Source organism: Tympanuchus pallidicinctus, unplaced genomic scaffold, assembly GCF_026119805.1.
Source record: "Tympanuchus pallidicinctus isolate F22 unplaced genomic scaffold, pur_lepc_1.0 scaffold1, whole genome shotgun sequence".
NCBI lineage: Eukaryota > Metazoa > Chordata > Aves > Galliformes > Phasianidae > Tympanuchus > Tympanuchus pallidicinctus.
The window spans coordinates 18,437,833-18,582,011 of NW_026294618.1; the positions used below are offsets into that span (position 1 = coordinate 18,437,833).

A 144,179-nucleotide genomic window follows, 5' to 3' on the forward strand; every position below is an offset into this window, starting at 1 on the left:
TTCCAGCATCTGAGTTGTTCTTTGAACTGAATTAATTAGCATATAAAGGATAACTTTTTCATTCAAGGGAATTTTTAAAATTAGTGATGCTGGGCTCCCTGGAAACAAGCCTGCTTTTACAGCTTCTTTGCCTCAGAGCTCTTGCAGAATGCATATTGTTCTGCTGACGCTTCTGTATCAAGGTGAGCTGTTTGTTCTGCACCTTCTTGGACAAGTGTAATACCTCAAGTGCAAAGGATACTTCTTTTGTCCTATTAATTTTAATGAGCAGTTCATTAAAAACAAGAAATCAATCGTCTCTGCTAGGGCCACCTAATGTTTTATTGTAGTAGTATGTGATTTTCTTCTGCTGTCTGAAACAGTAGGCAACTGAGAAGCTGGAAATTAATTAAACCCAGTTTTTAGCTTTTTTCCCTACTTATTCTGGTTCCTGCTTTGGTTTTCTGAGTTTCATAATGTCTCAATTGGAAACATGGTAAATTATAGCTGTATTGACTGTATATATATCAGTATATACTGATTAAAAAATGTAGTCTACTTTAAAGTTTATTACTACTATTTCTTATTAATTATAATTATTAAATCTGGTATTAATATTACTAATAATTTGAAGCACAAAAAATAAATACAGTTCAAATTTCATTTGAAATGTAATTTTCAAACAGATTTAAACGTGTTTGACAAGTCTAGGTTTCTTTTTCATGTGAAGAGGGCAAATTTAATAAAGTGAGCTGCTAAGACAGAGGCAAAGGATGCATTACATATCTTTGCCTTGTCTATATCTCTGTAAGGATACCACACTTGTCAAGTCACAGACTAATGTTGTCACTTGTCCAGTTTTTGTTGTATTTTAACAAAACCTTTTTTATTGTTCCCCACAGAACTGACCACTTACTGGCACAAATTTTCTTCATGCAAAGGCGAGTATCATTATCATAGTTCACTCATATTGCCCAACCTTGCTTTCAGTGCCCATACACTTTCTTTTACCACCTAAACTCTAGAAGATTTCTGTTCTGCCTTGGACTGCCCTGCTTGCTGATCTTAATTAAATCATATCATTAAATTGAAAGTTATGAAGTAGAAAATAACAATTTTTAAATTCAAATCACAATTTAAAACAACAGGTGTTATAAGTTTCTAATTTGTGCATAAATTGGGCTTACTCTAGTGATGTACATACTAAAATTCATATTGATTATTACTAAATTCTTATTTTTTACCTCAAATTCTGTTAATCCTTACTAGCATAAAAAACACTGGCCTGGCTTTAAGTTCAAAAGTCTTGATTTAGCTTTACATTTATCCATTTTCTTTCATTTCTTATCCAAAATATGCCCCAATTTATCAGTCTTAGGTCTACAGAATGTGGTATTTCTTCATATTACTAAAATTAGATCTAAGCCTCAAGTAGTTCATGCCTTGCCTACTCTTGCTCTCCACTCTCAAACTGTTCTTGTGTGAATGTTACTTCCAGTATCATTATTTTTTTTCATATTTTGATTACTCATAATGTCTCTACATTGTTTAACTGTCCTCCCTACTACCTTAAACTTCCATTTCTTGTTCTTACTACATATTTTAGCTATGAGTAGTAATAATGGTAGTAGTCTGTCTATAATCCTTTGCTAAGTAAATGGGCTATTTTGAATAAAAACTTTCTAAGCATTGTTGCATAAGATTTTTGAGAATACTTGTTTGTATGCCTTATGTGGCAATAGCATACTTGAAATATCATATATAATATCTTTGCACAGATTCCTCCCATCTTATCTGTAAGATATTTGTGATCTTTAAAATAAAATATTGGAACAGCTCAATCTTTAAAATAGTTCCTTTAAGGGACTGATTTGTAAGCAATCTTGTCTGGACAGTTTACTTCTTATACTGTGGAATTATTCCACTCTGTTCAAACACTAAAGAGAGACTTTTTTTTTCTGATGTATTATGGAGTATATAATTATATTTTAGATCATGTAAATAGTAAAAGTGAGGTTACTGAACTTTATTGATTTTGTATATATTACATTTTTTGCAGGGGTAGATTCATTGCACTTATTGCAATGTTGTTAAAAAGCTATTGTAAATTGCAATTTTTTCTAGTTGACTGTTATGATTGTCTGTATCTGATAAGCTCCACACAATTATTTAAATAATAAATTCACTAATGTATTTCTACATTTCTGATAGATGTGGACAAAAAAGTTCTGGGCAGATCAACCTGATGATAAAGAACTTGTTAATGTGCAGTTCACAGTCAACTTCCTGTTTTGTGTTAAGAGCCCGTGGAAATTAGCAGTTGTGCTGATAATAAATTCTGTGTAAACTGAGAGCCTCTGCAAGGTCCCATGTACAAAATAATTTGTTTCCTGCTTTCTAGAATATTATTTTAATAATAGTCTCACCTGCAGCTCTATTTTTCTTTATTATGGATCTTTAAGATCATTTTGAAGGTCTTTTCATTCTATCTACACTGCAAGTATTGTAAGAGCTGAAGGAATTATTGCCTTTATTTTATCAAAAGTATCAGATATATTAAAACACTCAGATTAAAAAAAAAGAATTTTCAGCTTATAGTTTGAATTCTTCAATATGCTGAAGTGACAGAATTAGCATTCACTCTGCTTTGTGAAGAATGTCGTCCTTTTTGTTTTCATTTTTGAAACATGAAACCATCAAATAAAGTAGTTTTATTGAAAGTAAGCATATATCAGTGATGGTTTAAAGATACCATCTTGATTTTCTGAAAGTTTTGTTATTCTTTTATAAGCCCAGAGTGGCTCACCAAAAATGAATATCCTCATTTTGTGGAAAGAATAGAACTAAGTCCAAAAGAAACAAGTTATTTGGACAAGGACTTCACAGGGTTTGCATAAGAAGACATCACCACTGAAGTCTTCACTTCTTTCCTGCAAGTGAACCAAGGGGCTTACCAGAAAAGGCACCAAAACAAGCATTTTTTCCCATCCCCCAACTCTTCCCTGTGTTTGATTCTATTTTATTCCTGCTCTTCTGCCCAGAGATTTCTCTTGCTCCCTTCTCTACTCGCTCATCATGGCACTCCAGGGTAACAGTACACTCTAACCATATGCCCATAGACAGGTGCTTTGTGCATTCCAGGGATGCTAAACTTATTAATATTAAGGACAGTGGTGCTATGCATCTTTTTGTTGTTGTAAGTTTGGGCTTTTTTTCTGGAGAGATGTCAGATCTGTCTCAGTGATATAACTTTAAGTAGAGCAGCAAGTATAAAACTGTTATTCTGGGTGAAAATATGAAACATGCAGCATTGCCTGTGACAGCTATTAATGTTCTGTTTACTGGCTCCTGGGAGAAGCAGCATCTCCATTCTTTCTTAAGACAGCTGAATAGTGAACATCTGAAAAATTAACGAGGAAAGAACAGGAAAAACCTGCAGATGAACATAGAGTAAGAAATATAATACAGTGTTCAAAAATTAAATCAACTGGGAGAGAACAAACATAAAAGGAAAAATAAAGGGAACAAAGGAAGACACAATAAACATCAAGAAGTCAGATGTGTTATTACTCATAGATGTATGATATCCAGTTGAATAAGAGTAATACAGTATGGAATTACATCCATGCTTTCCATTCAAAGGTGTTCTCTGAATAATATGTACTTTCGACTGTACACTATGATTAAAATATTCAATGCTTTGTATCTTTTCTTAGCTTCGGCAGCTTCTTTTCCTATTTTTAGTATCTTGAGGGTAATAGCTATTGCTTCCCTTAGCTTCTCTTTTGCTGAGATACTTCACTGTGGGATAGACTTTCCATCAGAAAGAGTTACTAAGCTGCTGTTTTCAGTAGGAGGGACAACAGAACCACAGAACTGTACCTCTGGAGATCACCCAGCCTAACTCCCCTGCAAAAGAACAGGTTCCCTACAGTAGGATGCACTGGAATGTGTCCAGACAGGTCTTGCATATCTCCAGAGAACTCCCCTGGGAGGGGAGTTTTGTTCTACAAATCCCAAATGTCAGAAGATTACAAGTCTTTGTTTCAATACATTCCAGCTGTTGTATGCGACATATGTCATTTCAGTGATGACAGCATCAGGCTCCTTTGGTGTTGCTTGTTACTTTCTGACGTTTTAATTTGATTTTGTCATCTTTCGTCACCACGAGCTGATGATCTTATGTGTTAAAACTGTGGGTTTGAAAGAGCAATAATTTGTTTCAACAACTTGTGAAAAATTAGTATTTTGTATCTGTGGTTTTTGTTCACAGGGCAGCTAGTGAAGTAAACATCTACTCCATTCCACCAGAGAATAATGTGGAGGAACATTTTTCCTGGAATATTGTCAGGATCAATCTGATAAATTGCCATAATCAATAATGTGTTAATTAATACATAGCGACTACACTGAGATTCTTTGGTTTATATCTCCACAGACAAGAATATCTTACTCAGCTTCTATCTGTATATGCAATATCACTTTGAATATCCACACCTGCACCACACAAATATACATAGGTAGTTCCAAAAGTTATGCTTCCTATTTCCGGGGAAACTACAACAGATATAAGAAGGACAACAACGCTGTTTGGTAGAGTAAATTCTTAGCTACAAAACACTATTTTGCCGCATGGTCATCACCTTTAACTCTGAATTTTTGCCAGCAATGAACAAGAACTTACATGCTGTGCTCATAAAAATCTGCACTAGCAGAGGTGACCCGCTGTTTTACAGCTGCTATGCCAGCATCATTGCTAGGAAAATGTTGCCCATGCAGTCCATCTTACATCAGCCTAAACAAATGGAAGGTCAGAACATATGTAGTCTGGACAATGCTGGGGGAACAGTAGGACAGGACAGTCCAGAAATGCTCTCTGTTTTCGAACCATTACAGGGCCTTGTGTTTATCGTGCTGCAAGAGGAAGGTTGTACTGTCCTTTCATATGTGAGCATTTGTGGGACTCATATGGCACAAACTTTGTGACATCCCAGTGTTGCTGCTATCGTTTCCAGTGCACTGATGTTAATATTCAGCTGTGTACACAGTTCCATGGTCACAGACTGTGGATTAGTGCAGATGTGCTGATCAGGACACTCTTCATTTCATGGTGTGGCAGCTGTGAATGCCTGTCTGGAACATGGCTGGTCTTTCATGTTGCTGTCATCACTGCTGAAACACTTTCATCACCTGTGTTTTCACATCCACTGTCTGAGTTCCATAAATGTCCAACAAGCATTAATGAATGCCACTGGGTGCAATTGTTTCTGCATGGAGGAATTCACACACTCTTCCATGTCAGATATCATTGTGCCAGACTGCCCCTCTGCTGTAACCTGTCACAAAGCAACAAAATGTAATGAAATATTGGTGGGAAGGGTCAGACATACCACCAACATCCATCTCTGAGGTTGTGGGCTAACATCATGAAATAGAAAGTACTACTTTTGGAGCAGCCTTTGTATGTGGTTACTGTGTGTAACACGACACATATATTCAGCACAATGTGTATTCCAGAGTCTGTACATCTCTGTTTCTTTACACTTATGCTCACTCCAACAACAACTGAAATAAGCTATTTCTTTTTCTATGGCTAACAGTTCAGCTGAAGCAGAAAATATCCAGAAAATCTAAATAAAATTTGGGTGCACTAATTTGGTAGTAGAATGTAACTAGGTAGACAGAAATTAAATAGTATTAATTATAACCATGCATCTTTGTACTGAGTTGTCCTGAAAATGGTTAATGTAATAATACATGCTAATTTTCAATGTAACATAGGAAATAAATATTAAAATAAAAATGTGTATTAATAGATCTGTTCATTAAAATATATTATTTATTCATTTGGACTCACTGATACATAGCAATTATTTTACAGTAGCTATATGTATTCAGAAGATAGCAGTACAACATACTTAAATATTCATATTAATACAGTAATTAATCTATTAAGCATTTACATTTAAATTTATCTAGCCTGTCATCAAAATAATAACAACAAAAAACTCAAAAACTGAACAGAGCAGTAAGAAGCAAAAATAAAAGCAGATTAAAGACCAACTACATTAATAAAAAAGTGAGATAAAAATAATCTTGATTACAATGAATAGTGGAGCTGATTAATTGTTTAGACTATTTAAGGTACTTGGACTATGACAGTGATTAGTCAGGGAATTAGCTATATCTACTTATTCCTTTGATTTTATTTTACGACATCAATCAGGAGAAATACTTTCTGTATTTAAACAAAAGAGGTCTGTCAGCACTAGTTTTGGGTGACAATTGACCAAGTTAAGAATCCTTTGACTCATGACTCAATTGCCAGTATGCTTTGATTTTTAAAAGAGCTGAGTCTTCAGCAACACCTTTGAAGTATACAGCAGAAGCTATAAGAAAACCCAGTGGAAATTTGTCTTTGGATACTCAGAAGCGAAGCTAAAGCAGCTTTGTGAAAAAGTTTGTGCTTAAACTTAACACTTATTTCCTCTTCTCCTTTCTTTTTTCAAATGATATACAAAAACAATCACATTCTGCAGGAAAATAAAGGGTTATGAAATCATTAATTTTTATCATTCTAGCAGAAGATCATTGCCACCACAGTTGCTTTTCCAACAGAGAGGATTCTGTGGGTCTCACAGTGCATACTGACTTTCCATGAGAGCACAGCATTTCAGCAGCAGCAAAATCATCATCACTGCCTGCTTTTCTGTCATTGCTTTATTAGACTGAGGAATTACATGCTGCATTTTCATTTGTGTAGGCAGTGTATTCTATAAGCAGGCTTTGAAATAGCAGTTTCATTTTCAGCAGGGAAAGCAGTGACAAGTGATCTTTCTGTCATATATACTTCATAGCTGAAAATGAAAAGGAGGCTTTTAAAGAAATGTTAATCTAAGCAACAGAGAGTGGTGCCTAAAACTAAGATGCAATCAACATATGTGAAGGTAAACTAAAGCTCATGCTAACCTTATGCTTTGCCTGGGTTTCCTCTAGCTAACCAATTGCACAGCAGTACTCTAGCTGGAGTATTTGAGCAGAAGCAGACTCTGAAGAACTTTGAAAACATTTGTTGCAAATTGATACACTGAGAGATCTCAAGAATCTCTGAGATTAGAATATGCTAAAAGAAAGTCTTGAAGATCCATTTTTGAATTTGACCTGTTAGCTACATAAGCACCTAACTGCTGTTTGGTTCCCTACTGCAAATATACTTTCAAGAACAGTTCATTGTAAATTCCCTATATAATTTTATTGCAGTATTTTATGTAGCTGTAAAACTTAAGACTCTGAATAGTATTTATTCACATGATAAGGATTATTTCAATTCTTTCCCCCCAACCTATTAAAGTCTAATTCAGCATTATCTGATAAATTTTCATGACGCACAAAGCCTGTTGCAGAAAGGTTCAGTAAACATGATACTTTATTTCATGACACTGGTATCCAACAATCCGAGTGAGGAATTAAAAGCCAAAGTCTTTTAAAATGTCAATCTGATAAAAATGCCATACTAAATATAAACAAAAGACTTTTAATCAGAATACTTTGTATTCAAACATTTTAAACTCTTGTGTACCAGGATTCTGTTCCTAAGACACAGTAATGAGGTCTGACATAAGTAGACAGCTACACTGTAATGAGGAATAATTGGATGTAATACGCACTCATTGCGAACTGCATTTGCACAGAAGGAGATGTGTTTTGCATTCAACAGAGTACTAGGCAGCGAAAAGTTTGTAATCTGTGAAATGACATGCAGAGCCTGAAGATACCATAAACAACATCAAAAAACTTTGAAACACTCATTAGAAAGAAAGAACTTAAGTTGACAAGAATAAAAATAGTTACTATATTAAACCAGTATATAATACAACCTCTATATGATTTATGACTTCAGCTCTTTTGAGAATATGATCAAAGAAATAAAGGTGGATTATACTCTGCAATAAATTTCATATATATTTTTTAATCTGACAGAAAAAGTTTAAAATTTAGTCAATACTGCAAATATGTGAACGTCATTTTTTTTATACTGGAATAAAATAACAAGGGATCTCAAGGTCATTTATGGTTTACAGCTCTTTTACTGCCGGTTCTATGCTGTGTTCAGAGAAAGCTTTTCTGGCTCAAACCCTATTCAGTCATGCCACTGAGGGTGAGATTCATCTGGCCGCATCAAGACACCTCTTTGTATAGGTGACTAGTGATTTAAAACTTTATAATCAAAAGGGAGAGTGATGTGGCTAGGGTGCAATTCATCTCATTCTGGACAAGATGGTTAAAGTAGGTCGTTTGAATCATGTCCTACAGTATCTACGACTTTCTGCTAATAGTAAAATGATCATAGATACAGAAGGCCACAGGTACGTATCCCTGCAGTAGATTGCTAAATATAGATTAAGTGAAAGGCACCCAAATGTCCACCTATATGAAAAAGTGACTAAAGTAGATTGCTATTTATTACTATGTGCAGTGTGAGCATATTTTCAGTGAAGTTTGTCCAGTCTTGACAAATAGCCACTACAAGCCTTTTGCTATAAGAAAACCCCAACTCATTAGAGGCACATGATAGTGCTGTAAACATATGTAATTTGTTGACTAAATTACTGTAGGAACAAATAAAGTGACACTACATCTTTGGGTACGAATAACTAATAACTATAGCCTTGGCGCTGACTCATCAAAACAGGATGAGCCTTGCTGAGCAGGGCCTATGGCTCTGGAGAGCTGGGGACTCAACCTACTGTGGCCTACCTGGGGCAGGAACTGATGGCTCTGGTGCTGAACTGGGGGCCTGGACCATGGGGAATGACCCCATGGCCTGGACCATGGGGAATGGGTGCTGGGCAGGGACAGTCAGGACTGGGGGTTCTGTGAGGGCCAACATATCACAGTGATACTTCACATTCACTGCATTAATTTACTGCACTAACCTTTCGTCTAAATACAATTTTATACTTCTTGTGACTGATGAATCAGTTTTACAGCACACTAAAAGTTTTTGCCTATAATTATCCCAAACGAAGTTTAATTGACTTTAATAATCTTAATGGAAATAATTCATCTTCTTTCATACTTGTCCTGGTTTCACCTGGGACAGAGATGATTTTTTCTTTATAGTGTCTGGTATGATGCTCTGTTTTGGTTTTAGGGGAAAAACGATTGGTATTTTTTCTGTTGCTGAACAACACTGCACAGAGTCAAGAATGCTTCAGTTTTTCAGTTTCTTGTACTGTGCTGTCAGTGAAGGTGACTGAGGAGACAGAAACTCTTGGGAAGAAACAGAACCATAACAACTGACCTAACCTGGCCAAAGGGGTATTCCATACCATATAACATCATGCAAAAATAAATATTGAAAATGGCAGGGAATTGCCTAGAGGAACAGCTGCTGCTCAGGAACAAGCTTGGCTTCAGTTGTTGGCTGGCATGTAATTGCTTGTTCATCATTTGTTTTATAAATACACATATGCATGCATATGTATGTGTATCATAACTTCATAACTGTTATTCTTCTTTCCTCTTCCTTTTTCTGTCTTAGTTTACAGTTTTCATCTCAATCCATAAGTTCTATTTCTCCCCCCTCCCTCCATTTCTTTCCCCCATCCCACTGGGAAGGAAAGGAGTGAGCAAATGATTGTGTGGTGTTCAGCAACTTGTTGGGTTAAGCCATAACACCTGTTCATTTGTACTCTCTGGTGGCATTTGCATACGCATTCACGAGGGTAGATAAACCAAACTATCTGATAAAATGTTCACTGTTAATTGGTGATTTGTCTTGCTGAACATCCATAAATATCCATGTGGCCTTGCAATCTCTCTTCTTCCTCTCTAACAGCTTCCATGTACATGAAGCAGTCTCTTGTACTGTTAACATAATTCAATAAATTCACATCAAAGCATTGAATCTGAATTAGAAATGATGCAACAGAGGTATAGCAGTTCAGTTGCCAGTTGTCAACTATATTTAAAACATAACATTAACAAAGTATATTTACATTATTAGTATGTTTGTCTGTATTTCACAGATGAATAGATTTCAAAGGAGAGTCTGCTGTTAGAAAAACAGAAAAGTTGTAAGACTAAAAAGGTGTTCAGGAGGCTAAGGACAAAAACAGGATCAGAACATGGGAAACGTAGTCTACTGCTAACTGATCTAAAATTTCTGATGAGACTATACAAGTATTTTTCAGTCCTCTTAAAGAAAATGTGGCAGCAGTGAATCATGTATTAGCAATCTATTACAGGGCTCAAATATTGAAGAAAATCAGAGTAGAGCTGATGATACATTTACATTAATGACATTTAGTGAGTTTTGTGTATATTGATTCAAATGTCTCTTTTCATGATTTAGAAGATATAGGTAAAAAACTTACAAAATTATCTAATATATTTCCTATCAAAACCTAATGTGGCTCATTACTGTCAAATATCTTAAAAGCTTCTTCGATTATCTGCTTTTAGATTTTTGGGGAAAATACACAAGGGTTTTCTGCATTGCTTCTTTCTCATTATTACCTATCAGATCTGTTACTTAAACGTCCAAAGAGCTTTCTTTGCTCTCCAGAAAATTCCAGGAGAAACTAATTATTTTTTTAATATTCTCCGTTGCACTTAAATAAACAGTAAGAACATCCACTGTAAAGTAAGAATACAACAATCAGGAGTAAAAGTAAAAGTGAAAAGTAAAATTGACCACTAAAAAAACAGCTGGATAACATGTGTAATTAAATCAACCTCATTGACACTGCTAATTATTTTTATGCAATCTTTCCCATTGTTAAGAGGTCTTTTTTAGTATGAAAGTCAATTCTATTATAAACTAATCTGGAGGGAGAACATCTGATTCTTGGGGATTATCTTTCAGCACAGTGTGTTAGAATTTGATACACAGTCCTTTGTGAGAATGGCAGAAGCTGCTTGTCTAAATGCCCTTTTGCCATCCATTGTAGTAATCAATATCAATCACACAATGTATGTCTACTGCATAGGTATTTAGCTTGGAAACTACGTGTATTTAAGGATTTTACTTGTAAACATGTATTTAAACGCACATATCCCATTTTAAGCAGAATTCTCACAAAAAGACAATAAGAATTATTTTCAAAGGAATCAAACATTTTTGAAACTCTTGGCACAGGTCACCCTTGTCTTGATAATTTAAGGTGAAAAAAGAGCTGAGCTTATTTCGTCGGGAAAGTGGAAGTTCACTAAACATGCTGCAGCAGCTATGCCAGCAGAAAGACTCAGTTTGGCTAGAAGACAAGTGTAGCATTCCCAATTTAGTCTAGTCTAATCCTCTGTGAGTGTCAAGATAGTTACAATACTGCCTCCACCCCATGCTTTTCTCAGGTTTATCAGAAAACAGCAGCTTTCAGTTTTGAATTCTTACGTATTGTACTCTTGTAAAGTCCAGTACTCTTCAGAACTAACCATTTTACTTTTGAGTTTCTGTTCAAAATCATTTTGGTGGCATTTCCTGAGCTACTGTATGAACAACAAGGATCTAGTGTGATAGATTTATCTCATAGTCTGGATTCTATAAATTACTTTTGAGACACATCTATGTTATCTATCTGTTTCCAAAAAAGATATAGAACATAATGCTCCAAAGACAGACTTTAATAATCAGTGAAGTATCTTTCTAACCTAGTCATACTGAATCATACTTCCTAGGCTCACTTTAGAGATACTTTGCTTCAGTGCAAAGTGCAGAAGGTAAGAAAAAATTTAAACCTTCTTGAAAAGTCTTAGTAGAAATTCACAGACTCATATCCTCGGTAGTTTGGAAAAAAAAATTAATTCACCTTAAACAGAAACAAAAGGAAACAAAAATGTAAGGATTTGAGGAAAAAAAATGTGGCCATTGGCAAAATATCTCACTAGCAAATCGATTAATTATATGAGTGTTTAGGAATATTTCTATAATCACTTACTGCCTCTTGCCTAAACAATTAAAGAGAGTCATTTTCAAGAATATGGCAGTTTTAGTGTCCCCACTTCAATCGTGTCAGTAGTTAAAAAAAGAATAGTTTTTGCCCCATGTCCCTAAGAATGTCTCTAGAATCTTGTCATTTTAAATAGGCTAGCACATTTTCTTGGTACTCATGGAATTAATAAATGAGCTGGTAAGTATTCACAATATGTACCACTGTCAAGAGTGATTCTTTTGAAATTTCAGAATCTTTTGTACTTGAGAAAACAAGTACTGCTTTCACCTGAATATTCTTCTAATAACAATAAATAAAACTTCTTTTACTTCATAGATTAAATAATTTTTTTAAATAAATTAAGTCTGACCAAACCATTTATTTTCTTTTCAGTTGCATGTTTTAACTCTTGCTACTATTTTGTATTATCCCCCTATTGTGCTCTCTCTCTCAGACATTTGAAGGAGAGAAGGAGTGTAACATTCTGATGAGGAATTTGCCAACAGCCACATCGCATCCTAGCTGTGCTGGGACAGACTTCAGGCAGTGCTATATGAATTAGCATTAATAGGTTTATTTATTCATTCAGCTTTCTCCAAACCTGTAAGTAGTCTTTCTTCTTCTTTATCCCACTCACACATACTTTCCACATACTTTTATCCCACTTTTTTCTATTTTTTCAGTTTTTTTCAAATGTAAAACCTACATTCTTCAAGAAATGTTGTGACTCGAGTCTGCTTTGGCTTTTTGCACATTATAAAGAACTAGGAAAGACCTATTAACATGGCTAAAAATCTGTGGGGGGAAGGACAAAATGAGGTTGCTGACTCTGGAACTTTTTCAGCTGAATACTGTGCAGTAGTGGTCTGAATGATTAAGATGAACGCAGGGGAGCTGTACTGGGTGTTTCTTGCTTTGACAAGATCTGTGCTCTCTGGCAAGGCAAAGGGGAAGCTGCAAGATCTTCCCAAATCCAGTGTGACAGGATGGCTCCAGGAACATCTGTATGTAGCCACACACAGGAGGAGGATACATCTCTGGGATTCAGTTTCAGGCAGAAGACCTCTTAAGCTATCTCTAGAGAATAGGTGAAGGCTCGAGGGAGACCTTATAATTCTCTACAACTATCTGAAAGGAGTTTGTGTCAAGGTGGTTGTTGGCATCTTCTCACAGAGAACAGCAACAGGACAAGAAATAGCGGCCTCAAGTTTCACCAAGGGAGGTTCAGGTTGGATATTAGGAAAAATTCCTTCTCAGAATTGTGAGGTATTGGGATGGGCTGCCCAGATAGGCAGTGGAGTCACCGTCCCTGGAGGTTTTCAAAAAAGGTTAGATGTTACACTGAGTGCCATGTTCTAGAGTGATCACAGGCATAGGCTGACAGTTGGACTAGATGATCTTGGTGATCTTTCCAGCCTTAATTATTCTGTGATTCTGGACAGCCTTCTTGAGGAGCTCACTGCTCTCTAGCCACCATGGAAGGAGATTGGCTTTGACACAAAGGTTAGATTGCAAAAGACAAACAGTATAAACATTCTTTAAGATATAAACAGCAATCTACATGTCCTCCATGTGTTCTGTGCTACAGACAGTTAGTTATGGGTCTTATTAGTACCTACAGGTTCTATTAGGAATCTACAGCTGTGCTGGGAAGGAAAGAAAATGTGAACACATTTTCATCGAATATATTTTCTTACTTTCAAACTCTTGAAGTTACCTATGTGGCCTTGTTTAGGACAGTCAGATATGACAAGCTATATAAAGATTTCAAAAGCCAACTAGGATTGCTAAAACATTCAATTTTCATTAAAATTAACAGCAGTTTTGTCTCTACTACAATCATTTCTGAAAATCACAACATGTCCCTTTAAAGTCCATTGCCCAGAACTGATTTTAAGTTGAAGTCTGAGTAAGTATTTTTTCTCTTTCTGTCCTCAGTTACTACCATAAATATTATTTGTATACCAATCAGTAAAACAATCCATTGGTTCTCAGCTTTACAAACTGCTTTTACTTATCTTGAGACATCTTTCTTATTCATAACTTTTTCAGAAATATCAAGCATGTTTTTCTATTCACCAGAAGATCAGAGCATGCTAGAGAACTTATATAGTCTCTTAAATACCTACTGATCTCTTTTCATTTTACCTTAGCTAATAATAATAAAATAAATATAAAATTTAATTACCTTTGTTTTATTTTCTATAATTTCACTTTCTCATTTGCTTATGTCTTTTATTTTTGTTGATGGTGGGCTATGGGGTGTTTGTCATCCTCCACACTTTTTCCCTTTTTCATATCAATGTAGTGGTTGATTTACATTTTAAAAGCAAATTTTCTTTTGAAACTCTCCATGGAAACAGAAAAAATGTTTTTGTTTTTGTTTTTGTTTTTTTTTAGTTGCATTTGCTTTGCAGGCAGACAAGTGTCAAATATGGAGAAGCTGGTAAAAAAAGAAAAAGCAATGACTTTGATATGTTTTGCAGCTTCTTCATTCCCAAAAAGGGTTTTGATCTTTCTGTTCCAATAAAAGGGTTCAGTGCTTTTCAGTAAACACGTTGGTACCTTATGGGAAGGCATAACACAGCAAAACGTTCAGACTAGTTCTTTTCTGAGTGCTCCAGAGTGCTTCACGAAAATGCTGTAAGATTATCAACTACTACTATTTTTACTGTATTTACTCATGTTTACTTATGTTTTCTATCATTCGTTGCACAGGGACAAAACTTCGGAAGAGTATGCTAGCAAATATCAAACAATTAATGATTAAGCATGCTAGATACAATGTATTACAATCAGCATCATCCTTTCATACTCCTCCCCTCATTCCTCTTCCATCCATGTTCTTACATTGTCTCAAATTGTAAGCTCTTTGAAACAAAGACAGCCTTGTAAGTACAGTGGGGTCATGGTTTTTTGTTCTTGCTATTTCAGGCTTTAAAAATATTAAAGGCATTCCTGATGAAACTACAGGCCTTTAGATTTTTTGCTATTATCAGAGATAAAGCTGGCCATGTATTTTACTAGAGCTTTGGATGCATATCCTTCTTTACCTTTCCTGTCTAGTATTCTGGTTTAAGTTATTAGAAGTTGTTCACTAACATTTTTTAAAATGTGTCTAATGCAGATATATGTATATGAAGAAACTATTACATACTGAAATGCATATACCCAAACTTTTTTCCTCAATGTTACAATGGCTTGCTGAGATCTTGCAAACAGATTTGATGGAATTATAATTATTTTTTCTATTTCTACATTTAAGTGATTGCAGTGTATTTTTATTTAGATGGAAAACTCATACTATTTATAAACAATTTGAATTTTAGACAGTTTAATAACATGAGCTGTCTTATGTCATCTCCTATGCCTCTCCTTAGACGGGTAAAAATATTGGCATTCAATGTGTCCATGAAAATGAAATACTTCAGTTAACATCAACCATGAATATCAAAGGGTCCAATTAACACCAGTGACCTTTGAATCTGACTTGAAAATCTGCATGAATGGTCAAAGGCTTTCCTCACTGCAGTGTATTGGCCTGTAAAACTGGTGTACCTCTGGGTCCTGGATGAACTTCACACTCATTGTCAGATCCCTGTTTGTGAAGGGCCTCTGAGATGACAAGGATCAAAGAAAACAGCAGGTTTTTTATTTATTTAGAGTAAATACTGCAAACCCTGAAGCTCTAAACCACTGTATTTCTTTCATATTTTCTTCTCACATTCTGAAAACACTCTTCTGGTCTCCACAGTAATAAAATCTGAAGTATTTGAGTCTTTGAAGCTGTTTTGTTTTCATTATCTAATTCCACCTCTTGGCAAGCAAGATGTGGAAGGGGTAATAAAAGGGATCATAAGTACTGTATCCCTACTAAGCATTACTGAGAAGTCCTTCACAATTGTGAAGTAGACAGAGCTATACAAACAAAGCATTTTCAAAGAACCATAAAGTAATTCAGGATGGCCTGAGAAGGTTTCCAGCCCAACCTCCTGCTCAAACCTGTAAGATGCATACTATTTCTTTGAGAAAACTGCCCCACTTCTTGACAGTTCTCACAAGGAGTGAGTTTCACCTTACATTCGATCTTAACCACTTTTTTTCAACTTTTCCCCATGTCACTCATCCTTCCATAGCACACAATAGCTTCTGAGAAGAGTTTGGTTTTGTCTTTCTGAAGATCTACCTGGGTACTGTGAGGCTGCTACAAAGACCCTCTAAAGCCTTCTTTCCTCCAGACTAGGTTGTTTAAAGAATACTTCATCGACTCTTCCAGACATATCCAGGTGGCCCTTCTGACATCACTCCCACTGGCCTCTCTTCTGCTCTGATCTAGATGCTCTCATTCACCTCGTTCTGTACAAGAGGTCCATAAGAGGTCTCTGTCTTATCCTTTTCTTTCTGAAGAGTTTATATCCATCCGTAATAGCACTGCAGTCAAGAGAGATATCCCATCTTGTTCCAGCTACTGCTCTGTTCACTGCCTCTGCTGAACTAAGAGAGCAGTATCTCTGTATCGGGTGAATGCATACTTAGATTGTCTCATCAGCAGTCATTTGCAGAGAACAACAACTGGGACACCCGAATCAATACTGTCAACAGTATTAAAAGTGTTAGTGTTTTGTTAAACAGTCTCACAATGGTTTGCTTAAGTAGAAGTGCCAGAAAATGTATGGAACAAACCTATTTTTACCTGCGATGAGTATTCAGTTTTCCAGAAAACAGAGGCCACTGTGCTAATACCATGAAACAGATAATTCTTAATTCTAAAGTATCTCTTATTGTCTACATTGAATATACCATATTGATGTAATTAAAGTCCAGCCAGTATTTCCTTTAGTAGGCAGCAGAGTTTTATAATGTATATTCATCAATAAGGCTATTAGAGAATGTTCTACTGTTTCATGGTGCTGTGTATCACATGGTATGCTAGTAGATAGTTTCAGCTATCATAGAGTCTGCACTCCTTCCAGAAGGAATGAGAAAATATGCCAGCCAGTTTTATAATTTGTGTTATCTACCTCTTAGCTACAGGCAATGACAGTAATTATTTTTGCCAAGACATTAAAAATTTGTCCTTAACTATTGGTTTATCATATTTATTTAAAAAGTAGATCGAACCTTTGGATTTAAAATTAATTGCCTAAAATATAATGCTTTAACATTATAACATGTAAATTTTAATGGAAAGCCATCATCTCATATCAGCAAAGAACATTATACTGAAAAAATGATAATCAGCAATATACTCTCAGTAGTCTAAGTCTTTTAGCACAAGCCACATTCATTAACCAGAAATTGCATAGTACTTGATTGAACTGCAGAGATGAAGAGTGTAATATTAATTCCAGAAGTGAATAAAATGTATGCTTTTTATTTGCTTACTGTTTTCAAAACACAAAAAGATTTTAAAAATTAAGATCTACATCCTCTTCTCACCTACACTTCTGCATCAGTGAAATTAACTCTTATACACTCCCGTGTAACTGAGAAGAATGGGACCCTAAATGATCAATAAGCAGTTTTCCACTATCTGATTAAGACACAGCATTAATGCCTAGAAGGGCACAGCAAAAGTGATGCTAACCCTCAAATTTTCTAGGTACCAGATGTTTCAAATAGGCCACCATCTGGACTTTCAAACAGTTGAGAGAGAAAGATGTAGCTTAAGATAATTCCTTTGACAGGCTGTGTGCAGGTGGTGAGAAGAATAGAAAAGGTACCTGAATGGGGTCTGGTACATGGCGTGAAACAGCATTGGCCAGAATGCTTTTTAAGAACACCTGTGGTAAATGGATACCACATGAGATATCATCTTGGTTTTGTTTAGGATAATTTTCTATGGAGTTATATGGTACTGTACCATGATTTAGATTTAGGCTGAGAATAATGTTGATAACAAACCAATATTTTGAATTCCCAAGCAAACATTTAGTTCCCACAAACCAGCAAGATTGTGAATGCCCCCTCCCTGGAAGCACTGAAGGCCAGAATGCACGGGGCTGTGAACAACCTGGCCTAGAGGGAGGTGTCCCTGCCTATAGCTGGGGGATTGGAACTAGATGATCATAAAGGTGCCTTCCAACCCAAACCATTCTGTGATTCTAAGATACTAATCTATTAATTGGTAGTTCCATTTTGGGTAGGGGAGACAGAATAAAAGCTAACTTGAACGCTTCACTTCATACAGCTTTTAAATCCTAATGGAAATGAAATCAACCTGCATAGGGAGAACAGATAACAACAGATAAATGTCTCAGCATAGGTAAATCAGCTGAAGCCACACCTCTCCTTCATCTTCATGGTGACGGTATACAGTTTTTTTTAGCTTTCTTACTTCTCAAATTTCCCTGAAAAAAACTCTAAACCAAAGAAGAAATTAAATAAGTTCGGAAATATCTTCTCACTTTTGTTCTGGCAAATTATTTAGTTTGAGATTATTAATTTTATGATATTATGATATTATATTGATATTAGTTTGAATTATTAAGATATTTGTCTTCACAGCAATTATGTCCCAAGTGCAAGGGAAGCATCAGCACAATGCTTGTGGATATACTGCTTTCAAGTGTAGTAAACTGCTTATTGTTCACAGTAGGGTCTTAAACTTGTAGCACAGAGATATAAAAAAGATTCTCCAAAAGTAATACCTCCTGTTTTATCATGTTGGCTGTACAGAAAGAATAGAGGTATACAGTTGCCTCTGACCAGTTTTCAAGTGACTCAAGAAAAATATTATTCACAAGCTGATAATAAAAATAAAAAGCTTACCCTGTCAAGAAGATAAGGGCTTGCAGGAAAACTCCCAGACAGAAGTGATCTCCAAGTAAGGAAATTTTCCTTTTGGCTGCCAGCCCTAAAATGAAGTTAGGGAGCAGTTGCACAGATGTACAGCTTGCACCTGTGCTTTTAGCGCTAGCACCCTTTGTTCACTAGGTGCTCAACCACTGGTTCAGGCTGTAACCTAAGTTCTCATACTGTGATGTCAGAGGTGAGTATTGGTGGTATGGCAGTAGAGGTTGAACTTTCTCATCTACATTCTGTTACATTTTGTTGCTGTGTGACAGAAGGCAAAAAAGAGGTAGACTGACAAAATGGCGTCCAATATGAAAGTGTGTATGAAGAAAAGGTGTGTCACTGAATTCCTCCATGCAAAAAAAGTGCCCATTAATATTCATCAACACTTTCTGAATGTTTATGGAGACCAGAGAGTGAATGTGAGCACAGTGAAGCAGTAGGGACAGTGCATTTCAGTAGTGATTACATCAATGTGAAGGACAAACCACATTCCAGATGGCCATGCAGATATTTACAAGTGTGGCATACACAGGCTCTTGTTCATCTCTGTTGAAAAGGTGTAGCTGTTATGGGCACACTATTGAAAAATATTGTTCTGTAGCTGAGAATTTGCTCAAACGTGTTATTGTGCTCCTTGTATATGTTGTAGTTTGCATAAAAATATATAAAGGCATTACTTTCAGAGTGAGCCATGAAGCAGCAGGAAGTTTCAATTAACATTAAGGAAACAATTAAGACAGGACATAAACATTAATGTAAAGCTACATTTTAAAAATAAAGCTTCCTAGGTGATCATTTAAGGTATGAAGTTGGACATTAACCTACTATAGGAATGCAGCTTGAACAAAAATTTATCTTTCATTAAAATAGTATAAAATACTTCAGTATGAATACAATTGTTTCTGTACTATTTTTAAATACTTTATGATGCTGAAAATATTTTATTTGTATTCTCACTCTGAACTTTGATGTTTGGCATTTCATATTAAATAAACAAAAATGAGGTGAAATCAGCCGTTCTTATTTTCATTTTATTTGACATAAAAGTATTTAATCTAAGAAATATTTTAAATTAATTTTTGTTCTTACAATCATTTTAGTTCATCTTGTCTGATAATCATTTAATTTCTGGTTTGCATCATGGTTTGTGAAAATTTTCGCATACATGAAATGAAATTATGCCGAGTTATTTGTAGGATCAAGGCTATAGAACTGAGTTCTATAGATGCACAGGGATTTATCAAAATCTCTTTCACTTGAATTATGTGTTATTCTTTAGTGCATCAGTGAAAGGAGACTTTCTATCACAGAAGAATGACTGTTCTCTTTATTTTAGTATTTCATAACAAAAAGGAGCTCAAAGCAAAACAGTTGTCTTATTGCCAGCATGACTTGAATTTCCCAGAATCATTGTTAAACATTTTATGTTCAGAAAGAAAAACTTTGAGTAATATTAAGCCATTTTACAGTGAAATCAGCCCAGTATAGTGTTACTTTTCAGATTGTTATATTATGCATTCACTTTAGTTAAGATTTTGTGTAATAGTAATATCTTCCTTGATATTTACTGCAGTAGGCAAAGGCATCAACCAAAACAACCTTCTGTTCTTAAAAGGGGATTTTCTTACTGATATGATCTGGAAATTTTTTTAGATTTCTACTTAAAAGTTTTTCATGTCTCCATTGCTGACATAGTCTTGCAAGAAGATTAGCCCAATTTTCAACTTCCTAATGTAGAATTCGTTATGGACTGTATAATCCCTCTGAGCAATCCCTCTGTACATAGGTTGTGCACTGAAGCTGAAGAATTGGTATGAAAACAACTGCTGATCAGTAGAAGCAAAAATAAATAAATAAATAAAAGGTTTTCTACCTTGCAGGTGTTAGAAAATCAAAGCTTTTAGATATGATATGCTTCTACTGGTTGAATATAGAAAAGTAGATAAGCTCCTGGAAAATGGTAACAAAATATGCTTAGGAGGTTTTGAAAAGGTAGAAAAAAAAACCACAACAATCAGTTTTTAAAGTTCTCCCTGTGTAAAGTGTGGTTGTCTGTCCATATCTCATACATGCAGAAAATCTTTAGCACCACTGTTGTAAGTCTCATACAGGGGTTCTGACATACATCTTTCAGTATAAGAAGGTGCCTTAGATATGAGAACTAGTGAGCTAAAGGGCTCTCAGAAGTTCTGTCTGGAGCCTAATTCTGCTTTACTCGTCATAGTGTTAGCAAAACTTCCGGAGATCTTTAAGATCTAGGTAGACAATCATTTCCAGCGTTTCAACATAAGTCACCTATTGAAGTGGAATTCTAAAGAAATCTGAAAAAAATAAAATGGATCCGTGTAAAGAACTTGAAGCATATTCTGATCTTAAATGTATGGCATCAAATTCAATTATCAAACACTTGTCTTTATGCTAAATGGATTAGAGGGCATGATAGAATTTCAGCATAGATAAAACACGTGTCATGCCATCACACCATCTGGATTTGATTTACAAATCACACTTAGCATTTCAATGTATCTAATCTCTTTGAACAGTACACATGATACACTTTGGTGAAACTACTATTTACTGATTCTGTCAAATTGACATTAGCAGGAGATGGATTATTCATCTGAGTGAATTTGCCTATGAATTTCTGTGCAATTCATGAGAAGAGTAGGGAACTATTTCACCATTTTAGGGCAGCTCTGAGTCTTCTAGAGCATGAGATTCCATCTTCTCCCTCGTTTATTCAAAATGACATCAAAATTCATCCTCTTCCATTTCTTTTTGAGGCTAGATGCATTCTAAAAAATGTCCAGGAGCAACTTTTGCTCTGCGTCCACAATATTTCTCCCAACAGTCATAAAACAATTGTAAAATTAGTTTTGAAATTCTCTTCTATGAAATTTTCTCTTTTTCTTAAATTTATTTCCAGTTGAGATTTGAATATTGTATTAAATCCACTATGAAAACACGTAAACTTTTTCTTTCAGACCATGATTGGAAGGCATAAAGAATAAGATAAATTCTGCTGTAAATTGGATGAGAAATGCTCTTTAAGGATAATTGTTTGTTATTTTTTTAAATATTTTAAATACATTTCTCTTTTTTTTTTTAGTTTCAATGCAATTGTATAACAATTCACACTTTAGCATAAGTTCTCAGTATCACAGAAGTTCTGTCTCATGTACAGATGGAAATTCCTGTGATCAGATTTGTGCCCATTGCCTCTTGCCCTGTAGTTGAGCATCACAAAAAAAAAAAAAAGAGCCCAGCCCCATACTTTTGACAACCACTAAAGCCCATTTTATAAAGTAAGAAACCACCCCTTAAGTATTTGTAAGGTTTGATTAGAAGTTACTCTTCTTAAAGCTGCACGTTTTAGAAAAAAATATGATAAATGTAAGTATAAAGGTATTCAATATATTGCTATTCTTGTTCCCAAGTCTGTGTGGTGAAATCTACCCACAAAAAAAAATGTGCTGTGACTCAAGAGAAGTATTGAAATACCTTTGAGCCAAGCTTGAGGTAACACAGAACTGGGGTAAAGTCTTCCAGCTTAGCAGGAGATGGGCTTTCACAGCTCTCGGCAGGAGCTGGAAACCAGGAAAGGCTACATTTTGAAGAGTCTATTTGACACTGTATGAGTTAATGCATCTTGCTGAGTTTTGAACTGTCTTACTCTCTCTCTGAGCTCTTGCAGTTCCTGAGGAATTCAGAAAGAACTGGGAAATGCTGCTCTTTTGTGGAGAGGCTCTGCACAGTTTCCTCCCTTCCAAAACAGTCAAGAGATGAATGCCCATCTTTTAATAACATCAGGGGAAGGAAGTCAGACAGGAATAGTATTTCTTTTCAAATCTCTCAACTAGGAATGTTTTAGCTAGTGACATTTAAATCCTCATGAACTGAACTTTAGGACAGAACAATTAATGAGCAGACTGCAGAATAGCATGGGCTGCCTTCTTGTGTAACTCAGTTACCAGCAATGCTAAAAAAAAAAAAAAAAAAAAAAAAAAGGTAAATTCATCGTAACATACCCCACCCTAATGTTTCAGGCCCCAGTAAGTCTGTGTCTTGAACAAGTAGGCATTTTGGATTTATTTATTTATTTTTTTAATAAATGTCTTCTTCATTTTATCCTAGAATGTTTAAGAAAGGTTTTAAAGTGAATCAAAATGCATCACTCCTGATACAGAATGGAACCATCTAAAATGTGTTTTATATATGTTTATTCTAAAAGTGATTCAAAATCAAAGCACTTGAATCCACGTGAAGTCAGACGTGTTAAAAAGCTGGATTAGTCTATAGCTGTTCCTGCCAATTACCTAATTTGTCACAACTGCACGAGATAAGAGGATAGACAAATGTACCAGTGGTAAACCTCTGGCTGATGGCTCATGAATACATTTCTTAAATGAAAGTATAGCCACAACTCCTTTAACATAAAATAATATCTATCCTAGCAGTTGCTATTGTGATTGTCTCAGGTCAAATAACCGTTGCTCATAATTTGTTCTTGCTTTTGAGCATTCTACTTTTTGCTCATAATCTCCTCTTATTACTCTGATTACAGTGTGGTGTCATTTTACTTGGCAAAGGTCATTTTTAAAAAGAAATCTAAGCTTCTTAGGCGGAGCATGTTTCTGATGCAATATCATCATTTGGTCAGTAGAACCCAGTGTTCTTTAGACATAGAATGGTAAGACTTCCTGAAGAAGTCTTCCAAGAACACAGACTTATGCAATTTAGGTGAAAAGTACTAGCAGACCAGAGCAATAGGTTGGGTTTTTTTTGTTTGTTTGTTTAGTTTATTAGAAATAAAGTAAATATTTGCCACATACATTCTCACAAAATTCAAAATATGAAGATCCAGATCACACTCTAGTAAAGTCACTGTAAGAAAAAAACGAGCATGTGATGTCACTAAGAACATGGCTTTTAGAATCTGTGGAAGTTAGCGCGAGTTCTATTATGTATTTCAGAAGACTCAGATTAAGCATGGTGTGAACCCTGCAGAATTAGAGAACTAGTTTCAGGAGGGGATTCAGAAGAAACACACAACAGAAACTTATCTTTGACTATCGGTAGACTGCAAAACTGCACATATTTTCTTCTCAAGTAGAGAGAAAAACAGTTCCTTTTGGACAGATCTTATTACAATCCATCTATTTCTATTACCACCCTGGGTAGCATTTTCTCGTAAAAATATTATATGAAGAGTCCTACCTGTAGAATCCCAGAAACCTAGGCTGTAAACATGGAAGATTAGGATATACTTTTCTAGATATCTCTGGGATTTGATTCAAAGGCTGCTCTGAAAGTAATGCCTCCTATTTTATTATGTTGGCGCATAACATTAGAAGCAGATGTTGGTGGTATGGCAGTAGAGGTTGAACCTTTCTGACAATATTCCATCACATTTTTTTGCTGTGTGACAGATGGCAACAGAGGGGCAGCCTGACGAAATTGTGTCTGACATGAAAGTGAGTATGAAGCAAAGGTGTGCGATTGAATTTCTTCAAGCGGAAAAAAATGGCACCAGTTGAGATTCATTGACACTTGCTGAATGTTATAGAAACCAAACAGTAGATGTGAGTACAGCAAAGTGGTGGGTGGTGTGTTTCAGCAGTAGTAACAGCAATGAGATAGACAAGCCACATTTGAGATAGTCATGCAGATTTTTACAAGCATGGCTTGCAGACTTTTGTTCAATTGGTGAAAATGCATCATGACTAAGTTGAAAGTGTCTTGTAGCTGAGAATTTGCTTTATCAGTGTTTTTGTGTCCTCGTATTACTGTTGTTTCCATAGCAATAAATAGGAGCCATTACTTTTGGAGCAAGAACTCAGTAAAACTTATTTTAAAGCTCATATTTTAAAATTTATAAGAAAATACGGCTTATATGAACTGTGACTTTATTCAATTTCTGTAATTTTAACTAGAAACATACAGTCTCACCATTTTTGGAGAAACTCAAAACATTCAAATCTAATTTTGTTTTTTATTACTTCTTGTATTAGATGAACACTTGAACAGGGATCCTTCAAAATATGAACATTTATCCACCTCTTCATGATCACTAACCTTAAAAGTGTGTATTTATGGAAGTGTACAATGAAAGTGAAAAATGAATGCTATTATTTTGATGGTTTTCATTTTCTCAGCGTCATTGGAAAACTGAAGAGAGAATCTGAGGAAAGAAGATTTATAGATCATTCAGTCTTAGCGTAAAGCTCAAAAGCCCTTCCGGTTGAAGTACATTAACAGCTCTTTATATCATAATAGCATGATTTCTATACAGTTTGTGATGTTTATTCATTACTGACAGGCCAAGATAGTATAAATGTCATTTTCTATCAGTAACATTATGTGAAAGATCTTAATTCTCAGAAAAAATGATTCAATTTATAGATGAAAATTCTAATTTTTCTTAGCCAAACAGGTAAGCTTTTGAAATCAAATGTGTGGTCGGTTGTAATGAATTTGCTTCTCCAAATCACTTCTCTTGCTATTCTCTGCTGTGGACAGAAAACAGCTTTACCATACAGATCTATTTAATTCACACAAAACATTACACATTTTGGGGGGCTTTATTTTTTGCTTTTATCTTCTATTTTTTTTTTTAAGTTGAAAAATCAAATAGGAAATCCATTTACATACAGGCATTTTAAAATTTCTTCTTAATATTTCCTGAGAGAATTTTCATCATTCAATTTAGCCTCTAGCTGCATATCCACTTCATTTCCCATATCCAGATTTGTACTTTCATGTGTCTCTAAGGTTCAGTACTTCAAAAGTGATTTTCTTAATAGCTTTCAAAATTCTTATCCTTTTTTTTACCAGGAAATAGATACATATTATACTCCATGCAAAATTTTCTGCAATTAATTTATGAGAAAGTGATGAAAATGATGAAAACCAGTATGAAAATATAGAAATAAAAGGTTTTGCCATGTAAGTGCGTATTTATCTTGTTAAGAATGCATAATTTTTAACACATATTTTTTCAAATATCTAGTTTACATATGGATATTTTATAAAAAATAAGTAATGTTGCACATTGTTTTTGTTTTTTTTTTTGTTTTAGGGAGGAAAGAAAAAAAGTAATGTTTGTATTGCTTGAATAAATATACTATTAATTTTATATTTTTAAGCTCCCTCTGGCATTAACGATAACATTAACCAAAATTTCATCTTTAATTTTCTTTAGATGCTTTTACTTCCTGTTGATAGACAAAAGACCTAACTGTAACGCATACATTTATATATACACACATATAAACAAGATTTCACAGATAATGAAAATAAAATGAGCAGGATTAAGACTTCATACCTTGGAAAAAGCATACACATTAGTGCTATCAAGACATGAAGCAAGAATGAAAAAACAAACATGTTGATCTGTTCCCTATATGTACTATAGAATGCACCAGCAGCTACATTTTGCTATACCTTTCTTATGACTTTAAGACAAATGCCTTTGCAGTACAGGTAATTTTTTTCAGTCATTCTGTATAATCAATGGATGTTAAGATGCTACAATCACAAAATAAACAAGAGAATTAGTTGAAGTAGATTACGATAACAAAAGAGAACAAATGGAAGGGTTACCCTTAGTTGGGCTCACCACAAAACACCAGAAGGAGGGATATCCAGACAAGACCCTTCCCCTCTGGTAGCCAGCTCTTAAATAGATCTAGGAGGAGTGGAGCCTGGCTCCACCCCTTCTGGCAGCACAGGTGAATTGCCTTCACCTGTGCTCCTCTGGCTGACTCATGGTTCACCTCAGTTGATCAATCAAAGGTTCAGGCTGTGGCTCAGCAGTTCCCATACACATTCCCATGAAAGAGTGTTGTTTTTAAACAGTGACAAAATTGGATTGCCCCATACCTATGCAGAATAAAACCCATGACTGGCTGGTTGGCATGCGTTGGTAGAACACCAAACACCTACACCTTATTTTTCCTTGCCTTCATACCCAGCCCTTGATTTCTTCAGCTTGTAATTTGATGTAGTGACTGTGTGTTTAAATCTCAATCCCAGAAGGACTTTGCTTGTGTGGAGTTCTTCACAACATATATAGAGAATTTTCTTTAAAATTCTGTTAAAAAAATCAGTATTACCTAATGTAAGCTTACAAATCCCTGAGAAAATCCAGGGGGGAAAAAAAAAAAAATTATGCTCTTTCCAGCAATTCACATGTGGAATATGTAATTTCCAGATTTGTTTTACAAATCTTAGAGAAATATTTTTTTTCTTCAAAATTTTGTGAGTTAGATTAGCAGATATTTTTCATCTTTTTCCAAAAGTGAATCATATTTAATCTGGTATATGTTTTTGTAAGTATGATGGACTGTGGATTTAGCAAAATACAATTTATGTTTTTGTATTATAGGAATGCACGCTCAAAAGATTTTGTTTTTCTTTCTGTATGTATTAGGTAGATTATCTACCTACATATTAGGTGTAACTTCTGTTGTATTTTTTTTCTTACTTTTTTCTTTCCTTCCTTTCTTTTATTCTTTTCTTTCTTGCCTTCCTCTCTTTCCTTTTATTTCTTTCTCAGTGATAAAACTGCTAAGTCTTTATCAACCTATTGGAATTAGCAAAGTAAACAGTAGGATAAACAAGTTCCACTTAGCTTATTATTTCTTCTTTTAGAAACTCCAAGGCTGTTCATATCTGCTTCAACTATCAGGATTGGCATAACGAGGCTGAATGTTCTCTGGTTATGTGGGTGGTTTCTGAGCTACACTGAAGTCAATATTAGGATAAATGCAGAATTCAGCACCAGAAAACAGCTGGGGAATGTACAAGCACCAAGTAAGATATACATATTCTACTGAATTTAAATGCTAAACTGACCCCATTAAGGGTTTTAGGGTATTTTAAATATGGCCAGAAGTGATAATAGCCAATAATACTATCTGGGCAAGTAAAATACAAATCTTACAAGAGATGTATATGATTAACAAGGAATTGCACTTTGAGCATACCTGAGTCATTTTATTTGTTGCTTTTGGCAGTTTTAAGGGATTCTGTTTTATTAAAAAAGAAAATTTCTCAGAATCATAGGATAATTCAGGGCAAAAAGGATCTCAAGCAGTTCTTCTCAAAGCAGAGTTAGCTATGAGATCAGTCTGTCTTATTTTGAAAACTTTCAGAGATGGAAATTACACAATCTCTCTAAGCAATCTGTACCATTGCTGGACTGCCATTGTTGAGAAAATATTTCTCATTTCTTTCAGAAACTCTTCTATAAAAACTTATTTTCACTGGTAGTGCATTACTGTGAAGAGTCTGTCTTCCTGATGACCACCTTATAGGTCCCAGCCAGAGTTCTCTCTTCTCTAGACTGAACAAACCCAACTCCCTCGAATTCTTCTCACAAGGACACAAAAGCAAGTGCTCCAGGATCTGATTTTCCTTGTGATCATGTGCTGAACTTGCTTTAATTTATCAGCGTCTTTCTTCTTCTAGGAAGGCAAACTGGATTAATGACATGGTCTCAAACTATTATCAGGCCATGCATCTGCTAGTACAGCTCTACATACACTTGTCCATTATGGCTGCCAAGACTCTGCTGTCTCATGCTCAACCTGCTGCCCACCAAATTAAGTGTCTTCAGCAGAACTGCCAGACCCTAGGTTTTCCTTCCCATGTAAGTGACTTAGAATTTGTCCTTGTTGAATTTCATTCATTTCCTACTGCCCTATACCTCCAGTTTCTTTGTTTCTGTATGGGTGGCAGCCCTGTCCTTGAGCGTATCAGCTACATGCCACAAACTGATGTTAACTCCTAGCTTGATGAGAGTGTGCTGCAGAGACCATTGCCTAGTTCACTGAAAAGTTAACAAAAAATATATATATAAAAAAAATTCAAACAAATCTAAATATGGCTTTTAATTCAAATTAACTACTCCTGGTAGTACCTTAATTCTGATAAGAAAGGAGGCTGCAAGAACATATTAGTGTCATCAACTCTATTTGCAAGCAACTCAGATTTTGCACTGAATTGCAATTACATCTATCGGACAGAATAAGAGTGTGCACAAAGTTATTGACTCTTGGATGACTTCAGCGTCATTGTAACTCATTTAGCTTTCCGAGGCCCTGTAGCTCAATAATTTTTCTGCATTAATGTTTAAATAGAAATTTAACCATAGACAATTTGAATCTCAAAGTGCATTTAAAACAATTTCATATTCCATTAGAAAACCTGGGATCTTTTGTTGTTGGATTTTTTTTTGTTTGTTTTTGTCTACTTTTTTTGTTCTACTTTAAACAATAGTTTCTGAGAATTCAGTGAATGCAAATGGTTTAAAAACATAAAACAATATTCTATTTATGCCATTCCTTTTTAACGTGGAAAATTTATTATTAAAGAAATTTAACTCAGAACCTCAAGGAAAAAAAGAAACAAAACAACCAGATAACATCCATTTTTTTTATTTGTTTACATTCAATATGAAAGAATAACAATAAAAAAGAAAAATATTCAGAGATAAGGAATTGGGCATTAAAGTAATAGAGGTGAGGTAAAGCAAATAAAGCTGTTGATAAGGGAAAAGTATGTGAAATGTAATGTCAAAATAAAGGACTATTTTGTGTCCATAAAAAACCTTTGATAGAGAACATCTCACCTCTGTCAGTCTTCTCATGCTGAAGAAATAAAATGAAAGTGCAACACATGGTGTTTTTATAAAAGACAGCAGGCCAACAAATTACATTTGACTATGAAGGCAAGTATTTTAAAATGGTATTAAAAATACTAAAGAAAGGCAGTTTTGTGTTGAAGATGGAAACAATCCTGTGCACAACACAAGATTCAGGATCTAAGAGAGAGTGTATCTTAAGTAAACAGGTGAATTTCCAGATCTGCATTGAGGTACTTATTTGTCATATAAATGTCAGCTTCATGCATCCATTCAAGACAGTGGATAAAATATTTATTTGTTTGGTTTTACTTTTCAATATTGGTGAATCAAACACACAATCTCATGTGTGTTTGGAAGACTCTATTTCTTGATAGAAATCACTCTAATACCAATCTGTGACAACAGCCTTGAAAATCCAATGTATTTCAATTTTCCATTTGTTTTCCTGTTGCAAAAACCAGGCAATATGTACTGTTAGGACTGCAGGTAGGTGACTAAGACGTTGACTAATCACTGACTAATCTGAGGTTAAGCCAACTAAAAAGAATGTATGAGATGATGGGGAATGACATGAAAAATTGCCAGACATGACAGACAGCAACCAAAGAAGTCAACAGAAGTTACAGTTAATGTATTGAAAGGTAGGTAGATTTCAAAATTGGTTTTGGGGGAATTTCTGGAGAAACAGGTGTGTTTTGCATGCAGTTGTAAAAATTGGGGACGTAAAGGAAAGTTGAGGCTATTACTAATTAAATAAAAGAATAAAATTATATGCAATTGTAAATATTGGGTACCTAAATGAAAATTGAGGCTAGTACTAATTAAATGAATAAAACTATATGCATACAAAATGAAGGATATTTGTATGCTGATATAAAAAAAAAACTTTTGCAAATAGCAAATATAGCAATAAGGTAGCAAATATGACACCAAAAAGAAGTATTATTTAGGGGACAGATTCTTCATTTAGGAGGGGGCTGTTGTGGGAAAGAAAAAGTGGGATGAAGAAAAAGGAAATGCCACAATAATGTAATGAAGTGAGGTACTTACCTGTCTAAAGGGGAACTCCTGCATGGCCTGCATCCTAGTGCCACTGTAGCAGTGCCTGTTCCAGCCTTGGAATTGGCATCTATTGCAGTTTAAGAACGAGCTGACATCCTAGGGAGTAGAAGGGCTGAGGTACCAATACCCAGACCCTATTATGGGGCGATGCCCTCTGCAGGAAACAAGTCAGTGCAGTGGATCCTCACACAGCTTCCTTGCACCACGGCAGGTGGACAGGGCAGCTCAGAAGGGCACTAGTAGAGTCAACACTGTAGTCATGGCCCACAGGCAGGGCTGTAGCATCCTGGGCCTCTGCCATAAGCCCTGGAGCACTATAGCTACTTCCTGTGGGAGTTGGGTCAGATTCCCCCTGCAACCTCAACCTCATCACTGATGGGACTGGGCAGAGAAAGCCTGAAATTCCCTTGGTGCCTGGAAATTTACTGTTGCCATCAGGCATGCCCAGCTAGTTCTATAGCAACTCTGCTGCCACTAATGGTGTAGTTATTGTTGGCTGTTGAGGTGAAATTGTGTGCAACTCATCCCAGTCTTACGTTAAACAGCTATAATATCTCCCCAGGCACTTCTGAATCTATCCTGTCACTGTGTCTGACCTGCAGCCTTTTGTCATGTGTGTTTCCACATGAGGTCTTAAAATGGGGCACAACTGTTGAATTACAAGTGTTCCGTATTTCTTCCAAGGCTATTTGATTTACAAAGGAGTTTAGCTAATGGGACCTCTTACTTCTGCATTCATGTATAGTAAAATGATAAGTGCAATGCGTTCATTTCTCAAATGCATCTCAGAAGCTGGTAGCTCTGCGTTTGCAAATGGGTGTCTGTACAGCTCAGGGAGAGCGCTCTTTGTTCTCCTTCTGCACTTGCCACCCTCTGAAGGACACAGTTTCACTAAAGATTACTTACAGCCAGTCAGATAGTTATTTGAAAGATTTGTGAAATTTTCCAAGAAACCATGGCTGCTTGGGGAAAAAATAACCTCCTTTCTGCAGTGTGCATGCTGTTATACATTATATGGATTGTGGTGTAATGGTGGCAGTGAAGGGACAGATTCTGCTGCAGTGGCTTTGCCATGCTCTGATGTACAGCATGGCTCAACATAGTAACATTACCTCAGGAAGAGACACTACTGTTATCTGCTTCTTTCCAGAAGATGTGTCCCTGAGCACTTAATCCTCTCCAAGCAGGATTTTACATGATGGAGATGACGTTCCCATTTATCAGTAGCAATTTTATTTTGGGAAGCTTTTCCTTGACACTACCCACATAGCTTGAACTCTTCTCCTCTTTCTTCCAGTTAGAGAGCAGAAAGATTAATTCTCTTTTTAATTTCCTCAACTGGTTCTAATAATAATGAAAAGGGTGTCATTTTCTTCCCTATGCCTTTTTGTCTGTCTCTCTATTTTGATAAGGCTTCCATTTTATTTTCTTATAGAATTTGGAGTTTAATTTAAATCTCTCACTCCCGGAATCATATAATGATGGCATAATCTCAGCTCTAACTTAAAAATATTAAGATAAAGCAGATATCCTGTTCTGTTATGGCTGTGCTAAGAATCTTGAAGAGCTCAGACTACCTCAAGTGCCATATCACAAAAGAAGATGTTTGTTTTAAAATAAGCATAATATCTGTTATTTCCAGGATTTCCTGATTTTCAAATGCTCAGTGTTGCCAATACTGTAAATGCCTGATTATATAAGCTGAAAACATGGAGTATTTTTAGGACATTTTATGAGCTCTTAGTCCTAGGACTAATATTCTTTGATTGGTATTTCAGTTCAGACTATTAGCTGCAGAAGCAGACATAAGTCACCATGTAGCTCAGGTCATGCCTGTAGGGTAGTCTCACAGCTTCTTCTCTTTGTGTGTGTGCATGTGTTCAAAGCAGATACTGCAACAGCAACAATCAGTGAGTATTAATGTTTCCCAGCTGAAGTATATCTGATCTGTTCCTTTACAAGACATCTGAGTGCTCTAGAATTGGCAGAAAGAGCATCATTTTGACAAGAAGTAAGACATGCCTACTTCGATATCTGAGCTATAGATGAGTGCCTTATAAATAATGCGTGCTATAAACAACAAATAGCTTAAACTCTTATTACTAGTCAGAGCTAGCTCAACTCAGTCTGGCAAATTTTTCTAGCTCAGCTGAAAAAAAAAACTAACAAAATGAATTAGGTGAGACATTTTAGTTTTGATTTTGTTCTTCTCAGAAATTCTAGCAAGGACAGAAGAGATAAAAAGATATCCTTGAAGAATGAAAAAGGCTACTGATTAATCATTTTAAAAATTATGCAAATAGTATTAGTGATTTTTCATGGTTTTTTTGTTTTTTTGTTTTTTTTTTTTTGTAAATTTTATCTCATTTTCCATTCATAATGCTGAACTCGGTATTTAATTCTTCAGAGTACTTCCTTTGAAAACACCAATGTTAGCCAGTGCATGGGTTGCTGTGAGACAGAAATACTATGTAAGTTTTAATGAAATATTGACTTCTGCATCAGCTTGTCAAATTAAAACCCTTAAATAACTTTTCCAAAGTGAACTAAGATCTGCATTTTATTACAGCACTTAGGTAGTATAGCTAAATCATTACTACTTTTTCAAACATAGTAATATAGACCTACTAAGTTCCAGCTGCCATAATCCATATGAATGTAGGTATGTGAAAATGTACAATTTTGTAGTTTGTTTTTTTTCCCTAAGAATATTGATAAAGCAATGCACCACACTGCTGTTGCAGTCTGAAGTAAATAGACTTTTCCCTAATCTTACTAAATTTTATTTTACATTGTTTACTATTTTCATTCCAAATAAATGATAGATATGACAGATAGATAGCTTATTAAAATGGCTAGGAATACATGTGTATTATCACATATCCTCTTGACAGCTATTTACAAACAGAAATTGCTAAAAAATACTGCTGCTTTTCAGAAAGCCCATCTCTCCCTCCACAAATGTATAACCACATTTTTCAATTAAAACTTCTAATAAAAATCTGAATTTCTTCCATATCTTTAGCAGCCTCCAATTTTCTACTTTTGCTAATATACAGATGAGCATAATATTTTTACATTCTATGGCTTGAATAAACTCAGAATCTTACAGGTATCTGCAAAGATTGGAGCCACTGCTCTTCTACAGCAAGGGAAAGACCGGCTTCCATGCCATTTTTAAGCTAAATGGCTTTTTCATTGATGAAAAGATCAGCCATGCAGTATAGAATTCTTCAAATCAAAAAGGCAATTTTTATTATCACTCACCTCATTGAGTCGACACATAGACTAGATAGAAGAATCCTCATTTTTCAGCACTTTGACAAACTAAAAGAGGCCTTTCTCAGACCTCAGTTACACAGTTACCAACTGCTGGAATGTAAGTTAAAGAATATCATTTTAAGTGAACTAAAAGAATATTAAACAGAATGCAACAGTAAGATTAAAGAAAAAAATAAGAGCTAAAATGTGTATCTTTTATGGCTCTTTACTTTTCAACTCCTTATTTTTTTTCATACTATGACAGGAAGAAACCACATATAAATAAATAAAAGAGCTTCAAAAATTTTTAGCCTGATATATATATATATTTTCCTAATTCATATTTTGGTAAAATAGAAGTTCTTTTCTGGTCAGAAGTAATTCATAAAATGTGTTTCAGTACTGATGTGAAATTTGGTTGATTATACTTGAAGTGGTACCATAAGCATTTTGTTTGCAGACTGGGTGAAGAGAAAGCCAATCTTCAGTAACAATATTGTTCAGAATATAGTTCTGTTACAGTTGTTTCAACTTGGCCAGTTGCTGCTCTTGTAGTGACTTGATGCATAGATTTGCCTGTGGGGCTCAAGAGAAATAGAAGATTTTCATGAAATAAAATATTTGATCCAAGAGTATTTAGGATCAGTCATAGAATCATAGTTGGAAGGGAACCATAAGAATCATCAAATTTGAATACATAAACATCCCTGAACACCTGAAATACACCTTGAGTCCTGTAATTTATTTAAAGTTTTAGATATTACTCTTCAAAAACCTGCTCTAGAAACTTGCCAGTCAAGCTGGTAAAGTAATGAGGAATATTGAGGACCTTAATCCAGTTAAGATGCTAAGGGCAAGCTTAGCTGCATACAAACAATACCAATGAAAAATATTCAAGTATTCATTGTCAGTGTAGACTACGTAATAAATCACAGTACAGCGGTGAAATGCAACTTTACTAGCATCTGACAAAATTTTACATAATTTTAAAAAAAGTTTACATTTAACTAATTAAAGAAAAGGATCAGAGTCCTGGTTTCAGCAGGAACAGAGTTGATTTTCTTTAAAATGGCTGGAATTATGCTATTTTGGGGCTTTAGAAGGAAAACAACTTGCAGATTATAAAAAACAGATGAATACTCAATAAGTGGACATGTGAACGAGAAAATAACCATGTTACAGGATCAAAGCTTTAACTGTTGGAAAAATGAAATGCTTTTCCTCCTCAAAATGGAAGTGCCTAAAAAATTGTCAAACAAACGTCACTAAAGAACTTCATGTACTTGATAAAAAGAATGACATGAACTCATTTGATAATATAATAGCACACCTTCAAACTGTAAGATGAAATTCAAACTTTCATAGCAGTTTGTCTACCATACTGACATTTTCCATGTTTATGGGAATTTAATTGGTATAAAAATATTGGTATTATTTAATTATAATATATATATATGATACATATATATATAATATTATATAATGTAATTAAAATTGGTATAATTAAGAGAGTAAAAAATCTCTTTTTCTGGAAAATGTAGTTTTATTTTTTTTATATTAAGGTTTTGTTGGCTTGTTTAGTTTCACATAACTGTGAAAAAGCCCCCTGGGAAATTTGTGGTTTTTTTCATTTTCCATGGAAATTAGAACATGTGAAATAAATACTTCTATTGCTGATTATTTCTCTCTATTCATTCTTACTCGGGATGCATTTAAGCAGTAATTTTTTCTTTGCTACAGAAATGACATTTAACCTTGTTAATTACCAGGGTAAAGCGGCTTAAATATGTAGTTTGACTCTTTTGAAATGTTTTTTTTCTGTTAATGATTACATGGTCTGTGGACAGTGAATTGAACAGAACTACTTTTAATTGCAAGCTATTAAACCATTATCTGTTTTGAATTGGAGCTTTCCTTTCCTGGTATTTAATGCTCTTTATTACAGGTTCCTTTGTATAGAAAGGTTTGTGCTACATTACAGAAACACAGCAAGTAGTTTCAAATGTTATTCTATCAAATGTATTATTTATTTTTGCAAAACTAGTAATTTTCCTGGTGATATGCCCTATTATGACTTCTGCATATTCATTAGAAAAGAACTACCTATGCTCCTTTTCAGCTTTTAAGAAACTGACTTACAATCAATTATTTCTTGATATGAGATTTAATATCAAATTCAGTTCTAGAAAGAAACTGTGTGGAAGAAGTCATGTTATACACTTCTTTATAGACAGCTGATAATTGCAGTTGTGTAAGAATGTCTGGAACATAAAAATATCCACCTGGTGCTGTGCAAATTAATTTTCAAATAATTTGTTGTTACTTCAAGAATACATTTTTGTACGGGAGTGAATTTGCTTTAAAAATTTCAAACAGCATAAGAGAGCTTGTTGTATTTGATAAAAACTTCACACAGTAGAGGCAATGCTCTTCTATGCCATACAGTGACATCTTTTGAAGAATTTAGATGTTTTTGAGTCATCACACTGTTTGCTTTATTTGGTTCTCAGAACATCGAAATACTGAAAGCAACTATTTCATACAACCCCATGTGAAACTGTGACTGCCAGGGGCTAGTAATGCAATGCCATAGAGAAATGCAGGGGGGATTCTATGCATCTTATCCTCCATTAACACAGACTCAGAAGATAAAGCTTATGAGCTTCATTTATTAAAAATAAAATTCAGACACCAGGTTTTGTCCTCATTTTTCAGAAAGCCCAAGGAATAGTTGCACATTGGCAGTGCTTCTGTTTTGCTTGGTATATTACAGCTTTGTCCTCCCATGAAGTCAGTAGTGCTCTAGGCAGAAGTAGATTTTCACCCATGTGAAGTTTACAGAAATATCATTGTGAGTGCTGCAGTAATTCAGTATTACCTCCATTAATATATTGTCTCCTGGAGAGAAAAGTCTGATTGAGGAGGCTATGAGAAAAAGTAAAAGGAGAACAAGTATTTCAAGGAAGCTTTGGAAATGTCTATGGGAAAGAAAAAAAAAAAAAAAAAAAAAAAAAAGCAAAAAAAAAAAAAAAAGCCTATTTTTAGAAATAAAATTGATTTTACAGGTTTTAACTATTTTTAACAATCCTCATCTTCACCATTTTATTTTATTAACACGAATGTCACTTTTGTAGTCCGAATTGGATCACGCTACAGAAAGGAAGCCAAAACCTCAGAGGTTTGATTACCTGAAATAAACACTTAGGATCTCATTCACTTACAGTAAGACTAGTTTTGTAGGAAAATGCCAAAAACTGAAAACAAAACAGCAACAAAAATCTAGTCCTCACATTCCATCTAGAGAGAACTATTTCATCTAATTATCTGTTTGTCTGCTTATTTTAAATCTGCTTATCCTATTGAAGAACAGGAAATATTTACAAAGCAAGTGTATCTTTCTCATTGTGCATTTCACATGCCAAAGCTATTAAGAACTGCTCCAGGCATCTACAAATCCAAAGATGTCTGTGTGAAGCCGAACAGATGTTCTCCTTATCTGCACTGCTTTTGGTGCACAGTAGTCCAGCCGTGGTCCAAATCCATTGTTGTCCTCTTTTTAGTGGTGAATGCCTTAAGTGGTATTGCTGCCAAAGTTTGGAATATTATGAAAATGCTCCTTTTCCATGTCTAAACCCTCCTGACTGAAATATTGTGGAATATTTCTTAATAAAATGTTGCACTCTACAACTTTTATAAACATTCTTTATGAGGTAATGTAAAGGGTTTTTTGGGAATTAAGATAAAAGTCTATTAAACCAGTGGCTAATACTACTTACTTTCACTGAATACCCTTTAAGAACACCTTACTCTTCATTGGGTTAAAGATTGGCCCAGAGAGTAGTGGTGAATAGAGTTAAATCCAGCTGGTAACAGATCACAACTGGTGTTCGTCAGGATCAATACCTTGGCTGGCCCTATTTAGTATCTTTATTGATGATCTGGAATTAAATGCACTCAGTAAGTTTGCAACTGACACCAAGCAGCGAGGAATTTGCTTTTCTCCTATCAGCTTCTTTTTGGGCTACAGGCCTAGGAAAGCGACAGTCTCCTTCCAAGTTGAGGTTTGATAATATCTGCCCACCTGGCCAGGAATCACAAAGTGCAGTGCCTCATGCAGTTTACACCTCCAGCATGTATTTATTTTACACTAAAAGAGTAATAACACAGATTGTTAGCACCTGGATGTGCTCTTCTACACTGTTTGTGAATGGAAGACCAGTCTCTTCCCATTTCCCTGTTTGCCTTCGTTATGTTAAGTAATATTTTCTATTCATCCCTGGATGATTTCTATCCACCTACTCCTACAGTTTGGATTGAATGGACTGTGAAATATCAATTGAAAAGATACATTTTAAATGCTCCTTCTATATCTATTTTAAATTGTGAAATTATAAATATTCTTCACTCTCAATATGTCCATAGTGTATATATTCTTTTCTCATTAGACAGTTTGACACTTGCATGGATATGTTTATTTGAACTGTTTAATAGTTATCGGTTCCCCAAAAAGAAAATAAACAATTTATGGATAATAATTAATTACATCAATGATTACCGTCTTATTCACCTCATGTCCAGCATCAATGAAAACATAAAAACAGACATTAAATAGCCCTTCTTAGTAGTGTTGAACTTTGACAGTTCCTTGTTAAAGAGTGCGGATGAACCAAAAGATTGTTAGTGACAGGAAGAGAGGGGGATGCCATAGTTTCAAGGTACATCAACTTATGTAAAATTAAAGAATTTCAACAACTTTATAATTTAAAATAAATTGTAAGCTTTATAGTTTTTAATGAATTAGAATAATATAATGAACTTACATTTTGCAATGATAAATTTGGTAGTAGAGTCTCATGACCTGTAATAAAACATTCAGTATTCCCAAAATACTGCCGCCCTTGAAAAAACATCACTTGTCTTGTCTATCTCATTGTTGTGGTTCAACCTGACAAGCTGTTCAGCATCACACAGCTGTTTGCTCATTCCCCCCACACAGTGGGATGTGGAGTGAATCAGGAAAAAACAGCGTAGAAGTCATAGGCTGAGATTAAAACTGTTAAAACATAAAAGGAAAGGAAAAATAATGGTAATGATAATCCTACATAAATGTATTTTAAAAAGCATGTGATGCTCACCACCTGCTGACCAATGCTGGCAACAGCTGAAATATTGGTGTGTTATCAACTTTCATTTCATCAAAAATCCAAAACATGGCATTATACCTGACACTATGGAGAAAAATCAGCTCTCTCATCTGAACCAAGACCTTCAGAGAACTTTGCCTTTATTCTCTACTCCAGGGACTGGAAGGAAACTGTTTAGATGTAATATTAGTTAAGAACAGACAATTGCTCAATACTGCCAGAGAGACAAACTTGAAAATGGAACCTTCCAGTTTTTCCATTACTCAGAGGTAAATAAAGTAAATCCTAAATTCAGAACAAAGTTTGTGATTTTCAGACATTGTTTTTAAACTCTTCTGAATGCAGTTTTGAGATCTTAAATTTGACAACATCACGCAAAATATGTGAACCTCACAAAAACTAAAACAACAGAACCAACACAAAAACAGAAGTCAAAAATAAAAAGTTAATTTTTTATTCTTTTATGAAGTTTTTACTCTTCAGATGTAGCATGAAGCATTTGATTGTATAACGTGGAGATAAGCATTTTCCAGATCTTGAAGAGTTTGGAGTCTTATTCTTACACAGTAGGACTGAGATGAAATCAAAATTTAAACTTCCATGTTATCTTGTGAATGCTTTTAAGTACATTTATCCACCTCCACGGAGGACTGGAAAAAATTTCTATCAGCGTTATATTATATTATATTATATTGGTTTAATGTTAAATTATGAAACTTCAAATATTGTAGAATTGCACACCTTATTAGATTTAATCCTTATAAACCTTTCAGAATAACACAAAATGGCATGCTGATTATGCAATTATGCCATTTAAATATGAGGATTTCTTCCTCAGAAAATATTTATCTTTGGCAAGACCTGTAAGTTATTAAAATTTTATTCAAATGAAATCCCATATAAATGGGATTAGAAATAAATATGCTTACAGCCATTGTGTTACATACACTTATGGCCATTGCAAACTGTTTTTGTGTTTTAATATCCAATCTATATGTAAACCCCTATGCAAGTCAGGAATGTTTATAAGATATGAATGTCCACTATAACATTTCTGTAGCATCATATGGCAGTGCAGATTTTTGCAAATAGAGTTTGCATGTGTATACCTGTTGGTGAAACTTAATTACACTAGCTTCATAGATTTACAAAGAAGTACATTGTAAACAAGTGTTTTGACATCTGCGTGTTGACTTTATAAATGATATCCATTAATTTGCATTTTAAAAGATGTTGATTCCACTGAGTAGAATTACCCATAGATTCTATCAATTTTGGGCTGCTTTTATCTGCCTACACATTTCCAGGTTTACTAATTGTTGTATTTTTGAGATTGTTTGTTTTTCTGTAGTTAAAATTGGTTTATCTCAATGTTTATACTATACCAGTACAGCATGCAGAAATTTCAAGTATTCTGTTATTAAGGCCAAGTAGTTACAAAAATTTGCCTTAATTATTGCATCTGTGGAGATAGTAAAATGACCAATCAATAGAAGTTCATCATCATCGATGACGGATTATCTAGAAGACATACAGCTGTGTCTGCAGTATTTCTCATATCTATGACATTTTCTTCTTTAGATGTTTTTGTTATGAACTTGTTTCATAACCTATGAATACATGGCATAAGGCTAATCCCAGTTGTGATTTATATTAATAAATTAGAAATATATTATGTGTCAATTGCAGAAAATGTTTCCTATAAAACAATGACTTCAGTGTCAAAATCAGATAAATTAGAACCAGCAGTTCACATAGCAGAGCATTTCAGCTTTTTCTTTTGTCACTATCCTAGTTATACTAAACTTATACTAAAGTCTATCATTATTTGTCTGCCTGCTGTTGACAGATGACTTACCTATTTCATGCAGGTGACACGTTTTAAGCAGAAGGAATTCAGACTAACTACTGATTTAAAACTCTTAAAAGTCTGCTAAATACAGGAATGGATGTGTCATAGTGTCACTCACAAAGAAAAGGCTGTTTACAGACTTACATATTCTGTTCTGTAGATCTCCATCTGTGATGCATTCTGGTGATAATCTGAGGAAAGTCTGATTTATAAACATCAAAACATAACACTGATTCTTGGCACATTTTATAGCTAGTCACTGAGACAGAGCACAACCTGTTTTGATGCATAATTTTGAATGTCATTTTGCTGCAGAGGGCAGAGAATACTGAAAGCTGTAAGCCATGCTGGAAGATATCAGGATCAAATTGTCACAACTTGTTTAACAGATCAATATTATTGCCTTATCTGAATTTGCTATTTTTAAAAGGCAGATTGGGGATGTAATGGTATTTTATGATAAAAGAACTTGTATTCATCACTTTCATTCTGACAATCTGGAATAATCTCTGAAATCCAGATTTTTCAGAAAGAACTTTCACCTCTTCCAGGCTTAGTTCTTCCTGCTGCAGTGAGTCACGTCATTTTATATATAAATCTGACATCAGTTATTTACTCTAGCTGAAAGTCTTGGTCAAAAGATGTTCCCTAAAAGGTTTTCTAGGAAGGAAATTAAAAATATCTGCCAGGGTAACTTACCTGAAAGTTGTGCATCAGACCAGAAAAAGTAAGTAAACCAGTACAGACTATGCTTTCTGTCCATGTATTTTAAAGTCAGTATGATATTCTCAAACTGAAAACCAAATGACTTTAATAATCCAGGGAATGTAAAATAATTGAACAGAAATACACCGTCATGTCTGATTTCTTAATTAAGACAATTCCTTTTAAAAGGCCCTACTGTGTTTCTAATTATTTTTAACAAGAGACATTGTTTTATTCAGAATTATATCATTAGAAACGTTATGAATTACTGTAATAAAATTGAAATATTTTAAAAACTGTACGAAATATATCATAAAGTTAGTAATATAGATTTAGAAAACAGTTTTATAGAAAACTGAAAGTACATTATCAAGAGCTACAACAAATTAGCAAAGAGGAGAAATATAGCATTTTTATACAAGGAAGCATTAGTTCTGCAATCAATTAAACAAACCTTTGATTTTGAGCAGGTAAGTGATAAGTAATTCCACAAAGGAATGTAGACAATTCAAATGCTGAAAATGAAACACAAGTTTCATTTTGATTTCAAACCTGGTGCATTTGCTTTTTGCTTTTCAACTAAAGCCTGCTACTTAAGTGATGTTAAAAGAAATACTGTAACCATAAGATAATAACACATGCCATATTCAGATAAAGATTAAGAGCACTTAAGGATACACATCAGTAGCCAATGAACACAATTAAGAAGACAACACAGTATGAAGAGAAGAAAAGAAAGAAATTTTGGAGCAAAAGCCAAAGAAGGAATGTAATAATTTCCTATTAAGACAAAGTTGCATATTGAGCTTGAGGCCTTTAGGCAACAGTATTACAGTCCAGACAAAAGAGAAATCTTATTTTTCTATTCTCAGTTGCAGCAAGAACTGTGAATAACCCAGATAGGAAAGCAGCATTTGTATAAAATTCCCTGTTATTTCAATGAAAGTTTTCTAAAGAAAATAAAGGTAGGAAAATAGAAACAGGAAAAAAAAAAAAAAAAAAAAAGCCATATAATTTCTGTATACTTTAGAATCATGTCTCATGTCCAGTGGCAGAACTGGATGTTCCTGGGCATCCTTTGAGTTACCCTTTGAGCTGTTAGAGCTGGAAAAAATGCATAGGCAGAAAATAGTACAGTGAGATACACACTAACAAATAAAAGCTCTCATGAGAAGCAGCAGAAAGATGGTGAGGATAATATGGCCCCTGGAACTCTCTATTCCCTGATGAAACCTCCAAATGCTGACTGCTGTGGGACTACAGAGTGCAAGTTAAAGAAAATCCTCGTAGTCTTTTACTCTTTTACTTCATATCAGGGAGTCTGTCACTCTTCTCAGCCACATTTTTTTCTTCAATTTATGCAGTTCTTTTACTCCTCTACTGAGCCAAAAAAGGAGAGAGTACCAGTCACTATAGAACTCTTGGGAACTTTCTTGCTATCAGCACAGGATTTCAAAGCAACAGTAAGGTTTCAGTATAAAAAGGGAGTAAGGCAATACAGGTAGGCCTTTAGAGAACACAGGTACCTGGATGCTCTGGATGGTGATAGAGCTTCTCTATCCCTACTGAGAGTATTTTGGCTTTAACCTTTTTTAAATTTATCTCAGTCTTCTACACAATAGTTCAGTTTTGGTAACCTAGCAAATGCAAATGATGGAACCTATTTTAGACTCTTCTCTGAGTGTACAATAAGACCAGAAATTTTTCCTTTCTATTCCCAGCTCTCCCCTTCATACTGCTATTCCCTAGGCAAGGACAGTCATCAGTTCTGTGATATTATTTTGCTAACTATTTACACACTTTCAAAAGCCTGTACGGCACCTTTCCTGCTTTCCTGCTATTTGCATCATCATTCCCACCTATAAGATATACAGGCTCAATGCCTTTACCACGTTTAATAGACTACTTTGTACTATCTGCTCTGGTACAGATATAAAACCTCTAAACTTCCCCTGTTCCACAATTTCTAATTCATTCCACAGAAAAAATTACTGCTCCTTACTCTCTTGGATTTGCGCCTCCATTTATTTGTGGAAATAATGAAGTGAAGAATCTTTCAAGCTGTCAACTATAGTACCTGTCGTTGGCTTCCTACTCATCTCTTAATGGCTTCTTATATTTTATATAATTTCCTTGTTACACAATTTATTTTTTAAATTCCCAATTTCACCACTATTCATTCCTCTTCTGATTCTGGCCAGAAGATCACTGAAGAATCAGGAGCAGAATACCCAGAAATGCAATACTTTAAAATACTGAATAAAGAAGAAATGTAATGCAGTAAAGCATCAGACAGATCAGCACTCCTGTTTTTTATCTACATGCTTGGACATTCTCTGTTAACAATAATGAATGAATAACATGAATAAACAGTTCAGGTAAATTAAAGTCCTTTCAAACAATCATCAATCAGATGTATTTCAGATTAATTTACGAAGAAAATTGTATTGATTCCATAAAACCTTCAGGAATCCTTTCTGATTTTAATTCAAAAACTTTTAGTTGGTATATTTTTAGGTCAGGTCTATTTATAAATTTATTTACTTTCAGTTTGTTTGTTTGTAGCAGACTCTATTCAGCCCTTTTAGAAAAGTTTTTATTTTCCATAGTAAAGACCGATTTTTTTGTTCCCTGTCCTTCTGCAAAAGAAGCTGGAAGACTGTGTAGAGGAAACAGACCTAGGGGTACTGGTCGATGCTTGGTTGAACATGAGCCAGCAGTGTGCCCAGGTGGCCAAGAAAGCCAATGGCTTGTATCAAAAATAGTATTGCTGGCAGAAAGTAATTATACCTCTGTACTCAGCACTGGTGAGCTGCACCTCGAGTACTGAGTCCAATTTTGGGCCCCTCACTGCAGAAAAGACATTGAGGCCCTGGAGCATATCCAGAGAAGTGCACCTAAGCTGGTGAGGAGTCTGGAGCACTGGAGTAGTCTTATTAGAAACAGCTGAGGGAGCTGGGATTGTTCAGTCTGGAGAAAAGGATCCTCAAGGAAGACCTCATCACTCTCTATAATTACCTGAAGGGAGGTTGTAGTGAGCTGGGGGTCAGCCTCTTCTCTAATGTAACTGGTGATAGGACTAAAGGGAATGGCTTCAGGCTGCACCAGGGGAGATTTAGGCTGGACATTAGGAAATACTAATTCTCTGAAAGAGTGGTCAAGCATTGGAATGTGCTGCCCAGGGAGGCAGGCACCAACCAGAGACTTACCCTAGAGGTGTTCAAGAAATGTTTAGATTGTGTTGAGGGACATGGTATAGTGAGAACTGTTGTTGCTAGGTGAACATTTGGACTAGATGGTCTTGTAAATCGTTTCCAACTTTGGTGATTCTATGATTCTATTTCTCAGTCAGTCAAACAAGTTCCCTCAAAGGTGGTATCACATTGTAGCCCTCCAAAAAAAATTCCAACATTTAATCTCTCAGGGAACACTCAGTCTCTTTTTATGAATTCCACCTGCTCAGTGTATCTCTAAAAACACTTATCCCCCATATCCTCACAAAGTTATATCTCTTTGAAGAAAGTTAACATATTGCAATCTACAAAACAAAACAAAACAAAACAAAAACAAAAAAAACCACCAACAACAAAAAAAACCACATGTACATATGTATATTTAAGGCCCTTCTGATCCTTTCCCTCCCTGCAGCTAGTCTTATGACCAAAAGTAACTCATGGTACAGAGTAATATTCTTTAGTTTTTCATAAAGTTAAGTGTTCCTTGAAAGTTAAAACAAAACAAAACAAAACAAGGCCTTCTGTTATTTGTCATTTGTGACAAAAAAATTATGATTTCTTCTACTTGGATATATTTTCAGTGACTGGTATGATACGTTATTACTTTCCAAGAGCATTATTTCAATCATTGTATAGTTTTTATCAGAATATACTTGACTGTAATAGAGATCATAGAGGAACTGTAGAGTTAAGCACGAAGCACAATAGGGAAGAAAAAAGAATTTTTTGCAGTAACAGCTGAATCAAAAACATGTGATGAGACAGTGACATTTTTTCTATTGTGAACTCTGGATGTTATAATTGCACTACGAACTGTGCTTTTTATTCTGGTTTTTCATGGGAGTCTCCCATTATTGCACATAATATTTGCAGGATCAGTGTACGAGCTATTTCTTCCATTAAATTGTCAGTACAAGAACAGACACTTAGAATGTTCTATTTTAAAATTAGCAGTGGAAGCTAGTTGTAAGTCTTCAAAGCACTAAAATTACCTTTTCCTATTATTTAAAACTTGCATATCTGACAACGAGTAGTTAAAAGCACTCATCCTATCTGTCAGTCAGAACTTTTAACATGAAAAAGAAGGACTCCAGGCACTTGAAAGGTGTACTGCTTGGAAAGAAAAGTTCAAAAGAAGCAAACCGTTTTGTTATCAGTGCTGCATCGTTTCAAAATGCATACATTCAACTGCCTTACTATTCTTGGATTTCCTAGGCTTGGAATATGGCCAGTTCTACTTACGCTACCTCTGTTGCTTTGTAAGTAAGTGCAAAAAATAGTCAATTGTTAAAATTAGTTAATAAGTTGAAAGCAATCTATCTTGCAAAAGAAGCCGTAATTCACCTTGGCTTTGTCCTTAACAACAATACTGTGATCATCATAGAAATCTTATGTCTCACAGTCACTGCCTTATTCTTGTAGCTGGTTGCTTTTTACTCTTGGGAGGCCAAAAAACTGGAGGTTTTACACACTTAAATCTTTCTGGATAAAGGATCTGACTCACCAGCATGTTATACTTGCTTTTTTTTCCTCTGTTCTGAGAAAGGAAAACAGTCAAAATTAATCTATTTTGTTGGAGTTAGAAGTGCTAGTAAGTCTACTCCCTAAGAATGAATATATTTATTTGAAAAATTTAGGAGTATAAATCTAAATCCTATAAGAACATAAATTGGGTACAGTAAAAGAAAAGATATGCACTAGAGGATAGGTAGTGAAGTCTTTGATGTCATTTGCTTTCTCCTAAAAAAAACAAAGCAACAACAACAACAACAACAGAACGCAAAATGAAAAGCAACAAAAAATGCACAATCAAAAAAACAAAAAAAAAACCTTGAAAAATAACATAATACACTGTGGTGCCAGAGATAACATACAGCACATGCATATCATAGGTTATGGCGAGGTCTGATACTCACTAGAAACAACCTACATAGTCACAAATTAATGCAATGATGCTTTTTTTAAAGTATACATAGAAGATATTTGCTTGCAAGCCAAAAAAAAAGGTAATACAAATAATAATTTATTGAATTAAAAACTGTTTTGGGAGCTAGATAAGACTGAGGCAGTTGAAAAATCTGCATAATTTTAACACTGAATGCAATATGCATCTATCATGCTCTTTTACCATTTGCATTAGTTCCGTCAAAATCATCATGTGAGAAAAAATAAAAAAAACAGACAGGAAATTTCTTTGGTGATTTGTCAGGATGTAAATCATGTGCATTATCCAGCTCTTTTGGCCATTCAAATACAGGTGGAAACTCTCTGTTCGGTTGTGTCCAGAGTTAGACTAATTCTGTGATATCACTGCAGACAGAGAATAGAAATGGAAGGTAATTATGTCTGACAGGTTTTTTTAAAGGCATTGAGCATCTAAGTCAGGAGTTCAGTTACTTGCTACAGCTCTCCATGGTCCAAGGAAAAAGCAGAATTCCCCCAGGAGTCACGATAGAGGGTGCATAAGGCAATCAGGTTCCCAATTCAGACAGGATGAATTCCAATATCTAAATAGAAATGTGTCATTTTTGCAGATAGTCTCCTTTTGCAGTTTTCAATGCTTACTTTTAACATTCAGTCTACCTTGGCCAACTTAGGTTAGTCAGTGCATTATTAAGTATCTGGGAGATCAGATTAGAATTCGCTATGTCAGATTGATGATCTGCTTCTATTAGCACTGTAAATATGATGGTTTTTTTTCTTCAGCATAAGTATTTATTTGGGGAAAATACAGAAAACGGCAAAACAATGAGTAAGCATTTTTCATGTTACAGTGATTTTTATGAGGACAGAAATTCTTTGCTGTTATATGAAACAGACATTATTGAGTTCTGTAAAATACAAGCTGATGTAATTGCAATGCAAGCTTTTAGAGTAAGTGGAAGACAAAATTGTTTCTGCAGCCTCTTCAGTGAAAAAACTTAGTACCTCCCCTACTTAAAAAATAATAGGACTTCACATTTCATCCGGTGTTTGCCTAGAACAGGGATTTCTGCACTGGCATGAATGTAGTTAAAATGTACTCCATTTGTAAGTACATGATCAGTTTTATTTTACATAAGTATATTAGTTATTAGTTAAATGTAATCTGGAAGTCATACTGTCCAACTATAAAATACTGAGGCAAAGAAGGAGTATTTTGATATAAAAGAGGATGGTTAGCAGAGGAGAGAGAAAGGAGAACAAAATTAAAGGTTTGATGAAAATGCTGTGTACACAATCTCTGAATTGGCTGATGTGGCAAAAAAGAAGTATATTTTTTAATGTTTTAATAAGTATTAATCTGAAGCACTGGGGTCAGTTTAAGTCATACAGAAGTCAAAATGTGTCTGTATACCATTTATTCTTACAGAGCAGATAGACAAATTGCCTGTAGTTAATATAGAGAATGGTACTAGGTGTACGTACTGATTTCTGATACAAATTATATTTCAGTTTTCTAGCATTTTCAAATAGTTTCCTGTTGACAAGTATGATAGGATCCTACTTCATATTTTCAATCTATTTTGGGCATATTTTCAATCTAATTTGGGCATCTTGCTACAAATGGAGTAAAGTAAAGATGTAAGTTCTAATGTAAGAAAGTGTATTTAAAATTTACTAATATTAGAATATTTTATCTACTTTGAATAATAATTAGGTAACTTGGATTCAATTCCATGAGGGCAGTAAATCAAATATGTTTGCTACATATTCAATTAAGTAGAGAACACTTCTGGTGTAAATGAAAATAAAATACTGAAAGAAAAGATAAAAAGTAGGATAAATACATGAAAAGTACAGACTGTAGTATAATGCAGTTCCAGGGAGGACAGTTACAACTATCAGTGTGATGGATTTGAGATGAATCAAGTAATTAGTTAAAGTTAAAGGGAAAGGGAATATTAAAGAAAAAAATGAGATTTGCTTACAAGAGAAAAATCAACAAGAATGGATAGAATGCTAAGGGAGAGAGAAGACTTCAGATCTTATCTAAGTATAAAAAATAATATATTAATTAGGACTCCTGCTTAAATAATGGTGACATTGTCTTGCCCACAGTAAGAACAGTTTAAGTACCATCAAAGCAAGGAACAAAAAGAGATTATGTCTTCAATCAAGGGTTTACTCTGTTTTCTCAACCTTTTCCAAAGGCTGATTTCAGCACCCTCTCACTTTCAGACTACAGAGAACTGTTGGGATAAACTTCTGCAGATGATTTTCAGATTTACAGCTCACACGTTTGACAAGCTGTATCACTTATAGGCCTGATGTTGCAGACATGACCTATAACCTCTTTTCTTTCCATCCATCACTTTTGTAAAAATTCAAAATGACTGAGAGCGAAACCCAGGAATCATCAAATTAAACTCACTTTATTATTTTTTTATATTTAAACTTTTGCTATCATTGCAAAATACAATGAAACTCATTCAAAAATAGCCAGTAGTTAAATAAATTTTCATGAGTATCCTTGGCATCTCAAGACACTACAGAATTCCACCCTAACAAGGAAAATATGTGATTTGAGATTCATTCCAGTATTTGGTTGACTATACTAGAAAAATAGATTTTATGCTGGAACAAAATAAATAATTGTAATATTTCTTCTTTGTCTATTTATATAGATATCCAGAAACTTTCCATATGAGTATGAGCTTCTCAGGAATCCAAAAATGTTTTTATTTTTCTGTCTGTAGAGTTGCCTGTCTTTGGAGTGAGGACTATTATGTCAGTAGGTTATATAGAAAGATCAGCCCATCCAGAGGAGGTTAAAATTCTTATCAGAATGTCAGAAGGTGAAGCTTTCTGTTACATTTGAAGAATGAAAGCTTCTGAATTTGCATTTTTGATGCTATTATGTTATTAGCCAAATACTGTGAATTTTGAAGGGAACAGTGGATCTGACTGAAAAAAAGAAAAAAGAGGAGAGGAGGGGAGAGGAGGGGAGAGTATAGAGGTCATTTCCTTACACAATCAGGTCCATCATTCTCTTCTGCAGAATTCTCTGTTCTAGTGAACACTTTGTTCGTAGAAAGTTGATAGCCTCTTTAGAGTACATCAGTTGAAAAATCCAAACTATTGGTTTACATAAAGATGCTATATTTAATGCTATATTTAATATTTACAGGTCAAATTCTGCCTGGGTAATGCTGAGTGCTAATATTTGTGGTAGGTGCAAGTGAAAAATAATCCTTAAAAGATTTCAGAATAATAATCCTAACAGATTTCAGAAAGTGATGTCATAAAATTTTATGGAATTAAAAAAAAAAAAAAAAAAGTAACAACATATTGTCACCAGCTCATATTTTCTAGTAGCTGCTGTAAAAATAATGCTGTTTAATGCCTTTACTTCAATGTCTAAAATAAATTAAAAATTATTCTCTTTGGAATTCTCTTCCTTGACTGCAAATTTTTATTTCCTGCGTTTCACAACACTGAAGTTACCATTTTAATAGTTGCAAAATTACAGATTTTCTGTCTTGTGTTTTAATTTTCTCATTAGACATCCAGATGTCTCATAATTTACTTATAAACTAGTTGTGCTAGAAACTTTCCTTTGAGATTTTTCAACTGTATAGAAAAAAAAAATGATTTAGGAGGCTAGTCTGAGCTTATGAGACCTCACAGGCTGCTAGTAATTTTCTGAGACTGATTACAAGCTTTAGAGGCCTTCGTCAGTTTAACAAGTATTAAAAGGCCAGTGGAAGGAATTCCCTAAACCAGCAGTTTTGCTTCCTGATAATATTTGATTAGTTGACATAAAATAAAAAGTGACTTTTCTTATTAAATTTTCTTGTAAGAACACCACAGACACATATTAAAATGCCCTTTTCCTGAAATCCCCTGTCATTTCCTCAGCTTCTATTTAGCTGGTAGCAGTGGTTGTGAAGAACAAAACTGCTTTCAAATTCTCTTTTGCCTTAAAACAAAACCATGTGGTCTATAAATACAAGCATCTATCTGAACATTTATCTTTTCTTTCACCAAAATCATGTGGTGAAAATCAGACTCTAAAATTTGTTTTTAAATTGTCCAATGTTATAATGAAGCCAGTTTCCAAAAAAGGGAAAAATCTGGGTGAGTGACACATGTATTGAATAGCCTTAGGATTTAGTTTGTATTAATTTAGTTTTATCAAAGAATTTCTGAATTTTCATTAAAAAAGTGATGAAGTTTACTGTTAGAGCTGACAATTTCATTCAAAACAAACCATCTATTTAACACTGTAAAAATACGTAATTTTTAAAAAATCACTCATGAATAATCCAGATACCAGGAATTATTTAGTAAATTCATTCTGAAAAATAGTTTTACATAAATAAAACGTAGAGGAGGCTTCAATCTCTGGGCAGAGTAAAGTACAGCCAAAATGGGGAAGTTAATTGAATAAATTAGTATTTATGAATTTTTCACTTAGCCCTATAGACTATACAGTCTAATAAATGAAATCAAAATAAAAAATGTTGCAACTTCAGCTTCTGGGTTAATTCACATAAGTGAAGTATATTTTGATTTTACAAAAATTTATTGCAGGAAAATTGAACTTTTAACATCAAAAGAGTCAACCAGCGTGGAAAAGAGAGAACAGTCATGTTCTACTCTCATATTAGCGTCTGAGCTATTGTGTATTCTATGTACATGCACAACTTCTCAGCAGAGACAACATTTTCAGGTGGATTGTTCTCTAAAGGTGATGTAATCAGCCTGCCACGCCTTCTCATATTTATACTTCCCCCCAGAGAGGTTTCATCCTCTTGGCTTGTTTAATTGTGACACATGTTTCACAGTCATGAATAACCTGTGCAATAGCTTCCGTAGTTAAGTTCACCCCTTGGTCTTTAGCCCATTTGTATGTTGTATCTCTTCCTTGATGGCCCAATTCCTGATGGGCCCTTTGAGCCAGAAATAATTCATTCTTGTGTTGCCAATCCAATCTACTTGAGCCACCCCAGTTTTGGCACCTCAATCTACCTGATGGTTATTTTGTTGTTCTTCAATAGTTCAACTCTTGGGCACATGAGCATCTACATGGTGTACCTTTACAACCATATATAAGGCCAGTTGGACAGCCTTTACATCTGCGAATTCGCTTGATTCTCCTTTCCCTTCAGTGGCCTCTGCAACTTGTCATGTAGGGCTCCACACAGCTTTCCATGGGCAATGCTTCTCCACAATACAACATGGTCCACCTATAAACAGGGCAAATTTATTTTCATTTTCTGGTAGTTCATTGTATGGTGGCATCTCTTTAGCACACGACATTTCTTCTCCTTGAGATGTTCCAAACTTTTTTCCTTCAGGCAAGTCCATAATCACCTCTAGGATTCCTGGATGGCTGAGGTTCTCCATCCGCGCTCGTTGCATAATCAGTGCAATCCACTTACTCCAAGTGGCATCAGTAGCATGATGGGTGGAGGGAAACTTTCCTTTGAACATCCAGTCCAACACTGGCAGTCAAGGTGCCAGAACGAGCTGTGTTTCAGTACTGATCACTTTTGAAGGAGCCCAAACCCCCTCATACGCAGCTAGAATCTCCTTTTCAGTTGGAGTGTAGCACTCTTCCAACCTCCTCGAATCCAAAATCCCAAGGGTCAGACTCAGATCTCTCCTGAGGCTCTTTGCCACAAACTCCAAGTGGGACCGTTCTCTCCAGCAGCAGTGTAGAGGATGTTCTTTATACCCTGTCCTGTCCGTACTGGCCCCAGGGCCATGGCTAGGGCTATCTCCTATTTAATCTGCTCAAAACTCTGCTGCTGCTCAGGACCCCATGCAAAATTATATTTCTTCCACATCACCTAATAAAGGGGGCTTACAATGAGGCTGTAGTTTGGAACGTGCATTCTCCAAAAACCCACTACGCCCAGAAAAGGTTGTGTCTCTTTCTTATTAGTGGGGGGAGACATGGCAGTGATTTTGTTGGTTACATCTGTTGGGATGTGACAACGGCCATCTTGCCACTTTATACCTAGCAATTGAATTTCCTGGGCAGGTCCCTTCAGTTTGCTTCGCTTAATAGCAAAACCAGCACGCAGAAGGATCTGGATTATTTGCTCTCCTTTCTCAAAAACTTCCTTTGCTGTGTTGCTCCACACAGTAATGTCACCAATGTACTGTAAGTGCTCAGGAGCACTGCCCTGTTCCAGTGCAGCTTGGAATTTGGATCAAGCTATGGCAAATGGTTTGGCTATGTTTCCACCCCTGGGGCAAACGATTCCAGGTATACTGAATGCCTCTCCAGGTGAAAGAAAACTGTGGCCTGCATTCTGTGGCCAAAGGAGAAAAAGGCATTAGCAATGTCAATGGTGGCATACCATTTGGCTGCTTTTGACTCCAGTTCACACTGGAGTTCTAGCATGTCTGGCACAGCAGCACTTAGTGGGGGTGTGACTTCATTCAGGCCACAGTAGTCTACTGCCAGCCTCCATTCTCTACTGGCTTTATGCACTGGCCACATGGGGTGGTTGAAAGGTGAGTGAGTTTTGCTGATCACTCCCTGACCCTCTAGTTGACAAATCAACTTATGAATGGGGAGCAAGGAAACCCTGTTGGTGCGGTACTGCCGCCTGTGCACCGTTTTTGTAGCTATCGGTACCTATTGCTTTTTCACTCGTAGCAACCCCACAACAGATGAATCTTCTGATAGGCCAGGCAAAACAGACAACTGCTTAACACCTTCTGTGTCTACAGCAGCTATTCCAAAGGCCTATTGATACCCTTTGGGATCCTTAAAATAATCCCTTCTGAGATAATCAATACCAAATTTACATGGAGCCCCTGGACCAGTTGCAATAGGGTGCTTTTGCCAGTCTTTACCAATGAGGCTTATTTTGGCCTCCAACTTAGTCAGCTCTTGGGAACCCGCAGTCATCCCATGAATATAAATTGTTTCTGTCCCTTGGTGACTCGAGGGCATTAGAGTGCACTGTGCACCAGTGTCCACCAGGGCCTTTCTGTGGTTCTGATGTGCCAAGCCATCTAATCCATACAGTCCAATACACTCTGTTATCCCTTTCCTCCCCCGGGCTGGGGGCAGGGCCCCACTATTTTTTACCTCTGTTGTTCTTACGACTATTGCCATGTCCCGTAGCAATTGAAGCAATCACCTTTTTGGAGCAGTTCACCTTGGTTGTTGATCTGTCTTGTAATTCTTTTACCTGTGCTTGAACTGCAGGAGTGGGTTTATTATGCCTTTTCATATCTTCTCCATGGTCACATAGGTAATGTCAAGGCAAAATGTGACTTAGTCTTACTGTTGTCACTTGCTCGAGCAGAAGGACATCTTCTTTTGATAGCTGAGACATTGGATGATGCCAGCAGGGAGGAAAACAAGTTGATAACCCCTCAAGTAGAAATGGGTTGGTAATTATAAGAGATGCACATCTGGTAGGTATTTCATTATCACAGAACAAGTTCATCTGTAAATATTTGCATGTCCCTGTACAGAATGCCCTGTAGTGTTGTTATTCTGCGAATTTTCAAATTGAGCCATTCATTTAAATATAATGTACTACCCAACCTTCCCTCAGGGTGAAATTCACCCTCTGCAGAGGACTTACACAAGTCTATTCATCATTGAAGTCATGTTAATGATGACTTTCCTTAGTTGTGATCTAAATAGTGCAGAATTCTGTCTACTGTTCTTGTGTAAAAGGAGAATTACATTGCACATCCAAATGATCCTCTAAAAATGTTGGGCATTTTGGAAATATCTGCAGGATTCTTCACATTAAAAAACATCTATGAGATTTTATTTTAATTAAAATTTCTACAATATCTTTTTTTTTTTTTTTTTTTTTTTTTAAATCTCCTATCACGTCTCTGTTGGTTAAATGATGAAGGATCCCTGCACAATAATCCTTTACTTAAAAGGATGCCAGGAAAAAAAAAAGAACACTTTATATATTTTCTTTACTAAACATTTATCGGTTGGGTGAATTTACAAAGAGATTTAAACTTGAACCTGCTAGGTTTGACGTTTATAAGGAGATAGTATTAAGAGAATGGGGTAGAAATTTCTACTTAAATCTTCATTCCCTAAACTTCAGTTAATAAATTTTATAGATACTCCAATGGCTGCTCTGAAAATAATGCCTTCCATTTTATTAGTTTGGCACATTCCATCAGAGGCAAATGTTGGTGGTATGGCAATAGAGTCTGAACCTTTCCACTGATATTCCTTTACATCTTGTTACCATGTGACAGACAGCAGCAGAGGACCAGTCTGACACAATGGTGTCTGACATGGAAGTGCATATGAAGCAAAGGTGCCTCGCTGAGTTCCTCTGGGGGAAAAAAATTCTACTCACTGATATTCATTGATTGCGGAACATTTATGGAAACCAAACAATGGATGTAAGCACAGTGAAATCTGGACCGAATGGGCAATATATTGCCAGAAATGACACCATCATAGCAGCTGTGAAACAGTAGGTCACTTGTATTGCTGCACATTTTTATATGGCATGCAGTCTCTTACTCATTGTTGATGAAAATGCAAAGCTAATGTCGATGACTATGTTGAAAAATAGTATTTTCTATAGTATTCTCTATCAGATAGTGTTATTGTGCTCTTTGTTGTAGTTTCCATAGAAATAAATAGAAGGCATTACTTTCAGACTGACCTATATATGTTCTGTATTCAATTCCCTTATCACTTTTATCATTTTAATGTCAGTGTTGATTATTATTATTATTATTATTATTGTTATTACTACTACAACTATTACAATCATTTGCAATCATTATTTATTTATATTACAGTGGGACTTGTGGATTTCACATTTTTACACTCTATTGAATCAAATAATGCTTTTTAAAATTTTTCCCATATTTAAGTTATCTGGATTAAGCTGTGTGGTTTACTTGTGTCTAGATAAATACAATAAAGAATGCAAATTCTCATCTTTACAGACAGACATAACCAAGAAAGGAAATACTTGCAGGTGAACTTCAAGGATGTAATAAAAGCCATTCAGGATAATTTCTAAGTAATCATTTCTCAGTTCTCCCATTATTACATTTAAATTTAATTAAGCAAAATTTTCATTTACTCTTAATGGTTACAGAATCAGTCATTCACACAGCTCTGGAAAAGAAAACAAAATGTCAGAGAACCCATTTTTTCACCATTCACAACCTAAGGACTCAGATAAATGTCTTTGTGTTTTGCAGGGTTTCTACTGTTTGCCCAATGGTTTTTTTGCTTGTTTGTTTTCCCTTATTTATTTATTTATTTATTTTCCCCCTCTCGTTCTTTTCTTGATACTTTCCATTTTCTCTCAGGAGTGAGTGGTGGTGATACCATGAGGAATTACACTGTCATCCTCTTGTCTTGCATGTTGCTAACACTTCTTGAAAAGGCATTGGTGCTAACCCGTCCTGTTTGTGTATATATGAATCTCTACTTCATCTATTGTTTGCTGAGCAAATTTGTCCCAGAATAACTCTGCCCTAGGGCAGAGGCTCTGCTAACAGATCAGAATTCTTTATATGCAGCCAATAGATAGCAAATGGATGCTCAAGATTTGGCAAACAACCAAACTGGCTACATGTTTCTTAGGAAAATATGAAAACACTGTGATAGCTACACTAGTTTGCAACTCCCTGTGGTGAGTGAATGTTCTATATTGGCAACAGCACAATAAATCTAGGGAATTTATATAGTTGAAAGTAGCTAGGAGTTTGTTGCCAGGCTGATAAAGTGGGATGTGATTGTTATGTTGTAACTTATACCAGGAGCATCACACTTATAACCTCCTCTGCTGTTATCAGTGTAGATGTAGACTCCTACTAACATTTGTATCTGTCCTAAAGCAGCAGAATATCCCTGGGAACTAAGAGAACTCCCTGGGCGTTTTCCCTTTCTTTATTGTGCCATATTTTCTGAGAGATAATTATGGAAGCAGTGACACCATACATATTTTTTAATCTAGCAATGTTGACAGAAGATTAATTTCCCAAATGTCAGAAGCTGCAACAAAACCTCTGAATATATTCTGTATATCTCAGGAAAGGAGTGTGAGCTAGTATCAACAAGCACTGTTCTCAAAAGTTTCATACAGATGTGAAAAATAGTACTGTGAGTAGAAAGACAGGATTTTTTTATGTTTAGTTATCACTAAGACTTAAACATATGATTCATGTGGTATTTGTGTTATAGAAAAGAAAAAGGTTATTAGGGAATAATCAAAGAAAATGAACTGATCCCTGTATTTTCATCCAAATCTTGATTCTAAATGCTGGTGTTCATTTAATCAGAAACAGAGAACTGTAATTTTCTATTGAAATTCACCAGTTGCTGGGTCCCTAAAAATGCCCTTAGAATCTAAATGCTACTGCTTAATTATGCTTTGAGAGACCATGATTATTCTACACTACATACAGAGAGTAAAAGATTTATAACAAAAAAATGAGTTAAGTTCTGCTAGTATTTGTAGATCTATCAGGGCAATGAATATATATGTATTCTTACTCTTTAAAATTGATATTTTTGTTAATAATAACTTGAAAGAGACAAAATTTTGGGGAAGAAAATATCTGATGGGCAATTCCAGATCAATTAAAAAAAAATCCAAAATATCTAATTCGAAGCATTCTTTCAACTCTGACGTGTAATAACATAATTGATTAAACCAAAAAAATTAGAAGGGCTATATACCACTGTAATTCTAATGCCAAACATTTATTTGGGTAATCAAACTGAAATCTGACAAAGGTTTCTGAGCTTGGAAATAACCACACAACAAAACCAGAAATATGACCTGTGTTATTATCAGGACAAAGTGAGTCTCTGGAATAAATTATGGCCTTTTTGGAAGGAATGGGAGTCAATAAAAGCTTTCCTTCTACTGCATGTACTTTCCACTAAGCAATACCAGCACCACCTAGAGGACAAGGTGAAACCGTGATTCTCAGACCTTTAGTAGTAGAAACCAGTTTCCATCTCTTTTGATAATTTATAAAATCACAGAATCATGTAGTTTGAAAGAGACCTTTGAACTCCAGCCTCCAGTCTGAAGCAGGATTCATGGGTGAGGTTGCTCAAGACATTCTCCAGATGAACTTTGAACATATACAGTGATGGATCTTCTCTTGGCAACCTTATTCGATATTTGACTACTGGAATATCTGATGATTTGCATGGTGAAGACTTTTCTTTTGTCTAATACAAATTGTCCATGTTCCAAATTGTATTTTTGCCTTTTCTCTTGTCACCATGAAAAGCTGAGATCCATTTTCTCTTCCTACCCATTATTTTGCAGAAGACAGCAATAAACTAGCCTTTCCTCTTAGGGATGAAGAAAAATTCTCTTGCCTTTTACAATGTAGTAGGTGCACCAGCTATGCAAAACAGGCATACCTTTATCCTTGGCTACAGATTGGAGCATATGGAGAGGAAAAACGATTTAAGACACCTGTCTGTATATCTGGGTAAACCTAGACAAAAATGCAGGCACATATGCAGTTCACTGACATATACTGCACAGGTGGGCAGTGTGAACAAATTGTCTACTATACATTTGCAGAGAACTCACAGTGATTGGAAAAGGAACAGATCAAATTTACTGCTAATATACAGATCAGCTTGTATATACAGCATTTTTTCGAAACGGGTTGTTTGGCATTTAAAAATCCTGGACAGACATACCATGACAAGCAAGATCAATAAGAAAGATGTAACCACTTAGTTCCACTCCAGTGCATCTTCATCTGTCACCTATCATTGTTCTAGGTGATTAGAACTTGAAGGACCAGTGCACAACAATAACATATGCTTTACTGTTTTGATTGTTTTGTATTTAAATCTTCACAGATGTTCCATCTGACTGAGTAGCAATCGTTTTTGGCCATATTTGCCTATACTTGCTTTCTATTATAGTGGCTGTTTCTTCAGTATCATAAGAATAATTTTTTTCCCTTACTTTATACATAATACATTTAGTTAGAGAACGGGCACTATAGCACCTTCTGTAAATAATTTTAAAATATATTTTAAAGCCAATATGTGGACATACAAAGTATCCAAGGTAAATAGAAAGTAACCTATAATGAAAGCAACTGCTGTAGAACTACATACTGCAATTTTATACACAAAAAAAATTGCAAATTGTATGTTATTATGCCTACTGATAGTTACCAACGCTGAGATTTCAAGCACAAAGAGTTAATATATCAAAGAAACAGAACATTCTCAGTGGAAAGAACCCTACCATGCGAACAATACTAACATAAAATCATGCCATAGAATTACATTGAATCCTGTGGAACAAGAGAGAGAAAATGGATAAGAAAGTTTGACTGCTAGTGGAAATATAGCAAATATATATCTATATAAATCTCTCAAATGACAACAAAATTTATATTCTAAAGTCCTTTGCCAAACTCCAGATATGCTATTCACTATCATTCTTAAATTATCATATTCTAAGATGAAAATTACAAAGAGACTTTTCTGAAAAGAAGTAAGACTTTATTTTCCCTTTATGTAGCTATTTTTCTTCTCATGTAAATTGCAGATATTACTACAGTGTTGGCTGAATCCCACTCATTTGGCTCTTATGATGAACATACCTTTGTATACTACGTGAGGAAAGTAAGCTTGGTTCTTGGTTTTATACATACTTTAGAAGTGAAGTCAGGTCACCTATTTCCAACAGAAAACTCTCTCTTACATGGAAGAATATAGGAGTCATACCTGTACAAGAGTTTCTTTTCAGGTAAATTTCTTCCAGGATTCTTAGACCTGTATCTATGCAAAGCAAAAGTATGGGAAGGACCAGCCAGCATATTTGTCATTGTTTGGTTGCCACTGAGGTACTTAAGCTAATGCCATTTATGTTTTGCTATAAATCTTTTTTTGGTAATTTTCTATTCAGCATTCTCCCTCCTGCAGCCCATCAGTTTTGTAAGCTTTATCAGTTAAGGAAAAGTCTCTGCTTACCTCAACATTCCAGTAGTAACTCTGTAAGAAATGGCACTCTTCCCCTTGTTTTTACAGCAGCTGTCTCTCATATAGCCTCTCTGTCTTCCTTCACTCAGATGATCTTCCAGAAAAAAATGCAAACCCTGTGTTTAGGTACTCATGGAGATGGAACGGGAAGAGAAGTACTCCCATCTTCTTATCTACAAATGTTCCTGTAAATACAGCCTCCTTATGTAAGGGCAAGGCAAATGGGGGCTATTCCTTGTTGCATGTTTGCTGAGTGTTTTTCTGTGCGTTTCCAGACATACACCTTTGTCTGATTATTGCCAACAATAAGAAATCCTAATCCCTAGTGTCAATCCCACACAAACCTAGAAAGCATAAATTGACAAATACATAATCCTTAATCCTTTCAGAGAGGACAAAGGATTACTCAGAGGAGCTGACATATGTTTCCAAACTTTTGACTAAATATTCCAAAATACTTTCAGAAACCACCTTACCATCTGAAACTCTTACATTCATTGTGGACAGTGACCCAAACAACATGGCTATTGGGTCCATTATTTCAACATAACCAATGAGGTACTAATTCTAAATTTATTGCAAAAGAAAAATTTTTGTTTTCTTTTTTGTTTTGTTTTTGTTTTTCCAGGAAGATCCACCAATAGAGTTAACTTTGTTCACTTCTCCAGTCCTCAGCTAAAAAATCTGTAATAATTGCACTGAACATTCTTGATTTTTGTAATAAACAGAATCACAGAATCACAGAATTACAGAGGTTGGAAATTGTGTAAAAATATTTTTCAAGTTAATGTATCTTAATATTTGTACTTCTAACAATATAAAATTCCTCAAAATATATTCTCTACATGATATTATCGGAAATAATTATGCATGTATGTAAAGTATCAGAACTGCTTGCTAATTGTAGTCAGTAAGCAGTTTGGCTTAGATAAAATGTATTCTTTAAATGATTTCACATACTTCTAAATTTTTTAAAACTACACATTGTTATAAGAGACAAAATGGAACAAATATTAAGTTTATATGAGTATTATGTTATTCTTAAATTTGATAATCAATAAATCCTTCAAGGAGTTATAAAAAAAGCTTATGGTTCAATTGTACAAGGCCTGCTCTGAAAGTAATGTCTCCTATTTTAATACACTAGCCCACAATATCAGAAGTGGATGGTGGTATTGCAGTAAAGGCTGATCCTTCTGGCCAGTATCCTAATTTCATTTTGTTGCCATGGGACAGATGACTGCAGAGGGGCAGTCTGAGGGAATGATGTTTGACACGGAAGTGTATGTGAAGCAAAGGTGTTGAACTGAATTCCTCCATGTGGAAAAAAAACTGCACTTATTCACTGGCTGAATGTTTACTGAACCAAAATGTGGCTGTTAGCACAGTGAGGCAGTGGTGATGGTGACACGAAGGACAAGTCACCTTCTGGATGGCCATGTAAATTTTTAGGAGTATGGCATGCAGACTCTTGCTCATCACTAGCAAAAACACATAGCTAATGGTAATGACCATGCTGAAATGTCATGTTTTATTGCTGAGAGTTAGATCTATTAAATAGCGCTCTTTGTATCTGGTAGGATTCATTACAGAATCACAGAAATCCATGCATGGTTTTGGTTGGAAGGAACCTCAAGGATGGTCAAGTTCCAATTCTCCTACTACAGGCAGAGTTGTAAGCCACTAAATCAAGTACTTGATTGGGTTGCCCAGGGCCCCATCCAAGCTGAGCGACCTACATATATAGAGATAGGAAACTTTGGATGTAAAGCTTTATTCTAGTTCTTGAAGATCTTTCCTCAATATTTTACATGCTAACATATTGTTAATCATGTCATAACACCATGCTTAAATGTTCCTGCAAGCTAAGAATCACCTAAGCCTATTTATCTTGGCATCTGATCTACTTCAAGACTTATAAGAAATAGTTATAAACAACTGTTCCTTCTAGATGTTTTATTGAATGTAATGGCATGAAGATGAATTGAACTGGACGAAAAGTTGACATTACCTAGTCTTCTGTGTCTGAGAGTGAACAGTAGAGGATGCCAAGGGAAGAGGATAAGAACAAAGCAAGTATGCAGTATGCAATAATAGTTTTTCTGAATACTCTCAGTCCATTGGTATACAGGTTCGTGGTTTTCCAAGACAGAAATGATCTTTAATTCTTTATTTTTATTGATTTTTATGTTGTTTGTTGTTGTTGTTGTTGTTTTCTGATGTGTTATTGTAATCATTTTGTCAAACAAAGTTGTAATAATGTTTTCCACATTTTATGAACTTCATGAAAAAAACTTCCTTCCTTCCTTCCTTCCTTCCTTCCTTCCTTCCTTCCTTCCTTCCTTCCTTCCTTCCTTCCTTCCTTCCTTCCTTCCTTCCTTCCTTCCTTCCTTCCTTCCTTCCTTCCTTCCTTCCTTCCTTCCTTCCTTCCTTCCTTCCTTCCTTCCTTCCTTCCTTCCTTCCTTCCTTCCTTCCTCCATCCCTCTTTTTATTCCATTCTTCTCTTTATAAGCCCTAACTTTTGATATAGTTTTCTGGTCATTGCTGAGCACTGAGATAGTGTTTTAATAGAATTGCCAATTGTAATGCTGAGGTTTAGTTCCTGAGATCTCAGTACCATCACTGTGTGAATGAAGCTGACTTTTTTTTCCCCATGTGGTTCATTTTGCATTTAATTTATGCTAAATTATTCTATCAGTTACTCAATATTCTGAGATCCCTTTTGAAGTTCTTTCTAGTCAGTCCTCAACTTTATCACCCTGAAAAACTTAGTATCCTCAGGAAATAGAATCAGCCCTTTCTTTATATTATCTGTGAATCTGTTCAGTGGTGCATGTTCTATTTTTTCTTTCTCAACTATAAAAGGGACCCTAATGTGAATAGATTAAGCTTAGAAAATTGCATTTGAATCAAATGCTATGTCTTCATGAGATCTTTTGAAATTCCAAGAAATCAGAAGTGAATTGTGAAGCAGACTACTTCAGGCCTAAGCTCTACTCAGCTCTGATCAACATTCTGGTTTCAATTTGTATTTGTGACTACACTGAAATATGCATTCTGAGGATACAGTGGAAAGGTTCCTAGTACTTTTGGAAAGCTTTGTGTTTAATTTGTGTTTTAGATAATTTTGAAACAAAATAGCTAATCTTATAATTGTTATGATTTTATAGGCTTCTTTTCTACTTTCACCTGGAGAGGTGCCATTTTGATAGTTTGAAGCTCTGGTTACATTTTTTGCAAGGAGGAAAGAGTTGCCTTGAAATCTTTGTTTACAGAACAGCATCAGTAAAGGTGGAAGCCAAAAAGGATGACTAATTGGTGTAATTACTAAACAGCAAAATAATTGCACCAAAAATTGAGCATAAAAAGTAAGCCACATACTGTGCATCGCACAGTGTTCCAGAGTGGTTTTTCTGATCCTGATCATTCCACATGAAGTTGGTATAGTTTATTTGGACCAGTTAATGTGAGTCATCAGAACAGTACATTTCTAGTAACAATTTTGTTGTTAGAAGTAAAATCTAAAGATTTTTCAGTTATTGATTTTGAGTTTTTAGTTGTTTTCCTCAGGAAATTCCAGAAATCTTTGTTCAAGACGCATTACACAATTATTCTCCTTATCACAGAATCACAGAATGGCTTGAGTTGGAAGGGACTACAAGGATCATCAAGCTCCATCTTCTTGGGTAATGCACTGAATGATAGAAAACGAAGCCAGAAGAGATAAGGAGGAAGAGCATGGGAAGTATGAAGACTGCTCTGAAAGAAATGTCTCATTTATCATGTTAGACCACAGCATCAGAAGTAGATACTGGTGGTATCCAATAAAGTTAGAGGTTAAACCTTCTCACCAGTATTCCTTTACATTTTGTTGCCTTGCCACAGATGGCAACAGAGGGGCAGACTGACAAAATGGTGTCTGACATAGAGGTGTGTATGAAGCAAAGGTATGAAATTGAATTTCTCCATGCAGAAAAAATGGCACCCCCTGACATTCATCAAACTTGATGAATGTTTATGGAGACCAAACAGTGGATGTGAGCACAGTGAGATGGTCAATGGGATGTTTCAGCAGTGGCAAAGAATGACATGAAAGACAAATCATGTTCCAGACAACCATGCAGATTTTTACAAGTGTGGCATGCAAGCTCTTCTTTATGATTGGCAAAAATGCACAGCTAATGGTACTGATATTGTTGAAAAACAGTGTTTTGTACCTGAGAATTTGTTCTATCAGGTAGTGTTGTGCTCTTTTTATCTGTTGTTGTTTCGATGGAAATAAAAAGGAGGTACTACTTTCGGAGCAACCTCTTGTACCTGTTACTGAGGATGGTAATTATCTTTTTGAGATGTACTATCAACACATTAGGCAATGAAGTTTATGAAACAACTGTCTTTCTGATTGGTAGAGAGATAGATGCACGTCTAAAGAAACTTCACTTCATTCCAGGATACTTTCCTTCTATACCGGACTAACTCAATCTCTAGAGGCATCTGTCTCTCTCTATTTCCAAGAGATACCTGAACAATTATCTTCAAATACCCATTTAAATTGTATAAAGCTAATATTAGAGAAGATGAGTCACACATGGAACATGAAGAATATATTTATCTCAGCCCTCACTGTGATAAAAGGTAAATAAATAGAATATATACACTGAAGAAATCAATCATTGCATCTAAACACAGTATTTGTTACTTAGCTTAATGTAAGAATTTCTGTTTTCACAAAGTTGAAGTTCTTCAAGTATGACAGATAGCATGAAGCTCTATCTTCCTTATTTAAGCTTATGAACCTAATAATTGCCTCCTTCCTTCAGTTGTACTATTATTATAAATATAGACTACATCAGCGGAACAAACATGAGCAAAAGGTCCAAAACAGTGTCAGATGTTTCTGGTTTTGTGTTTGTGCAGCATAACACAAAAGCAATTATCTTGTAGAAGGAGGGTCTCACAGAAATGCCTTATGCTGAGAACTGCATACTCGTAATAATTCATAGTTCTTCTTTGTTCTATGTCTTCCATCTGGATACAAATGACTGCAACAAGTTCCCTATCCTAAAGCAGCAGATGTTTGCTTATGAGGCAGCAGAAATCTAAGCTGCTTGTTGCCTTTCACTGAAAATATAATTAAAAGATTAAGTCACTTATGCAAATAGATCAACTACTTTAGAATTCTGAAGTAAAACCTACGTAACTTGTAAATCCAAAAACACCTCTTTAGCTTCAAAAGAAAATTATTCTCCAAATATTCTGCTCTTTAAATAAAAACATGATTTACTTTAACTGGGCTGAAAAGCAGTTGTAGGGCATGGAGACAAAGCCTAAGTGAAAGAAAAGAGCATCGTGAATGCTTCAAGAGCCAACTCATCTAACTCACATAATTTGGTCTATATATTCTTTTTCCTACCTGCTGCTGAGCATCATTTTCAGCTGCTTTACTAATGTCATTTTTACTTTACTCTGTAAGTACAGGGAATCATGTCAAATTGCAGATCAAGGGCGTTCCATTCCTTTCTTCTGAGTACTTCAACAGTTCTCAAGGTCTTGCCACATCAGATGATTCTAATGTCATTAGTCAAGTATTTATTTGATTCAATGAGAGATATTATTTATTTGAGATATAATCTATTTGAAGAGTTCTATTTTCCTGATAGTTATGATAGACCTTCGGGTATGGTTGAGGATTCCTTCAATCTATCCAAGTCTATTCTCATTCAAAAATGAAGATAAAGATTACAGGAATCCATTTCACTGTATCCTTGTGTGAATCACTGTTCTTATCTTGAATTTTATGGTGAAGATTTTGCACTGTTTCTCGTGATTTATCTTACTGACTGGGAAAAGTCATTCTACCCTTTCACAGTTTTAGTCTACGGTTCATGATTTGCCAGAAGTTCAAATAAGCAAGCAAAATATTATCACCTGCTTTCCAACGTGCCATTAGAACAATGTGTTGTTAATCTACAAAGAGAGGATTCAAGCAGCCTTCTGTGCAAATTAGAGCTTAACAAGGAAAAGAAGTATTGAATTTTAGTGAATATTGGGGAAAAAGAGGAGGAATAATCACAGAACATCAGAATTACTGAATTGAAGAACTACAGAATCACAGAATGATTACAGTTGAAAGGAACCTCAGGAGGTCCTCTGATGCAACTACCCAATTCAAAGAGGGACGCACAAAGCAGGTTGCCCAGGACCATGCCTAGGTGGTGTTTGAAGATAACCAAAGAGATATTGTTCTTAGCTGCAGATTCTCTGCAGTGCATGTGTGGAAGATCTAAGTTGTTGAATGCATGAGCTAGTGTTACTAGCTGGTATTAAATGGTTATGGAGAGAGACCTTTTCAAACTAATTTTTGGGTAAAATTAAATTTAGTATATTTACTCTTCCTTGTTGCTCTTTTACATTGTAAATGTTGTGAATCCATGCTTTCATTTCTTTTTATTTTAACCTGATTGCTAAAAAGGTAGTTGTAATGAACCTGTGGGTAAATATCCAGTTTCATTTAATACAATTGATAGTCTTGTTCTAAGCAAGCTTTTGAGAAATTTTTCAGTGGCCAGGATTCAAATGCACAGAACTGAGAGTATCCAGTGCCTAGAGACAGCTTTGTGCCCTTCCATTTAAACAAACTAGGTGTCTTGAGAACCAATGACAGCGTCTAGAAGAAATAAGCATATCCTGCAGGCTAACATAAGCAGAAAATCTGCCTAGAATAGCTTTCTAGCACAGAAGCATAAGGGAGCTCATAACACATACTTTTTAAGAGGAAAAAGAAAACCCAAAGATTTATTGTTTAGAAATTAGAACTCTTTCCAAATATTCCTGTGCACGAAAGAACATCATTTCTCATGTGACCAAACTCACACCGCTTAACTTACTGCCAGCTTGTTTGTTGGTCATACCACGTGAACTCAGATAGTTAACTGTAATCAAAACAATGCAAAGCATAACAGTGGCAAAAAGTCTCAGAGGAAAGCCGTTAGACTACATGGCTGAGCTTCTATTCAGACACTGACACAGTGATCTATTCCTTGGGATTAGGATCCTATCATTCCAGCCATGATTAAATAAAAAATCACTTAATTGCTTCTTAACTATTTATCTAATAGGATTTATCTAATGGACAAGAATAACAAAAAAAAAAAAAAAAAAAAGAGATTATTCAAAACTGATTCCAAGATACTTTTCACACATACACACAAAATATACTCAGTTTTTAAAACATATAATCAAAATTCTTCTGAGATTGCCCAGTTGTTCTTTTGGTTACAGTAGATGCCTAAGGTAAAGCGTCAATAATCAAAATTTTTTAAAACTGTTCCCTAGATTATGTTTCTGAGAAATGAAAATAACAGTTATTTATGAATGAAAAACTAGATTCATCTTTTCAGACTTTAAGAGAACTGGGGATTCTATTTGTTTGTTTCTTCCTTTTAATGTGCATATTTACATCATTTATTGTAACTGATTCAAAAGCCATAGAGTACCACATTATATAAATAGTGTCATCTTGAATTTCGTACAGGATGTTCTCTGCTTCTTTTTGTTGTTGCTTTTTTTTCCTTATAGAGTGCTATTATCATTTTTCTTTTTCAACATATTTGAAAAGGATAAAATATATCTTTTCATAGTACAGAATTGAGAGCTTTCCAAAATTTGTCATATAAACATATCAGTATTATGGCAAAGAATATTTCCAGAATAAAATAAAAATTAAATAAAAATAAAACTTATCAGTGCAGAAAGGACAGTAATGCAAACACAATGTTTACAAGTAACCTGTCACACAATAAACATAGAAATTGGCTGGAAAATATAAATTAGAGGGAGATGGAGAGGAAATATGTGAAATTGTCAGGCAATCATATAGATCTCAGTAGAGGTTTATACATAATAATTTTTTTAAAATAATGAAAATGCCTCATATGCATTTTTTAAAAAAGGTACATTTTAGAGAGAGTACTATTTAAACACTATGTATAATAACGTCTATATAAGCTTACACTGTGTTGTTATTACCTAGGAAGGACAATAATAGACATTATAGACTTGGCATCCTACTATAGTCAATAGCAGATTCATGCCTTTAATACATTCTTGATGAACTGATTATACTTCTCCAAATGGAAAACTGATGCACAAAATATAGCTACATGTGAGACTTTTTTAATGAGGAGGGTAATGCTAAAAATTCACCTGGGTATTGGCCTGTTCATAGTATCTGATAGTCAGGGATGGGCAGATATGGAATGTATGCTGTTTCTTCCTTCAAGCTAATTAGGAAATGTAAGAAGATATAATTCACATTTATCTGTTTTCACTTCGCTTCACTTCACTAGATCTGTGCTACTGATAATGAGCTAAACAGTAACTTTCTGTGTTGTTTTTTAAATCCTAGAGTCTTGCCTGAAGCGCTGGGAGGTTTAATCCATAGATGAGAAATGGGCAGAGAACATACATGGCAAATAAGTACAGTGAAAACTTTAAAGAAAATCTTCAGAGCTTTGAAAGGAAAGTAGAGAGATGGGCCACTATGAATGTTTCCTGAGACAGGAAGAGGAGCGTTTAGTGGAATCAACTTTGCATGCATTTAGCTTCCAGGATGGAATATCACATCATGATTTACAGGCATTATTACTCAGTCCATAAGACCTTGCTTGCAGCTTCAATATCTTCAGAGCTCAGGCTCTGCAATTCAAACTTTTACTTAACTGGAGTTTCTTCTATTCAAAAGACATGCTGAAAAACTGGAATTCTGTGAGTAGGGCACACTGTCTCTGCAGGCAAAGACACTGAGTTCAGTGGTAGGTTTAGTGGGTTAGTCATGCATGCATCCAATTCAATATGTTACTTGAGTTTTTTCCTGTAAGAAATTAATATATATTTTATAAAAGGACAAATCTAACTACTTGTTTCAAAAGTATTTTGCCTCTTGTGTTTTCACAGTGTAACAATCAGTCTTCCAAAGCATTTATAAATATTGTAAGCTAAAGATGTCAATGATTTAGCTTTGTCTTGTTACATTTTGGACTATAGCACAGTCAAAGAGACAACTTTTCATCACATCTATAATGTTTAGTAAAGTTTTATAGATTCTCTTCAAATAACACTATAATGGTAAGGAATACAGAAAGAAGAAAGAATAGGAACATAAGCCAAAAAAAGCATGCATTGTTTTTATAGACTTAAAAAAAAAAAAAAAAATTTCCTTTGAATAAGGATAATGTTGAAAAACTTTGTGAATATATTCACAATATTTTATGTGCAAAATATGAAGGCAGAGTGAAGAAAAGGAAAAGAATGAATCACTGATACTGTAAATTACGCCCCTTTTTAGAAGTATTGCTCTGACAGCTTGCTAAACAGTTGTTATATCTAAATACTGTCATCATATTGGGAGTGTTTTTTCTACTGTGAAGACAAAGCAACCTCAGGACAGAAAAAGGTATAAAATGAAGAGAGAGAAATGGCGATTACCAGGTATCTTACAAAATTTAGTACATTTTTATCACCGTTTGTTTTGATTTATTTAGCTGCAGAATACGTCATGTAAGGCAAAGTCTGTTAATGAGCTATCAAAATGGCAACAAGCAACACTCTTTAACAAGTTAGGGAGGAATTAATCTTTTCTAATTTATATAACTGAAAGTTAAAACATTGAAGACTTTGGAATTGTTAAAAAAAGTGGGCACCTTCATAGGGTCTAGCAGTTGTCTAGATTATGCAGCATGAACTGCGCTTCAGAAATGCTTATTTCTTCCATTGACTTTAAAGGGTTCCAGGGACGTCCAGCCGAGATTCAGACAGTTCACTTTTGAATACCTAAGGGTAGCTGAGGTTATTTCTATCTATTATACATTCAGTAGGAAAAGGCTGTTATACACCAAAACAAGGTACAGTAAGATAAGCAGATCTTTGAGTTTTGGAAGAAAAAAAGAGTAGAAAATGTCAGGAATTTTTCTGTTAGTAAGTTCAGACAACTTTTTTTGTTTGTTTGTTTTGACTCTGAAGGCATAATACGGAGTCATTTTCATATTATTTATGTTATTAAAATGATACTCTGTGCTTTCAGATTTAAGTCATTGTGCCTTTGCCTTCACTAGCATTCTAGGGTACTAAATACATAGGTTCAAATGAGCCATACATTTTCCTGGGAGGAATCCTTCTTTTCCACAAAACAAAAAATGTCTGTATTAGATTTCTTTCAAGTGAAAGCCAATGTACATGTTCAATCTTATACTAATGATTTTTATTTTATAAACTTTCTCTACTACTTTTTAAAAGTTTGTAAGAACAAGATGCTTTCACTGAACTATAAGAGAGTTCTTTACAGTAGCAAACTTTTAGACAACAGGTAGATACTTGTATTGAGGTTATGAGTCTAAAACCAAACATGATATTCTAGGTATGAAGCCGTTGTGGCTTTGTATGGTACTGAAGAGTAATGTTCCTATTTATATCACTTGTGACACAGTTCTTTTCAGCTGGACCTACTACTAAGTGTATCACAATGCTGTTTCAGATGTGATCTAAGAATTGAACTTAGGATATGAAAAGATTCCAAAAAAAATTGTTCAATCCTGACCTTAGTGATTGAAGCAATGTCCTCAAGTTGAAAGTTCCATGTATTCTGTTATATATCCCTTGATACATTCAGGTGTCTGCTGTTATTTTTGGATGATAAATGTATTACACAAATTACATCTTAGTCACAAAGTCTTCACAGCGATGAAAAACATAGCATTGTAAGATAAAATAGTAACACTGTTAGGCAAGGCAAAAATTGATAAAGAAAGGCTGAAGACATTTAAAAGAACCAAAACTGGCTCATGCATAAACAAAAGCATGGTCCAAAAACTAATTGCACCATGTTAAATGTGCCTTATGAATATTTTTTACATCAAAGCCACATAGCATTATTGACAGTAAAAGAAGAATTAAATAAAATATCTGAAATTTATTGAAAAAGTGAAAGATTTAAGATAAATCAGAAAGGCAGAAACATTTCAAAAAGGATAAAAACATCAAACCTAAGAAAGTCAGAAACAAGAAGAAAGGAAATAATATTTTACAACTATATTTTAGGGGAAGAAACATCAAAACGCTGTCTCTTTGCACTTTGTCAGGAAGTTCTTCATTGAGTTTTATACAGCAAAAACATAAGAATTTGTTTTTTAGAGAATAATGCTTGGAGCAATATGCATTAGAAAAACCCTTTCAACCTTAAACATCGCAGCGTTAACTTTGCAGTTGACACCCATGCTCATTGACAGCATGAGGAGGAAAGAGAAAAACAACTCTCCAGCCCTTTTAATTCCTGATCTTCTAACCTCTGATTTTTCTTCAGGTTCTCTGAATTGAAATTTGCTACAGTTTCATGTTCAAGTATCAAAACAAAATGCTGTGTCTACTTAGTGTTTTTAATCAATATATCAGACCAAAATAATCCTTTATTCTAAATTTTGTTTCATGTATTTCAATATGATTTGCAGCTGCTAAGCCTCTATATAAAGTTTCTGTACACAGGGTTAATTTCATCACCTCTAAAAAGCACTGATGATATAAAATATTATCCTACACTTATTACAGTAGAAGACTTACGAATTATGATAATGTGAAATAAGTAGCTGAGTCTAGTCCTAAACTGAGTTCATTTTTTTGATTACCAAATGTTAAAATAAACATAACAAACTATTCCCCAAAGTGCATTTTCTATAATGATTATTCCATTAGATGTGATACAAAAACAAGTAAAACAGAAGATTTTTTTGTTTGTTAGCTTGTTATTCAGAAAGAAAAAATAAAATAAAATAAAATAAAATAAAATAAAATAAAATAAAATAAAATAAAATAAAATAATAAAATAAAATAAAATAAAATAAAATAAAATAAAATAAAATAAAAATCACTGGACATTTTGCATTGAGTACTACAATAAAATCATCTAATTCACATATTTGCTATACAACAAACTTCAGTTTGCTTGCTTTTTCCATTTTCCATCCACTTTCTGTAGTGTGTGCAGTGTGCAGATGAGACTATATAGGTTTGAACAGTATTATATTACACAAAGAATCATGTACTAATTACTGTTACAATGTGAACTGAGTTTGATAGCATACATTTGTTTATCTACCAGTCCAAAATGCTCAACCTAAATTGCTTAACCATGCCAAATCTGACACGTTTCATGTCTAGGAGCATTTAGTTTGAATAAATGGGGGTGCTGTAAGTTTATAAGTGACTCCAGAGTTAAATGTCAGTTGAATGGGAGCAAAGGACTGCAACTTAAATCCTTTACTTGAATTTCACAGAGACCCTTTATGTGTATTAACCTCCAATTTATTTTTCTTAACCTCAGTGTGTTTCTCACTACTAAGGCTTGAAATACAGTTATCCTGTGGTGTGTCCATTTAACAAAAGAAGATAGAATCTTTGTGTCTACCTGGAAGTGCTAATGAAAACCAGCATTAATCATCTTCAAAGTACTGCTGTGGAGAACATTTTCACATGGATTTTCTCCTCTAATTAAGCTACCTAGCTGAGACACCTCTGTTAGAGGGACATCGTTAGGTACTCTCCTTCCATAGTCAGTTAGGAGAGACAGGCCACATAACAGGGAAATTCTCATCGAACAAATCAATGATTTGAAACGGGGTCTTCTCTCTGAGAAGACTATCTATCAGAAAGGAATGTATTTTTCATTAAAGTTATCTGTATAATAGACCAGATTCTATATCAGTAAATTGAATATCTTCATAAGTGCTTTTATTACCTCAGGAAAAAATCATTGCTTTACAATACAGATCAGCAAAAAATCTCTTGTACTGAATTATGACTAATACATAAGTACAGATCTGATACGCAATTCAGTAGGATGAAAAAACCTTTAAATTCTTGTCCTGATATGTAAATTTATGACAAATCACCACACTCTAAATGTGAAATCTATGTAGCCTTCTACAAAAAAAAAGAATTTCCCTCAACTGAAAAACTGTCTGTTAATGGAATATAGTAAAGTAGGGGCAAATGCTTGAAGTGTCTAGATATAATGGAACAGTTTTTCATATAAATATTAAAAAAAAAAAAAAAAGAAAAAAAAGGTACCATATCTGATTATGTATCAAAAAATTAAGGCACAATGTTGGAGTTCATTTTTTCACTTTTAAACTTGTTCAAAAGAGATCTACTATCAGTGATTGATCTTCATGGAAAGTTAGTATGCTTCCTTTACAATAAAATATTTTATTTACATCATTCTGATTGCCTTGTTCTCATTTTTCTGTTTGGGGAAAACAAATCAAAACAAAACCAAACCAAAAATAGAAAAATAGAAAAAAAAAAAAAAAAAAAAAAAAAAAAAAAAAAAAAAAACCATAAAAAAGTGAAAGATTATTTGACTGAAAAAATATATATATATTTGTTTGTAAGTTGTTTAGTATTTGAAAATGTGATCATATCCAACCAACAGGATATTTCCCCTTGAAGTAAAGCATTAAACTAGATTTCGTGTTACAAAGATATGTTTTAAATTCTTGATGTTGGCTTCCAGGCTGAGTGATATGTTGCCTTAGGTTTTTCCTTCTGCTTAGTTTCTATCTTCCTTACCTATGAAAATAAACACAAAAATGTACACTTGGCAATTTCCTCCTGTTTAGTGCTTTTCCTTTTAACTGTAGAATCCATATAGAAAAGATCCACAGTATCAAAAGAATAAACCTGATTGTGATACTGAAGGAGAAACTGCACGTAAAAACAACAGTCTTGTAATTCATTATGTACCACCTTCAAATAAATGCCCAATTTTCTAGAGGTAGAAGGATAATCAAGGCTAAAATTTATTTTTAGTACATTTTGTGAGACTCTTTTGTTAGAAATCATTTCAATTACTCTAATTTTCTCTTTTTTGTGTGTGTGTCTTTAATTACAGACTTTTTTTCAGCATGTGTAAAGCAAAAACATGGACTCCAGAGAACTCAATTTGTTATTAGTTATTAATTTGTTATTAAAGAACACATCCTATCACTACTGATGAAAAGATATACTGGGCACAGATAAATCGTGGTCTAACAAAACTCAAATGTGTGATTCAGTAAAAATAAATAATCAGTGGGTGTGTTCAGTCTAAAAATACTGATAAAAATTACTAAACAGAAAAAAAGGTTAACAAAAGTACATTGTTTTTGCAAGAAATGTTCTTATATTTTTACTTAATGTAATTTGACTAAGAATGTCATTAAAGCTACACTGGTGCAAAATATTCATCAATTATGTTCACATAAAATGAAATATAGAACCAATATTGTATGACATAAGGGAACTCTCTGACTTTCTGATGTGTTATTGCAGTTATCTGTCTTCTTTTCCTTTTCTGCCTCCACTTGACATACGATTCATGGTTTGGCTATTGAACTCAAATTATTTGTGATCTCCTTTTTGTCTGGTACTTCATTAGATTTTTTCCGTAAAGCTGATATCAAACCATAACATTTGGACACTGACTATGAGAAAAAAAAAATCCCTAATAATTTTACAAATGATTTTCTGACAGCTTTTAGCTACCAGATAGTACAATACAGTAAAAGTTAAAAATCAAACAAACAAACACAAAACCTCAAAGAACAGGAAGATCAGGAAATAAGCAGAGCTGGAAAAATGAATGGAAGGATAAGACAAAAATGACTGAAAATAGAAGATATTTTAACATTTTCAAACAGTCATTTCACATCAAACATCACCTACAGCTCCAAGTTACCTGATTTACTGCAGTTCTTGCAACTTCCCAAGTCAGTATTTTTTCTTCATTTTTTATTTTGCAGGTTTTACTGAATCAAATACATTTCATTTTCACTGCAAAACAGCAGTTGCTTTCCTGCTTCCTAGCTAATATCAGTACTGCTACAAAGAATAAAAGAATAATGTTTTCTCAAAAAATCTTAATTTTGAAATGTCTAGAAAATAATGGTGTTCTCCAGTGGAAGATTGATTCAGATCAAACAGATTGTCACAGGTTTGACTCAAGGTGTTTTGGAAACTGTGGTGCAGATAGGAAACCAGAAAAACAGAATGGTAATAGGCAAAGGGGTCTAGAATGGATTTTATTTTTCTGGCTTCTCACTGATAAAAAGTTTACAGAAATTCAGGACCTATGTGGATCATTCTCTGATAGGCTGGGAAAATGACAAGGATCTAACAGGCTTGGGAAATAATGATCTTAAGTTTTCTGTTGAAGGAAAGAGAGATGAAAGGCAGAAGCAAGTCATTGTAAATGTATGAGATAAGATGGGCCTGGTTAGAAGAAATAGAGAACAGACTATGAGAGGAGCAGCACAGTAAAATTGATATGTGGGAAATACAACCATTGCAATTAGATGATTAAAACCATTACTCTTCTGTGCTAACTAGTGCAATCAAGAAGAATTCAGACCGGATAAAATGGGCATCTTGGATCACTGACAACAATCTGGAGAGTATCTGACTGTGCATACTGCTCTGCTGTGCAGAAGAATGCATAGAAACCAGAGAAAAGCGTATTATTTAGACAGTTTTGCCTATCTTGCAGTTTTCATTAAAGCTGGAAGTAACTAATATGTTTAAAGGCCTAATTAATTATTATATTAATTGTATATCAGAAATAGATGCAGAATGAGCTTGTTCAGTATCAGTGGCTACAGCTTCTCGAAGCGATACATCTTCCCACTGATAAGTCAAGGAGAATTAGATGTAGGGCTATGAAAATGATATTTTCCTGCTGCCAATGGAAGAAAACTAGACTACTGACTGAGGTACAATCAATAACTGAAAATTAGATGAGATGAATCTCATTATTAAAATGATACGTATGAAATAAGCACAAAACATTTTAAGACACTAGCCAGATTAGCTCTACGACCTATGCATTGTTCCCTGCTATGTTCCTGTTAATTCTGAAGCAATACAAATGTCTAAGCAAGATATTACGGCATATTAGGCATGATAAATGACGACATAGATAAGTTACAAATAAAATGAAATCTTTTGATTCCAGGAAAAATAAGCAAAAATTTTTGTCCCTAAATCTGATCATCATTTTCCTTCTATACTGAAGGAATTCAAAGATTAGTAGGAATAAGAAATTAAATATCCAGCGTTGCTAGGAACCTTATTTGACTTTAGCAATAAAAAAAAATTAAGCTTAAAAATGGTTTGTCCCTGTTTGCACAGTGTCATATAAAGCAGAATTTAAAAGGAACAGCAACAAAAAATTACTGAATAATTTTTTCTAATTATCTACCTTCGAACTTGAAGGGGAAGTGGCAAATGCTCACATTGCCTCCTCAGTTTTCATTCACAACTATGGCAGACCTTCTAGGCATGCTGTTGCTCCAAATGGCACATACTCTGCCTAAGTACTATTTTGTTTGAAATTCCTGTAAGATGGGAGTCACCTCAAATTTAGGAAAGAAAATATAAAGATGATAACACCCATGAGGATGCTGGTTTTCTTTATATTGTGTATATCATCAAATTTTTAACTCCCTCAGGAAATTATCTGAGACACTAATTTAGCTAAGCTAAACTGCAGTGACAGCTCACAGAGCATTCAAGGCCTGGACAGACTGGGAAATTCTTGCTCTTCATACTGAGGGTCAAGTCTTGCAGAGTGAACTGTACTAATAAGTACTTGGTTGCATCATTTTGTTCCGTGCTAATCAAACTCTGAATCTCTCCACTGTGGGTGTATAATAAAGAGCTTAACAGTTTGAGGTAACCATAAATGTCACCTCTTACCTGAAAACTCTTGAAAAAATTAAATTAGATCTATTTATGAAAACAAAAATATACAAAATTATTTGTCAAAAAGAAAATAGTCATAGCTGAAAAATACTTTATCTACAGTGTCATTTTTTAAACTTTGTTTCCTGTAGCACCTCCACGATTTTGTTCTGAAAAATGATTTAGAAAAATAGTAGAAAAATCTGCATATTTCCACATTCTTTCTATTTAGGAATATTTATGTTGTTGTCTTTCTTCTGAAAGAAATGCTCTTCATAAAAGAACACAAAGTATAAAATCATAAACTTGCCATACTTACTAAGAATTCTGTTTATTTAAACATTTCAAAAGAGCTGCAGATTCATACTAAGATCAGAAAATAATTTTTCTTCTTTTTTTTCCCTCCCTCTTAGCTAATAACTGGTTCAAATACATAAGTTTAAGTAGATTTAATAAAAACAGCAAAAAATAAGAATATCTCCTTTCCATCTATGAAGTATTCAATGAAGTATCTTATGACACGCATTTTCAAATAAAAATAGTGAAATACCCGTATTATTTTAATTTTAAGCTTAAGCAGGCACCTACCAACTGCAACTCAGATATTTTGTCAACCAGTGTACTTTTATTTTTGGAACAGGAATCAAAACTCCACTGAATTAATGATTAAGTGCTATTACGTTGTATGAGGAGCAGAACTCAACAAATTCAGTTCTATGATATCTATTTAAATTAGTTACAAAATAAGCTTTTGCTTATACTTACATAGGATGTAAAACTCATGGGATGATGAAAATATCAGAAATTTCACAACAATAATCTTATCATGAGTTACATATCTTTTATCTGTGATTTATTTTTATCTGTGTTACATACCTAAAACCTGTATCCTGTTCACACTGTTCCAGGCATGAATATGTTAGTGTGACTATTCCTGGTCTTTTAGTACCTGACCAGAAATTGTGGAATTAACCTCAAGTAAAAACCACCTGAAGTGCTGATTTTCTGTTCTCATTTTATTCTAGAGTTACAGATAATTTCAGTAATAAGATAAACCAAGGGATGACTTTTTATTAGTTTTAAGGCTTCCTAAATCACAATGGAAAGAGCAAGAGACAGCAGAACATATATATATTTTTAATATTTTATGTTCCATGAACAATTAACGTATTATATGAATAAGTAAAAGTACAGCAGATCCTAATGGCTTATATATATCCTGGAATTTCTTTCAGTGCCTGTCTGCAGTAAGAAAAGGGTAGCAACATTTTGAATGGAAGACAATTCTTTTGTCTATTGTTGATTAGAACTAGGTTCTATTTCTCTCCCATTGTGTTATATATTTTTATCAGTCCTCACAGTCCAGATTTCACACTGTAGTGGAAAAACATAGATCCAGTGAAATCACATCTCACAAGAGTGGAAAATTTTCAATAGGAATGACTCTGAGGGTAACCAGTGGCTAAATAGTTCCTTAACCTTGGTGCTGAAGTCATAAGATTTCTGAGTGTTGACAATGAAAAGGAATTGAAGCCAGAGGTTGTCATAAATTTCCCCTGTTGTCAAATCTCAGTGTAAGGAGACAAAGGCAGGTAATGCAAAATTGGAACAGGAAAATTGTTACCAACCTTTTGAGGAGAGCTTTCTTGTTCCCTCGAGTCCCAGTGTTGACACATTAGAAAGAACAACGTCATACTACCACTGACGTCTCTGATTAAATGGAAAAATGAACATTAACAGTCTTACTGATATTGAGAATTTGCATGTCTCTTTTTTGTTTGTTTATTATGCTGATAACGCTGCAGAAACCTATCAAGAGAGATCTTTATTTTTCCATAGTTGCCAAGCTTGTAGTACCTGCTCTTTGTCACACGAGAAAATTAATTGTGAGGCTGTCTTCACAAGATGCTGTTGCTATAAAATTAGTTGTTTGAAGCTTTCTAATGATGTTTCAGAATGTAATATTTGTTTCATTAAGTTCCTATATATAAAGTCTAAGAGTGAAAAAGAACCTGAATTATCACAGGGAACATTATACTTTCCACCTGATCTGCTAAGGATCTTGACTAAAGAAATAAACCATAATTTAAATAAAAATGAGACACAATTAAGCAAATTAAATCCAAAAAATAATGTAAACTGAGAGAAATTATTGATTCATGAATCTTGGATTTTGTTTAGAGATTCCTGACAACTGAAATCTTACCTTGATTTTCTGGAGATATTTTGGAGAAAAGTTATGTATCTGTTGAAAATATAGAAAAGCAGGCTCTCCAGTAAAATATTCTAGTAGCGTTGTTCAATAAATACATTAAAAAAATCTGTATGTACAGCACTGATAAGTGGAAGTACGAAAAAAAATATTGAGAGCCAATCGCTGGAAAAGCAAATTAGACAAAATAAGCAATAACGAAGAATAAGAATTGCCTTTCATAGAAATTGGGATTATCCATTAAAAAAAATATATATATATATGATCAGTTTTAGTCGGATCACCTTCAGTGACAGTTTTTCACCATTGGAAAATTTTTCTAAAGGCCATGTTGTACTTGATTTAAGAATATGTAGAAAGTGGATGCATAAGGTCAAGAACCTTTGCCAAGGCAACAAGGGATAACAGAAAAGGGAGACAGCAAAATGAACTCGGTCAGGTCAGAAACACTAATGCATGAGCACGTGTGAGTGAGACTTCATTCCAGTAGGGTTATCTGATAGAAGACTTCTAAATTGTGAGACATTAATGAGATACAACTATCCTAGTCTTACTAATTAATGAGCTATTCAACTATAGGCACTCTTTCCAGGAAGATCAGACTGAACTTTACAACTGAAAAGACCATGAACCAGGGGGCTTTGGACTGGGCGTGTGCAGGAATTGCAGAGCCCTGCAAACCCATGAGTGTGCAGAGCGATTGGGAAGCAGAGGAAATAGAGAATGGGAATAGATAGAAAAGAATTAAAAAGTTGTGTATAACAGCAATGGTCTAGATATACACTGAGCCTGATCACTGCAGTCTGTCCCTTATATATATCTCCTTATATTTCCTTCTCAACCTTTTCTATCTGCCTATTTGAACTCTCTCTCCTATAATACGTGCACTTCTAGGACAACTGCTATAACAGCTACTGGCAAGACCTGTGTGTGTGCACAAATTAAACTGCTGCCAACCACTGGAGCCAGGCTGGTGATGTAGTCGTGCAGCCAGTGGAGTCCTAGCATCAGGTACTGGCCTGAGTACTGTGCTCACACCTGAATACAAACACTGGGTGAGAGCGGTGTATGTTACCAGATCAGTTACCTGGGGAGATTGGCATGATTGATGCAAGGATCAACACTGATGATTGGACTAGAGAGCTGGATCACAGCCCATGTGCCTGGTGCTTGCTGCTGGGAGACGAGTGTCTGTATCTTCCCAACCTGGTGTGCACTGTGTGCGTGTGTGTGTATTTGCTAGCAAACATTAAGCTGGACTAGGTGGCATGTAGGGGTGCGTCAGATCCAGGGCATGATATCAGGCTGAGTCCATGCTAGTACACCCAGAATGACTGAATCAGAATCACAGAAACACCAAGGTTGGAAAAGATCATCCTACAAGATCATCCAGTCCAACCATCCACCTATCACCAATAGTTCTCACTAAACCATGTCTCTCAACACAAAATTCAAACATTCTTTGAACACCTCCAGGGTCGGTGACTCCACCACCTCACTGGGCAGCCCATTCCAGTCTCTGGATTCAGGGTGCAGGTGGGATGAGTGTGTGAGTGCTGCTTGTTTGCAGTAAACTTCATACCAGACTAGTTGTCAAGCAAAGGACCTGTGAAGCAAGTAAGGTAGGGGTGCTGGATGGACAGAGAGGCCATGCCAGGTACTTGAAGGAGCAAGAAATATGTGCTTGGGCATCTAGAGAGTGCAGTGTGTGTGCTGCATGAACAACTTTGCTGCCCGTAGATATGCTTTACTGGAGTCTTTAAGTGTTTGTGAAGACAGCCCTTGGCTGGAGTAGCCCATGTGACTTGATGTCCCTGTCTGTAAATGTCTGTGTCTAGAATATGTGCTCAGCTTTGATGCTGCTGAACCTGCAAATGGGAACACAGCAGCCACATCACAAGGCACCAGGCAGGGCTTCAGTGGCCAAACAAGAGCAGCCTTGGGCTGGACCAACCACTTTGCTTCATTTAACATTTAAAATGGGAAATAATCCAGGAAATTCCTATAACATGGTTACAGAAGAGTTTGATCTAGATAGATCACAGCAGCCTGTGCTTGTGCCTTCGTGGAGTTATGAAACATCATTAAGGTACTAATACATATTTACTGCTATTTTTTCCAATTGCTTTAAGCTCAAGGCAAACAAATCTAAGCCTTTGTGTATTGCTTTCTAAAGAACAAATTGCAATAAGATTTGTACTATATGAGGCAGTGTTGTTTGCTCTCTGTAAAAACTGTACAAAAAATTCTATAAGGTAATTTTACTATTTTCATTACATACCCTGTAGGATAGGATGGGGAATTTGAAAGGCGAATGCGCTGATACAGAATGGCAAATTCAGCATTTCTGGATACTTTAACTTGTTTATTTTATTGAAGTGCAAACCAAACTGCCATGTAAAGAGAAAATAAGCAAACGTCTTCAGTGTAGAGATGAAATTATTTTTCATGACTTTAAAAAAGATGAGTCATGCAACACTGTCCAGGTAAGGTCAAAGAAGATTTAAAATAAAAAGTACTAGATTGATTTAATTTACTTTCTTATTTTTACTTATCCACAAAGACAAATTTGTAAACAAAGTTGTTGAAGACTAGAGGAGCTACTTGTGATAAGAAAAAAAGTGTTTGACTCTGCATTTTGTCCTTTTTCTTCCTTGAAATATTACAATCTATCCTGGAGTATCACTAAAATGAGAGACGTGTCATGACTATGGGAATAATATCTGATTTCCTACCTGTAATTATGGGGATAAGGAGAGTGGGGAAAGATATTCCTTATGGTTTCTGCTTACTGGGTACAGTTCCAGAAGGAGTTCCTGTATGTCCCATATAGTTAGTCTGCAAACTCTAAAACTCACTTTGCTTTGCTAGTACGTTTGATGTTTATGTTCATTTTACCTTTTTATCTTTTAATCTTTTTTTTTTTCCTTGGCATTGGACAATAAACAACACCTCAAAGCTGTTTTTCCTCCATATAAGCATAGACAGAATCACCAATAACCATTCCTGAAGTCTGTACTTTTAAAAGGTTCACAAAAAAAAAAAAAAAAAAAAAAAAAAAGAAAGAAAGAAAGAGAAAACATCTTAAAACAAACAGGCAAAACAGTGAGAGCTCAAAAGGGACATCAAAAGGGTTCAATTCGTTCAGATTAGCAGGATGAAAAAGTAACTTGATTAAAGAATGACAGGTTTTTCACAAAACAGAAATATCAAATACTACAAGGACAATAATTTATTGATAAAGGCTATAAGAAGAAACACAAATTCAGATAAAGAAAATAAGGTATTCACGTTAATGATAACGAATCACTGAAACAAAGTACCATGGAAAATGGAGGATGCTTTACAAGCTGATGTGTTCAGCTCAAAAATTTATGATTTTTGGAAGATATTTGAAATTGATGGTTTGTGAAGCTAGAAGATGCCCACATAATTACAGAATCACACAGAATCACAGAATCACCCGGGTTGGAAGGGACCTCAAGGATCATGTAGTTCCAACCCCCCTGCCTAACAGGGCCACCAAACATACACATTCAGATCAGGTTGCCCAGGACCCCGTCCAACCTGGCCTTGAACACGTCCAAGGACGGGGCATCCACAACCTCCCTGGGCAGCCCGTTCCAGGGCCTAACTACTCTCCTTGTGAAGAACTTTCCCCTAACATCCAACCTAAATCTTTCCTCCTTCAACTTGGATCCATTTCCCCTAGTCCTGCTGTTGTCAGCCCTTCTGAAGAGTTTACTCCCCTCCTGGGTGTGCCTAGCTTGATCATTGTTTTAACTGTAAGAGTGCAACAATCCTTCTCTGTAATGTATCTTAGTTTAAATTTTTTTCAATAGTTTTGTTTTAAAAAAATCCATCTTATTCACACTGTAATAATTTAGAGTCTACTGTAAACTCCATTAAATTTTTCTAATGGATGCTCTCCTTCACAGCTGATACACCAGAAATGCAGTTTCATTCATAAAATGCTGCAACTACTTGGATTTTCTGGAGATAAGATAGAATGATGGAACTACTCAGAATAGATTGATGGCAAACTTTTAAATTTCTCCTTCAGCAGTAGATTCCTGTTTGTGTGGGGTTTTTTTTTGTTTTTTTGGTTTTTTTTTTTTGTTTGTTTGTTTGTTTTTGTTTTTTGTTGTTTTTTGCAAGTAAATCACATCGCTCTAATATTGATAAAGAGATTTATTAGGAAACATCCTACATGTTTATTTTCATTTGTAAACCAAAGCATTACTTCTAGCAATGGCAGGGAATACTGTTCAAGTACCATGTCTTATCAATCCTAGAGGAAAAGAGAAAATGCTTACAAATACTTGTGTAATAAAAAAAAAAAAAAATGACAATGGTCATTTACAATTTCCACTTGAAAAGTTTTTCAGTGTTTTTACCAACAATTGAATTCCAGCTATGGGAAAATGGCACACCTTGTGCACCAAAAATATGCCCTTCTTTCCTTCCTTTTATCAGAGTAAATTTTAACAGATCACCACTTATTATTCCCAAGGCTGCTTAGTACTTACAGAGTTGAGGTATATGTCATTCATGTTGGAATCCCAGATTAAAAGCAGTCCTTCTCCCCTACTCAACAGAGATAAAGATTTCTCAAACCAACATTCAGTTCTCTGTTGTGGTTTGGTGATTTGTATTAGATATTAGATTGTGTCTGCTACCTTATACTTTATATATCAGTGTTTTGTAGCACAAATATTCTAGATGATTGTCTTCTGAGCTATTGGTGTTTTGGAAATAGGTGATGGCATTTTTGACGCAGAATGACTTTCCCACTAAGTTCTTTTTAAAGAGTTGATACCTCTTTATTTTTAACACCAAGATCTTGGCACCGCAGTTTAATACTAGCCAATAGGTTGTATCTGTGCTACTAAGTGAGAAATTCCTACATATCGTATTGTTAATCTAGGATCAAGATATCTGGTGAGTAAGCAACTAAATATTTTTGGTAATTTTTTGCTCTTTGGTGCATCTCAACAACTGAATCTGTGTTAAGCATATGTTCATCAGAAAACAAGTTATGATTTGATCAAAGACAAGCTATTGGCTTCTTTAAAGGGAAAACATCAAATTTAACAGTTCACGTTGCGTGTGATGTCAGGAGTGTGATGTCTAGCATCTTATGATCTCATGTTATCATGCTTCTCTACAAGCAATTGTAAAAAATAGGCATTTATTTTCTATAGTAATGGGTTATAGAATTTACCTTTCACTCAAACACTCGTTATTGTTTCCTTCTCTAGCCAGATAAAATTTTGCTTGATATATAAGTTAGGTTTACCAAAAGCAGTTTGCTATATTTCCTGTGAGATTTTTCTATTATTTTCAACTTCTGTATTTTAATCCATGCTTAGTGTTACAATTCTCACTGAGAATTTTTACTAGTATTGTTGTGGGTACACAGGAACTGGTAGAGTCTCATTTTTGAGGAACTCTTTATTAAGCTGATGAGAGCAGAAACTGTGAAATGAGAGGTATTCTAGAGCCAGCCATCTAATGGTGAAAATGAAATATTTATTAATCATAGAGTAGAAGTTTCATGCCTCTATTTATATAAAATCTGATCCACCAAAAATGACTTCTAAGTATAATCTCCTACAACAACTGTTCTATAAAAATTCTTATAAAGAACATTAAAATTATATCAATTATAAAATGAGTTTGTAGTTCTCAGCAATTTGGAATATTATAGGAACTTAAGCTGCATATATATGATGAAATTAAATAGTGACAATATTCCCAGTCCAGTAAATCCCACAGAGGTCTTCCTGAAAGTACTCATGATTTATTTCAGAACTCTTCTAGGAGATATTAGTGAATTTCATCTCACTTGTTTATTTATTATGAATACTAAGTGCTCTTAATATATAATCAATTTAAAAATTCAGTCTTAGAGCAAATAACTACTTTGAACTTCTATGTTTATGTTGACGGCAGTGACCTTTACCAAAGAAACTTCATAAAATTAAATATTTGTAATGTTAAACTCATAGCAAAGAGAGATTACTTACACAGGACAAAGCACTTGTCAAAATCTGTGTTGCAGTAGGAGAGGAGATTCCGTGGGGCCCTGTGATGGAGCATTGTGGTCCTGAATAATGGGGACCTGTGATATAGATCTGTATGGAGCAGTGCTGGGAGAGCTGCAGCCTGTGGGAAGCCCACTTGGGATCAGCTGAGGAAGAACAGCAGGCCGTGGGAAGGACTCCACCCAGAGGAAGGGGCAGGGGGAAGCCATGAAGGACATCAGAGATAAAACATGATAGAGGAAAAAAAGTGGTTTTCATCTTGTTTCTCACTGCTCTAGTCTGTTAGTAATAGACAACAAATTATATTTATCTCCCTACACTGAGTCTGTTTGGACTATGACAGTAATTGTCCCTACCTCAAATTTTGAGCCTTTTTTCTTTGTATTTTCTCCCCTGTGTGGTGTTTAGCAGGCACCATGCAGCCTTATGGAATAGCCCTGCTCGATGCCTCCAGCACCCTCTCAGTGTTAGCACTCCTTGGCAGCACGGATAGGTCAGAATTACAAGCTTACTAACACAAGGGGAGGACAGAAAAACTGTTAAAGTATTGCTTCTGAGATCACATCGGCCATGCTTTTATGGGTCTAAGTACACCTGAGCAGCACACCCAGAGTGGCCTTGGAGTTATGTACCAATACTTATGCACACAGTGGTGATCACTGCAAGGCGCTGAACTAGAAATCTATGATGATTAACTGTTGCTTGTATATGAACATGCATGTGTGTCCACACAGGCACAAGGATAATGTCAGGGTGCAAAAGATTATCTTCACAGCCCTTTCTCAGAATTACTGTAAATTCTGCAGGAACAGAAATATATGTTTGGAAATAAGTTATTTAGTCATTTTCACCCAGGAAATACATATATTCCTCTAGTTTCACTGTTGTTTGTTAGTGCTTTCTCTCTTTGCATGAACAGTTCCAAGATTTGGGTATCAGAAGCTAGAGTGCAATTTATTTGTTTGTTTGTTTATTTGTTTGTTTTATTTGCAAGCACTTAGCACCAGGAAAGCTAAGACGTACAAAAGGGCAGAAGAGGTGAAAGATATTCAGTAGAATGTTATTTGCAACATCTTAACACTGTCTGTAAAATGGCTTGTGTGAGTGTGGCATAACCTGAAAACATTCTTGTTCAGGTTCAAAATTATAGATAATATTAACATCCATACAATAATGTAGAGTAACAAAATATTCCCAGTGGGTCAGAGTTCAAGCATTAATCAAAGGTCTAAGTGAACTAGAGACTTTCTGAAACATTTAGGACACTTTTTGGAGTTCAAGGGCATAGACTGTAGGTATAATCAGGAGTCCATTAAGACTGACTGTGCACAAAGTGCTCTTTGGATTGTACCCTAAGGCAGAGCTACTCTGAAGAAGGCACTGAAGCTAAACATAGGTCATGTTCTCTGGATCCTAAAGTTACACAGAGTAGCCTTATAGCTTCATCATTTGTCCACAGAAGTTAAGAAAACAAAAATGCAGATTACTATTCCTTTGTATCCTTCAGACTTCGGTTACAATAGCTGTCTTCCTATAAGCAGAAGTCTCCACTGAAGTAGTTATTAAATTTTAAAATATAATTCAACAGAATATATAAATGAAGACTGTAATGAGGACTGTAATACTGTCCTTCCTCTTCCTAAACAAGTACCTTTGCTTCCTAATCCACTAATTGACTTTGACTACTTCAAATGCTGAAGATGTTGAAGAGATCTCCTTGTGTATTTTTCCCTCACAGGAGCACATCTCTGATTGAACTCTCAGTGCTTGGACTTATTGGCTGCACCTCCACTAGGAAATTAAATATTCCAAGGTCTGTTCTTACTTGTGCCTGAGAATGATCTGCATCCATGTTAACTTCCAAGGTGAAATGTCCATGTCCAAAAAACCTCTTCAGAATTTTCTTGAGTCTAATTTGTAAGCAATACCAGAGAATTGTTTGCCACAGTATAAAACCAAGCCAGGCATGTCTAATATTTTATGAGGATAAACAGCTGTGTGTTAGTGCTCATTTTCTAGTGTGGAATATAGGAGTAAAGATGTGCCTTTTAAGTCATGTAACAGACCAGGCTCAGTTGTCTCCACATGGCTGCTTCAAGGAGATTTGAAGCTTTACTTAATGAAAGTCCATCATGGACTTCCATGTCATGGAAGATGGTGCTGGAGAGACTGAATTTATGATTTGTAGCTTCAAACTGCATATCCTGGTACAGTATTAGTGGATTTGAGTGTCAGTTTCTGGCACTTTCTGTTGTACTGACAAATTTGCCTTACAAGCAGTTAAAAAATCATTATATTTGGTGCTTATTATCATTTTCCTTTTTGTGTTTTTTTCTTCTTATAACTCATGAGTTTGTTAGATTTTGACTTCTTGAACAAAGCTAAAGGCATCTAGAACTCCCAGGTCCAGCTGATTTTCAGGCTACTAGAGGAGTCTGGATGGGGGAAAAAAATGCCTAGACAGCTACCCCTTTTTGTATAATGCTCATTAGTACTTCTTTTATTTTTTATGTAAGTATTGCAAGCTTTAAAAGTGCCTCTATTTCTAAACTGAAGTAGGCATTGAATGCCTTTCCCACAAATTTTAGTTGTGCTAAGGACTGAAGCACAGTACTGTCAAGAAGAAAACAAAAGATGTAAATGAAGAAACTTGTTAGAACAGTGAAACAAATGGCTTTTTTCTACTATGATTTTATATTCATGTTTCTCCAATTCTGGAAGAGGAGGAGAAATATTATTTGCAGAATAATTGATATCTTTGAACTGGCCAGAAGACCTTAATCAAAAATCTCACTCCTCCTTCCTCCTTAACATCAGATAAATTAATTTTTAATAACTAAATATGTCACCACTATTAAGTGCTCAATTTTGCCTTCCTGCACTGATTTACATACAGGTAATGCAGAAAAAACTATGCCAGAAAATGTTCTGACAGAATAAAGATGTTTGAATACAGGAACCTCTTTAAATGAAAAACACGTATCATATCAATTTTCTACACAGATTCACAATGGCATAGAGCACGTAAAGTGTAAATGTTAGGTGTCTGTCTTGAGCATACCTATAAACAAAAAGTGATCTGAAATTCCTGTATAGTTAGATGAGAAAGAAGCTGAAGGACTGCTATGTTGTGAGTCATCTGATATTTTTTTTATTTATTTTTGACATCTAGACTATAACAAAAGGAATTTTACCATAAAAAATGCTTGTTTTTCAGTGTATACTATAAAGGAACCTAGGTTGCAAACTCAAATGGAGATGAATGTCTGATGACTGTCTGACTGTCACTGAGTCCCAGAAAAAAATCCATTTCATCTCCCTCCAACACGATTCAAATTGTCTCTGTTTTCATGTCTCTGAATATATTTCCTACAAAAGCAACAGATAATATTATATTAATGTTATCTATTAATGTTTCATAGATCCTTAAGGAATGATCCTAGCTTATTTAGTAATATGGAAATTAGGAAAAAAAACATTTTTAAAATGGGAAGACTCAACACATTAAACTCACATTTCCTGTTCACTTTTTTATTTCTCTACTTTGCAACTTTAATATTCCTTTAATACAACTCTAACAGTGATGGATATGTATATAACTCTCTATATACTCTATATATAACTCTGTGATGGCTATGTATCCCTATTTTTACTTTAGCCTTTTTGTCCTGAGCGTTAGTTCAGTTTTGAAGGGAGTGCACAGAAGTCTCCATTCCCTGTTTGATGGTTGGATTCACAATTCTCAATTGCTGCACACCAAGTAGTCTAAGCCCACATGCATGGTAGGAATATTCTATTGTAGAGACTAAATTATATCTAGCCTTAAATAAAATCTGTGGACCACATGAGGCTTGAGACATAAGGGCTTCAATTTACTGTTATTTTATTTAATAGTATTTTATCCCAGGCATGACTCTTTTTGGCTTGAGTGCAGAACAAAATGACTTCTTGTTGGACTGCCAATATTTGATCCTGTCCAATAAGCTCTTAATAGTATCACTTCTGTTTTAGTGAATTGTCATTTTTCAATTTTAAGCCTAAACTGCTTATTAATTAAATGTATACTGAAATTTTGGGCTAAAAAGCTACCCTTTAGTTTTACTGGGGCAATAAGCAGAATCACTGAAATGTTTATATTCCAGTGTACTACCTTCAAAATTATAAAAAGGACTTTGGAATGAAAGTTCAAACTAATTCATTATTCTCTCACAATTATTAGAGTACAACAAACAGTTTTTTATTTTTAATGAAAGCCATATGTGACCACAACTGAGTAGTCTAGAAATATCTTGAGATAGAAAATATTCTTGAAATTAGGGTTCAGTGAGGAAATTAGCTATAGATAGTTTCATGAGAAGAGGCGCTGCAGTATTCATCCCTTCCTCACTCAAATTACTAGCAGTAGAATCTATTCATCTGCAACACACTGCTAGTATACAACCTCAAGTTTCATTTTCTCTTTAGACTATTTCTTTTTCATTTTAAAGATCATTAAGTCAATGGTTTCCAAATGCATATTCGTGTTTATTACAGTTAATTATTAAACTAATAGTACTATTCTTGTTCTTTCTTGTAATATGTGTTCAGTTTTGAACATCAAAACTCTGTGTGGGGCTGGAGCACCTGCTGAGTTGATCAGAATAATTTTGATTTCTACACCTGAGAATGATCTGATAATAATAGTCTCCTAATTCTCAAACATGATGTTTATAGAATGAAGCAGCATCACTTCTTAAGTCTACACATGAATCAGTTAAATCATGTAAAGATGCTATATAATTCACTCTGGTCATACTGTGGATCTCATACTGTGTCATACTGTGCTTCTCAAGTGTTGACTAAGGTTTCTGTAGTGTTTTTGTGAGAATTTGTTCATTATTTCTGGCCAGAAGATGCTGAATATTTTCTTTTTTAAAAAAAAGACTTAGTTCTTAGTCTAACTAACAATCATATGCTAAACTTGAATAAAAGATATATAAAAGAGGAGAAAGTAAAATATAAATACAGATTAGATACAGATATCAATAACTTAACAGTTTTAACTACTACTAGAAGGGAATTGTGTCAAATTCAAAAGTAATTTAAATAAATTATTTGCTCTGCAAATAATGCCTCCTATTTATTTGCACTGAAATTATAACAGCTACAAAATATTTCTACCTGATAGAGCAAATTCTCAGCAACAAAACTATTTTTCAACAGTGTCACCACCATCAGCTATTTTTGTCAGCAATGAACAAGAGCCAGAATGACACACTTGGGAGAATCTTCACCAGTGGAGGTAACCCACTGTTTCCAAGCTGCTATGAAAGTGTCATTACTAGGTGAATGTTGTCCATCATCTTGAACAAATGGAAGCCATAGGGTGCCAAATCCAAAATAAAAAGTTAGTGTGGTAAGATAATCCAGGCAACACTGGCAGTGTGCTCCAGAGCTTTCAAACTGGTATGGGGGCTGGTACTATCATCTTGCTAGATGAAGTTTGTCTTTTCTTCTGGCCTGACTCTGGAAGGTCAAGCCTTCAGCTTAGTCAACATCAATGCAATGATGCAATGGTCAGAGATAATGGTTTGTCCCAGTTCCAGGAAATCCAGGATTCTTCCTATCCTGGAAGCACACATCACTTTACCTACTGAAGGCTGCGTCTTGAACTTTTTCTTCAGTGTGAAATTCACATGCCGCCACTCCATGGACTACCATTTTTATTACAGCTCACAGTGGTGACACCACATCTCATTGCTGGCAGTGATGCAATCCAGGAAAATTTCAGCCTGGTTCCATACATCCTGACTAACTTGCATATGGTGTTCTTGTTCTTTCTGTTCCTGTGTGAAAATTCATGGGACCCACCTAGCACAAACTCAACGATATTTTAGCTTTGCCACCATCATTCCCTTACGTTAAGAGGGTATTCACCTCTGTACATAGTTCCGTGATCATTGTACATCAGTTCACACAGAGGAGAGATGATTGAGATGCTCTTCATTTTGTGATTTCACATCAGTGAATTGACATTCAAAAAGTGGCTTGTCTTTCACACTGCTGTCACCACTGTTGAAACATATCACCCATTATGTCATTGTGCTTACATCCACTGTTTTGTCTCCATGAATATTCAGCAAGAGTCAATTAACATCAATGGATGCATTTATTTCTACATGGAGTAATTCAGTTGCACGTTTTTTCTTCATACACACTTTCACTTCAGATATAATTATGTCAGACTGCTCTGCTGCTGCAATCTGTCACACAGCAATGAAATGTAACAGAAATTGCTGGGAAGATTCAACCTCTACTGCCATACCACCAACATCTGCTTCTTACTTCTTGGATCAACATAATAAAAAAGGAGACATTACTTTTGGAGAGTCTCTTGAACATGAACACAGTGCAGATTCGTAAAACAGTGTTTAGCCATCATTGAGATCCTTGAAAGTTCTTAAGCTGTTTCTATGTGATGTCCTAAGTGATACAAAGGTGTTAGACATCCAAATAACCCGAAGTGCCCTTGATTATATTTATGTATATTACATTCAGGAGGCATAAACAGAAACACATTTACTGAAGCACTGATATTCATGTGCTGTTCAGCCTGAAGCCCGAACACCTTAACATACTACATTTTCCATTCCGTATGATGCCTCTGGCAGAGGTTTGCAAACTCATGTTTTTGGCTTTAAGAAGGCAGTTGGACAACCATTTCTTAAACTAAAAATACCAATTTCACTTATCAGAAAAAGCCATGGGTGAGACAATCATGATATTTGTCAGGAGAGAGGATCAGGTTTCTCAATAAGCACTCCAGCAAGCAAATTGCAATGTTGCTCGCCTTTTCCTAATTCTGGTGAAGATACACAGTCAAGCTGCATGTGTTGTAAATCATGGGCTTTGTGAAAGGGAATAGAAATTAGTAAAATATAAAAAATATAGAAAAAATAAATAAATGTCTTAACCGTTGCTTAGTCTAGAGTAGTTGCCTTTCCTTGGTATTTTCCACTGAGTTTAAGTACATCATTTTTTAAGCTATTTGATTCTGTGAATTATTTTCTTTACTATATATTCATTATTTTTGTCTGTTGTCTGAAGGAATCTGACCACAAAATCCAAGGCAGAAGATGTCATTTTGTAGCAAGAATGTGAAAAATTTTGCTACTGAAATATTTAGAAGTTTGACATTGGTCTCTTTGCAGAATTTCTCCTAATTTATTATTTCACTTAGTTTCTCCTCTGCTCTTTAAGAGCAATTGAAACATTATGAAAATGAGGTCAATTCAGGAAAAAGTAGCTAGAAAAAAGTAAAATGTCTTGCTCCAGATGTATTGTGTTTCCCTGTCCTAGAATGCAGGCAGATTGAAGAATCCTTTGTATTTTGTTTTATTTTTACAGTTTTTCCTATTTCTATGTTTATTTAAAGTGAGGAACTTTTTAAATGGAGATGCTTTCTTAGAGTTCAAACCTGCGAAGTGCAGACTGTTGTCTAAGGACAGCTAGATTTCTACATCAAAGGGAGTTGAAATCTCTCAGCTTCACACCGATTCCTTGGTTTTTAAAGCTGTTTAAGATCCTAATTCCCATGAGAATAATTAAACCCAAATAGCTTCATATATCTGGGCTTGAAGCTAAAGTTAAATTCCAGCTCACAGTTAATAAGTTAACTCATTCTTTCCTTGAAAAACGAAAGCAAAAGCAAAGGAAAGCAAGACACAAATACCACTGACATCTGTCAGTGATTTAATGTATATATTTCAGATTAGCTCTTGTCTACTCACTATAAAAATATTTCCTTGCTTTTAGGAAAACACATCTGGACTCTCCACTCTTAGGTTTTGTTGCTGTCTCTGGTGAAGATACACTTTAATGATCAAATTAATTCAGAAAAGCAGTGAAATGTAACTCAAGTTACTTTCTCTTCACATGTAACAGCAAGCAGTGGTGCTGAGAATAATGAAAATACGAACCTCCACGTTTTTAAGTTCTCAAGCTTTTAGAAAAAATTGATGCACAAACAATTCCATATGAATTATTGTGTCATTCACAATTGCAATTGATGTTCTTAGCCTGTTCAAGTCAATTGAGTTCTGTCTGAGATGAATTTGGCCTATTCAGTATATTATTTCAATTTTCTAAGTTTTGTACTGTTTGATATTCTTTACATAACTTCTAACATTGTTACATTTCTTGCCTAAGGAATATAAGCAGGTTGAATGGTTTGCTTTTTTGATGAGAAATGATAAAATAGGTGATTGCTCTTTTCTGTTAATGGTCTTCCATTTTTACAAAATTCTGCTCTTCTGTTTCTTAGACATTTTGAATAGAGGTTCTTTGACTGTTGCATAACAAAAGCAGAAAAAAATCTCCAAAAAAAAAGACCATTTTAATAAAGGGGAACTCCTTTTCTTTGGGGAGGAACAGCCAAAATAAGGCGTATATTATTTTTAGCAAAAAGCTTCCACATAAGTTCCTCCTTCTCTCTCTGAAATGGATTTTGTTGTCACGATAGAATACTTAGTATCACTTAATTTTGGTTGAAGACTTGTTCACTGTCTCATTTACAATGTTTTGTCTACTCCCCTCAGACATATATTAGTTCTTAATGTGAGTCAGAACAGAGAAATTATATCTCTACAAACTGGAATGTTAGAAAGCTAGGAAATTAAAGTCAGTATAACACAGTAAAATCCTGTGTTTTGAACATTGCTCTCTCCTTCCTTCCGCTTCTTCACTTAATCCTACAAACGTAGAAACAAGCAAACATGAAGATGTGAACTTATCGCAAACACTCATTCACACAGAGACACAATATATTCCAGACCGTTTGTCGTTCTCCCACTGATGGTTAGACTGTTCCAGATAATTACCTCAAGTAAAATACAAAATTTACAGTTTTCTGGTTGTGTCTATTCATGGGATTATGCCATTAACAGAGGAAAGATTCCACCTATCAGCAATAAGATTTTAACCTGATCTTACCTGAATGACATTATATCAAGATTTCTATCTCTAATTGTATATGTGCCCTGTGATAATGACTGATGTAGAAACAGGTTATCATTTCTGTTCCACTCCAAGCAGGATTTAATTAGTTATTAGATGCACAAGATTCTCTAAAGTCTTTTAATTTTCATCTTCTATTTTCCTTCTCTGCTTTCTACTTTTAGTAAGACAACCTGGAAAACTGATATAAAAAGATAGGAGGACCAGAAATATAGGTACTTCTTACAGTAACTTCTTTCTTTTGGGCAGGAAATCACCTGAAGAAAATATTATATCCTGCCTGAACAATTACAAATAAACACTGGATGGTGCAGAAAGAAGAGGTTTCAACTAAACTGTGCATACAACTAAAGACAATTATGTGCAGAACACCAGGAGGCAGCTATCATTGTAAAGGATGACTTACAGCATGATGCAATCATTTTTTTTCAAATATAGAGATATGTTGTATGTGAAAATCTGTTATTTGTTCACAGAAAGAGTATGTGGATGAAATGACTCTAACCAATGTGCTCATTATTTTAATTTGGAGCTATAAGTTTATAAAACCATTAAATTTTTTTTGGAGAAGAAATCCTTAAAATGAATATCTGCCTGTAGGAATGTTTCTACAATGCACTAAAATTAAAATAGACTCTAGAATGCCTGCCTTGTACTGATGGGCTTGCTGCAATAGACAATGGCATAGTATCTGTCCTAACTACAGGACATTATCATACCTAGGGCTAAAATTTATGATGCAATATTTAGATAGATTAGAAGTGTTTGCGATACATTTAGCTAGCTGGCATTTAGAGACACACATCATTACTTATGACAAGGCTGACATTCCCATGACTGTATGTTTGTTTGTTTGCCTCATTTTCCAGTCTCTAGCTGCTGCTGTGTACAAACAGATGAAAGTGGTAGACAGGTGGTCTAGGACAACCTAGATTCCTAGCTATTGGAAATGAAAAATAAATGTAGCTTTATCTAATCTGTCAGACTTTTTTTTTTTTTTTTTTTTTAGGGTACAAAACTACCACGTATAATCAGCATCTGAATCAGTGGGTATCTTTTTGAAAAAGTAGAAAGAATTTGAAATGCAGACTCTTCTATTTCTTTAATTCTCTGACTTGGGCAGGCATTTATGGCTCACTTGGAACCATATGGCAAAAGGCAGTCTGAGTTCAAATTTGCTAGGTTTTCTACTTTCTAAAGCAGTATATTTTTCTTATTTTACAGTGCTGAACTTAAGTAAACTCCTGAAGTTTTTCCCTCGGCACCTAGTTGTGAAAAGATTTAAGCATATATTATCCAACTGAAGACCAGTACCACTCACAGTGGTAAAGTATTTTACCATGTTTACATACATATATCTGAAATCTTATGACCTTGTTTTCTTTGAAATAGCTAATGAATGATGGATGTTACTTTATTGAGAATATACTCAGACAAATTTCTATTTTCTATTTTATATATGAAAATATATGTGAAAAAGGACTCAGAACATCTGATAACACTGACAGTGTAGCATGAAAATACAAAGAAAAGGATGAAAGTCAGGAGTTGCCAATAACTCCTATAAAGTTAAGCTAATAATTGAAGAGTTAAAAAAGCTACACAACTACGTAATTTTTTGGAGAGAGAAAGAGAAGAGAATCTTCTAGCAATAAAGTTTTTTTATTTCATTTTGGCTAATTACTGAACACCATTTTGTGAGCCAGACCTGACAGACAATGCTGAGGTTCATCAGAGTCTGGAAGAACAATCTGTTTACACATTCTTTCAGGAAACTTCCTGCACTTGAACCCAGGAGTTCAGAAGGAGCAACTAGCCTTATCTTTTCCACTCCCTTTTCTGCCTCACATGACCAGTACCAGAAATGTGGCGATTAAAGATTGAAGGTTTTTTGGGGCAATAGTTTGTAAGTAATCAGACCTTATTTACACAGTTACCTTATACTGGGAAAAACTGAATATGGGGATATGTTTAGCTGTAAAATTTACGTAACAAAAAGGACAAGGGTGTAATTAGGAATAAACAAGGGAGCTGTGAAGATCCAAATTGTCTTGCATAATGTGAGAGCATGTTCTATCTTGGCTAATCCCAATGATGAAAGCCCATAATCTTCCCTTAATCCCTGTGAATTTGTTCCCATACATTATGGTATTTTAAAGAATAATAAATCTTTACTTTTTAGTCTCAGCTGTTACACACTTTAAATGGTTATTTTAAAGTGCTAAATGGGCAATATGTATGTTTATATAAGGTAGAGAATGATGAGGAGGGGAGAAGAGTTCAGTCCTAATGGTGCTGATCCAAGGCTTACTCAAATCACAAGATACAAATAGCAATAACTATCATCTTCAAAGCCCAGAGTTACAGAAATTACACAAAGCAAATGCATCTGAGAGTATATTTACTGAAGTTATTAATGCTTTGGTTGCAATATGCATAGGTGAGGCTGTACTCTAATGTACATTAATCAGATTCTAAAGGTAGTCAGAGAACTCAGTTCAGTTATATTTTCTTTCCTGCTGTCAACCATATATTTATGCCCCATTAACCTATCCAGTATATCCCCTCAAATGAAGAGGACGTCTTCTCAAGACACCCTCGTGAATAATTTACTTTAGAACACAAAACAGCAAAAGGAATTTTCTCTTTAAACAGAAGAGCCTGCAGACTCAAATTACCCACAACTTCACAATAAATAAATAAATAGATAGATAGATAGATAGATAGATAGATAGATAGATAGATAGATAAATATCCCCCATCCCCCCACGCCGTCTATTTCTATTTGATTCAGGATTTGTGCTTTGTTCATGTCTTTTGTCTCACCTAATCACTTACTTTAGCTCTAGTGATATTACAGCTCCAGGTCTGGCCTTGTCATGCTGATATTCTCAGTGACATTGACCCCTCTTGTCCTCACAAGCCATCTAATTTTCTCAGAGAACTGAGCAGGTTAAGTAGGGAAGATCTACATGCTGTCAATGTAACTGAATACTATCTGAGACTATTTGTGATTCCCAAGTCAGAATCCATTAAGTGATCTAGACTGTGGTCTGGCCGGTAATTTTAATGAAGTAGTCTTTTGGTATTACACTGCCTTGTTTCCAGGTAATTAGTCAAACTTCTGAAATTCTGAAGCTGAATTAAAGGAAAGAAAATCCACATAGCTGGCAATATTTCTCTAGATTTTGTGTGTGTGTGAGAACTAAAATGAATATATGCAGTATATATGTTGTACATCTGTTAGCTGTGAATATAAAAAAAACACAAAACTGCTCTTAGTTCTTTAAACTCCATTTTGTACACAACAGATAGATATGCTCTCTTTGTCACTGAGAACTGCAAAGTATGAGAACCATGACCCACACTGAATACTGTCAGTCAGAATCACAGGCAGATTGCAGTCCAAATGACTTATTATTGTCTTTTGTATAAAACGCTGCATTATGTTCTCCAGTATACAGTAACCATAATGAGCATCAGAGAAATGAAGGTAGAAATTGACTTTATGTTGCTAACAGTCATTCTTGATTTTTAATCTCAGAGTTTAAAATCTAAAGAGACAAAACAGAAGGAAAATAATAGTGTTATTTTTGTATATTTTGAAAACATAATAGAAAGGAACAGGACATTTTCCCAGGGTCTTGCAAGAAAGCTTTGGTACAGAATACAAGATCATCTTCTCTCTTATGAAGCATTCCTCCAGCACAGTGATTGGTGATCACAGTCATACTGAACTACTTACACACAGTTTGGAAGATTGTCAGATGTATTTGTTAAGCATATCTTTCATTACATCTGAAGCTTATAGTTATAAGTTGAGTTATAGTCTGACTCAATCTAAAGTCCTTTGACAGTGCTTGGGAATATAAAGGGGACTATGCAAAATTGGAAAACCAATCTTAATAAATTCCTTTGATGATACACTTGAATTTAAAGGTAAATTTCAGTAGAACCATAACATCGCTGTTTCTTATATTCTTTCAGTGTTCTTTAATGTGTTTGAGCATTACTGGAATGAAAAAATACAAAAGCAAGAGTTAAGTTCAAAGCCTTGAAAACTCAAATAGTACAATATAAAACATAAGAAGAGCTTCGCGAGTACCGATAAATAAAACAGAAAATTTCTCATACGCGATTTCCATTGCACTATTCATACAGAAAACAAACTTCTTGAGGAAAAAAAAAAAAGGAGAAAATGACAAAGACTAAATATTGTTAATTGAACTAAATATTTATCAACATTGCACTCTCTGAATGAAACCCATTTCCTCCTCTCCTCAAGGCAAGGAAAGATAAAATGTATTTGATGCGAAAAATCCAGTTGTCATATTCTTTCCTCTCCCGCTTCATTGTGAGGTAATTGCCTTTAATGAATATGCTCTTAAAAGAAGCTTAATTTTGGAAAAATTCACAGAACTACATATCACCAAAGTAGAACTTAGTAATTTTCATCTTTCCAGCTTAATCTATGCAGATTTTAGCTGTTTCTGTTATCTCCAGTATATGAAGGTAAAGACTAAGAGATGTTTAAATACCATCACTATAATTCATTGCTGTGGGAAAAGTATGTAGTCAGTGGAGTTAGTTGATAAAATATATTGTAAACCTTTCAATTATTTCAAACTTCCAGAATTGATACCTATTTATAAAGTTTTCCTTCAAAACTTAGAAATGCTATGCAGTTGCATTTTTTTTTAATTGAAAGAGAAAAAAATGACAGCACAGGTTTCCCACAGTGAAATGTGATAAAACAGAGAAAAACAAACCTGCTAGCTTTTCTTTTTAATTTAATCCTCAGATTTTCAATTGTATAATTTACATAGATGATAAAAGTGAAAGTTTCCCTTTTGAAGATACTCCGTGGCAACTGATGTTTGGACTAAACGGAAAATCTGGCCATTGTAAAAGAGGAGTCACATCGCTTTTTCTCATTCAGTGTTCCTCTTTCAGAAAAAAAATAACTGACTGAATAGTGAGATATTGTAGTTCTCCTTAGCTTCTTCTAAATGCACAGATAATCTGAGGAGAACACAATCACTGAACTGGGGAGTATAACAATCCACCTATTTTAAACAAAGTCCAGACTCATTTTTTTCAACAAAAATTCTTCATTCTTGAGATCATGAATTATTGTCTCATTTTCCAAAGAGTGGGTAAATGAGTAAACAGATTTATAAAATTCCACCAGCTCTGATATTGTATAGTGTTTCCTGTTTTCTTTTCTTTCTGCAGCTAAGTCTTCTAATATTATATATCGTTATTCATCAGTAAATATCAAAGTACAACACTAGATTGCTATCAGTACTTCCTTTTAAAAAGAAAAAAAAAGCAGTATTTCTGCTTTTAAGGGATGAGTAGGGAGTGGGGCAGGGGGAGAAATGTTTTCATGCACTCAACTCTCATAATAACTCTTCTTACTGTTCAGTTTCACTCAATTCACATAGTAACTATCTTAATCTTTATTGTCTTTATTTTATACGCTATTTAATCTACAGCTCTTTTCTGAGTATTTCACTTATTATGCTTGAGCCTTCTCCATCAAAATAAGCCTGATGCATCAAGGTTACTGTAAATTACTTAGATATTGGCTCCAGCTCTACAAAGATTTATGCAAGTGTTTTACTTCATATGAGATAAGCAGTACAGTACTGTTTGCCTCAGTGGGACATGTAACTATAGAAAAGTTAAGCCCATAGATAGCTCTTCACAATTCTGAAACCAAGGAGGAAAAAACACTGTACTGTTATCAAAGCAAGCATACCAGAAGCTATTAATTGTTTTCACAATTGTACTTTCTGCACTGGCTAGAGACTTTTTTTTTACACATACACAAAATATTTTTACTATTTATGACAGCATGAAAGCCATACAGGAAACTCATATGCATTCCTCTACAAGAAAACTCCAAACTCTTTTCAATCAACTACTGAGCACAGGCAGCCATGGAGATGAGTAAAGCCTCGCAGCAGTCATGCTATCATGAGGGTAGACTTTTGATCTCACAGAAAGTGTTTGATCAGGAGATAATTCATCATGCAGGAAGCAAGAGGACAGATATATTTTCTAAGAGAGCAGACAAAGAGCACTATCTTTCTTCCATTTGTTTTATAAGTATTGCATGGCAGCAGAACTTTATCACTGTTGGATGGTGTTCAACACGAGTTTAAAAAAAAGGATCAAAATTTACACTAATTTAATCAATTAATATAATGTAAAAAAAAAAATTGCTTAAAGCTAATCACAAATAACCATTGTTTTTCAGGATCTTTTCCATCTTTAAAATTAACAATATTTTTAGATGAGGTTTCAAAGATTAAAGCAGCAGCTTTCACAATCTCCTTCCAGCATCTTATTCACTAAAGAAAAATACATGAAAATATACTGAATGAAATAAGAATGAAATAAGAATAGACAGGGATGAAATCTTAAATCATAAGGTCTATATAACTTAAGGTCTTTATACAACTTATAAGGTCTTTGTATAACTTAAGTGCCACATTATATCTAGAGTCAGCTATATGCATGGTAAGATTTTTATAATCTTCCATTATCTTTCATAAATGGGAGAGATGCAGCAGTGGCTTCTGTAGGAAGAGACTAAGGGCTGCCCTTAAGTTGGACATAGGCAGTTCCACCTATGTCCAAAAGGGAACCTTTACTGGGAAAAGTTAAGTCCATCAGTGATGCGCTGATATAAATTTAGAAAAGGTTAATAAAAATATAGCACAGCAGCTGTGAAAGAGAGAGAAGCAAGAAAACTATGAGAGAAATGACCCTGCAGACACCAAGGTCAGTGAAGGGGAATGGGAAGAGATGCTCTGTGTCCTAGAGAAGACTCCATTGTGGCTGATGAAGAAGCCCATGGTGGAGTAGGTGGCCTGAAGGTGGCCATAGCCCATGGAGTAGCTTCATATTTTATTTTTAACAGTTTCAAATGAAGTGGATGAAAATCAAACACTTTTTCCTTGTAAAGAGAGCTGATAAAAACAGCTGGAGCAACGTCATTAACCAAGGTAACTGGTCCATGGATACAACTCAGGATTAAGTAAAGCTTAAGTCTATTAGACACTTTTAAATGAGTTTAGAAACTCACTAAAGTCAGAAAATCTTTTAATTCAAGGAGAAAATCTCTCTAGACTTAATAATAAACAAATCCCTTCCAACTCTACGGACTCCATTATTCTATTATTCTAAATGTTTCAATATTATCTTGAGCTACAACATTTTATCCATGTTGTACCAGAAAAAATGTCCCACTGCTTTGATCGTACTCCTGTTAGCTTTAGTAGTAATGACAAAAGCTTGTAAGAGAAATCCACTTCATCATTAAGTTCAGTTAAAACTCAGGTCTTACTGCAACTTCTCATGAGTGATAACTACTGTAGGTTTATCAACATGGATAATTTAGGCCCGTTTCTTGTCTTGCTCCATACCCTATTTGAGTCGGATTTCCCACTATAAGAAGCGTTTGTGCCATACCAATAGCAATGTCACCATGGCATAAAAATCTAATTAACTGATGAATATCCCTGCTATTTTTTGCTATCCCATATTTTACTGGGAAGTTTGGCAAGTGCAGAAGTGGTTTATGATGGATCACTCCAAATCTAGACATGTCTTACTGGTTACTTAAGCTCACATATGCATCTGACAAGCACTAAAGTGGAAGTAGGTAATTAACCTTTAAAAATCCAAGTATTAAGCAAGATAAAGCACTGCAGTGTTTAGAAACATATATTTATATATAAGAGCAACAATTACACTTTAGCTTGTCTTTCTTTTTCACTTAGCTAACAAATTGTAACCATGCTGACATGATTTACTGGCTGAAAAACCATTTGTCTGGCATGATCTGCAGGTTGGTTATTGGTTTTTTTTGCTTCTTTTTTTTCTTTCTTAAAGGAGTTCTAGACTGTGGGATGCATTCTGTCTCTATACATATATTTTCTTTTTGTAGGTTAACATTTAGTTTCAGACATTTGTCCTTGCTGCTCCATGACTCTGTGGTAGTTCATCGTTTAATCAGAATGTCAGTTTGATAACATTGTGCCTATAGGTTTATTGACTACTCATGCCCAACCCAAGAAATGCTAATGTCTCTGTCCAGACAATAAATAGTAAGTGCTGAGATCTCAACCAATATTTAAGTTTAAGAAAATCATTAATTTCTTCTGAGCTAAATAACTCTTCCCAGCAAGGCTCAGACTTTGGTAAACAGATTTTTTATTTTAATGTAAGCATATAAATCATACTGACAATCACAGTTTGTAGAGCCATGCATAAGGAAATGTATGCTGTTTATTAGATCATGTTTGAAAATGAAAACAACAGTGAAAAAACTGTTTTAAGAGTGGTGATAGTTTTGCATTATTGTCTGTAACTCAGGCTATGAGTTATACCACAAACTCTATTTTTTGTATGATCTGTGTATAAATAGCTGAAGTATTATTTTCATAAATGTAAGATTGAAGAACATTTAAATCTCTCAGTGTTGATATCAGTTAATTTCTTAGAAAACCACTATTAGTAGTTTCAGTTTTATATTTATTTATATAAATAAATGATTCCTTGGGATAATTTTCAGAGTATTGTGCCAGTATAGCAAAAATAAGGTTCATTTTTATGTGGTCCTTCTTTGATACATTCTATGACTGTAGTGTCACAGAATCACGGGTTGGCTGAAGTTTGAAGGGACAATTGGGTCCATCTCATCCAATCTCTGCTCAAGCATGTTGCCCAGATGCCTTGCAAATGTCCTTTGCCTAGGCTTTCTGAATTTTTCTTTATATCTCACTGTCTCCCCACTCACTCCAAAAGACAGATTTCAGAAGTGTTACAATTGCTTATTTGTTATTGTAAAATGTCAAGTTTTACAGGTAAATACATTTTTAAAAATAGAAATACAAAATAAAATAGTTCTAATTAATCATTTAATTATAGGAATAATTCTTAAAACTATGAGGTGAAACACAGAAATCTTGTATTTAAAACAGTGTGCTTTATAAAAAAAAAAAAAAAAAAGAAAAAAGAAAAAAAATTGATAATACCTTAAGACTAGAATTTTTATAGCCATGAACTTTTAAGAAAGAGGAGAATCATACATATGTTCCTTGGATACTTTTAGAAAGCCTCTGCTGAGTTGACTGCTGCAGAGGGCAATTCTAATCCTTCCCTGGGAGGGCTTCCACCTTGGTGCAGTCCTCAGGCACCTGCAGCATGTTCAGACCCCTCATCATGCACCTCCAGCTGGAAGGAGATGGAGTTTCACAGTTAAGATACAGCAGTTCCAGCACTCTGAACAAAGAAAGAAGAACAAATAAATGATCTCAATCCTGACACAGGTTTCATTTGTCACAGCTGGCAGGTTGCAATGGAAAATCTGAACACCTAGTGATACTATCAAACCACAGAGGCTGTGATAGCTGCCCAAGTCGAGCAGCTTTGAGCAGCAGATCATTATTCACAAGTGGAGCTGTGCACTTGCAGTTGCTGAAATACTGCCTTAATTTCTTTGTTTCATTCTGTGTGCCTGTCCCATGAGGATAACACTCACAGAATGTTTCTGACAATTAAAAAAAATGAGCATTTCTAAAGTGCTATGCAGGCACAAAAAGTCACTCTGATTACTACAATGCCTTCAATGTCTACAGAGTTACAAAATTCCAAGTGCTCTAATTGTCTTCAGCATCATCCCTTGCAAAACATTTCCAAATGCTGGCAACTACTGAGCGTCTTCTCAAGAACTGCTCAATCCTGCCACAGTGCTACAAGAGCCTTGGAGAAGAGAGCTAAGGGAAGAGATGTCCACTTCCATAAATGTTGCAGAGCCATCATCCACAAATGCAAATGCAAGGTCCTGCATCTCTGTCGAGGCAAACCCCATTACCAATACAAGATGGGAGATGAAAGAATCTACACAATGAAATTGCTTTTCATTGTGGAAAGAAACATACAATTATTGTTAGAATATTATAAAATTATTAAATAAATTATTTATCACCAAGTATAAAATTATTTCACCAAGTGTAAAAGATGGTGATAGTAAGATATGTTAAATAGCTAGTATACATTACCTGCCACACGGAGCAGTTCAACTCTTGTAAGAAATCAAATGCAGAGGCTAAAGCGACATACAAGAAAAAAACAATAGAGGTGAACATGAATTGATGAATTTGCACTGTAGATGCCATTTAGGTAAGTTAAAACGCAAGGATCAAATGAAAACTGACAAAAAATTAAAAACAAATCCACAGAAAGATGGCTAAGTCTTTTAATAATGTCTGAATCCTTTACTCTTTGGTGTTCTGGTTTATGTAGGTAATTCCTAAGACATGTATTTACATATGTCTAGAGTGTAAGAAAGAACATAGTAGAAAAGAAATAGTACAAAAAATACAACTTTCAACTACAATAGCAATTAAACTGCTCCTCACACCAGTCAAGAACTTGGTGGTTCTTAACATAACAAAATTTGTTCTACTTTAGATCCAGCCTGTCCACCCTCCAAAGCTCCAGCAAAGCAATTTTAATCACATCTCCTTGTCTTCAAGAACCCATTCTTTGTTGCGCACTCAAATTGTGACTGTCTTTTTTGTTAAGTAGTCCCCAGCCAAAGTCTACTGTTGAAAACAGACTGGAGAAATTACAGAAAGAAAGAAATGACCAATAAATAAATAAATAACAAGATAAAACTCAGAAGGCAGTAGCTTGCACCGTAATTTGGGAAACAGAGAGTGTATATCATCCGTTTTGCAACAAATTAATTTTCCTTAAAAATTAATGTCGTATCAGGAGACATGCAATCTTCTGGAGGAAATTTATTGTGAGGTAATATCATGTTGTAATATGCTGCAACAATTAAAGATTCAGAACATTTATCAAAGTTACACTATCTTTCTATCTTTGATAGTCTTTTTTTTTTAAACCACACGTAGAGGATTTTGTCTGGTCTTCATCATAAGTATTAAATTACTATTAATAACAATGTTTTAATAACAACTGTTTCTTTTGGAATACGTTATATCTTAGTAGTCTGTGGGAAATTGTAATTTCATAAAACTGAGAGAGACAAAATTCAACAAAAAAAAAAAAAAAAAAAAAAAAAAAACCACTGAATTCAATTGAATTCAATTACATTTCTTCTGTAGGGGTCTCAAGTGATAACTAAGACACTGTCTATTAATCCAGAGTATGTAATATCATCTGGTTAAAAATAACATCTTGCTATCTATATACAGAAGGTAATTCTAGCTAAGTATGTGGAAAGAACTCCCTGGAAATTCTCCATTAATACATGCTATGAGTGGAATCCAGACAAAAATAGGAATTGTTTCTAGGACAATTAGCACATGAATGCCATTGTTGAGATTGTTGTTGTTGTTTCTTGTCTACTGAAATTTTGAAACATTGCAATGTGAGACTTTGAAAAGATCGCTCTGAGGTCTCCAGAGGTGAGATTTTGTTTTGCTGCCCCAAATCCTCACTCATGTATTTTGGCTCTTGATATGATGCCCATTTTGATTATGTAGTTAGTGCTCTGAACTTTCAAATATATTTTGTGCTTATGGATGGACTAAAGTGATATCTTTCAAACTGGATTCTCCAATAGCTGATGACCAGATCAAAGTTGGGAGCCAAACTCTGTAGTGTATTATTTTATGTCATTCCCAGTGAGAATGGGAGATCTGTCATCATGTGCTGTGGCTGCCTCTGTGTCCACATGCTCAGATTTCCCCAAATGGGAGGAAATATTATGGGACCACTTCTTGTCCTGAAATAGAGTTTACCGAAAGGCATGATACAAATCCAGACCTTAGCATTACTCTCAAATTGCCAATATAAATAAGCCCTATACAACTCCTATTTAAACATGCCCATTAATTTAGTTACTTCTCTAAATATGAAAGGTTCACATTCTAGTACCTGTGTTGCATTGTTTGGGACAGGAGCTTTCATTTTCATCTCTTAGGATGGGGGCTGTCTCACCAGCAAGTGCAGAAGATGCTACAAGATCCTGGTGTCATTCTGTATTTATTTTGCATCACAACCATTAACTAAAAATTTAAGTTTTCCTGATTCTTAATACAGTTCATGTAGCAAATAATATATTGCTTTAGAAAGTATTTGCTATGTAAATACTGATTTCTCTTCAATTATCTGAACCATTTGCTGTCTTTAGATCTACTTGCTAATATAGTGTAAATTTTCTTCTTCAAATTAGATATATGTTTTTTTTTATTGAAAGTGAAACATAACTATTTCAAAATTAATTTCTAGAATTATGGATTTGCTGAGGATGTCAGTATATTAAAAGAAGAAAAGTGACATTATCTATGTTGATGGTTGATATAATCTTATTTTGCCTTGTTATTTTTGTAGATTGAAATACCTAAACTGACTTTGTCTTTGGCAAAGATATTTTTAATTTATTAACAAAGGAGCTAGGAACAACACAACTAATATCCTTATAATTCACTTTCCTGATGAGTCTTTCAACCCCACTACAATAATTCCCCAAGGTCTTTGATGTTATCATGTAACCATGTTGTCTCTGACAAATATCCACCCAATTTGTAACAGAAATAAAAGGATGCTGCAAGTTTGTATAGTCATCATAGTGAATTCCTATCCCATTCCATTGCTATCAGGTGCAGAATCATTCTGAGTATTTTCAGATTTCACCAGAAGTTTCTTAATTTGTACTGGCAACCTTCCTTTGCACACTCTTTCCCTGAAAGTGTCCTGAAACTTGTGGAGATTCTGTATAATTGAAAAAAAATATATATTTTGTTGGTTTCATTCAGCACTGACTATGCAGATGGTATGTTAGCTAAGAAAAATGAAAGAAAAAAAAAGAAAGAAACCCATTTAAGTCCCCTTAAAACTCTGGGAATATCATAAGGTCATCTGGAGAACATTCAAAATTTTTTCAGATATTTCAGCTAAGAAATAAACTCATCATCCCCCAAGTCTTATAAATGTACAGGGAAAGATAACAGTTTGGTCAGGCTATTTCTACTGAAAAAATAGATTTGTGTGTATTTACTGCTGTTTGTACATAAAAGCACACATATGGAATGCATGCTCACAGAAGAGAATCCCATCAAGACAAGGTTTACTTCTCAGTGTTGTTATATTATATCAAGGAAACAAGAAAGAAGAATCAAACAGTCTGTGAGACTAAAGGACAGGAATTAGAGAGACGATAACCTTGTGATCACCCGTGGAGAGACTATTTGTTCAGGCTTGATTAAAGAGCTCTTTTGAGGTGGTCAGTAGCTGTATAAATCTTAGGTGGCATGAGAAAATAGAAAATGATAACAGAAGCACTGAGACAACCGCAATGAGAGTGCAGAACATTTGAATAAAAAGGATGAAATTAGAGAGGTAAGTAGGGGAAACATCAATGTATTTCTCAAGAGGGAACGCACAAGGTTTGAAGATGGCATGTCATAAGCCAGGAAGCTGGATGGAAGAAAACTGTTGAAGAAGTAGGAGATAAAATAATTGTTGGATTGGTATGTTGTCATACAGAAGAGAAATTGCTTAGAGATGAGCACCAAGATAGCAAACAACATGTAAGGGTACAGGATGGACAAGTGGAGCCAGATTTCCTTTTGAGATGTGGGACCATAGAATCATAGAAACAGAATTGTTCAGTTTGGAAAAGACCTGAAAAATCACCAAGTCCAACTGCAACCTAACCATACTACCCTAAGAACTCTCTGCTAAATAATGTCCCTGAGCTTCCACATCCAAAAGGTTTTTAAACACATTCAGGGATGGTGATTCAACCACCTCCCTGAGGAGTCCATTCCAGTGCTTAACAACCCTTTCTGTAAAGAAGTGTTTCCTGATATCCACCCTAAATCTACCCTAGCACAACTTCCCCTCTTCCTGTCAAATGGAATGCACTGGGACAAGAACTCCTGCATGTGCCTCAGAGACAGTGTGCTTCCCTAAAGAGCTGAGGTGTCTGCACTTGACACCAAGAGAGGAAAAGGGGAACAGAGGCAGGAAAACGGAAAGCCTGAACTGAGAGACATTGATGAAGTTCAGGTGAAGAAGGAGGTGCAGCTGAGTATGTTAAAGATAGGAGAGAAAGACAAAAGAAAAAAAAAAAGATGAAAATATAAAGGCAGGAGGAAAAATTGTGCAAGAAATTTTAGCATTAAAATGTACTATTTGCTGCTTCTGGAAGGCGTATCGCCACCGTGTCTGGGAGAAGAAATATACATTAGCATTAGCTCAGCCTTGCCATCTGGCAGGGACAGATCTGCTCCGTATCCACTGGTTTGTGCAGAGCCTCATGACCTTTCAACCCTCACTGTTTTTGGCTTTGGTAAGGAAAAGTTCTCATCCACTAGAAACTACAACAGTGCCTGTCAGAGCACAAAGCTAATCTTTTTTACCTTCAATTTACTTCCTCCTGATTTATGTTTTTTCTTACAGTGTACTAGCAAAGAAAGTGCTTAACACTGTTGATGGGAGTCAGCATAGTTGTTGGTTTCTTAAACAGTTAAGAAATTTCATTCCACACCAACTTCTTACTGTTTTTATTTTATAAATAAAATATTGGTAAAATAGAGTCACAACATAATGAACTCAGGGAGGATGTAATAACGTAATGTCAATGCTGTCTGCCTTATGCAAGTTACAGTATATGAAATAGCAAAGAGAGAAGACAGTATTTGGAGCATATATAATATTTTCATGGCACAAAACATAAAAAGTGCACCAATAATGACTGTGTAATTACATCAGTTTAAGCACCTTACTGTTGCTTTCAGGGAAGGTATAAAGCTTTAATATCTGAAGGGTCATACTGTGATAAAGAGCAGTAGGAATGTCATTTTTATGCCAAAAGTACTTAAGAGTCACATCATGGGTGTCTAACAGGTAAACACATCTGCCTATTCTGTCACATGTCTTTGAGCACTCTGCAACTGAATTGATTTTTTTAGATTTCCTCATTATTTTTACTTCTGACAAGACAGCAGAAGAGAAAAAAACTTTAAGTAAAGATTCTTGAATCTGGCCAAAGTTTCAGTTTCACGGCAAAAAAAAATCTAGCCATTTATTTAGTCCTTACTGTCTGAAATGGAGAGAAGAGTTCTAATTTAAACAAAGTTTACTGATTACAGTATTGGCTGAACATTTCAAAGCTGCTTTACACTGGTCACAACAATGACAACTAGGATAAAGGCATATTCTTCAGAAGGTTTTAGAAAGGACATGCACATATGAATATAGACAGACATAGGTAATAGAGGTAATAGAGAGATAGAAATGGAGATCATAGAGGAGATAGAAATATAGATACAGATAACAATACAGATACAGAAATACACATAGAGATATGTATAGAGATAATTTTTTTCATATATTTATCCCTTTATGACTGCTTCTCAGATAGCTGCTCTCTACCAGATCTTGTCTTCATATTATATTTTTTTCCTGTCTGATGAGAAACTTCGCACTTTCTAAAACAACAAAAAAATTATTTAATGAGGAAAAAGCTCCTAAGGGCCTCATTTTACAACTGCCTGCATAAATTATGAGTATCTACTCAGAAGCTAGAGTAAAACAAGTTTCAAATTCACCTGCAATGTGCCCTGAAACTTAAATTTTAAAGCAAGTGGTGCCAACAAAGTTGAATAATTTTACTTCAGGTAGCAGGGGCAAATTTTTTAGTTATATTATCTCACTGAGAGAGAATGAAGAACAATTGAAACTGAAGAGTGTGACCAGTACTTTAGCTTTCTATATAATAACATTTTAATTCAATTGACTAACATTTTAATCAATTTATTTTTCTACAGGACTCTTTTTATTTTTTTTAATTTTTAATTTTATTCACAGTATGCTCATTTGCAAATAGTCTACCAACACCAAACAGCGGAGGAATGTGACAGATGTAAGACTCATCAATATTACCTGTTGCAGCCACATTCAATGCCATAAGAGGAAGCCACTTACAAAATCTAAAGGCTCTGGTTTATTCTGTTGAAGAGATGTCTAGATTTAGTTTTATTCTTCTGTTCTGTGATAACATCAGTCTCTACCAGAAAAAAAAGTATAAGAAGCATTAAAAATATATCCATAAACTTTATCATGCTCATTCAAAGAACTATATGATGTTAAAGTATCTCATATTATAGCAGCCATTCAACTAAAAGTTATGAACAAAAGCAATTCTGATACAAGGATTCCCATCTAACAATAGGGAATGACACAGGCCAGAATAAATATGCTTTGAACAATGCCAGATTGCATTTCTAAAAATAATAAAAAAAAAAAAATGACATAGCTGTCAAAGTTTAATTTTTCCTATCCATTTATTATTATTATTAAAAAGAAATATTTCAATTTGTACTAACATCTGAAAATCTGAGTTGGGTTTACACATTATGAGAAGTCAATTATATATATATATATTCTGTCTTAGCTTTAGTTCTTTATTTAGTACTTACATTTATTCACAAATGTGATATATTAATATATTCATAGTTAGCAGTGTTTTCTCAACCCTTTTTATATGATTCTTCATCTAGAAGAATGAAAATGCTTAGAAACTGAGAAGCTACATCAGCACAGAAGGACAAAATTTGCAGGTGTCACTTACAGAAACTTTTGAAAGTTTTGAGAGACTGGATGGAATGAAAGGGCATGGATCTCCAGCCACTAAATGGATTCATAAAGTCACAAGACACAGTAGAATTTTTTATTTGCTGTCTGAGTGTGCAAGGAAAGAGATCTGAAGAAATCACCTCTTCATGAAGGTTAAATTACCCTCTCCATAAATTATGTTTTACTGATTACTTCATAATGCCATCGATTCTGTAAGAATTTTCTTACTCTTCAAAATGAATTCTTGAGAATCTTTCTAAATTTCTTCAAAAACCATACTTTCACTAGGCACTTTCTGAAATATTGAGAGTTCAGCACACTGCCAAAGTAGTTATTTCCATACATTTTTTACAGGCCATAACAGTCTTGCACAGAAATATCATCTGTCTTTTATTCTGAGTTAATTTCATTTTTGTCTTTTATTCTGAATTAATTTCATTTTAGCATTTGAAACCAATGAAGGCAATCATTCTCTATTCAGTTTGGCACTATAAAATATTAGAGATACTTAATGAGGAGCAATCTTATTCCTATTCTACATTATGTTTCAGAAACAGCAGTATGCAGAATCTAGTATATGAATATTAGATAAGCATATTCTACCGATGCTGATTTTCAAAACTAAAGGTATGAGGATACATTACCCCCTAGATGGAATAAATTTTACGAAAAATGAACTTTGACAAATAGCAATGTGTGGATGGAGATTTTTAGTTTTGACTGGTGATGCAGTGATAATAGTCAGAAAATCGAAAAATACTGACTGAATAAAACAAGATATTATGATAAAAAATGATATGATACACTTAACAACAGTTTATATGATCTCCAAAATAACTATAAATGCCACAGTGGTATCAGTCTTCAAGAAGAGTATCTCAAGAGGAATGTTTGCAGACTTGGTTCTATATGATACCATCATCAGAGGAGCTAATGTAAAAATTGCTACTGATTATGGGCAAGAAAGACTTGTAGTGTAAAAAAATTAGATGAGTTCAAGGCTATTTTAAATGTGCAAGTACTCTGAAAATATGAATCTATTGGTAAACGTAATTCAAGCATCATTGAAACAGATATATATTGTTTTTTTTGCATTGCTATCTATGTCTATTTTAAATACAGGAAGGAAAAATATACATGTACACACGCATATGTATACGTACGTGGATAGAAAGTCATACATACAGAAGTGCAAGTTATATCAGAATTTTGGTCCACCTGTGATTAATCTGAAAGTATCACAGTTGGCATTTGAGCAACTCTGATTTTATATGGGGAAAACTCAGTATACTAGTTTGTGCTCCTCTTAATAAAGTGCATAGCTTTATTGAATTTGATTCTGATTCTTCACTGATTCAGCTATGTCCCTAACCTCAGTAAATGAATTTTTAACTGTGCTCATGCAATGTTTATTTTGGATGATATGATCCAAACTAGCCACTCACAACATTTTATAAAGCAAATCAAAATGAACAGGCATAATTTCAAAACACAATAACAAAAAATTTCTGTACTGCATGGGTTTTGCAAATGCCATTTGAAAGAAACCTACAGGAAAGAAAATGTTACATTCAGGATCTTCCTCTCAAATGCAACACTGAGGGACTTGACTAGCTATTCTGAGAAGGATCTTCTAAATTTTAATCTTGACAACACTTCATAAATTTTAGAAGACAAGCTGATAAGATTTGGGCTCCAATTTCCACTAAAAATATGTTACAATATATTGACTGTTCATGCTGTCTTGCTGTAAAAATGTACATAACAGCTGACTAGTGACTTCTAACTTGGACTGAACCTACTTCCAAAAATCATAGAATCATATAATCTCTCAGGTTGGAAAAGACCTTAAAGGTCATCAAGTCCAACTGCCACATAAGCATACTACCCAAACTAACAACCCTCCACTAAATCATGTGCCTGAGCGCCACATCCAAACAGTTTTTAAACACATCCAGGGATGGTTACTACTTGGGGAGCCTATTCCATTTCTTAACCACCCTTTCTGTAAAAAAGGTTTTCCTGATATCCAACTTAAACCTCTCCTGGCATAACTTGAGGCCATTTTCCCTTGTCCTATCACCTGTCACCAGTGAGAAGAGACCAACCCCGCTCTGGCTGTAAGCACCTTTCAGAAATTGGAAGAGAGCAATAAGGTCTCCCCTCTGTCTACTTTTCCCCAGACTAAACAGCCCCAGTTCTTTCAGTCACTCCTCATAGGGCATATTCTCCAAGCCCTTCATCAGCCCTGTTACCCTTCTTTGGACCTGCTCCAATACCTCAATGTTCTTTTTGTACTGAGGCGCACAAAACTGAACACAGTACTTGAGGTGAGGCCTCACCGGTGCCGAGTACAGGGGCAGGATTACTTCACTAGTCCTGCTCACTACACCATTTCTGATACAAGCCGGATGTCATTAGCTTTTTTGGCCAACTGGGCACACTGTTGGCTCATATTTAGCTGACTGTCCATCAGTACACCAAGGTTCCTTTCCATTAGGCAGCTTTCCAGTCACTTCTCCCCAGGCCTGTAGGGTTGCCTGGGGTTGTTGTGATCAAAATGCAGGACCCGACACTTGGTCCTACTGAAACGCATACAATTAACTTTGGCCCATCTATCCAGTCTACCCGGGTCCCTCTGGCAGATCAACATTCCCTCCCAGCTTGGTGCCACTGCAAACTTACTGAAGGTGCACTCAATCCCCTCATTAATATCATTAATAAAAATGCTGGATAGGAGCAGCCCCAGTACTGACTCCTGGAGGACACCTCTCATGACTGGCCACCAACTGGATTTAACTCCATTGACCACAACTCTTTGGGTCCAGCCATCCATCCTGTTTCACTCAGTGGAGTGTATGTTCATCCAAACCATGGGCAGCCAGCTTCCCCACGAGGATGTTATGGGGAACAATGTCAAAAGCTTTACTGAAATCCAGATAGACCACACTGACAGCCTTGCTTTCATCCACTAAGTGGGTCACTTTGTCATAAAACAAAATCAGGTTTTTCAAACAGGATCTAACCCATGCTGACTGGGCCTGATTCTCTGGTTGACCTTTAACTGGTCCATGATGCCTCCCAAGGTTATCCATTCCATAACCTTCCCTGGCGCTGTTTAGACTGATAGATCTGTAGCTACCAGGATAATCTTTCTGGCTCTTTTTGAAGATGGGAAACACTTTTGCCAGTCTCCAGTCTGCCAGCACATCCCTGGTTAGCCAGGACTGTTAAAGGATGACGGAGAGTGGCTTGGCAATCACACCCGCCAACTCCCTCAGCACTCTGGGATGCAATCCATCTTGCTCCATGGGCTTGTGAGTGTCCAGCTTTAGGAGCAGGTCCAAACCCATCTCATCATGAATTATGCAGGACCTATTCTTTTCCCCATCACTATCTACCAGAGCAAATTAAAAATTATTACTCCAGTTGTCATGGAACTTCATATATGTATATATATTTGCTACACAAAAACAATGTAGTCAACATAAGCAGTCTGTTATTAAAGTATATTAAAAGAAAAAGTAAATATGAAAAAAGTAAACATGATAAAAAGTAAACATGAAAAAAAGTCCAGTGACTGATAAGCTCGAGTTTTTATTATCAAAGCACTCAATTCCATCTTTCACTTCTTTCTGTGAGACATCATCACTGTCTAAAAAAGTATATTCTCTTAGGTTTTTAAGGGCAAGTATGCTTTAATCCCTTTTAGACTGATAGTCAAAAAAAGTCTTTCCAGCTAGTGAAATAGGGACCTTCGCTCAGTAAAATTTGCTCAGTAAAATTCGGATGTATATGGGAAAGAAAGCCAAGAATTATCACAGCCCTATGTATTCCCAGGAAAAGTTAAAGCCACAAAAGTTCTGTGCAGTATTCTCATTTCTTATACAGTCTCAAACGCAAGTCTCCAGTATAGATCTGAACCTACCTGAGCATAAAATTTTACAAGACAAGGGAAGATGTTAGTTTAGGTAGGAGCTATTAGGGGTGATAAATCTAAAAGAGTCATTCTGATGCTCACTAAAATCAAGGACCTGTAGTTATTTAATCAAGTCTTTCTGAAAATTCTACATATAAACAAACTCAAAATGTTAACGATACTTAACAAGACAGAAAATAATTAGCAAGCGTTCAAAACAGTGTTTATAGGTAGTATAAATGAAAAACTTAAATGAAGTTTTTATGAGTGAGTTTGGAAATCCAGCTGCCAGAAAGCAGGCATAGACCTTCACTTGTGTAAACGAATGCAGTATTTTGCTCTTTGCCAGGCTATCTGGATTTGCATTCCCTGGCTCCCTATGTAGAAAATTCTGGTACTCTCTCAGGCTTTAAACTGATAGCAGGGAAATATTGAAAGAAAGCCAAATGCCCTAGAGTATATGTTAAAGTCAAGTCTTCTGTGAGCAATTTATGGATGTCTAAACTTGATTCCAGGCAAATCAGCATCATTCAAAATCTTGATGGCCACATCTTCACAGCACCATGTGCACTGGACTGCTTCCAGAAAAGTCTCATTTCTAGAAATGTTGCACTGCTTTCATTCTATCTTGGCTTAGTGCTAATGGAGGAATCTCTACACCTTCCAAACATAGCTCAAGTTTGAACTGGAGTAAAGAAGAGGACAGAAGGAAGACAAGGATTTTACTGTTTATGTGGGAATCAAAATTTCAGATTATCAGTCACAATTGTACTCAGCTTATATAATGCAAAATTGTCATATTTTTTTTTTGTTTTTATTAAACCAGTATACAGTTCAAATACTACGTTGTTTAACAAATACTTTTATAGAAGCACCCAGTAACTACCTGAAAATTTTAATCATTATCTCATACTGGTATTGGGAGAAAGAAAAGAGATAAAGAACTATTGTTTGGTCTAGCAATTGGATGGAGTTGTTTAGCACTGAGTGAGTAATGTAGACACCAGAAGTAGGATTAATTGCTGCAAACTGGGACTTCAGATACAGAATCATGGAATCACAGAATCACAGAATGGACAGGGTTGGAAGGGACCTCAAGGATCATGAATCTCCAACCCCCCTGCCACATGCAGGGCCACCAACCTCCCCATAATACTAGACCAGGCTGCCCAGGACCCCATACAATCTGGCCTTGAACTCCTCTAGGGACGGGGCATCCACAACCTCTCTGGGCAGCCTGTTCCAGCAACTCACCGCTCTCTCTGTAAAGAACTTCTACAGGAGGCAAGGCTGTACCCAATAAATGTAGTAAATTGCTTCCAGAAATACAAAATGTGGAGTATAATCTCAAAAATGGATACTCTTAGGGAGTTTCATATGAAACTCAAAATAACTGGAGGATCATCAGATGTTTAGACTAAACCACTTCTTAACAGTCAGTATATTAAAAATTCTTGAAAAAGAAGCAGATATTTCAGGCTAGCAAAGTCAAGATACATCTAAACATAGAAGGAAGCACATTTTTTTGTGGCTAAGAAACATTGTTGAGGTTAGCTCTAAAGCAGTAAATGAAAGTTTTTTTAACTGCCATTTTGGATGGCATATGGCATTTGGCTCTTGAATTCCTGAATTAAGTCTAATTTCAGTCTGCTGCATTTTTCAAAACTCACGAAGGAGTCTTGTTCCTAAGCATCCTATTTATGAAGAATTTTCAGCAAGGATAGGTTACAAGCTGAAGTCAGCAGTGACTGCTCCAGAATTCACAGCCATAAGAAGTTCATGCCAAAAAACACAGTGTTTTAATTTTATTTTATCAATACATAAAGGCTATGTTTATATTTCACCACTGGCAAATAATCTGGATGAACAGTAATAATGGCAATATAGCAAAAGAAATGTTAAAGGCATGCATTGTAATACATGCAAAACAACAAACATTTTTCTACACAAAAATCAGAAGCAAAAAATAACCCTGCTATATTTTGCATTGCACAAAAATAAAAGGGCAGGTTTCAACTTTGCTTTTAATTTTCTCTGTCTGAGTTTTCATGTGTTGCTGTAATACTTCCAGTTTGAGTATTTTCTTAGGTTAGTATTTTCAGAAAGGCCTTAAGGCACTTGAGATAAAGGTTAATTGGATTTAGGTGTCTAGGCATTTTAAAAATCCCATTAGATTCCTCTCTGTAATCTTTAACTACCCCTGAAAAGTACTTTCCTTCCAATTGAATTGATAGGGAGTTAAGGAAACATAGAGCAGAGCTGAATCTGGTAGGCCTCCTGGCTGCAAACTCATTTTTGCTCTCTAGTGGCCAAATTCCTAATTATAGAAAAAGGAAATGAATCAGAAAATTAGGTGGGAAAACAATGCACAATACTTATGAATTTGGCATTCTGTAGATATGTATTTAATAACTATATCTCACAAAGGAATTAAATACTAGGAAAATATATTCAGTCAAAAGTGTTAAAGTGATGAAAAAGGTAGGTTTTCTACTTAGTTTAGCTTCTACTTAAGCCCTCAGAATTCCTGTGTCTAGATTCCAAATCAATTTTTATTCATTAGGTTATAGGTCTACAACTTGTTAACTATTGCCTTCATGTCCTACCACGAATCAGCATTTCATTACCCCACTGTCATTATTTTACTTTCCTCATCTTTTCTTGCCCTTCAACAGTTTTTCAAATCTCTACAGACTGCTGTTTTGTTGTGGTTTTTTTTTGTTTGTTGTTGTTGTTGTTGTTTATTTGTTTTTTTCCCTGACAGATCAATCACTTGAAGAGAAACTCCATCTCAAAAGCATGAATAGCTCCACCATAATAAAATATTTTACTTTCAGGAAGCAATCATCTGCTCAACTAGGTCATATATCGTGCAGTATAAAAAGTTTCAAATTGTTTATTTTTGCAAGATCCTTTTTACAAGGATTGTACCGTGGTTTTCAGCTACATTTACCAAGTAATTTTCATCAAATTCTCTACAGTGGCACCCATTTATGTCAACTGAAAATTTGCCCCATAATACGTCTTCATTTCTGCACTGGTTATTTTATTTCATTATTTATCATTTATTTTCATATTTTATTGGAGTTCCCAAATCTCCTCTGGGTAACAGACAAATTTATTTTGCACTTTGTAACTGAATAGTATATGATAGGAGAAAAACAAAGATCAGTGAAAACAGAAAATGGTTTAGCTTTCCAAATAATCCTTTGAAATTTGCTTTTTAAACAACAAAGATCTTCGTATGATATGGAATAACCTTGCAGTTGCTTCATTTACTGTAGTTAACAAAATACGCAAGTTAGAGATGTAGTCAACAAATACGTAAAGCGGGGATTGTCAAGGTCACCAGGCGTAACCAGGCGTAATCTGTGTGGGCCCCTTGCGTGGTCAGCTAATACGTGAAAGGGGGCTGTAACAGTCATCAGCCTCTGCGGGGGCTCCTTGACTCATGAGAAACCATGATGAGACATGGCAAGACAAGACATGCCACACGTCTATTGGGCATAGATAACCGTAGCAAGGGTGATTGGTAGCACTGTGATATAAGGGACAACTATAAGAAGAGCGTGTTGCTTGCAATAAGTGCCATTTGCCGCTCACCACATTGGTGTCATAAAGCGTGTGATTTGGCCGGGGCTGTCTGAGCACTTCACGACGGGACATTATTCAGAGGTTGCCGTAGCAAAGGCAACAAGTGGTGACCCAGACGTGATAATGCCATGTCCCAGTCGTGAATGTGTGACAGCCGGTTGCGCGACGGACGCAGGAGCCCGCGGCGGTGCGGCGGCGGAAGAGCCGGAGGGACTGATCCCCCTGGGGCTGTGAGCGCAGCTGCGAAGTTATCCCACAGCGGTAAGCTTGTGGAAGGTGGAGGGCTGATCACCCTGGACAACCATGGAATCCGTCATTAAGGTAATGCATCAAGCTTGTAAGGACTATTTCGGTGAGGATGCTCCTTCTGAGAAGGACATTGCCGCTGTATTTACTCGCCTGGAAGAGGAGTGGAATCTTCCTTCCCCTCAAGGCATTTTAGACCCCACTAGATGGGATGCATTTACATCCACGCTTGCGCAGCGTGCGATAGAGGAGCAGAAAGTTGCGGAGCTTAAAATTTGGGGGTTGGTCCTCGGCGCTCTCCGAGCCGCGAGAGAAGAAGATAGAATTCCTGAGGCTGCACGCGTTATGATGGGCTTCGAATTTAATAACACCGTGAGAAACGGCGCGGGAAACGTACTTTCTTGCAGGTCCCCTGAGGAAGGGAACACCGCAAATATGCCCTCAGCTATGGCGACTAACATCTCGTCCGCACCACCGGCACCCCCTTCTGCTCCCCCCTCGGCTCCAGCTTCGCATAAACAAGTAGAAGAAGACTGCGCTGAACTGTCTGCACTTTTATCTTGCAAAACGGCTCAAGTGCAGGAATCCAAGGTCGCTGAAACTCCCCAGCCGTATCCACGACAACCGCTGTATCCTTCTCTGTGTAACCTAACACCACCTGTGGGGGCAGGGAAAAAAGTGAGCTGGGATGGGACACTTGCTGTCTCCTCTCAGGAGGTGGAATGCAGTAACACCCAGGGGGGTGGGGACTGCGGGCAAGGCTTGGGTACGGATTGGTCAAAAGTTAGGGAGGTAGTAGAAGAAAAAACAGCAGAGAGAAAGGGAAGCGATGTAAGTTACAGGCGCTGGGATGATAGTGTACGGCCAGCACTGTCCACCCTGATTGCGCCTGAAGGAGTAGGTGGCGTCCGGCCAGTGCCCTCTGCTCAGGTTGCACCCGACGGAGAAAGAAATAGCGATAGTCTCCGGACCCACTCTCTGCCACAGTGTTCAGACCCATTGACTCGACCCACACATCCTTTTACAAGATTGAGTGCGCATGCAACCAATCAGAAACCTCTACAACAGTCAGTGCATGATCAAAGAGAGATGGGCACAGTGAGAGGGGTGCAGAGCCCACAGCTTCCAGCTGTGACTGAAAAGGATAGTGAAAGGAGAGAAGTGAATTCGCATTTAGGAGTTAAGAGAGATGCACTAACAGATTGTGGGAAGTTTAGATCTAGCCTGATAGAGGAAGGAAGAGTACTAGAGATCTTCCTGATAATAGGAAATGATAACAGAAGTCCGGGAGGGGTATCCCTCGATCTGAAAGGCATCACACACCTGATAGATTGTGCAGAGAAATGGGGATTGAAATCATCCCTCACTTTAAATGCATTAGAAATCCTGACAGCATCAAGCCTTCTCTTTCCTGATGTAACAAATCTGATGTGCATGGTGCTTAAGCCAGTGCAGTATACACTGTGGGCATTAGAATGGTTTCCCTTCAGGGAGAGGTGGCCAGATTGAGGCCTGGAGAACAAGCAATTCCATACAGCAGGTTTGTGAGAGCAATGCTCTCAAAGCCTGAGACATCTGCCTTGTTATTGAACAAATGTTTATCATTTTCGAGGTACATTCCAACAGGTACCTGAGACAGTGTTGGTATATATTGGGCATAGATAGTGCCACTGAAGCTATCAGCAATTACTCTAATCTCTAATCTCTAATCTCTCTGTCTATAACTTTACTAGTATTGTAGGATGTGGCTTTAATTATTAAGTGTCGGTGACATCACATCAGTTCTTGCAGGATAATTACACGGTGATTAAAGACCTATCACCTGTTCCAAGTGGGATGAATCTCGCTTTGGCTTACCAAGGAAGAACTTGGTAAGGAAGCTTTTGCAACATGATGACCTGCACCAGTTGCTGAAACATGTAAGAGATAATGGACAGAAAACTTTGATCACCATTCACCATGATACAGAAGAGATACATCTGTCTTAGAGAGAGTAAAGAAGGATGGAGAACACCACTGATGGGAAGTGATTCTGGGATGGTCCACCAATGCAACGGGAATGTTTAACTCTGTTTAACTCTATTTTGTATTCAGTTATAGTTGCATTAAGTCTAATATTAATACGCTTTATGCTTATAGTCATATTATATATAGGCATATAGGTATACTACATTTATAAGTATGGTTTAAGACATTAGGGTAGGATTATTTGGCGAATCGCGATGTAACGGGGCAAAAGGCTTAACCAAGAGGACAATGGCTTGTATAGGCGCAATGAGAGGATTTCGGGTTGTACGCGGTTAGGGTCCTCTCGAGTTGTAGTAGATTTGCTTGAGCTTAGGGAGGGGGAGATGTAGTTAACAAAATACGCAAGTTAGAGATGTAGTCAACAAATACGTAAAGCGGGGATTGTCAAGGTCACCAGGCGTAACCAGGCGTAATCTGTGTGGGCCCCTTGCGTGGTCAGCTAATACGTGAAAGGGGGCTGTAACAGTCATCAGCCTCTGCGGGGGCTCCTTGACTCATGAGAAACCATGATGAGACATGGCAAGACAAGACATGCCACACGTCTATTGGGCATAGATAACCGTAGCAAGGGTGATTGGTAGCACTGTGATATAAGGGACAACTATAAGAAGAGCGTGTTGCTTGCAATAAGTGCCATTTGCCGCTCACCACATTGGTGTCATAAAGCGTGTGATTTGGCCGGGGCTGTCTGAGCACTTCACGACGGGACATTATTCAGAGGTTGCCGAAGCAAAGGCAACAATTTACAATTGTACAATTTATTATGATTGTAAATTTAATTTTAAAGAAATTGTGAATAGCAAATTATTTTAGTATGTATATTACCTGAATGTTTAAATTTATGTAGCCTTTAGTACTGACATGTTAGCAATCTATTTTGCTGGCTGACATGGATTTTTAGATTTCTTTCCATCCACACCACCAGATCACTCCCACTTTTAATACTGTGGCATTAGGTATACTTACAATGTGTTTATGAGTGTTTGTCAGTACTTATGTATATGTGTGAGTGTACATGTACACATAGACATATTCATGTGGATACACATTTCTGTAGCTGAGGATGTGAGGAGTAGAATGTGGGGTGTATATGCACACAGCCAGAGCTACTGCAGGAGCAGAGAGGTGATTGTTCCCCTATATTCAGCACTGGTGAGGCCGCACCTCGAGTACTGTGTCCAGTTTTGGGCCCCTCACTGCAAGAAAGATATTGAGGCCCTGGAACGTGTTCAAAGGAGGGCAACAAAGCTGGTGAGGGGTCTGGAACACAGGGCTTATGAGGAGCAGCTGAAGGAGCTGGGAATGTTCAGCCTGGAGAAGAGGAGGCTCAGGGGAGACCTTATTGCTATCTATAAGTACCTGAAGGGAGTTTGTAGTGAGCTGGGGGTCGGCCTCTTCTCTCGTGTCTTTAGTGATAGGACCAGAGGGGATGGTTTCAAGCTATGGCAGGGGAGATTCAGGCTGGACATGAGGAAGTATTACTTTTCAGAAAGGGTGGTCAGGCACTGGAATGGACTGCCCAGGGAGGTGGTGGAGTCACCGAGCCTGGGGGTGTTCAAGGAAAGGCTGGATGTTGTGTTGAGGGACATGGTTTAGTGGGAGCTATTGGGAATAGGTGAACGGTTGGATTGGGTGATCTTTTAGGTCTTTTCCAACCTTGGTGATTCTATGATTCTATGATTCTACTGAAGATTGTCACATTCTAAGGAATAACAATAGCTGAGAAACAGCATGAGATCATCAGAGGTAAAACACAAGAGATACTAAGATTCTTCTCTCCTATCTTCTCCTCTCTTCTCATCTCCTCTTTGCTCTTCTCATTTTTTTACTGAATTATTGCTCGTGCATTTCTTTTTTTTTTTTTTTTTTTTTTTCTGGAAGCTTGTTCTGTTCTTCACTTAATCTTATGCAAATATTTCATTTTTTTTCAACTGATTAACTGCTAGGAATAATATGCAATATGTACTACATTGATCCTTTTAGTGGTTCATGAGAAAGCCAATTTTCAAGTTAACATTGCTGCATATACAATGTTATCAGTTTTATTGATAATGATTTCATGTCATTTTATTTTTTTTCCTTTAAAAATATAGTAAATATTAGAATAATGTAATTATAGATCAAGAAGCCCCTGCAATATTTTATATTTTTTAATGCACCATATGTTTTAATAATACAACCACTGTATTTTTGTGCAATATTAACGTTATGATAAGTAGAAAAAAATGTCAATTTAAATTTCCTCCTTTGAAAATATAAAGTTTTAAATATAAGGAAATAAAAGAGAAAAGCAAAGAATCCCATTACAGATTTCTTGTTTGCAAAAAGATCTAACTCACTAAGAAAGTTCAAAAAACAAACAAACAAACAAACAACCAATCATACAAACAAACAAACCAAAAAAAAAAAACATAACCCAACCAAAAGAATATCAAGAACAAAAACCAACCAAATAATAATACTCTTGGAACAGACAAAATAAGTACAAAGTCCTCAAATTTAATCTTAAATCTGCTTGATTTTCTAGAAAACCAAAATCTTCTGTCATCAGTGGTTTGGTGCCTGGAACAATTGTAACAAGAAACGATCTTAAGGTTCCCAGTATCTAAAGACATGGAAGATCATCTGTGCTTTCTGTTTTTCTTTATAGTGTTAATTCTAATAGCTAGCATTTTAAATGATGCTTTACAAAGTCTGAGCACTTTTCTTACTGGAATCATCACACAACAGCCCCTCCAGGTAAAGAGAATTTTCTTTCTTTACAATTTTCCACAGGAGATCAGAAACACACAAAAGATGGAGACAGACTCTTCCCTGAGGTACAAAGCAAAAACACAAGTGTGCTGGTGACAAGTTGTAGCTGAGGGAACTGCAGCTGAGCACAAATAAGTTCTTCATCATGAGAGTGGTGAAGCCCTGGAGCAGGTTGCCCAGAGAGGCTGTAAGATATTTATCCCTGGAGGCTTCCAGAACTCAACTGGATATGAGCCTCTCAGCAATCTGATCTGGTTTTGAAGTTAACTTTGCTTTGAAATAACAGACAAAATCCCTCATCACTGATTTTAACCTTTTTTTTCCCCCTTTTCCCCTTTCACCCTTATTTGGTTATTTTTATACGATTTATATAAGTACAAGTTTTAACAAGACAAGTTAGGTTAATTTATTATAAATTACATTTATCTTTCTTGTAGAGCAAACAAGCCCAACTCTATCGATCTTTCTTCATAGGAGAGGTGCTCCAGCCCACTAATCATCCTCCTGCGGTCCTGTTCCAACAGCTACTCATCATTGTAGAGTTGGGGACTCCAGGCCTGAATGCAGTACTCCAGATTGGGCCTCACAAGGGCAAAGCAGAGGGGGACCATCAACTCCCTCTCCCTGCAGGCCATGCCTCTTTCTATGCAGCCCAGGATATTGTTGGCCTTCTGTGCTGTAAGAGCACATTGCTGGTGCTGGATGTTGAATGACAAATTATGTACAACAAGCAGGGCTTTTCAGTATCCTCACAGTTTCATCCTCTTCTATGTTTTCCCATTTAAATAAATAAATAATTGTTGGGGTTTTTTTTGTTTGTTTGTTTCTTTTTTTCTGTTTTAACAAAACTTGTCGTGTGTCACTGTTAAAAATGAGGACTTGTTTTCTGGAATGGAGTCGATATGGTTTTTTTGCTAAGACGTGTAGTTTAGGCTTTGATTGAACTTTTTAGCCAATAGGGGATTAGAACTCTATGAAAACTCAGATCAGTAAACAGTAGAGAGAAGGTAAGACTAGTGTTCAGTGTCAAAATCATACATTCGTTCAGTGCTCACTGTTTGAAAACTCTGTGTAGTCCTCTAATCAAAGTGAAGTTGCTATATTTAGTATCCTGCAGGAATTACACAATCCATGTTCTCATGCTTCATCTAAGATATCACCTAAGATTCCTCTACCTTACGAAGTCATTACGAGTATTTTGAGATTTTATGCAAGCAATACTTATCCCTGTAGCAAATCTGCAGTAGGGCAGTAATGTTAGTTATGCTATGACTGTGTCTGTAAACCTCCAGCTACCAGAAACTTCTGGCTAACTGCTGAAGTCAACATCATTATTATTTTTTTTTTTTTTTTAAAAAAAAAAGGGAGAACACACAAACAAGTAAGAAAATCTTAAATCTCGGGTTATGATCTGATGATCTGACCTTTAAAATAAAAAATAAGCTAAGAGTACTGATCTGATTATACACTACAATGTCCTTATTTAGAATGCACTTATATTTTTTTTTAATACTAAGCATATCTTCATAGCTTCTGACGACAGTTTCTATTATTCTGCAATATTCTTGTTACACAAGTATAGTAAGATAACGTATTTTGACTTACACTGTGAAATAATATTTTTGACTGTGTAGTTTCTGGTTGTCTCAAATTATCCTACCTTCAAGGTTAATTGAAGTTGGAAATAATTGTCAAGATATTCTATCTGTGGTTTATAACTTCTCAGTTGATTGACTTAATAATTTTGTGTTTTTGGTTTGTATCTGTTGTGTCCATTTTAGTATGGGTTTGTCTGAAATGCTGCTTCACCAAGTGGCAGGCAAATAGAGTAAGTGGGAAATATTTCCACATTATGCCTATACTGGATTTTTCTGCATCAATTTAAGGCAAGTTTTTTCCCAAAAGTTTTCAAATGTAGATACCAATTACCATAAAAGAGGCACATATTAACATAAAATATGTGTATTAATACAGTAATGAACTAAACTGAGAGTTTCTTAGTCATCCATATTTTGATATCTATTGCTGTAACTTTCCTACTTCTTTCTTCCCTGGAGTCAGTGTTCATCGTTCTAAGACAATTCCTGTATGTCTTCCTACCTTACAGTCTACAGACTCAATGCCATCTAGAATAATTCAACAGTTTATGGAAACTTGACTTGTACTTAGGTTTCTTATGGTCAAACAAACAAATTTCCAACTAAATAGATATGTGCAAAGAAATATGAAAATGAGAGTATACTTACCATACCAAGTCAACGAATTTCCCCAACAGCAAAATCTTTCCTAATAAAATTTCAACACTTCCAAACTTCATAACATAAGGCAAACAAAAATATGAATTGTACTATTTTCTAACGACAGCAATCAGAAGATATCACTATGCAGTCAGTTTTGTCTGTAAACACACATGTGATTTCCACACTGCTTGAATTATCTTAATTTCTATATGCAGCGTGAGATCAAAGTTAATTGTTAGCATTTAAAAGCAAGACTGAGTACATACTGTCTGCTGTAGCAGAGAATGAAATTTGTAACAGAGCAGGAAAATTAACTCCATACAGAAAAAAATATATTTTTTTTACTTCACCAACATAAATATATTCACTGGAAAGAACTGTTATGGAAGCTGATTTAAGGTTATCAGAGAAGAAAGTAGAAAATAACATGATAGCTTGCAAAATACTGTAGTGGTGTCCCCAGTGTTTACATATTTTCTATCCTTAGTGGGGAAGTTATAAATGTTGTAAGTTTCCCAATTTCCCAGAAATTATTAGTATCGTATTAAAAGGAAAGTAAAAAACTAAAAAACATAAATATGGACTCAGAAGGGAGAAACAAAATGGCAAAGAGAGAACTTCATAGCTATAAAGGCTGAATCAGTTTAACACTTAAGGATGTCTTAATAATATTCATTTTAATATATGGTTTTAGTATTAATCAGCCTTCTAATTCCATGTGAGTCATAAAATGTGCTAAAAACAAAGGAAAAAATCCATGAATATCTCCCACTTTATTCTATCTATGAAGTATGGTATATGATCTAAAAATGTGCAAAACAAAATGTTTCATAATAAAAACAAATAACTTAATTGGCTGAAGCCCAAAACTTAAAAATAACATGTGAAGTAGGTTGATGAAAATAGAAGAGAAGCTCCACTTATATTTATCTCATCAAGAATTCGTATTTGTTGTGACTACTCAAATGCTGTCTCTATGGACATATTTCTGAGTTATATGCAATTATCCACCTTCTCCAGATCTTTCTTTAAATGAATATATTTTAATCATAGATATTTTCGTTGAGAATATCAAACTACAACATTCACATAATACTGCCATTTGACAATTCAGTTTCTGTAATAAATAAAACTTGTTGACAGTGAAAAGGAATATAATAGTATCGAATCTATAGAGGTGATAATGACTGTGAATAAAGTGACATTCTCTATGTAACAGTCACATTCTAAATTTGGTACTGTGACTGGGAGAAGGCTACTGATTATTCTTCCCATGTAGGGTTATATAATTCATGCACATGTGTCACCGAAGACTATTTGTTGAGGATTTATCATAAATCTGAAAGAAAAACAAAGCCCTTCAGCGATCACAAAAGCTATTACGTCTGGAAAGGCAAGACAGTACAAGAAAAGATGAGAGAAAGAAGATAATGTAAAAGTGAACATCCCCACTCTTTAGCTTCAGTTTCCTGTTTTGGCATAAGAAATTATGTTATTAAATCCCCATATATATCGAAGTGCTCACTTTGCAGTTAACCCCATCATCACCACCACTATTTCTCTGGAAAATACATTTTTGCATAAACAAAAAAAAAACTGTGTTAGAAAGTTGAATTTGGGACGTAGACAGGGGCAGAGGAGAAGAAAATCTCCAAAAAAGTGTTTCAGGCAGTGTTTCTTCTTAACATTTCTACATTTTTAAAACCAAACTGTGAGCACCATTAGCTGTAAAAGGGATGTTCTAGTGTGACAAATAGCTATAGGCTGTATGGTTGTTCGTTTTTGGTGTTTTCTTTTTTTTTTTTTTGACCTTTCTTATTTCTCGATGTTACAAATAGTTGTTCATTTTCCTCATAGCAACCACAAAAAAAAAAAACCCACAATAAAACAAACAAACAAACAAACAAAACCCAGAAGATTAAGAACAAGCTATTTGCCTGAAGCAAAGCACCTTTTCTATTTCCTAGGTTACTTGATTTGTTCAGGTACATGACTCGTGGTCTTAGATGAACCTTACAGTAAAATAAGCTACATAATTGACCTGTCAGTAACATCCTTTATGTCTGCTTCTTCTGCCTTTCCTTCAGAACACGTATACACTGCACGCAATATGTTCTCCAGTTTTGGGTGAGAGAATGCATCCTGACAGCCATCATTTTGTGAATCACCAACAATATAAAAAGGAAATATCTACCAAACTTGGTTACTACATAGATGGCAAGATGCATTCCTGGTCAGGTTAGTCATTGCTCCACCTAGGCGTAATAATGTTCTCAGGTTGAAATGTTACTTGTTACCAAGACACTAGCTTTCAACCTGGAGGGTACTTAAGAATGAACTCATAATACCAGTGAGGCATTAGGTGAACTAATTAGTCTTTGAAATTGATGTTTATTAGCTTAATTAATCATTTCTTTCTTAGTGTTTGGAATTCAGTCCAAATATTACAAATATATGTGTGCTCATGCAGCTAAATGTATGTAACAGACATAAATCTGAATTATTAACTATTTCTTCTTGAATCATAACTGTTTTGGGCAAAAAATAATAAGTTATTCTTCCCTCAATAGGGACTTTATTTGTGGTGCCTCTATTTTGCTGTCCTTTTCTGTCTTTGTATGTTACTAAATGTTACTATGTGATATTACATTTAGAAAATCCTGTTTTGTATTTTCTGTTATTTTATTTTGTTATTCTTTTTAAATAATCAGTGCCTGGATGTATTTCAGAAGTAATTAAGTTATTTCTTCAAAATTCAGTACTATATTATTGCCTTTTAAAATTAGAACCGTTTGTTTTGAAATATAATATTATGTCTTTTATAATTCAAAATTGCTGCTACTTGTTTTAACACTTGCACTCGAGAATACTGACAAAATACAGATAGATCAGCTCAGAAAACTCTACAATTTTTGTCAATTATGATAAAAATTTTATTGATTTTTCTTCTTTTCAAAAGAAGCTTTCAGAGCTTGCTCTAGACACAAAGGTTATACTCCAAAGCAGAGTTTTACTTTCTATTTCAGCATTTTCCATGGACTGGCTTCAAATCAGCTAATGCTGCATCCATTCTATACCTTCTGTATTTCCTCCATATGCCTTAGGAACCTTTCTGTAAGCCATGCTGAAGATAGTCTGCAAAAACACTTAGTACCAGCTTTCACTGATATGTCCCAAACCTCTCAAAAGTCACACAATACTTAAATGTTTCACAGCCCAACAGAATTATTCACATTCTGCAAAGCATCTTAATAGGGACCCTAAGTTTAGAAACATAAAAAAATACAAGGGAAAAATAAAATACAAATTCTTTTCTAAACACTCCTCATCAAGTCTGAGATCACATCCTTCAGACTCTCTATAGAACTTTCCATCCTACCTCTGCCTGCCATCTGCATCAAAGAATCTTAAAGAAAATTCATGTTCCTTTCTTCAGCTACCTCACTTAGGCACAATATTTTTGTTCCTGTTTTCCTCCACCAGGTTACTCATTTATCTATTCCAGTGCTGTTGAAGTAACAAGAGTCAGACTCTCAAGTCTTAAGTAGGAAGGTCATCACTGCAAGTTCCAAGACTATTCAGAGAGGTGCCGTGCAGGTACAGTGGTAGATCTAGGCACAGCAGATACTGAGTTGTGATGTAATGAAAAGTTATGTAAAGGTAAAGAAATGGTAATCAGACTTATGGAGATACCGAAACCAAAAGGGTCTTTGACTGCACAGAAAGTCAGTGAAGTGGATCTTTCTACAAAATTCAGGGACATTTATAAAATGAAGTTATACAGATCCACAAAGGAGTCTTACCACCGAAATCTAACCCACGCTAAAATTGCAGACTTTAATGAGTTTAATTTCAGATATCTTGTAGCAGAGACCCACAAATAGTTGATTTCCAGCTGGTTTCAAAAGAATCTTCATTTCTGTGTCTTTTACAAAAATCTAAGTAAGTTTAACTAAATGCTTCATTGGCATTATTTTGTGAAAGTAGTGTTTCACTGTTGAATTCATTGAGGTGGGAAAAGAAATTATTTTTTGGAAGGAACCTACATGAAAAGTTAGAGAAAATCTCTTCTTCTTGTCAATAGGCAAATCAGTTTTATCAAAATACAGATCAAAAATACTCAAAAGCAGTTTCATACTCCTCCTTTCAATAAGAAGTGCAACTCTTTTCATGTGGATGCACTGATTTACTAGCACATAAATATTTTTCAGAGAAAGTGCAAGAATGCAGTTAATAGTCAGTACCCAGACACTACAGAGTAATTAGGAGTTCCTTTCTATTGCAAAAAAGCTGCACAAAAATGACATTGGCAACAGTATTCATGCAGATATGTTATTCAAAAGTGCACAGGAAAAAAAACCTGAAAGAGCTGTTTTTGTTACCTTAATTACTGAACATAACATTTCATCTTATATGGAGAGAATTTCTTAGCATCTATTCTCAAATAAAGGCATTGGCTCCCATGTATTAAATCAGTATATTATCAGGAGTCAGAAAAAGCAGATAAATCATCTGGCTGTTCTTAGACTACACTGCATTTCTGTGTTGTGAAAGCTTTTCATATGCCATATAACTCTTTCCATATCATCTAATCATTCCATGGATTGAATAATAAAGTGTTCTTAAATATCAAAATAAAATTTAAAAAAAAAAAAAGTGTGAGCGAGACTTTTTCTTGTCCTACTGGAGAGAGAAAAAGAACTGCAGGTTTAGTAGTTAGTTTAGTAGTAGTAGTTTAGAGTAGTGGCTCTGTGTGCTTTTTGGGTTTGGCAAGTAAAACTGCAGTAGCATCTGGAAGCTGTTACATTTACTACATGTCTTCCCCTCTAAGAGCAAAGTATCTGCTTTCTCTATTTATTGCAAAAGAAAAAAAAAGCAAACATTGCAACAGACAGGGTAGTGGCATCTGAACTGTTATTGACATTTTCCTTCGTATCTTTTGATAAACATCTCAGAAACTTTGCTGAGCTCTGGTGTGGTGAAGAATGAGAGCAGTTGGGCATGTATGGGAAGCATACCACATGGATCAGACTGTTTGTCACGGTGTACTTTTCAGAAACACAAACAAATCAAGTATGCATCCAACTCAACAGCTCTGCTTTCTGATTTTTGGCAGTTTTATGACAGGATTATTATCTTTCTGGTATCTTTGCATATATATATATATTATTTATTCATTGACCACAGTAATATGTATTGACTTCAGTCCGGTTTCTTATGGATCAAGGTACTACATAGAATATGTAATGATTCAGTCACATAGTCTCATTTTTATTTTTGTCCTGGTATATGAAAAACTACTTAAAAACAGAACTGTCCTGTATAACATACTAAGTAGGATGCTGAAATATAGTTCCCAAAGAACTTTCAAACTTCATCTCTTTTTGTTCTGGATACAACTATTCATATTGACACTTCAGTTACGTGCTGTAGAGTCACAGAATTACAGAATCACAGAATTGCAGGAGCAATTGCATGGACCTCCAGAGATCATCGAGTCCAACCCCCCTGCCATAGCAGGCCCCTACAGCAGGCTGCACAGGTTGGCATTCAGGTGGGTCTTGAATATCTCCTGAGAAGGAAAATCCAAAACCTCACTGGGCAGCCTGTTTCACTGCTCCATCACCCTCACTGTGAAGAAGTTCCTTTGCATATTGGTGTGGAACTTTCTATGCTCTGGTTTATGGTCATTTCCCCTGATCTTGTCCCTATAGACTGCTGAAAAGTAGTTCTCCATATCCCTTTGTCTCCCACACTTAAGATATTTATAAATACTAATGAGATCCCCAAGATTGTTTATAGATTATTTATGATCAAATTATTTATGTGTTTATATATTTATATTTAAATATTTAGATTATTTATGTGTTCATTTTTGTGATAGAAATTGGAGTAAGATATCTTATTCTTGTTCTATTCTATTCTATTCTCTTATGAAAAGATGGTAGAATGTAGAGATAAGCTTACTTGTGTCTTTTTTTCTTTAAATTTCTGAATTCATCTTGTTCCTACAGGTTATTGGTATGCTAAGATTCCATCTTCTTCCTTTGCCTTTCTGAGGGTGAGATTACTCCTGAATTTAACTATGAACAATACAGATAATAATATCTGGATGGGTCAATAGATGTAAGATACAGTTCTAAAATCCTATTTTACAATTGAAGATGAGAAAGACTGGAAGTTCAAACAATTTTATCCCTGAGGGTACCAAGTCAACGTGTTCAGATGTGTATACATTTCATCAAAGAAATGTTAGGATAAAATTTTGATTAGTACCTATGGTGTTCAAGATTAGTTAACTGCAACCTATAGAGCTAAGTTATTGGAAATCCTAAGACATTGAAGTTGCACTGACTTCAGACCAGTATACATCCTTACATCTCTAAAAAAGTTATATATTTAAAGTTTACGTATTCTCTAAGTATTTAATTTAAGACACCTGTTTTGGATCGTCGATTTATTACTTTGGGCATTTCTGAATTTTTTTAAATTTTATATAGTGTGAATGTATCAGCCAATTAGGAATCTAGCAGTTTTGAAAGTGGTAAATGTTTTCTTCATTCTTTGAAACTTCTAGTCAGGGTATGCAGCCTCATGGCTCTCTTTTGAGTACTGGAAATTCTCATCAGCTCCAGTGTGAGTTGCTGAGTTATGGAATATTTAAAGGATGCACAAAGAGGAGATGTCAATAGTATTATTCTTGAACAACGCATTTACAAAACACTCCTTTTTGTCAATGTATAGCACTTACTTCAAAAGAAATTGTCATTGTCTGTTTTGTGTTACATTATACTGGTGAATAAAGTTATCAAGGGCAAGTTATTATAGTGTAGTTTATTAGAAGCAATCAAGTGTACAGGAAGAAAGGACATCCTCATAAGAAGTCAGAAGTGTTGAGAAATTACTGTCATTGTGCATGAAACTGAGGTCATGCCTTGAGAGAGGCTTGGATTAATGATCTGTCACTTTCTGTAAACACTCATCTCAAATATCATGAACCATCTATGACTGCATGACAATTAGTTTAAACAGAGAATGCATTGAAAGTTTTTGGTAATATAGCTATAAATATAAATGGGTACGTTAAAAAAATCTGTTTCTGAAATACAGAGCTTCTGATTTAAAGTATATTCATCTGTTAAATTATTAACTATTACTTATCTTCAAAAAAAGCTACTAGGAACAGAAACACGCAAGCTATTACAAGTATATTTCTTGATGACTGATTTGTTCATTAAGTCATCCAAAGCCAAAACTGTGGTGCTCATCCTTCAGTTCTTTGCAACTGCCAATGAAGACAAATGTAATTTCTTCTGTGACTTCAGTGGGAGAGGGGGGGCAGTTGAGCTTGCTGCCTTCATGAGATGTGCAAAATCTCTGTAGAATCACTCTGAATTGCTCCCTGATTACATTGAATTCTATACTCTGTTTAAATATTCTGGTTTTAACATAGATTGTTCAGCAAAGATTTTAAGCAATATGAAGTTTATGTATGAATGCTAGGTGACAAAATCTTCACATTTTTAATTGATGTGATTTAACCTGACAAGGAACTAAACCCCACACAGCCTTTTGCTCACCACCCCTCAACAGTGAGATGGGAGAGAAAATAAGAGAGAAGGTAGAATATTAAACTCCTAGGATGAGATAAAAACAATATTGAGACATCAAAGAAAAAGAGAAATAACTGTAATGATTATATGTATATGTATATACATACATGCAAGTTGATCCAAAAGTTGTGCCTCAAACTATTTTCATGGAAATTAATACAGATACAAAGAGCACAACAACACTATTTGATAGTGCAAATTCTCAGCCACAGAACAGTCTTCTTCAACATAGCTACCACCATTAGCTATGCATTTTTGACAGTCATGAACATCAGCCTGCATGCTGTGTTCCTTCACTGGTGAAACACACCATGCACCACGCACACGTCACTGTGCTCACATCCACTGTTTGGTCTCTGTAAACATTCAGCAATGTTCACGAATGTCAGTAAGTGTCATTTTTTTCCATGTGGAGGAATACAATGGCACACTTTTGTATCATATGCACTTCCACGTCAGATACAATTTTGCCAGACTGCTCTTTTGTTGCCATCTGTCACATGGCAACAAAATGTTATGGAATATTGACGAAGATTCAGCACCTACTGCAATACCAAAAACATCCACCTCTTATGTTGTGGGCCAACATAAAAAAATAGGAGGCATTTCATTCAGAGCAGCCCTCGTATGTGTGTGTGTATATACATACCTTGTACATACATATATATATATATATATGGAGACTGCTCTTAAGGTTTGTTTACAAAACAAGTGACGCACAAGGCAACTGCTCACCACCCACTGACTGATATCCAGTAAGTCCCCAAGGAATAGCAGCCACCCCAGTCAACTCCCCTCAGTTTTATAGGTTTTTTCACATTATGTCACATGATATGGAATATCCTTTTGACCAGTATAGGTCTGGTTCTGTCCCACCCCAGCTCCTTGAGCCCTTCCAGCCTCCTTGCAGATAAGACAGTACAATAAGCTCTAAACTGAAATGTCTTTGGCTCTGTGCAGCAATGCTGAGCAGCAACTAAAACATCAGTGTATTACCAACAGTGTTTTTTTCCTGAAGTCTAAGCATAGCATCATATAAGGCACTATGAAGAAAATCAATACTGTCCCAGATGAAACCAGGACAATCAGGCAGTGCAATATGTTTTGGCATATCAGTGAATATTGAGTTAGTTTCCAGAGGAAACAGGTGCCTGTTTTCTTTTATGCAAAGACAGAACAAGAAATAACTTTCTGCCATAGGTTGTTGATTATACATGTTGTGGTTTTGATTACAAAAGAGATTTTCTGAAACCATGGCCAATAGACAAGCGCAATTTTTAACGTGGACTCTGACTCTGTCCAAGTACCCCCAAGAACTGTCTTTTACAGGATTAATTTTCCAGATCTTGAATGGGGACTTTGATCTAATGGGTGGCATTGCTGCCAGCAAGGGGGCTGGGACTAGATGATCTTCCAGCTCAGGTCATTCTATGACTCTATAGTTCTACAATTCTATGATTCTATGATTTTATGTATGACTCTATGTAGCAGATGATTAAGGTTCACATGACAATGTTTTTTCAGTTATAATTTTCTGTCTTTAATCTGAATTGCCTTTGTTTTAGCAGCTGTAGCACTGATGTTTCCTTAGTGCTTAAAACAGAATAGATTACTTGTTACCAGAAAGGACCATTTAGTAGAGACTAGGATAGGTGGCTGAAGAAGGCTGTGCTGTTAGCCATAATTGTCCAAAAAGATACGTTCAGATCATTTTCTCTAAAATCACAACAGAAAGACAATGGTATTTTGATCTTCCAAATGCCCATTTATTCATACATCCTCAATAATTTAAATGACAGGGTTAGCGTCCAGTGTGATGCAGGATAGTGCCACTATGTGGTAAAAATTATTTCTGTCGCACCACTGTACTTGGTACCATTTGGCATCTGATCAGATGCCATCTAGCTTGGAAGGCTAGCTCAGAACCCTAACCCTAAAATAAATTTGATTTAAAATGTCAGATTTCTAAATGATACTGGAGTAGGTTGCCAAAATAGAAATATTTCCTCATTTCCTACTTCAAAGTTTTTGGAGAAAAAAGAGGAATTAAATAAGTTATGATAAAATATGGAGAGGAGAATGATAATGAGAGTCATTCTTGTGGAAATTCAGTTTCCATGAGGAAAATACTCTTTTCTCTTTTTAGCTGTGTAGTAAAGAGTTAACAGTTTCACATTCCCACACTTAAATGTAACAATTATTATTGCATATATTTTTAACTGTAGAAAAGAAAAAAAATCTACATTCTCCACTTGAAATATAATTAGATTTTTATGGATAATCGAGGAAATAGCCTGATATGCAGCAACAAGTAACTGTCTACATGTCCAGCTATCAGAATGCCAGTCACTCTACTTACTTCTAGAAAAGTAAGACTTGCTTGTCAGTTTACAGCAGGGTTTTCTGCTGCACTGAAATGTGCTCAGAATTAACAGTAGTAGAAAAAGAAATTTCTGGTTTCTTTTTCCTCTCAAGACCACAAGAAAAGCACACTAATTTGGGATTTTGCTGGTTAGTATACTCATTCTTTTCTCTTCCTTTTCTGTCACTCAAGTAATTTTCAACCCAAATCTGTAATTTTCAATATAACTCCAGGGTCCTAGGCTGAATAGGCCAAATCTGTCAGAAGGACTTCGGATTTCTTAAAGTTTATACCAGGAAAAGCATAAGGGTGCTTTTCTAGTGGACGTTAGAAGACAGTTTTCACAAACAGACCAATAAGAAGAAAAAATCATCTGAACTCCAAGTTTATATTACATCTAAAATCTAGATATAATTAATTGATTTGTAGGAAGTGAGTTATTTATATTCAGTCATTATAAGTAGTAATGGCACAACGAATTTTGTAATATTCTACAACTTGGTCTCAACATGACACTCTCAGATGAAAAAAGGATATACACAATGAAGGGTGTCTTCCCAATTGCCCATAGAGGAAGAAATGTACATTCTGATGAGTTTAAAGAAAAAGTGGACAAAGTGAAAATGTTCTCAGATATAACTATTTTTGCAACTTAACCCTTCCTTTTAAAGTCCCTCCATCATCTTATCAGAGCATATGATATTTCCATCCAAAGCAGTCACTGGAGAATCCAGCAAGATGTTTCTAACAGAAAGTTTTTAGGCTTTTTTATAATTCTTATAATTCACTAACCACAGCCTTATCCACTCTACAGTAGCCTTTCAGTCTTTACATTATTGATGGTGGGCAGCAATTCAGGTCATGTATCTGAGATCAAAGTTGTTCCAAGAATATATTTTACCAACAAGTAGTCGTTAAGCTTAAAATGGACCATACATTCTAGGGAATTTCTTACTTATTTTGTGTAAGCATTTTATTTCTATGTTGTGCAGTATTCAGTTGGATCACTTTTTAAAATCAAGTATATGAATTTCCCAAAATGATATTTCAAATTTCATTTTCAATGGCTTTATCTGTGGGCTGGTCAGCTGAAGGTAGAACTTTGACCATATTGCAGGAATGTATTATCTAGACTGATCCATTATATATTTGCTGAGATTTTGTGAGACCAATGGCAAAAATCTGTGCTGACTGTATTGGTGTCCAAACTTGTATGAGGGGGGAACAACTCCTTATATGTTGGAGATGGTGTAAGAAAAATAAGAAAGGAGAGAGTAGAACTTTAGTAAGAAAAACTATCAAAAGTTTCTAAAGGCTCTTATAAGAAAAATCAGACAGTTCTCTTGAGCCTAATCTTTCTGCCTGTAGGGATTCACAGTGAATTGACGATGATGCTTGCAACTGTTCCCATTGCAGATTCTTTGTCTTCTGCTTTCTTACTAAAGTAACTATTGGCCAAACATGAATTCTGAATGACAAGCATAGTAATAGAATATCAAGAAAATTTACAAAACAGAAGAAAAAAGTCATTTCTTCTTGGCAGATTTTAGAATACTCATAAGTAATCTAGGGGTATATAATGTCATATACAAGCATGCAATAAAATTGGATTTCAGCAGAGATATACAAGATTTAGTGTCAGTTACCTGATACTAGTGCCAATAGTGTGGCAATAATTGGATACAGCATATAGACATATCCTCAGTGCAGCAAATAATGGTTTACCAGACATGTGACTAGCATCACATAGGATTCTGCTAATGATTAATACAGCTAGGCTGGGAACTAAAAAGCTTCTGCACAATAAATCTTTGAGATTATGAGCATTAATAAAATGTCCAATTAGTTTAGGAAACTCTCAAAACTCTCAAATATATTGCCCTTTGAGCAGAAGGAACAGGACTGCCTCAGCAGTGTCTTCTTCTCTTACACTGCTGTAACTCACAGATCAAATATTCTCAATTTTATGATGAAAGAGACATATTTTACCATAACTGATCTATTTTTTGTATTTTACCACAAGTGGACTGCCACAGGTCCATGGGGCCAGATGAGATTCACCCGAGAGTGCTGAAGGAACTGGTGGAGGTGATAGCCAATCTGCTTTCCATTTTCAATCAGCACTCCTTATTGACTGGTGAGATCCCAGAAGGCTGGAGGCTTGCCAACGTGACTCCCATCTACAAAAAGGGTTGTAAGGAGGATCCAGGGAATTACAGGCCTGTTAGCCTGACCTCTCTGGCAGGGAAGGTTATGGAGCAGACGTCTTGAGGGAGATCACACAGCATGTGTGGGACAGCCGGGGGATCAAGCCTAGCCAGCATGGGTTCACGAAGGGCAGGTCCTGCTTGACCAACCTGATCTCCTTCTATGATCTAGTGACCCATCTGGTGGATGAGGGAAAGGCTGTTGATGTGGTCTACCTAGACTTCAGCAAAGCCTTTGACACTGTCTCCCACAGTATTCTCTTGCAGAAGCTGGCAGCCCATGGCTGGATGAGGTATGTCAGGATATCCTGCTATCCCTGGTTTCTAACTCCTGCTATTGGTTTGTCTGTGGTTTAACAAAAAGGCAGTTGTGATGGGAGCAGGATGGCCCTTCTGGATAGTGGCTAAATATCCACTTCCCTATGGGAATAGATCAGCCATCACTGCATGTGGCAGTCCCAGGACCAGCTCAGCTGGCTGCACAGACTTCTCTAGAAAAGTTGTCCTACAGAGCCTTCAGAAACCATCTCTCCCTCTCTTCTATCTGAACTGGATTTATACGTATTTTTGCTCTCACCAATGCAAATGGGTGGCTTAGGGATTTGTAAAGTTTGTTCAAACATGTAATAGCCACACTTCCCTTAGCAGAACTATTCAGAAGAAGCTTTAGAAATGAGCACCCTTAATGTATCTGACTTAACTCTATTACATTCACTGGCACTTAATCATACCTACAGTCATTAAAGTCATTTTGCTTTAGATATTATTTGCATTGATTATATTTAATAATTTGAACAATTATTGTGCCAAAAAGGTTGAAGAAAATAAAATGCTCTTTTCTTTCCCTGTAAATTCCTAACAGAAAGAAAATAGCCAGAAATACTGTATCTGATTAAAATATTCCATAGACATCTCTAAAATGAGGGAACACTTCAGAGTAAGATTAATTTTTTACTGAACAATGATATACTTTAAACCATGGTCAACAGTGATTGATTAATTCTTTGTAGATATATAATCTATCTAGATTTTAGGTGCCTGAAAGGGGTTTGGAACCTGAAGTACAACTCCTGAATATTTCCTAAATTGTAGTCTCTGATACATGCACAGAATGACTTTATGTTGCACTTAAAAAAAAGTTTTAACAATTTTTTAAAATGAAAAAAAAATTCAATCTGTCTTTAATGCCTTACTAAAAATTAATTTGTTATTCACATTATTTGCTCAATGACAGGAAATAAAGTTGTTGAATTGCTGGTTAGCAAAAAAAAGAAATAAATAAAACTTCCCTCTTACCTTCTTACCATTCCTAGTGTTCTTGAGAAGTACTTCTTGTTTACGTGTAAGATCTAACCAGGCTGTAACAGGGAAAAAAAAATGAGATACAAGGAAAACATTCTGAACGTGAAAAGTTCACAAAGAACGGTCCTTTTTTATCTCACATAATTACTCTGTGTAGGACTCTATAACATGCTTCCATATTGTTATGATGATAGGCAAATCTGTCATCACCTTTTCAGATTCTGCCTCAGCTCTGTCAAGCATTTTTTATACTGTTTTGCTGAAAGAAATACTAAAACCAACTGCCTTACATGTCATGATCAGTCTAACAAAGCACCAAATCTAATTTTAAGCTTTTTGCATTAATGGGGCCAGAAGAGAAAGACTTTCAACCCTACTGCAATTACCCCTCAGAGAAATTCATTTCAGCTGCTTATTTTAGATAGGGGTAAAATAGCTTTTGGGAATCTGGCTTCCCTCAAATGATAATAAAGATAAAAAATTCCTTAGGACTTATTTCTAATTCCTAGATAGTTAAGTGACAGTGGTCCTCCACTCTAAGTACTTACAGATTATGGCATTCCAAAAGAGATTTATTGGGAATCTAGAATACAAGCACTTATTCCCAGTAATGTTCCCTTGCCATCTGTCACTTACAACTCTTAATCAGTAGTTAATAAGCCATGGGTCTAGGATATGGTAATTATAAATGAAGTAGATTTGAAAATAAAGGAGAATTACAAGCAAGCTTGGTAAGCAAGCTTGGACAGCCTATGGTCAGTGGACAAAATGTGCTTTGTGAACCATCTTGGAATATTCTCAAAATGATGCTTTTATTAGCATTATGCCTGTGGACATCATTGGCATCCAGTTCTTGATGGCAGATGTCATTCATTCTGTTACTGCACATTCACAGAGAAACAGTGAATCAAGAACTGGTGATAGGATGGCCCATGCCTGAAGGCAAAGTATTTCTACAGATGAAAGAAACAGCAGCTATTCAAAACAATAGTTCTGTGTGTAAAGAGAATTGTCATTAAATCAGTGACTCTATCAAGAGACGTCTGAATTAGAAGCCATGAAAAATGAACCATCTTCTCAGGTTTGACAGCAGTTTCTAAGATAATGTTAAAGATTGATTTCTGGCAGTGGAAAAAGCATTTGTGCTTTTATGGGTCATATTTTTTGATTCTCTCTTTTTCATTCTGGATAGTTCATTCATGCTGATTTCTTTTAAATGCTTTAATCAGTCCAATATTGTTTTCTTTTACTTAAACTGATTATTGTAATCACACTGCCATTTAATCACATTAGAATTTAAAAGCTTGCAAACTAGATTATTGAATTAACACCTTGCACTTTATTCAAATTTCAGCAGGTATTAGAAAAGTAGATAAGTAAATGGTTATTTATTTATTTATTTATTTATTTTGCGTGTGGGAACACTAAACTGAGTGCAAGAAAGGACTACGGATGTGCAGAAAAAGGGCTTACAGAGCACTCAATTCAATAACACATGCCTGCATTCCTGCATAATAAATTTGAAATGGGAGTAGAGATTAGAAAACTTAAAATCATTTCACATTGATTTAGTCTTCATTCGTTCTAGTGTATTTCCCTTTGAAGTTGAAACATGCTTAGAAACATAAAAACATACGTAGGAACATAGAAGCATGCATAGTTTACTCATTAGCTTCTCAGATGTTTATATAGTACTTATTAGCATGATTCACCTGAACAAGTTAAATAACTCCTATGATATCTGAAAACAGTTATATTAAGCCAATCAAAAGATGAAGAAATTATTCAAATTTCCTGTGATATGCAGCTAATAAAATTTTTTATCTATTAAAGCATACAAAGTGTTAAAACACACTTTTCTAAGGAATAACTAGCTATCTGAAACGGGCAGAAACTCACCTATCAGCCTCTATTCAGTCCTCAGATTTCTTCCGAAATTTATTGAAACAAGTTTCTCTAGATGCTCTTATTACCTGAAGAAGGATCATATTCCTGACCTCCTAAGTGGTGAATGAAGTGAGTGAAGTTAGGCATTGCTTTACCAAAGCAAAATAACTTCCTACTTCAGTATTTTTTTCTTGTCCCCTGACAATGTGATTTCCTTCTTAGAAAGAGATGTTGGACACATATCCTGCTAAGGAATTTTCTTTAAATCTGCCTTACGGAAGGGTTTTTGTGGTGTTTTTAAATACAGAAAAAAAAATTTGATTTATAAGCATTCATGCAATTCAGTTTGTTTATCCTGAGCAGAAAAGTTCCCAATCAGATGATCCTTAAATATTACGTTTGAGTGTTTTGTTTTTTTCTATAATCCATAGATATATATTAGCTAATGCTCCAGAATCATGGGGATAGATACAGTAAAGAAACATGAATTTAGAAGCAGTCTTATTTATCAAGTAATTATTTTGTCTATATTTCTCTTTTTGCTTTGTAAATAATTTCCTTTTGAACAATTTTAAACACTAAACTGAGAAAGACTTTAATTTCTTATTACTTGTGTCAAGCCTGTTAAGGGAATTGTGTGATGCAGTGCTGAAAGTTTATCACTACCAACTCTTCAGCTTTCCCCCTGGCTAGAATGTACTGCTTGCTTTGAAACTAAATAACAACTCAAACTGATAAATAAAAGTGATGTCTTTATTATTTCTGACTATGTGAAAAGTATTATGATTACTCTTTTCAGCCTCCAAAGGCATTTTTAAAATATCTGTGCTAAGTGTGTTCCTTTCTATGCTCAGACAGGGAGGTAATAATAAGTGAGAGTTACGTAGCATAGATACCAGTAAATACTAAAAACTTATTAAAAAAATTGTGTTTGCAAGGATCAGTTTACCACCACTGAAATCTTGACAAGACTAGGGTGAAGAACAGAAATATTTGTAGCTAAAAGCATGTAAAGCAATATGTTTAAATATGAAAAATTTTAAATGCTATGTCTCCTTGAAACTTCAGGAGAAATTTAGATAGGCAAAAAATATAAGCTGTAATGAAATTTACTCAGAAAATATGGTAAACGTTGCAAGAATTCTGTATCATGCTTTGTTGAGAAAAAAAAAATAGATCTGAAAGGACCATCACATATATCTGCTTCACATTTATGTCACTAACCAACAAAACCAGAGCAATCTAAGCTTACTATGATGCTGAAGAACATTGCTAATGTTCTTAAAAATTCCCCCAGGAAATCTGGAGGGTTTCTCATCGATATCTTCCAGAACTCAGCTTGCAGTGAGTGAATGGTTAATTTTCCTCTAATATGCTGAATTTCACATCAGTTCACATTCACACATTTTTTTGTGGTCAGCTTCAGGCCATATTTTTATTTAATAGATCATTTTGTATAATCATAAATACTTCAATAGCATATAGAGCATGTAAGTGCGTGTGTCTGAGATACGTGGCAAATGTCCCTGGAGAAGACAAGCTGATATCAAAACTCCAGAGTAAGGAGTTTTGCTTTCAGGCCTCTAACTGTCAAGAGGTGATCTTCCTGTTAGTGGAGATGGAACTGAACCAATGAAGAAATGAAAGGCAATTCCATCAACCACCTTTAAAAGAAAAAAAGAAATTAGAAAGAAAGAAAGAAAATCAAAAATTTTTATGCTAAGGAATATTTCACACACAAAAAAAAATGTTTTAATTTGTTTTTTCTGAGATAATTTTTTCTCCTAGCAGTGATGTCAGAAAACATTACCAGCTTTACATTTAACTCACATTTACAAGTAATGATCTTAACAATTAATGATTTAAAAGCATTCATTCCATACAATATTTTAATTTAAATTTAAGCCAGTTTAAAATTAAGTCATAATATCACAAATGCAATTCAAATTAGATTTAAGCTTAAATTAAATTCTTGCTGTTTTTTTTCTCATTTTTGTTTACCTTCAAAATAATTGTCTTATCTTTTCTTGTCATTACCTTAGCATTTCCCTCTACTGCTCTATTTAATAAGTGGTATTCAGGAGGGCAGTAGAGGATGAATATGCTAGGATATAATAATTCTGTTTATTGTTTCACAGATTACAGGGAGCAATTTGTTTTATGAAGCATCACAGAAGAAAACAGGACCATTCTGGAAATTAAAGGTCTGCCAATGTGCTGCATAATTCACTTCTGAATTAAAGATTAATTAAATACTTTTTAAAAAATCAAAGTAAATGTCAGAGGCAGGAGGATGAAATTAAAGAAGACAGAATAACTATTATAAGCATAGCTAAGACAAAATCATTTGAAATATTATTATATATAGTGCATTATAATATCTAAAAAATAATTTCTTTTTCAGGTACAGGATTGAAAATAGGTATTGATCCAATAACAGTGATGTTTTGGTGTGTATTTAATTACTTTGTGATTAGAACTGAGGATGCTGATTTCCTCTCATGTTTATTAAACTGCTTACCATTTCCAAATGAATAAACAATTTATTTATTTATGTAAAAGTTTTTGATTAATGATGATTATCTACCTTTGTTTCTACTAAGAAAAGAGCAAGCAACAGGAATATTTGAAAAGATACCAGGTTAAATCCAGTAAAAATTGTGCACCATTAACGCAGTAATATGTTATCCTAAAAGATACCCAGCTGTTTTGTGTATTACTCCATGACTTACCTATTAGCTGCTATGGAATGTAAATGTTTTTCACCAACAAAAAAAGGACTCAGACATGCATGATTAGAAGGCTTCTCTCCAACTTGCATTTTGCTGGAGTGTAGTAGAAGGGAAGGAGGAAGAGCATTAAACATACTGAATATGAGAAGAATCATAGAGCAATTGTCTCCATGCAACTTCTTTTTCACTTTTCTTTCTCAATACTAATCCTTACGTGCACACCACTCTTTTTGTGCTTTTCTTTTTTAATCTGTTTCTTCACATTCCAGCTCTTCGCATCTTCCCCTTTTTCTCCTACGTAGTTCTGTAACTCTTGTAATTTCCCTATTATAACTTCACTGATGAAACTCTTTTTATCCTTTCAGATACTGTAGAACAACATTAAAACGCAAGCTTATAAATGGTTGTTCTCTCTTCATTTGCAAGCTATGGTGAGCATACTCTGAATAGAGCAATATGACCTTTCTCCTAGTCAGAAGACAGCTCTCTTGCTCAGAGATAACTTGTCTTCCTCCTTGGTCAGCATCCTTAATTGTTCATAATTCCTTACAGTCTCTAGAGTACTAGGTTCCCAGTACTGTGAAGTGTCGCATGCCCCTCTTCATATACTAAACAGTATTACATAGTGACATACAAGCCTAAATCAAATACCTTATTATATAGATATTAAAATACTTTACTAAAACTGCAGATGAAAGAATTGTATTCAAGTCATTGAATTTTCTCTTCAAAGAGCCTTAAGCAGCAGAGATCTGAACTTAGAACACAGGCAAAGAGAAAGGGAGGAAACCTGACGCTATACTGACTCATGTTGAGCTTCTAAAGATATCTTGGATATTCATCTGAGAAATGAGGGTTGGTTTTAGCTCAGCAAGTATGTATATGAATCAGACTCACTGAGAACAAATTTTTACTGTGAATTATCATTCAGGCATCTCCATTCTCTAAATACACGTAGTTATGAATTTGCATTTCAACAGCATGTGTAGCTGAACTATGTGAAATCTAATTTAGATACCATACTTAAGCTTAGAGGGAGAAAATCTTTTATAGAGTTCCAAACCTTTTATCATTTTATTTTTTATGCTTGCCATTT

General features: G+C 35.2%; 1 protein-coding gene across 1 annotated transcript; it reads left to right on the top strand.

The window, feature by feature from the left end:
* The first annotated feature begins 118,271 nt into the window (after positions 1-118,271).
* On the top strand, positions 118,272-119,864 carry LOC128087702 (uncharacterized). Its single transcript, XM_052697561.1, has 2 exons — positions 118,272-119,782; positions 119,839-119,864. Exon 1 carries the CDS (start codon positions 118,304-118,306, stop codon positions 119,465-119,467), a length of 1,164 nt encoding a protein of 387 aa, XP_052553521.1. The 5' UTR covers positions 118,272-118,303; the 3' UTR covers positions 119,468-119,782; positions 119,839-119,864.
* The last annotated feature ends 24,315 nt before the right edge of the window (positions 119,865-144,179 follow it).

Bases quoted from the DNA above. Each gene is read 5' to 3' on its own strand.
- LOC128087702 (XM_052697561.1), top strand. From the start codon at position 118,304: ATGATGGGCTTCGAATTTAATAACACCGTGAGAAACGGCGCGGGAAAC.